This window comes from Neomonachus schauinslandi, chromosome 13 (genome assembly GCF_002201575.2).
Source record: "Neomonachus schauinslandi chromosome 13, ASM220157v2, whole genome shotgun sequence".
NCBI classification, from domain to species: domain Eukaryota; kingdom Metazoa; phylum Chordata; class Mammalia; order Carnivora; family Phocidae; genus Neomonachus; species Neomonachus schauinslandi.
Window position 1 is genome coordinate 12,719,729 of NC_058415.1, and position 144,179 is coordinate 12,863,907.

At 38.6% G+C, this 144,179-nt stretch overlaps 1 protein-coding gene and 2 pseudogenes across 2 annotated transcripts; all 3 read left to right on the forward strand.

Moving 5' to 3' along the window:
- Window positions 1-11,410: 11,410 nt before the first annotated feature.
- SMC5 (structural maintenance of chromosomes 5) lies at window positions 11,411-105,486 on the forward strand. 2 transcript variants are annotated; one of them, XM_021694475.1, is made up of 25 exons: window positions 11,411-11,667; window positions 16,301-16,442; window positions 24,283-24,335; window positions 37,246-37,408; window positions 38,602-38,736; window positions 40,481-40,621; window positions 42,105-42,266; window positions 43,234-43,305; window positions 63,233-63,488; window positions 65,282-65,436; window positions 68,671-68,784; window positions 71,483-71,577; window positions 72,189-72,321; window positions 74,688-74,861; window positions 74,943-75,112; window positions 86,494-86,617; window positions 86,968-87,090; window positions 98,320-98,445; window positions 101,157-101,201; window positions 101,614-101,709; window positions 102,142-102,246; window positions 102,467-102,586; window positions 103,799-103,978; window positions 104,061-104,156; window positions 105,252-105,486. In XM_021694475.1, exons 1-25 carry the CDS (start codon window positions 11,471-11,473, stop codon window positions 105,393-105,395), a joined length of 3,321 nt encoding a protein of 1,106 aa, XP_021550150.1. In that variant the 5' UTR covers window positions 11,411-11,470; the 3' UTR covers window positions 105,396-105,486. The 2 variants fall into 2 exon arrangements, with proteins under 2 accessions (XP_021550150.1, XP_044776743.1); XM_044920808.1 differs by lacking the exon at window positions 101,157-101,201.
- On the forward strand, window positions 17,724-18,331 carry LOC110584318 (annotated as a pseudogene).
- Window positions 78,578-80,815, forward strand: LOC110584425 (annotated as a pseudogene).
- Window positions 105,487-144,179: the final 38,693 nt, after the last annotated feature.

A 144,179-nucleotide genomic window follows, 5' to 3' on the forward strand; every position in this document is an offset into this window, starting at 1 on the left:
TGTATAGATATGCATGAATATGTTCATATACAGATATTCCTCAACTTACGATGGGCCTATGCCCCAACAAACCCATTGTAAGTTGAAAATATCATAATTCGAAAATGCATTTAGTACACCTAACCGACTGATCATCATAGCTTAGCCTAACCACCTCAACCATGCTCAGAACACCCTCATTAGCCTACAGTTGGACAAAATCATCTGAAATCAATCTCCCAGGCTACAGAGCAGGGTGAAGAGGAGAGGACGAGGGACACAGTGGGGCAAGCAGAAAAAATACAGCACAGAATCTTTAAATCTCTTAGTGCATTTTCTCTCGCTTTTTCTTAAAAATTTTATTTATTTATTTGAGAGAGTGAGATCACAAGCAGGGAGGAAGGGTAGAAGGAGAAGCAGACTCCCTGCCTAGCAAGGAGCCCAACGTGGGACTCAATCCCAGGACCCTGAGATCACAACCTGAGCCAAAGGCAGACGGTTAAGGGACTGAGCCACCCAGGTGCCCCGCCACCCCCACCCCCCTGCATCTGTCTTTTGATCTTAATGAGAAGGAATAGGAAGTTTCTCCATTAGTTAGCATGTGTGCTCCAGGTTTCTGATAAGTAGCATCTATCAAGTTCAAAAACTTCAGTGCCATTCATAGTTTTCTAAGAACTTATTACAAATAGACATTGAACTTCACCAGACGCTTCTTTGCATATGTTTAGATAATAAGATTTTTCCCCTTTAATCTTTTAACATAGTGAATTACATGGATACATTGTAGATTCTTTTTTTCTAATTTAGCAATGTCTAACTTTTTATGTCTGACTCTTGATTTTGGCTGAGGTTTTGATCTCAGGGTTGTGAGACTGAGCACCACATGAGGCTCTGCATTGGACGTAGAGCCTGCTTGAGACTCTCTCTCTCTCTCTCTCCCTCTTGCCCCTCCCACCCCACGCTCATGCACATGCAGTTGCACGTGCACACTCTCTCTCTCAAAAAAAAAGTCATACAGAGGAAATCATTGTATATATATCCATCTGTAATTTGTCTTTTTTGCTCAAAATTATGTTTTTGAGATTCAGCAATGTTGAATTTCTAGCTGTAGTTAATTCATTTTCCCTGTGGTATGATATTCCATGAAATGATTATACTGTGATTTATTAATTCATCCTACCATTGATGAATATTGAAGTTGGTTCTAGATTTTTGCTATTGTGACAATGGTGCTAAAATATTTCTTGTACAAGTACCCATGTGAAAGACTGTCTTTGGGTTGCCTCTCTGACGTGAATTTCTGGTTTGTATGATAGGTACGCTATGCTAAATGAGGGAAAACTGCTTCCCAACTGGCAGTTCTAATCTACACAACTCTTACCAGTATAGATGAGTGCCAAAAACATGCAAATGTCAGATTTTAATTTTTGCCCATCTGATAATTAGGAAATTGCATTTCATTGAAGTTTTAATTTGCATTTCTCTAATTATGAATTAAATTGAGCATCTTATCATATGTTCTATGACCATTCATGTTTCACCCTGTGCAAAATGCCTATTTATTTTGCCCATTTTTCTAGTGAGCTGTGTATCTTCTTCTTACAGATTCATAGGAATTCTCTTAATATTCCAGATACTAAGCTTCTGTTTATTTTAAATGTTGTAAATATCTTTTTTTTCCTACTATGTGGCTTCTCCCTCCCTGCTCATATTGTGAATTTGATTTATGAAAGGCCTTAGTTTTTAATATGTATGAATTAATAATCTTTTTATTTTCTTTATGATTTATACTTTTTTTTTTTTTTTGTCTTAAGAAACTCTTTCCTACCCTGTGTTTTTAAAGATATTCCCATATGGTTTCTCCTAAAAAAAGTAAACTTTTGTCTATTCCCTTTAGGCGTTTGATTTCTCTGGAATTGTATCCAGCCAACTTGCCAAGCTCTCTATTATTTCTCAGAACAGACTCTATATTTACATTCACTTCCTACCACTGCTGCAACAAATTACCATGCTTTTTGTGGCACAAAAGAACACATTCATTATCTCATAATTCTGGAAGTCAGAGTCCTGAAAATGAGTCTCATGGAGCTAAAATTAAGGTTTCGGCAGGGCTGTGTTCTTTCTGGAGGCTCTAGCAGAAAATCCGTTTCTTGCCTTTTCCAGCTTTTAGAGTAGCTTCCCGCGTTCCTTGGCTTCCCGCATTCCTTAGCCGGCCTCCAGCTCTGTTCTCCCTCTAACAACTGCTTTCATTTTCACGTCCCCTCTGATCCTGACTGTCCTGTCTCTCTCTTTTAAGGATGCTCATGATTATATGGGTCCACCTGGATGACCCAGGATAATCACCCCATCTCAAGCTCCTTACCTCAATCACGGCTATAAATTCCCTCTTGCCATGTGGGGTAACCTATTCACAAGTCCCAGGGAGTACGATGTGGGCATCTTTGGGGAGCCATTATGCTGCCTACAGCAATTCTCTTTTGTTGTTAGGTCAGATTTCTTAATAAAGCCAGTCTTGGTTTTCCTTTTTTAACTTCTCTATCTGTTCAATTTTCCTAACTGTTTAGGAGGTTAAGATCTCCAACATAGTGCCTCAATAGAAGGAGTAATAGAATCGTCCTTGACTTGTTCCAGAATTTAAAATAATATTTTTAAACATCCCATCATTGGACATGAGTTTGCTAAAGGGTTCTGGAGTCACCGTTTCCTGGTTAAAGGGAGTTTTCTTCTACTCGTATTTTCCTAGAAATTTCGACCATGAATGTGTGTTGAAAACAATTGAATGCTTCTTTTTCTGCTTTGATCTTTGTCCCATAATCTTTTAATATGAAGAATCATAGTGATTTATTTGATTTGCTAGTATTTAATCAACCTTGAATTCCTGTGACAAACCCAATTATGTCATGATATATTTACTTTTATTAACAGGGCTATGTATTTGCGCATATGTCCATGAGTAAGATAGATAGGAAATTTTCATTGCCATTAATTTTCCAAGAAGTTTGGGGATTTACACATGGTGAGACTCATAAGAGGAGCCAGAAAGTCTTCCTTCTTTTTCTATACTCACAAAGTGTGGGTAGGATTTGAGCGGAGCTTCTCAACCTGGGGCGGGTGGAGGAGAGGGGGCAATTTTACCCCTTAGGAAACATTTACCAATGTCTGGAGACATTTTTTGCTGTCGAATCTGGAGAGGTGCTACTGACTCTTAGTGGGTAGAGGCCAAGGATGCTGTTGACTATTCTACAATGCACAGGACAACTGCCTCCTCTTTTCCTCAAAAAGAAATTTATCTTACCCAAATGTCAGTAGTGCTCAAGTTGGGGTTTCTTCTCATTCTGGAATAAATGATTACTATCCTGATTTGTAATTTTGTGTTTTTTCAGAGGGGCTTCAAAACTTAGGTAAGCTTCAGGGCCCCCACAGAACCTGGATCCTGTCGGAAAAAGAGAGGCCACTGTGTAGAGGACAGGGGTGTGTGTGTAAGAGAGAGCGACAGACAGCGAATAGCTACTGAGCCAAAGTCAATACTGGAGCGAGATGGACAAAAGAGAGAAATTTGGGGTTTTTTTTTTTTTTTTTTAAAGATTTTATTTATTTATTTGACAGAGGGATAGCGAGAGCAGGAACACAAGCAGGGGGAGTGGGAGAGGGAGAAGCAGGCTTCCTGCCGAGCAGGGAGCCCGATGAGGGACTCGATCCCAGGACTCTGGGATCATGACCTGAGCCGAAGGCAGACGCTTAACAACTCAGCCACCCAGACGCCCAGAAATTCTGTTTTGACGTAATTCTCAAGCAATCAGTTGCTAGAAATTGGCCGCATGTAATAATGTCAAGAAACTGAAGGAAAGTAATTAGTGTGGTATATAGTCTAGCAATTTTAATTCTTGGTATCTATCCTAGAGAAATGCTAGTGCCTGTACACAAAGACATGTTTGAGGATGTTCCCTGAAGCAGTGTTCGTAAAAATGAAAAATTGGAAGCAATCTATATGTCAAATCTGTAGAGTAATGGATAAAGTGAAATATAGTCATACAAAAACCCTACAGCAGTTAAAAAGGAACAAATTTTATCTATGTGTCACCATGGATATATCTCAAAAATACATTTTTGCATGAAAAACAAAATTGCATAGCTATTCTTACCGTATTTTATTTATTTTTATTATGTTCAATTAGCCACTTGTATATTAATGTTAATACATTTATATGCATGCATGTAATATAGTATGTCTTTACATAACACATTTATGTAATGTAGATAAAATGCATGTAAATATAAAAATGGCCTTAAAGGACATTACATTACACACTGAACATGTGGATAGGGTAGTTAGCTCTGGGGAATAAGAGACACAGCAGCAAGATTGAGGAAAAGATGTCGAATGCACACTAATTTGATCTGTGTTGTTCTAATTTTTAAGAGGAGAATGTATGCATGTGTTTCATGTGTAATTGTTTAAGAAGTAGGTAATAGAAAAAAAGACAATAAAACCATGCCTAATTGTTACAGTGTTAATTCCTTTTTTTTTTTTAATGTTTTGAAAACACCTTTAATCAATCCCTTTTGGATATTTAAGTTAATTCTAGTATTTTGTTGAAATAAAACATGCTCTGATGAACATCTCATCTTCCCATCTCTGAATATTTGCTTAGGGTAAATTCATAAAAGGAAAATACTGACTCAAGAGGCATGAACAATTTTGGTGCTTTCATCTATATTTCTAGATTATACCGAAAAAACTTGCTGAACTGATTTCCTCTAACATCAGCAATTTTCCTTTTGGTGCCAGAATGACAATTTTGTTCATCTTTCACCAACATTGGATGAAAGATTATCATTTTCAATTTTTGACTAATTTGAAAGGCTAATTTTATATTTGCTTTGTAATAATTTGCACTTTTTTATACTTTGTGTGAATATTTGCAAATGTTTGTGGCCATTTTAGTTCCTGTTTTGTGATATTGCTTGTTTTGTTTTTCTTTTCAAATTTTTATTTAAATTCTAGTTAGTTAACATATAGTGTAATATTGGTTTCAGGAGTAGAATTCAATGATTCATCACTTACATACAACACCCAGTGCTCCTCATAACAAGTTCCCTCCTTAATGCCCATCACCATTTAGCCCATCCACCAACCACCTCCTTCCATTAACCCTCAGTTTGTTCTCTATCTTTGAGAGTCTCTTATGGTTTGTTTCCCTTTTATCTCCCCCTCCCCCACATATGTTCAATTGTTTTGTTTCCTCAATTCCACACATGAGTAAAAGCATATGGTACTTGCCTTTCTCTGACTGACTTATTTTGCTTAGCATAATACCCTCTAGCTCCATCCATGTCGTTGCAAATGGCAAGATTTCATTCTTTTTGATGGCTGAGTAATATTCCACTGTGTGTGTGTGTGTGTGTGTGTGTGTGTGTGTGTGTGTGTGTACCACATCTTCTTTATCCATTCATCAGTCAAAGGACATTTTGGGCTCTTTCCATAGTTTGGCTATTGTTGATAATGCTGCTATAAACATCAGGGTGCATATACCCCACTGACTCAGTATTTTTGTATCCTTTGGGTAAATACTTAGTAGCGCAATTGATGGATCATAGGGAAGTTCTATTTTTAACTTTTGAGGACCCTCCACAACAGTGTTCATTCTTTTTTAAAGATTTATTCATTTATTTTAGAGAGCAAGAGAGCAAGCGTGAGTGGGTTTGGGGCAGAGGGAGACAATCTCAAGCAGACTCCCCAACAAGCATGGAGCTGGACTCAGTGCTCAATCCCATGACCCATGGGATCATGACCTGGAGCTGAATGCATGAGTCCAAAGCCTAATTGACTGAGCCACCCAGGCGCTCCTGTTAATTCTTGATTGTAGGAATATGCATACATGGTTGTTGGTTTCTGTTTTGTGTTTTTGGGGTTTTCAAAATTCATAAAATAATAACAAAAACACAAATGCAATTTCAATTATAAAAAGAATGTTATGGCTACCAATCAAAATGGTAGAAGTGAGAACTTAAAATCAACAAGTTCATGGGAGAGTTTACTTTATACTTTATGGAGCTGATTTCAAAAGATTTAGCATGGTTCTGACAGTTACCAACTTTCTTTCTTTTGGGAAGCATCACAGTGTGAGGGAAAACACTCGCTCTCCCCTGAGATACCTCTGACCTTGCCTGGGCAAGGAGGACTATCAGTTCATTTTGCAAGGACTGGCAGAGAGGATTGCTCACAGTGCTTTAGCACCTTGTTCCTGATCTTTCTGAAATTGAAGGTAAATTCCTTCTGGAGCAACATTAAGTTGCTGTTTTCCCATTTCATATCCTCAAAAGAAATGAAGGCACATTTAGCTATAGACATTCTATCGTGACACTTTACAAAGAACGTTTGAAACCTGATATTAATTCCTAATAATTTTTTCAATCTTTCAGTTGGTTTTTATGTCCGAGAGATGGAAATTTGAGAAAGATACAAATCTGTTGAGATATTGATCCAGAATATAAAAATGAATTATGAAAAAGTCCTTAGAACAGTATCTGGTATATGGTATGTGCTCTTAGTATCAGCTATTACTAATACTATAGCTATTACTCTAACCAATTCCAAGACTACTGCCACCATGGTAAGAAGCAGCAGATATTTTGATTATTTGAAGCTTTTTTGGGGGGGCGCCTGGGTGGCTCAGTCATTAAGCATCTGCCTTCGGCTCAGGTCATGATCCCGGGGTCCTGGGATCGAGCCCCACATCGGGCTCCCTGCTCAGCCAGGAGCCTGCTTCTCCCTCTTCCTCTGCTCCTCCCCCCTGCTTGTGCTCTCTCTCGCTCACTCTCTCTCTCAAATCAATAAACAAAATCTTTTTAAGAAAATAAGTCTTTTCTATGATGTTAGAAACAAATTTTTTTTTAAGTAAAAACTTTAGAGATAAAGCATCCTTATTTCTAGCAGAAGCTTGCTGTATGAGGTGTTAGTTCCCCTGTGGGAAGAGGGTTCATTCTCCTCAGAACCCCTCATCCCTCCTTACATCTTCCCTGTTCTTTTTTTTGGAGAGAGAGTGCGCACAGGTGCGGGTGGGGAAGGGGCGGAGGGGGAGGGAATGGGAGAGACACTCAAGCAGACTCCTGCTGAGTGCAGAGCCAGACCCGGGGCTTGATCTCCCGACCCTGAGATCAATACCTCAGCTGAAGAGTTGGCCACTTAACCGAATGAGCCCTCCAGGTGCCCCTCCCCAACTGTTCTTTAACAAGGCTAATTAGAAAGTGTTGGTGAGAGGCATTGGGGAAAAGGGGTTGTTTCTGGGTGCCAAGGAGATCAGTCTTAGCCTCTTTTCCCCTCCTTTCCAAACCATGAGGGCTCACTTTTCCACTTTATGAATTTGCCAAAAGCAAAAGCAGTATTTCCTCTCACAATTGGTATATAAATGAGAGGAGATCATCCCTTTTATCCTGTAAGGCTTCTTATCAGAACCGGAGGAGTAAACCATCTTAGTCGTTGGTGGCCTCGGGAGGGTCCTAGTCCGTGTATCCTGCCCCACCTTCTTGCACCATTATCAAGGGCTTGCGGAGTAAAGCTAAGAACAACAACGCAGAAGATAGCATTCCAAGGGTGAGGTGGAATATATTTACAATCCTTGACCCTGCCCCTTTCTGCTGGTTTTTGTTTGTAGCAGTTTTAAAGTTTCTGGAGCACTGTAAGGCCATCACTCAAAATAGCCCCTGGTGACTTACTCCTTGGTGAGTAGTTTAAATACAATTGCTCGGCTACATCTATTAGCTAGCAAAAACGGCGTGATGAACTCAGCTGATGAGTGGACTTCCAATCCTGGAAGCGTAGATTTAGCTCTTGTGGTTCACTCACTCATTCACGAGCATCAGGTTCCCGTTAATTGATATTCTATTTCCAGAGACCATCTCCCTCTGCCTCTCTACCCTCACCCGTTTCGCGACAGTGTTCACTAGTGGAATTAAAGAAACCAGGTGTGGCAAGATTTATGTGTATACTTTAATGGGTGCACGAAATTATTAAAGAATGATAAGCACGGAGCTAGTATAGTCAGCCAGAGCATCCCTGGTTCATGCTAACGTCCAGTCATAGAGTCCAACAAAAAAGAAATATTTAAATCAATTATACTATATCTGCTTGATGGAATACTATACGGTTACTTAAAACTATGTCACGGAAAAATATTTAATGGCATGGAAATACATTCATATTATTGAGAAAAAGAGGGTTATATATGTATATATATGTATATATATATATACATGCACACACACAATAATATAATTTGTGCGGCATCATCCTGGTTTTTTCTGCGGGGTGGGGGGCAACAAAAGGAGCATATCATACATACACAAGGAAAAAAGATAAAACATACACCCAAACCCTAACAGTGATTAGTTTGGGTAGAGGAATTAGGAGTAACCTTTCGCTTTGTGTATGTTTTTCTGCGTGCTCCCAAATTTTCTATACTTAACATGCATTGGTTTTGTAATTAGAAGCAAAAGCAATAGTATTTTCCTTTTTTAAAGGTGGTGGCACCAGCCAGAATGGCAAAAATTAACAAGACAGGAAACAACAAATGTTGGCGAGGATGTGGAGAAAGGTGAACCCTTTTACACTGTTGGTGGGAACGCAAGCTGGTACAGCCGATCTGGAAAACAGTGTGGGGGTTTCTCAAAAAGTTAAAAATAGATCCACCCTACCACCCAGCAATTGCACTACTAGGTATTTACCCCAAAGATACAGATGTAGTGAAAAGAAGGGGCACATGCACCCCAATGTTCATAGCAGTAATATCCACAATAGCCAAACTGTGGAAGAAGCCGAGATACCCTTCAACCAACGAATGGATAAAGAATTTGTGGTTCATATATACAATGGGAATACTACTCAGCCATCAGAAAGGATGAATACCTACCATTTGCATCGACATGGATGGAGCTGGAGGGGATTATGTTAAGTGAAGTAAGTCAAGCAGAGAAAGACAATTATCATATGGTTTCCCTCATATGTGGAACATAAGGAATAGTGAGTGCAGAGGACCAAAGGGAAAGGGGTGGGGGGGAACTGAATGGGAGGAAATCAGAGAGGGAGCAAACCATGAGAGACTCTGGACTCCAGGAGAAAAACTGAGGGTTACAGAAGGGAGGGGGTGGGAGGATGGGGTACCAGGGTGATGGGTATTAAGGAGGGCACGTGTGGTGATGAGCACTGGGTGTTATACACAACTAATGAGTCACTGAACACTACATCAAAAACTAATGATGTATTATATGTTGGCTACTTGAACATAATATTAAAAACCAAAATAAAATAAAATAAAATAAAAGGTGGTGGCAGAGTATGACTGGCTGGCTGTTTAGAAAAGAACTCTTAGGTTGTGTGCATTTGTGGGGTCATCTCAAGTTCAGGGACTCATTCTCAACTTTCAAGTTTATAAGCACAATTTGATTAATTCACTAAAGAACTAATACTGATACAAAAATGGGTTCCTGCCCTCAACTACTATTACTCTGCCTATGTTATTTTTCCATTAGGATAGATTCCCCCAAATGTAATCATTTCTTCAAAGACTTTGACTCTTCTAAGGTTCTTGAAGTACGGTAACAAATTACTTTTCAAACAATTTGTCACAGTTAAATAAATAAAATCTTAAAAAAAAAAGGGGACACCTGGGTGGCTCAGTTGGTTAAGCGTCTGCCTTCGGCTCAGGTCATGATTCCGGGGTCCTGTATCGAGTCCCGCATCCGGCTCCCTGCAGAGCAGGGAGCCTACTTCTCCCTCTGCCTCTCTCTCTCTGTCTCTTATAAATAAATAAATAAAATCTTAAAAAAAAAATTGTCACAGCATTGCAGGGAATGACAGTACAGCACCCTCCTAAGCACTGCCTATTTTAACAATTCTAAAATTATTCTTCTGTAATTTGTACTTTATTATTTATTTCTAGTAACCATGGCGAGTTCATATGCTTTTTTCTCATCCTATTTTCTTTGATAATAACCTTTAGAGAGCACTGATCCCACTTGTGTGAGAGGAAGACTCGGTACCTGGGAAAGGAGCATTGGTCCACGAGTCAGGAGTCAGGGTTCTACCGCACCCGTTTTCTAAATGGCCTCCCCACTTCCTCGCTTGACCCCCTCCAAACAGCAACCAGAGTAATTACTTAAAAACTTTAATCAGATCATGTCTCTCTCCTGCTTAAAACCATCCAACGGCTTCCCAGCGCTTTAAAAAGAAACAGATCTGCGGTGATGGGCAAGGCCATGCTATGCAACAGTGATTCCGCCGCCCCCCTTCCGGGGCAGCCACACCGGCCTTCCCTTTGTTCCTCAGACGTCCCACCTGCTCCCACTCCAGAGCTTCTGTCCTTGCCTCGAACGTTCTTTTCTCATTAACGCACTTGGTTCCTTCTCACTTAGGGGTTAGCTCAAACATCACCTCTTCTGACAGCCCTTCTGTGCCTCCCCCATCACACTGGTTCTTGTTTATTTTTTTCCCAGAGCGCCTAGCACAGCCTGGAATTATCCCGATCCTTTGTTGCCCCACGGGTTCTTTTTCTGTCTCCCACACCAGAAAGTAAGGGCTCAGACACGCGTCCTTGACTGGGGCCGTCTGTGCCCCGCCCCAGCCTCCTGTAGGTCAGGCATTAATTATTAGCTGCGGGAAGGAGGCGTTGCGGAAGCCTGGGAGCACCTCTTGTTCAATGAGGTTAACCAGATGCATGTGACCAGGTTTAAGTGGAAGCACGCACGCACTGAAGCCGGCGCATTCTAGCTCGTGGATTTCTAGAAACCTCGGGGCAGGAAGCCTTAAAAGGGAAGGAGGGCGCGAAGGGGGCGGAGAGTCTCTGCCTGCAGAGTTTGTGGGGTGTCGCCTGTTCACAAGTGGGAGCGCAAAGAGAACTTAGCAGGATGCTGAAGAGAGACGCGGGCATAGGGCCGTTACTAGAGGTTTCTTTTTTGGACACCGGGACGTGCTTGAAGGCAAATAGAGAGCCAACGGAGAAAAGAGCCGAAGACAGGCGAGTCCGGATCCGCTCGGGCGGTGTCCGGACAAGGCTGGTCGGACGTCGCCCGCCTGCGGCCCCAAGTGCCACCGCGAACGCCTCCCTCCGTCCTCTGGCGGGTCGGCTTCCTGGGAGCGCTGAAAGGGCTTTCCAAGTACTAGATGCAATGGACCTCTTTTTCCGAGTTAAAAAACAAAACCCAACTCTGGAAAAATGCACAAACGCTCAGAGAGGAAGGTCGGAGAGCCGCCTACCCGGAGGCCGTCGCCCTCGCCCACCCACCCGCCTGCGCTCGCGTCCCCTTCGGCTGCCCAGGCGCGGGGCTGAGGGGCGGGGCGGCCCGCTGACGCCGCCGGGCCGAGACTGCGCAGGCGCAGGGCGGGCTCGCGGGCGGTGTCGCGCGCTGGGCAGTTCGCGCGGGAGCCGGGCGCAGGGGCACCGAGCCTGCAGGTCGGTGGGAACGGAAGCGCCTCTGGCGCGGCGGGGAAGCCAGGATGGCGACTCCGAGTAGGAAGACGTCGACCTCAAGCTCCCTGGTTTCCAAGAGAGCTCTCCCGAGGGATCCCTCGTCGGAGGTCCCGAGCAAGAGAAAGAGCTCGGCCCCTCCGGCGCCGCCGCCGCCGCTGCCGCTGCAATCGTCCAGGCCTTTCGTGGAAGGCTCTATCGTCCGCATCGTGATGGAGAACTTCTTGTGAGTGGCCGGAGGCCGCGCCGCGGCGGGGAGGCGAGCGGGGGGCGCCGGCAGCGCGGGTGGGTGAGGGACGGGAGTGGATGTGCGCCTGGCTGCGGGGTCTGGCCGTGAATTCAAGCCGGGGTGACCGTGAGGATTGACGTCCGTGTTGGGCTGGTTAGGTGTGCGTCTGGTGTGCTGCGGGCTTTTTATTCATTCAGCCAACGTTTTCTGAAGGCGTCATACGGCGGGCAGTGGACGTGGTGGGGAACAGATTTCTGCCCGCTGGGAGTCCCGGCCTACGGAGGGAGGACCTAGTCTGTAATTCACAGAAGTGCGGGCGCTGGGAACTCGGGAGGAAGCAACAGTTAAATCAGAGTAGCCGGATGCTGTGGTAGATTCGTCAAGAGTAAGCAGTTACTAGGTGGACAAAATGGTGAAGGTTGTCGCGGATGGAGGTGGAAATGTACAAGAAAATTAGACCTTCCTCTCAGTTGTGCCTCCCAGCAGACCCTTGACCCCTCCAAATCCAGCTTTTCCCCCCTGCTTCCTTTTCTGTCTCTCCAGACAATAATCATCATAATCGTTTTTAGAATTTAGTAAATCTGTTTTAACACAAATACTGTGTGTGTAGCACCTTACGGGTTTTTTTTGGTCAGGGTCTTTTTTTTTTTTTTAAAGCTTATACACGGTAGCTTAGGATAACAGAATTGTGGTAACAATACCAATGTTTTTTTCCTCCCCAGGTAGCTACCATGTATGTGCCAGGTATAGAAGTAGATGTTTTATTTACACAATACTCTAATGCTCTCCTTATAACAACTCTTCATCTCTCTTGATGAGATGAGCTCAGAAAGGTTAATTTACCCATGTTTATACTGCTAATAAGTAGCTGAATTGCTGTTTGAATCCAGATCAGGAAAGAAAGAAAATCAAATGAGTTACTTGCCATAATAAAATACATGTATATATATGTTTCAGGATGCCTTAGGGGCAAAAATGATGAAGTGTTTAATTTCATCCCTATGAGAAAGGGCTTTGTACAGGAGGTTTACCAAAGTCTGGTTTTTTTTTTTTTTTTTTTTAAAGATTTTATTTATTAGAAACAGCATGAGAGGGGATAGGGTCAGAGGGAGAAGCAGGCTCCCCGCTGAGCCGGGAGCCCGATGTGGGACTCGATCCCAGGACTCCGGGATCATGACCTGAGCCGAAGGCAGTCGCTTAACCAACTGAACCACCCAGGCGCCCGATTTACCAAAGTCGTAAAAGAAGGGAAGAGCCCTGTAGATGAAGGAACTGCCTGAAACAGTTGTATTTAGGAAGTGTCTAGTATTGGAGTATGGGTAGAATGTAGGATGTGAGTGACTTGGACAGAGGTGATACTGAAGAGGTAGGCAGCTATTGAGGATCTGTGTTTTCTATGCTGAGGAATTCTAACTTTATCCTGTCGGCAACCAGGGTGCATTTTATTTTTTTTTAAAAGATTTTATTTATTTGAGAGAGAGAGCATGAGAAGGGGTGGGTCAGAAGGAGAAGCCGACTCCCTGCTGAGCAGGGAGCTGATGCGGGACTGGATCCTGGGACTCCAGGATCATGACCTAAGCCGGAGGCAGTAGATTAACCAACTGAGCCACCCAGGTGCCCACCAGGATGCATTTTAAGCAGGGAATGACATGTGATTTCCATTTCACGCTGGAAGCAGTGTGACGGATGATTTAGAAAGGGTACAAGACTGGAGGCAAGAAGACTTTTTTACAACAATGAGAGATGATCAGAGTTTGAACCTAGGAGTAGCTGTGGGAAGTGGTGGAAAGAAGATTTGACAGGATCTGGCTACAGATTAGGAGGCCTGAGGGTAAGGGAGTTATGCGGTATTTACCTCAAGTTCTGTCTTGGCTCTTGGTCAGATGTCCTTTTCAGAAGAGGGAGCAATTTGGGGAGAGTAATAATAATAAATGCTTTTCGTATCCTGCGATTTGAAGTTTCCTGTGGTGTGTCTAAAAGAAGATCTTCCATAAGCAATATTTTTAAGGGTCCGGAAAATGCAAATAGGTGAGCGATTTGGAAGTCATGCATATAGGTGATTCTTGAAATTGCAGAAATGGTTGGGCTTGCCCAAAAGGAAATATAAATAGGGATAGAAGGCCAACTAGAGTCCTGGAGGAATGCCAGTATGTAAGGGTGAGCAGAAGAGGAGCTGGGACAGAGAAGGAACTGTTCAGGGAGGTAAGAGGATAACTGTGGGAGACTATTCTCTAAGAAGCCTAGGGGTAAAGTGTTTCAAAAATATTATCTGCTACATTGGAGTTGGATAACAGGACTGCAAAGAGCCTATTGCATTCTGCAATTAGGAATTCTTTTACCCTCTGAAGCAGGGTAAGCACAACATTTTGCAAGTCCTAGAAGAAGAATGAATGAGTGTGAGGAAATGAGGAAATGAGGTTGCAAAGTGCAGAGCTACCCTGTTTATTTTCATGATGAAAGGACCTGGAGTTTTAAGAATGAGGGAGGAGGGGTGGGCTTAGAGAACCAAAGTGGCCTGAGAGTAGTTACTGGAAGAATTCCTAGGAGTGAACCAAGTCCAGTGGGATTGGGAATGGAGGGAGAGGTTTCTAGGCTGACAGAATAGCTTGTGCATAGGCTTGCAGAATAAATAACATAAAGATAGTCAAGAAACTGAAAGAAGTTCATGATAGGTAGAGTTTGAAAGGCCTGATTAGAGAACAGGGGAAGGAGGTAGAAAGTAGAAAAAGATGATCAAAATTCTGAAGTCCTATTTTTTCTTATTCTTTTTCTTAACGAGTGATCTCAGAATTGCATGCCTACCAACGTGACTTGGTGACTGATTGGATGATGAGGGCCAGAGGGGAAGGAGGTGATAGAATCAAAGATGATGCAAAACTGATGCCTGGGTTTCTGATTTGGGCAATGGGATGAATGATAATACTGTTCACTAAGAGACCACAAGAATGGTTTGGGATTAGAAAGATAGCGGGTTTAGTTTTGAATGTGGAAAGTTTGAGGTGACTGCAACATCCAGATAGTGTTCCGGAAGTGGTAATTGCATGTGTAGGTCATATGGGCTGACTTTCATCACATAGATCCCACCAGAAGTCATGGAGAGTATATGAGATACCAGGCAAAGTACATGGAGAAGAGGGTGGGCATTTGACAACAGCTCTTTTCAGGAGGAGCTCAGAGAAAAGGAAACCCACAAAAAAGGGAATTCCTAATAAATATAGAGTCAGACCAACTAATTTTTTTTAAATGTGGAGGCTTCATTTTGTTGTTTGCTTTGTTGGTGTGGGTTGGTTTTATTTTTTGTTTGGTTTTTTTTTTTTTTTTTTGGCAACTCTGTTGATAATATCTATGTGTATGTTATAGGCTGGGAATAATTCTTCCTCTTTGGTTTTATTATCTTAAACATCAGTTACATCACTGTTTTAGTAAAACAGTGGCACAGAGATTTTACAGCAGGAAATTCAAAAAGTTGAGAAGAATGGGGCTTCGTGTTTTGGAATTAAGAAGTTCCAAGGCTGTTTATTTTCCAGATGCCTGAAGTTCCCAAACTCATTTCTTTTTAACCATTATATTAAAAGTTTCTTTATGATCCAGCTTTTAACAGAACAAAGCATTTGAAAAGATTAGGTAGATGCTGTGCTGAGATGTGGGGTTGGAAACCTGTCAGAAAATACTTGTTTACTCCCTGTGTTTACTTTTATTACCACATGGCATTTCAAATTAATTTTTCTTTGAGTACTGAAGTGGAAGTGTGCTTGGCTAAATTATTTACATACCTAGCAGATTAGTAGCAGGGTAACTTTTTATCAGGATATTATTTATGGGTTCTAATTCAGGGTATTTAGAGACAAAGTAGAGGATTATCTGAGTCCGTTTATTTCACATTTTGCCATAGTTGTCCTGGTGACTAATAAGGACGAGGTGCTACTGTTACAGTTAATTAAAACTGCTGGATAGCAGGCAGCTTTCTGGTTTGAGAGAATGTTATGAAAGCGCTTGGTGATGATGCGTTCTTGTTTCTTCCCATGGAATAACATTTATTTGAACATGGACTAACAATGGATCTTTTGGCGAATCTCTGGCAGCATATTAAAAGAAATGGATTTTTAAGAAATTAATAAAATGAAACCATTGAGTTGATATCTTCAGTTTTTAATTAGAAATTTGGATTGTTTCAATTAGTAAAATGTGAGACGTTGCTATTAAGCATTTTAATTCAAGAGAAATATAAATGTGAAATTCACAGGTTTAGGATGAGCCATGGCTTCTCTTACATAAAAGTAAAAAAAATTATTTGTGCAGTGGTTTTGATAAATTTTTTCATGTGTTCTAATTATTAAAAAGGAATAAATAATATCAAACTTTGCTTTATTCAACAGACTTACATTTGAAAAGGGCCTATGAAATCTTTTTCCCACTGATACTCTTATTTCAGATATGCATTATTTTCTCATTTCTTCCATTGATTTTTTTTTTTCTCTAGTTTATTAACAGTATATAAATACATGAAAATGTAAGGTCACCTGGCTTTGAAAGGAATTCAGCGAAGCTTGTAGATAACGTAAGCAAGAATAAATATTTTTGTAAAGAAAATATTCTTATGTCTTAGTAATTTCACCTCTTTATAATTCAGAACGTATGATATCTGTGAAGTATCTCCTGGACCCCATCTGAATATGATTATTGGAGCTAACGGCACAGGAAAATCTAGCATCGTGTGTGCCATTTGTCTTGGATTAGCAGGCAAACCTGCTTTCATGGGACGGGCAGATAAGGTGAGTTAACATAAGTACTTAAAAAAAAAAAAAAAAAAAATTCAGAGTTGTGACTTGCCTTTAGTAACAGATCACTTTCTCTCATTTCCTTGGGTATAACAAAGATGTCGAGCTTGAATGTAAAGAATGAAGTTGGTAGGGAGAGCTGCCGGGAGGAGTTGCCATTTCTAGAAGTATTTTGCACTATATACCTAGAGAATTCTTCAAGTATGTAACACTTAAAATTCTTAGGAAAGGTGTAAAATGTCGTCTTAAATGTATTGTTGGGCTTGTGGAAAGGTGAAGTAAATTTATCAAGGGCAGAAGCAAAATTGTGTGGATCCAAAGACTTAAGCAAGCTCTGGAGTTGTTTCCCCAGGGACATTTGCTTACTTTGCACCCTGAAGGCATTTGGTTGCTCTGAATTGGGGATCCTGAGGTAGGGGAAGGCTAGAAGATAAAACTAGAAGTCAAGCACTGTGTTTAGTAGGAAAAATAACACTGCAGAATGGGATATAGGGTTACTTACTTACCTGATTGTTAGCTCTAAATATAGTGAAGAAAAAAAAATCTTCCAGAGAATTACTACTATTTTTATTGAAGAATAATTGACATATATTATTAGTTACAGGTGTACAATATAGTCAATATTTGTATACATTATGAAATGGTCACCACAATAAGTCTAGTTGCTGTCTATCACCATACAAAGTTGTTACGGTATTCTTGACTAGTCCCTAAGCTGTATATTACATGCCTGTGACTTACTTTATAACTGGAAGATTGTACCTCTTAATCTCCATCTGTTTTGTCCACCCCCCTTTCCCTCCCCTCTGCCAAAAATCAGTAATTTCTAGAGAATAAGGGTGTGGGGGGTAGATAAAGTAGAAAAAAGGAATGTAAAGAAAGTAATAAAGAATATGTTAGATGGTGGTCGAAACAACCCTGAAATTTAAGTGGTTTAAAAATATAGAGATTAATTCTTCTTTTTGCTACTTATCCAGTATAGGCCGTTTGTGGTCACTTAGGTACCTAGGCTGATGGAGTCTTCATTTCAATACATAGTCCCATGATTGCCACCTTGGGAAAGGGAACTGGCTATTACAATTTCTTCAAAAAGTCATAGATACTGACTCACATTTTCAGTGGACAAAGCCAGTTAAAACTCCACGCCTTCTTCCATCAGAGGGAATGAGCAAATGCAGTCCTACCACGGGCTTGCAGGAGAACTGGAGTTTTCATGAACTGCCGGGATGCTTGCCACCAGGGCATTACCAGATTGCAGCAGAGATTTAAATGATTATGAGACAATATTATGGGGCCCCGCCCCTGTCAGCTGCTGCGTTGCTGCTTCTGTCATATGCCAAGTGCCTTACATGCTGGGCTCCATGGCCCCTGAATGCCGTGCCTACCCCGCTACCTCAGCCCACCCTGCACACCCAGGGGCACAAAGCTTTTGTTGAATTGCTGAATGATGAAATTGAGGAGGAAAAGGAGATACTGAGCATAAATCCCTCTCCAAGATGTCTGGAAGGTGGGAGCTGGAAGTATATGGCACACTTCCAGTTTTGTGGTTGAAGTTGTAAAGACTGGTGGCAAGAAGCCCCTGGTGCTGGACTGGGACTATCTAGAAGATGAGGCTGGCAAGAAGAGGAGGTCCAGAGTGACGTTTTCTCTGTAAGGGAAGTGAGCTTTCAGTCCATTGTTGAGTCTGAGTGGAAGGATCTGAATTACACACTCAGCACTGATCCCAGGGACTGGCCTTGTTCGGCCACCTGATGGATTTCCCGCCAGGTGGATCGGTGGGTAGCGCTTTTGCAGAGGAGTTGGTAGAGCTCAGCACAGCCCTGGAGCACCAGGAATACATTACTTTTCTTGAAGATCACAAAGGTTTTGTCCAGAGCTGGTAGAGCAGGCGAGACATTGAATGCCTTAATTTTATGGCAGGCTTTGGCTAGGGAACAACCTACTCTGAAGCTAGGCATACATGTATTTTGAAATAGTCTTTATCCTAATATCATGGAAAAGATTTCAAATGTAAATTATTTCCATTGCCCTCTAATTTACTATTCCTTTATTTTCTACAAATCTGTTGTTCCTAGATTTTTGTATAACAAAATGATGGACAATAAAATTGGTCTATCTCCTCCCAATACAAAAAATATTATGAACAACTTTATGCTAGTAAAGCTTAAATTCTTAAAGTTGTGAATGTATAGGTTTCTACAACTATATAAATGATCAAAACCGACTCTTAGCAGGAAAAAAATCAGCTGTTAATTTTTTTCTTAGAACACCGAAGATAATTATCCATTAGTTCTAACAGCAGTCATTTCCTATTTTACACAAAGAATGACTGTACCAGAATATGACGGCACCAGAATACATCAAGGATAGAATGAGAAAATTAAAGATAGTCTCACTTATGAATATAGGAGCAAAAATCTCAAGAAAAAGAAACTTCAGTCTGTTGAATCTAATAAACTGCATAATACATCATGACCAAATAGAATTTATTCAAGGAATGAGCGATTGAACATTAGAAAAAAATTAACATATCAGGTTTTTTTATTTTTTTACATATCACATTTTAAAGAACTGGATGATCCTCTCAGTAGAGAAAAAGCATTAAATTCCATAGTAATTTATGATAAAAAAAAAAAACTTAGCAAATTAGGAGTAGAAGATGCTTACCTTTTAAATTACATAAAAGACCAGTGAAAATACACAGCAAATTCAGGAACAAGTCAAGGTTACCTAATAGCACTGCTATTCAGCATTGTACTAGAAGTTCTAGATAGAATAGTGAGGTAAGACCAAAGATACAAGTTGGAAAGAAAACCGTCATTTACAGGTTTTATGAAAGTTTGCAATGAAAACCACAAAAGAGACTCTAGATAAGCCTTCTGATGAATTAATCTGGAAATTTATCAGGATTGCCAGATACAAGCTGATATAACAAAAATCTGTTGCATTTCCCTATGCTAACAACAGAAAAATGCAATTAAAAATATTATTTACAGTGGCACCAAAAGTGCAAATTACATAGCAATAAATCAAGACCTGTAAGACCTATATTTAGAGATTATAAAATTTTATTTGAAAATATTGGAGTGTGATTAGATGGACAGATATACTGTATTAATGGGCAGGAAGACCTATAAAAATGTCATTCTTCACATTGATATACATATTGAGCATCATTCCAGTCAAAATCCCAATGCTGTCTATGGCAAATTACAAGCTGGTTCTAAAACTTAGGTGAAAAAAGAAATGGCCAAAAATAGCTGAGATACTCCTAAAGAAATTCAACAAAATAGGAAAACTTGCCTTATCAGATACCAAGACTTAACACAGAGTTATAGTAAATGAAAACGTTGTATAGAATATTTAGCCATAAAAAATAATGAAATCTTGACATTTGTGACAATATGAATGGACCTAGAGGGTGTTACACTAAGTAAAATAAGTCAGAGAAAGACAAATAGCATATTTCACTTGTATGTGGAATCTAAAAAACAAAAGCAAAAACCCAGAAATAGACTCAAATACAGAACAAACTGGTGGTTGCCAGAGGGGAAGAAGAGGTGGGTTGGGTGAGACAGGTGAAGGGGACTAAGAGGTACAAACTTCCAGGTATAAAACCAGTCATGGGGATGAAAAGCATAGCATAGGGAATATGGTGAATAGTATTGTAATAACTTCGCATGGTTACAGATTATACTTACTATGTTGAGCATTATGTAATGTACAGAATTGTCAAATCATTGTTGTACCTGAAACTAATAATATTGTTTCTCAGCTGTATTAAAAACAAAACAAAGACCTGTGGTATTGGTGGGATATACATCAGACCAGCATGCTATGACAGAATGAAAAGCCCAGATCAAAACCATGATTAGACTCTTGATTTATGATGACTGACATTGTAGATGAATGGGGAAAAGAAGGGTAAATAGTACTGAGACAGTTGGTTGCATAGGAGGAAAAGAAATTAAGTTCTATCCTCACCCTTGAACACAAATCCGTTCCAAGTGGATTGAAGATCTAAATGTGATTGACAAAGGTTTTAAGAGATACTGGTGTGGAGGAGATTATCTTTGTGACTTTGGGTTAAATAAAAATTTCTTAAGTAAAAGTATAGGTTGAAAAGGAAAATACTGATAAAATTAAGAAACTTCTCAAAAGACACCATGATCTCACTGATATGAGGAATTCTTAATCTCAGGAAACAAACTGAGGGTTGCTGGAGGGGTGGGGGGTGGGAGGGGTGGGGTGGCTGAGTGATAGACATTGGGGAGGGGATGTGCTACGGTGAGCGCTGTGAATTGTGTAAGACTGTTAAATCACAGACCTGTACCTCAGGGGGGAAAAAAAAGACACCATAAAGAAAAAGACAAGCCACAATTGGGATATAACCCATATAACAAAAGATCGGTATTTAAACTTTTTAATAAGCAAAACAGTTAACAAAGGACAAAACGTGCTCAGACACCTCAGAGAAGAGGCAGCTCAGACAGCCAATAAATACAGTTGCTCTTTGAACAACTTAAGTTTGAACTGTGCAAGTCCCCCTATATGCGAATTTTTTTCACTAAATACAGTACAGTACTGTAAATGTATTTTCCATGTGATTTTCTTAGTAACTTCTTTTTGTACTTGTAAGAATACTGTACATAGTACACATAACATACAAAATATATATTAACTGCTTATGATATTGGTAAGGATTCCAGTCAACTGTAGGCTATTAGTAGTTAAGTTTCGGGGGAGTCAAAAGTTACATGCAGATTTTTGTGGAGGGGGTTGGCACTCCTAACCGTTGTGTTATTCAAGGGCCACCTGTATCTGCAGAGATACTCAGCTTCATTAATTATCAGAGAACTGCACACTAATCCTGGCAAGATATATTCCTCAGAGTCACAAAAATTCTGGCGATGCCATGTACTTAAAAGGATATGGAGCAGTGGGAACTGTGATGCACTCTTGGTGGGAATAGAAATTTGTAGTCTTTGCAAATGGCATTACCTAGTGAATCTGCAGATGCATATATCCAATCACTCAAAAATTCTACTCCTGGACAGTTCTTGTACATTAACACCAGGCAAAAGTATTGAAATATTTATAGCAGTATTGTTTTTAAATAAATCCTATTATAGTCAAATAAAATTGAATATTACATACTAGTGAAAATAATCCTTAGCTCATTGGTTAAATCTCAAAAACGTAATTTTAAGGAAAAATGCTATTTTGGAAGAATACTTGTCCTATGAATTTATAGAATGGTCAAAACACAAAATAATGTATTTAAGGAGATATATGTATATAGCAAAACTAGAGAAAAGCAAAAGTATGATCAAGTCAGGATTACATTAGTTGAGAGGATACAATAGTTTTGAGTTCTACAGGGAATGTCAGAGACACGATTAATTTTCAATTCCTTAAATTTGTGGTAGATGCTTGGTTGTTTTACTGTTCCTTCAAGCAGTATATGAAGCTTATATATAATGTTTGGTGTATATTTCATATAAAATTATGTTGTGAAAAGGGAGTTTGAGAGTTGAGTTAACACACTGTAAAATAGTTGTAAAAGTTTAAATGATTCTTTATATTTTTCTAAAACTAGGAATATTGCAATATTATTAAAATGGTGGTATAGGTTTCTTAGCCAGGCTTGTAATTTAATGTAGGATTACAAGATTGGAGCATATACCCTTAAGATTACAAATAAGCCTATTCAAAATATGTGTGTATGTGTGTGTTTTTTTAATGCTCAATGGGAGGCATTTATGAGGTAGAATACTCATAGATACTGCTCTGTTAATTAATTTTATGACCTTAGCCATTTGTCTAGACTTCAGTTTTTCTTTATTTTAAAGTTAAGGGGGTTGGAGTAGATAACTTCCAGGGACCACATTTTTATAAATATTGATGTATAGTTTTTTAATTGTTAAAAATCATTTATTAAATCCTTATCTCTATGTAATCGTCTGCTGGATTGTACTCCAAACTCTGTACAGTCAGAATGGATTGGTTTGTAACCATTTCCACCAACCTTCCCATTTATTTTTGGCGTGAAGAAGACTGATCTTACACTTGAGTGGTAGGGTTTTTAAAGAAGGTTGTGGAGTGCAGGGTTTCTTAGGTAACAGATTGCAGACCTTTAGGTTTCCCCTAAAGAAATTCAGGGGCTGTACAAGTTCTCAGTGAAAATACTTTTAATGTTGTATTTATAGTTAAATCTTAATATGAAAATTTAACACTAGCATGTTCTGTACCATCCATATATATATATTTTATAATAACTGCCTTGTGATTTTTTTCTTATTGGTATTTTTTTTTTTTAAAGATTTTATTTATTTATTTGAGAGAATGAGATAGAGAGCATGAGAGGGGGGAGGGTCAGAGAGAGAGGCAGACTCCCCGCTGAGCAGGGAGCCTGATGTGGGACTCGATCCCGGGACTCCAGGATCATGACCTGAGCCGAAGGCAGTCGCTTAACCAACTGAGCCACCCAGGCGCCCTCTTACTGGTATTTTAATTGATGCAAGCTAATGAGCAGATAGCATTCCTACAAAAATGCCATTGTTTTTCCTGTTTATGAAGGAACTAAAACAGTAAAACAGAGAGGTTAAGTTAACTTGGCTAGAGTCAAGCAGCTTACACTTCTATGGCAGGATTGAGATTGGAACCTGGATGGTGTGTGTTAAAGCTTGTACTCTTAATCATTAAGCTGTACTTTCTGGTTATAAGGGCAGACCTCCTTTGTCATCTTTCTGGGCCTCAGTTTCATCATTTGTAAAATGGATATAATACATACCTCCTAAGGTTGCTCATGAGTATTAAGAAAGAAAATTATAAATTGCTTAGCACAGTAGCGTATGGTAATGCTTAATAAATGTTCGCTGTTGTGGTTCTAATTGTTGGTCATCACTGCTGTTACCCCTATTAAAAAGATAACTATTTGCAAGGTGTGTTTTCCACTTTTTTTTAGAATTACTTACTTATAGCCTGATTGAAGATCCAATCTAATTTTCTTTAGGCCCAGGATCTCTCTTCAAGTTTGTGGTTGTGTATGTATTCAAACTAGACTAAATAGGTCTGTTTTACCATGTAAATTGTACTTAAATTGTATTTACTATATGTATTCTTCTTTTTAAGAAAATGACAATTGGGGGCGCCTGGGTGGCTCAGTCGGTTGAGCGACTGCCTTCGGCTCAGGTCATGATCCTGGAGTCCCGGGATCGAGTCCCGCATCGGGCTCCGTGCTCGGCAGGGAGTCTGCTTCTCCCTCTGACCCTCCCCCCTCTCATGTGCTCTCTCTCTCTCTCTCATTCTCTCTCGCAAATAAATAAATAAAATCTTTAAAAAAAAATGACAATTATATCCTCATTAATGATGGGATGGGTAATATTAGAGTGATTGTTAATACTTAATCTATGTAACTCCAGAGAAGTCTCCAGTGGTAATAAGAGCTCTATGATTAAACTGTAGAACCTGTTTTCCCACTGGCTTTTTTTTTTGCCTCTACTGAGAGTATTTAGTGTAGATGCTAAGTACACAGACTCTGGAGCCATATTTCGTGGGTTCAGTTCCTTGCTCTGTATCACCTACTGGCTTTGTCACAAGCTTTGTAAAAGGCTGTCTGGCACATCGAACGCTCAGTAAATGGTAACTAATAGTACTGTTACTTGTGGGAGGAAACAATGGAAACCATTTCCCAAATCTGGGAAGGTGAGGAGAGTGGACAGAGAAAACAGTTATTGAAAGGATTTTAATTAGACAAATAATAATGACTTTGCTGCATCTTTGATAACCTGGGAATGTCATCACTCAGTGCACTTTGTCTTTTTTGTTCTAGGTTGGTTTTTTTGTGAAGAGAGGATGTTCCAAAGGAATGGTTGAAATTGAATTGTAAGTGTTAAAAGTGCTGAAACCCCTTTTTCCTATACAATTTCTTTATGTTCATGCTTTTGTGATGACTTTAGAAAAAGAGTAACAATACAGCATTATGGCATAAATATTAGAAATCATATTTAAAGGATGTTTTATCCAGACAAGTTATTTTTTTATGCATCTTTTAAAATCTAAATGGTAAGATTTTTCTTTCAGTAGATTTCTTAAAGAAATTACCTCTCTTGGCAGCCATTTCTGATGTCTGAGAGTCAGTATTCAAGATGAAACCAGTTAACCATCTTTAGTGTATATACTTTTCAGTCTTTTAAACACAGATAAGCTCATTGTTTTAGTTGATTTTTAGTGAGTGGTGTTTTTTGGAGTGTTCATAGAAAGTAATGAAATTTTTGAGCTTAAGTGGCTTTTAAAGATCATCTGATATAGCTTCATCATTTTATAGGATATGGGGAAATGATCTTTTTATTCAAAAACTGGGAGAATGTTTTATTTATGTAATGATAAGTAGGCAAAAAAAAAAAAACCACATAGAAATAAAACCGGTAAGATTATACTTAATTTATTAAAATATAATGATAGTATTTTACTGAAAGATACAAAATCGAGACCTGAATAAATGGAGAAGTATACTATGTTCCTAGAAACATAAAGTTAATACTCATTTTCAGCATTTTCAGTCCTTTCAAATTAATATGTAAATTTGATACAGTTCCAACCAGAGTATCAACAGGTAAGTTTACAAGTTGATTCTAAAGTTCATTTGGGAGAATAAATGTGCTGGAAAACCAAGATTTTGAAAAAGGAGAATTACGAATAAGACATCTGTGTACCAGATGTTAAAGTGTACTGTAAAGCTGTTGATAATGGTATTAGTTCAGAAAATTAGAGTAGCAGGATGGAAAAAGTAGGGAGATCTAAATGTCTATGAGCATTTATTGTAAAGATAGCAGTTTAAATGTAGGCTATAAATTACTCAAATTGAGGCAAACTAATTGGCTTTTAATTTTTTTAAATAAATTTAGAGCTTTATCAAATACCTGACTCATAAATCTACATATGTTAAAGGCTTAGTGAAAAAATATGTAACTTTGAAAATAATAGAAAAAAATGTATATTATTTTTTAAATCTTAGGAAGGGGAAAGGCTATTTCAAGCAGAATAGGATACTCAATAACCATAAAAAGGAAGATAGGAAATTTAGAGTCCATACAAATCCAGCTGAAAATAATGGTACCACAGTTAAAAATGAGTGACAGATGGGAGAAAACATTTTCAGCACAAATAACATGTACATGTCTTAAAATTACCAAAATACCAATGTCTCATGCAAGTCAGTAAAAATTACAAACAACTTATAGAACATAAGCAAAGAAATTTAACACCAAGTAAAATAAATGGCCAATATGTATAAAAAGTATACAGCTCATTAGTTATAACTCATCACTTTTGAAGGAAATCAAAATGAGGATTTTTTTTCCTTTTTAGCAAAATTTTCTGTTTCACTAAGCAAAAGTTATAGAGAAGTGAATCCTGTCATGCACGTAGGAATGTAAGCAGTATATCTTATTTGACAATAATATCAGATTTTAAATAATCTTTGATCCAGGGCGCCTGGGTGGCTCAGTTGGTTAAGCGACTGCCTTCGGCTCAGGTCATGATCCTGGAGTCCCGGGATCGAGTCCCGCATCGGGCTCCCTGCTCGGCAGGGAGTCTGCTTCTCCCTCTGACCCTCCTCCCTCTCATGCTCTCTGTCTCTCATTCTCTCTGTCTCAAATAAATAAATAAAATCTTAAAAAAAAAAAAAAAAATCTTTGATCCAGTTACTATTCTAGAGAATGTTTACTCATTTGCACAAAATTAGCTTTTTCCTAATTTTAATAGTGAAAACTTATGAACACCCCGAATGTGTATCATCTGATAAATGGCTAAACAAAATGTGATATAGTCCTACAAGGACATCTTATTCAGCTGTGGAAAGGAATGAAGTACTGATAGATCCGACAACATGTGTGAACCTGGAAAGCATGATTTGTGAAAGAAGGCAGACACAAATACTATGTACTGTGTGATTCCACTTCTATGGAATGTCCAGAATTGGCAATCCATAGAGACAGAAAATAGATGAGTGGTTGCTTGGGGAAGAGAGAGTGGGGAGTGACTGCCTAACAGGTTTGGGCTCCTTTTTGGGGTGTTGAAGACATTTTGGAATTAGATGGTGGTGATGGTTACAGAACCATGTGCATATGTTAAAAACTGTTGTTGATACACATATTCCTTCAACAGTACACCTAAAAATGGTTAAAATGGTAAATTTTATGTTATGTACATTTCACCACAATAAAAAAAGCATTGATTTGTACATACAAAATGGATTATATGATATATTTTTTAAATTGCCGAAGTTGGGGCGCCTGGGTGGCTCAGTCGTTAAGTGTCTGCCTTCGGCTCAGGTCATGATCTCAGGGTCCTGGGATCGAGTCCCACATTGGGCTCCCTGCTCAGCGGGAAGCCTGCTTCTCCCTCTCCCACTCCCCCTGCTTGTGTTCCCTCTCTCGCTGTGTCTCTGTCAAAAAAATAAAATCTAAAAAAAAATTTTTAAAAATTGCCAAGATATTTTTGTGTTAGCCTTGGTGCTGTTGATAGATCACAGTGGTTTCTTAGATACTGCAACTGAAACAAATATACTAAGCCAGGTATTTTTATAAAATACAGAGGGAGTATTAATATATGTTTCCAAAAAGTCTTTTATGGATGGCTGCAGGTGTTAAAACACTCCTGATTTTCTGCTCTGAATCACCAAGGCCCAGTTGTTTTCTTAGTTATCAAAGAGGTACACTTTTTGGTGTGTAATAGCTAGTAGCTATAATAATCTAACTGGTGACCATAAACCAGAGTTCTGTTGCCAGAACTACAGGGGAGGTTTCCCTTTCCCCAAACTCTTTTAGTTACATTGTGGTCACTTGTTGGGAATACAAAATGGCTTGTTGTTGAAATTGTTACTGCTGTTGAACAAATGTGTTAACTGGTCACATACTCTTTGAGTGGAACAGTAGATAGAATAATCTCTAGCATACATTTATGTAGTCATTTTCAAATATTTGAGTACATATCCATTGAGGGGGAGGAGAGATAGAGCATTCTGGAATTTATGGTTAGGGGCGGGAGGGAAGGGCAGATAAATACATAGGTAAAATACATACTACATTGGATGGTGATTAGTGTCGGGTAGAAAATTGAGCAGGAAAGGAGAATAGGGAGGGAGTGCCAGAGTGGAGTTTACAGTATTAAATAGGGTGATCAGAAAAGTTCTCACTCAGAAGACAGTACCTGAGCAAAGACTTGAAAGAGATAGATGTTGAGCATGGAGATACTTGGGGAAACAGCATTTCAGCATCTGCAGATGCTAAAAAAGACTGAAGTGGTACCCAGTGTGACTGCCTTGCACTGAACAAGAGAATAGTAAGAGATAAGGTCTAAAAATATCAAGGAGCCAGCTCATAGGGCCTTTGTAGGCCAGTGTAAGGACTTTGCATTTATTTTGAGTAAGCTGTGAACCCACCACAATTTGAGCAGAGAAGTGGCATAACCAAAGTGTCTTCTGTAGTAGTGTTAGCCTCCTTGGTTTTTTCTTTCCCCTTGATTTGAAAAAATTGATTTGTCAGTTTCATTAGTCCTTTTCAGTGAATGACTTCTGCATTGTTGTTTCTGTCTTACATCATGGTTTTCTGTTTCACTATTTTTTATACTCACCTTTACTAATTCTTGAAACTTTTTTTCCCCCCTAATTTCTTGAAATGGCTATTTTTTGTACAAATTTTTAGTCTTTTGTTTTCCCTCATGTAGACAGTTAAGGTTAAAAATTTCCCTCTCAATATTGCTTGAGCTCTGTCTCCCAAATTTTGGTATATAGCATTTTCCTATTTTTCAGTTCCATTCATTTTCTTTGAGTTCGTAATTAGAAGTTGTTTTAAATTCTGATGTAGTAATTTTCTTGTTATATTTTAGTATTGATTTCCACTTTGATCTGTGGTAAAAAATATATATATTATAAAAAAATTACACTTTATATTTGTTACTATACACATTATTATGTATTATAACTATATGGGCCTATATATAGTAATATATAATATATAGTAATACTATATATAGTATATATAATGCAATGTATAATAGTGGAATTATATATTGCTATATTATACGTATAGTGTATATTGTATGTTTTACTATAAATCTGTGACCTTATAGTAACACATAGTTTAATATATAGTAATATATTTAAACATATGGTCATGTTACCAACCCTTTGAAATTTGTCAAGGCATCCTTTTTGTAGTGAGCTTACATAATTGTTACCCACTGGGTTGAAAGAATGAGTATTCTGCTCTTGTTATGTGCAGTGTTCTCTGTCCATTAGTTCAAGCTGATTAACTATATTGTTAAAGCTTGTATGTTTTTGCTGATTTCAGTCATCAGATCGATTCTTTAATTACTGAGAAGGGTGTATTACATTTTCCCTCTGTGTAGATGTGTCAATTACCTTTGTCCTGTCAGTTTTTGCTTTATGTATTTTCAGGACATTATTAGTTGCCGCTAAGATTCAAATTGTTTTATCCTAGTGAAGTTGAAGTTTTTGTTATGTACTGACTTCTTTGTTTTTTGATGCATTGCCCTTAGAATGTGTTTTAATTTGCCATTAGTGTAGTTTGCAGCTTTCTTTAAGTGTTTTCCGGATTATCTTTTTCTATTCATTTATTTCAAGTTTTTTATACCTTTTGTATCTCATTTCAACAAGTATAGCTGGGTGTTGTTAAATAGCCTTTTAAATAGTGCATATCTATTACATTTATTGATTGACTTACATATTGGGACTTATTTTTACTGCCTTATTCCATGCTTTTTATTCTTTTTTCAGTATTTTCTCTCTTACCCTTGTTTGGATTTTTGTTTAATTTTTCTTTACTATTTTGGAAATTACTCATTCTTGTTTTAGCAGTTGTTAGAATTAACACATACACTTGAATTTGAGTCTAGACTGAAATGTCTATCTTCCTATTGAATAAAGACCTTAGAGTACTTTTATTTGAATAACTTGTCTGAACTATTTTAATTTGTCTTTTAGACATAATAACTACTATTAATTTATATTGTCAGTGTTTGTTTAGAATTACCTCATGTGTTTTTGGTTTGTCTTTTTATTTTTTCTTGCATTTTTGTTATTTCCTTTGTTCCTGTGTTCTCCTTTAGGATTTTGATGGACTCCTGTCTCACATTGCGGTCTTTCAACCATTTGGAGTCTATTTTTGTGTGTGGTGTAAGGAAATGGTCGAGTTTCATTCTTCTGCATGTGGCTGTCCAATTTTCCCAACACCATTTGTTGAAGAGACCATCTTTTTTTTTTTCCATTGGACATTCTTTCCTGCTTTGTCGAAGATTAGTTGACCATAGTGTTGAGAGTCTATTTCTGGGTTCTCTATTCTGTTCCATTGATCTATGTGTCTGTTTTTGTGCGAGTACCATACTGTCTTGGTGATGACAGCTTTGTAATAGAGCTGGAAGTCCGGAATCGTGATGCCGCCAGCTTTGCTTTTCTTTTTCAACATTCCCCTGGCTATTCGGGATCTTTTCTGGTTCCATATAAATTTAAGGATTATTTGTTTCATTTCTTTGAAAAAAGTGGATGGTATTTTGATGGGGATTGCATTGAATGTGTAGATTGCTCTAGGTAGCATTGACATCTTCACAATATTTGTTCTTCCAATCCATGAGCATGGAACGTTTTTCCATTTCTTTGTGTCTTCCTGAATTTCTTTCATGAGTATTTTATAGTTTTCTGAGTACAGATCCTTTGCCTCTTTGGTTAGATTTATTCCTAGGTATCTTATGGTTTTGGGTGCAATTGTAAATGGGATCGACTCCTTAATTTCTCTTTCTTCTGTCTTGTTGGTGTATAGGAATGCCACTGACTTCTGTGCATTGATTTTATATCCTGCCACTTTACTGAATTCCTGTATGAGTTCTAGCAGTTTTGGGGTGGGGTCTTTTGGGTTTTCCACATAAAGTATCATAACCATCTGCAAAGAGTGAGAGTTTGACTTCTTCTTTGCCGATTTGGATACCTTTGATTTCTTTTTGATGTCTGATTGCTGTGGCTAGGACTTCTAGTACTATGTTGAATAGCAGTGGTGATAGTGGACATCCCTGCCGTGTTCCTGACCTTAGGGGAAAAGCTCTCAGTTTTTCCCCATTGAGAATGATATTCGCTGTGGGTTTTTCATAGATGGCTTTTATGATATTGAGGTATGTACCCTCTATCCCTATGCTCTGAAGAGTTTTGATCAAGAAAGGATTCTGTACTTTCTCAAATGCTTTTTCTGCATCTATTGAGAGGATCATATGGCTCTTCTTTCTTTTATTAATGTATTGTATCACATTGATTTGTGGATGTTGAACCAACCTTGCAGCTCAGGGATAAATCCCTCTTGGTCATGGTGAATAATCCTTTTAATGTACTGTTGGATCCTATTGGCTAGTATTTTGGTGAGAATTTTTGCATCCATGTTCATCAGGGATATTGGTCTGTAATTCTTTTTGATGGGGTCTTTGTCTGGTTTTGGGATCAAGGAAATGGTGGCATCATAAAAGGAGTTTGGAAGTTTTCGTTTCTATTTTTGGAACAGTTTCAGAAGAATAGGTATTAATTCTTCTTGAAATGTTTGGTAGAATTCTCCTGGGAAGCCATCTGGCCCTGGGCTCTTGTTTGTTGGGAGATTTTTTGATGACTGCTTCAGTTTCCATAGTGGTTATACGTCTGTTCAGGTTTTCTATTCCTGGTTCAGTTTTGGTAGTTGATACATCTCTAGGAATGCATCCATTTCTTCCAGGTTATCGAATTTGCTGGCATAGAGTTGCTCATAATACGTTCTTATAATTGTATTTCTTTGGTGTTGGTTGTGATCTCTCCTCTTTCATTCATGATTTTCTTGATTTGGGTCATTTTTCTTTTTGATAAGTCTGGCCAGGGGGTTATCAATCTTGTTAATTCTTTCAAAGAACCAGCTCCTAGTTTCGTTGATCTGTTCTACTGTTCTTTTGGTTTCTATTTCATTGATTTCTGCTCTGATCTTTATTATTTCTCTTCTGCTGGGTTTAGGCTTTATTTGCTGTTCTTTCTCCAGCTCATTTAGGGGTAGGGTTAGGTTGTATATTTGAGACCTTTCTTGTTTCTTAAGAAAGGCTTGTATTGCTATATACTTTCCTCTTAGGACTGCCTTTGCTGCATCCCAAAAATTTTGAACAGTTGTGTTTTCATTTTCATTGGTTTCCATGAATTTTTTTTAATTCTTTAATTTCCTGGTTGACGCATTTATTCTTTAGTAGGATGCTCTTTAGCCTCCATGTGTTTGAGTTCTTTCTGACTTTCCTTTTGTGATTGAGTTCTAGTTTCAAAGCATTGTGGTCTGAAAATAGGAAATGATCCCAATCTTTTGGTACCGGTTGAGACCTGATTTGTGACCTAGGATGTGATCTATTCTGGAGAATGCTCCATGGGCACTAGAGAAGAATGTGTATTCTGTTGCTTTGGGATGGAATGTTCTGAATATGTCTGTGAAGTCCATTTGGTCCAGTGTGTCATTTAAAGTCTTTATTTCCTTGTTGATCTTTGGCTTAGATGATCTGTCCATTTCAGTGAGGGGGGTGTTTTTCTTTGTTTTTTGTTTTTATTTTATTTTAAAGATTTTATTTATTTGACAGACACAGAGAGGGAACACAAGCAGGGGGAGTGGGGGAGGGAGAAGCAGGCTTCCCGCGGAGCAGGGAGCCCGATGCGGGGCTTGATCCCAGGACCCTGGGAACATGCCCTGAGCCGAAGGCAGACGCTTAACGACTGAGCCACCCAGGCGCCCCTGTGAGGGGGTTGTTAAGGTCCCCCACTGTTACTGTATTGTTGTCGATGTGTTTGTTTGATTTTTTTTTTTTTTTAAGATTTTATTTATTTATTTGAGAGAGAGAGAATGAGAGAGAGAGCATGAGAGGGGGGAGGGTCAGAGGGAGAAGCAGACTCCCTGCCGAGCAGGGAGCCCGATGCGGGACTCGATCCCGGGACTCCAGGATCATGATCTGAGCCGAAGGCAGTCGCCTAACCAACTGAGCCACCCAGGCGTCCCTCTTTGATTTTTTTTAATAATTGGCTTATATAATTGGCTGCTCCCATATTAGGGGCATAGATATTTACAATTGTTAGATCTTCTTGTTGGATAGACCCTTTAAGAAGGATATAGTGTCCTTCCTCATCTCTTATTATAGTCTTTGGTTTAAAATCTAATTTGTCTGATGTAAGGATTGCCACCTCAGCTTTCTTTTGGTGTCCATTAGCATGGTAAATGGTTTTCCACCCCCTCACTTTCAATCTGGGGGTGTCTTTGGGTCTAAAATGAGTCTCTGGCAGACAGCATATCGATGGGCCTTGTTTTTTAATCCAATCTGATACCCTTTGTCTTTTGATTGGCGTGTTTAGTCCATTTACATTTAGGGTAACTGTTGAAGGATATGAATTTAGTGCCACTGTATTGCCTGTAAGGTGACTGTTACTGTATATTGTCTCTGTTCCTTTCTGGTCTATGTTGCTTTTAGGCTCTTTGCTTAGAGGACCCCTTTCAGTATTTCTTGTAGGGCTGGTTTCATGTTTGCAAATTCCTTTAGTTTTTGTTTGTCCTGGAAGCTTTTTATCTCTCTTTTCTTTTCTTTTCTTTTTTTTTTTTAAGATTTTATTTATCAGAGAGAGACAGAGGCAGGCAGAGGGAGAAGCAGGCTCCTTGCTGAGCAAGGAGCCCGATGTGGGACTCGATCCCAGGACCCTGGGATCATGACCTGAGCCACCCAGGCGTCCCTCTATTTTCAATGACAGCCTAGCTGGATATAGTATTCTTGGCTGCATATTTTTCTCATTTATTGCTCTGAATATATTATGCCAGTCTTTTCTGGCCTGCCAGGTCTCTGGATAGGTCTGTTGACAATCTAATGTTTCTACCATTGTAGGTTACAGATCTCTTCTCCCGAGCTGCTTTCAGGATTTTCTCTTTGTCTCTGAGACTCATAAGTTTTACTATTAGATGTCAGGGTGTTGACCTATTTTTATTGATTTTGAGAGGGGTTCTCTGTGCCTCCTGGATTTTGGTGCCTGTTTCCTTTCCCAAATTAGGGAAGTTCTCTGCTATAATTTGCTCCAGTATACCTTCTGCCGCTCTCTCTCTTTCTTCTTCTGGGATCCCAATTATTCTAATGTTGTTTCGTCTTATGGTATCGCTTATCTCTTGAATTCTGCCCTCGTGATCCAGCAGTTGTTTATCTCTCTTTTTCTCAGCTTCTTTATTTTCCATCATTTGGTCTTCTATATCACTAATTCTCTCTCCTGCCTCATTTATCCTAGCAGTTAGAGCCTCCATTTTTGATTGCACCTCATTAATAGCCTTTTTGATTTCGGGTTAGATTTTAATTCTTTTATTTCTCCAGAAAGGGTTTCTCTAATAACTTCCATGCTCTTTTCAAGCCCAGCTAGTATGTTTAAAATCATCATTCTGAACTCTAGTTCCAACATCTTACTTATGTCCATATTGATTAGGTCCCTGGCAGTCGGTATTGCCTCTTGTTCTTTTTTTTTTTTTGAGGTGATTTTTTCCATCTTGTCATCTTGTCCGCAGCAGAATAGATGAATGAGAGAACAAAATGCTAACAGGGTAACAACGTCCCCAGAAAATATACACTAAACAAATCAGAAAAGGGGAAAAGAAACGGGGAAAAGAAAGGGAAAGAAAGAAAAAAGAAAAAAAACAAAAACAAAGACCAGAATATGATCAAATATGATCAGGCTGGTGCATAGATCAGTGCCACACACTAGATTTTGGGTGTATTTCGGTCTGTTAGAAGAAAGTGCCTCCCAAAATTTTAAAGAAAGAAAAACTTACATATTTACAAAAAATAAGGGTTAATACGATGAAGGGATGGAATATGACTATAAAGATGAAAATTATAAAAGATTTTATAAAAGGAATTGATAAGATAAGCTGGTTGAAAAAGAAGAGGGTTTAAAAAAAAAAGGGAGAGAATGTGATCAGGCAGGAGACTAGAACAAAGCCGTACACTAGAGATTTAGGGTACATTTGGATGTTAGAAGAAACTGTATCCCAGAGTTTTAAAGAAAGAGAGAACAACTTGTATATATATACCAAAAATAAGTGCAACTACTATGAAGGGATAGAATATGACTCTAAAAATGAAAAAAAAGATTTTTTAAAAAAAGGGATTGATAAGATGTTGGTTGAAAAAGGGAAAAAGAAATTAAAAAAAAAAAGTTAAAAAAATTAACTTTGAAAGACTAAAGAATCATGGTAAAAAAGCCATGGATTCTATGTGTAGTGTTCCCCTAGCACTGGAGTTCTGCCGTTCTCATTGATCGGTAAACTTGGTCTTGGCTGGCTGTTCTCGCTGATCTTCTGGGGAGGGGCCTGTTGCCGTGGTTTCCAAATGTCTTTGCCGGAGGTGGAATTGCCCCGCCCTTGCCCATCCAGGCTAAGTAATCTGCTGGGGTTTGCTCTCGGGAGCTTTTGTTCCCTGCAAGCTTTCCGTACAGCTTTGGAGGCCGAGAGTGAAATTGGCAGCCTCCCAATCTCCAACCCGGAGGAGCCGAGAACTCGGGGCCCCGCTCCTCAGTGCGCCCCCAGAGAAAAGCAGTCAGTCACTCCCATCTCCCCGGTCTCCGGCCGCACTCCATGCTCACCCAACCTGTGACCGAGCGTTCTGTCTCTGGCACCCGACTCGGTGTGGAGTCTCCAAACCCAGCAGATCCCTGTGGTGCGCTCCCATGCCGCTCTTCCTGGGGGAGGAAGGGGAGTCTCCCCGGATCTGCCGCTCGTTGGGTCCCTGCTGGAGGAGCAGGGGCCCGACTGTGCCGCGGATCACGGTTTATGGCCACCCCGAGCTGAGAGCCCGCGCCTGGGCTCCGCCTCTGCAGCCGGCTTCCCTGCTCCTATACCTGGGAGCTCTGCCGCACTCAGGCACCCCCAGTCCCTCTGAGACCCCGAGGGTCCTGAGACCACACTGTCCCGCGAGGGTTCCACCCCCCGCTTAGCCACCGGAGTGACGTCCCTCAGTGGAGCAGACTTCTGAAAGTTCCGATTTTGTGCTCCGGGGCTCTATCACTTGCCAGAAGCGGCGGCCGGAGGCCCTTCCCCCGCCGTCTATCCTCCCAAATATCGCCTCGGATTCACTTCTCCGCACGTCCTACCTTCCAGAAAGTGGTCGCTTTTCTGATGAGAGAGTTGTTGCTCTTCTTTTCTTCGATCTCCTGTTGAGTTTGTAGGTGTTCAGAATGGTTTGATCCCTATCCAGCTGAATTCCTGGGACCAGACGAAATCCAGGTCTCCTACTCTTCCGCCATCTTGCTCCCTGCTAGTTCTTACTCTTGATGGTTTGTTTTCATGTATGTGTGTTTCCAATAAGCTGCCCCTTTATCTTTGAACTTTGTGTTAATTCTTTAAGGGTAAAGGTAGATTCCTGCTGAGGGAATTTTCACTAACTTATGCAACAGACCATTGGATACTTTCAATCCAGGATCAAAATACACACAGTTCTCAGTCCGTGCATTTTTGAACCTTAGGTATGTTATGTAACTTCAGTATACTAATCTGTTTTAGATTGGCTTGTGGTTATTAACTGTCTTTAGGAGAAATTGTTTTTTTTGCAATTCAAGCCATAGTTTGAGACAGGCAGTTTACCTGTCGGTGGTGATGGTGGAGTAGTTCTAGTTTACCCTTATATTGAGGGTATAATCTTTTGGGGATGATTTTTATTAGACTCTCTACCTTGGGTAGTTTTGGGCCTTATCTGTAACCCTTCTCCTGGGAGATTATGAAAATGAATGTGTAAGGTTATTTGGTGGGACAAATGGTCCCTAGGGTAAAAGCCAGTTTCATTTTTCAACTTCTGGATCTCCACCTGCCCTGGGATTTAGGCCAGATTTACTTACTTTCATGCTAACTCATAAATGCATTTATGAACATATTTTAATATTTCATTTGTAGTTTATAGCAAGAAGATCAGAAAGCGTACTTCATTAGTCATTCTGCTGGAAATGAAAATTTAAAACTACCTTTTTTTTAAATTCTAAAATCTTAATGTTTGGAGTGTTCTAATTGTAGTGTAGTCTGTATAAACCACATTTACAAGTTATCGTTGTCATTTAGCCATTGAATACCAATAATTTATCTTTCTACCACATGCTGCTGATTCCCAGTGAAGAAGATGGATGGGAGGTGTGGAGCAGTAGTACTTCTAAAAGCAAGACCTAAGTAAATACCCTTCTTTCAGATTCTGTATTGCTTAATGTTCCTTTAAGAGGGTGTATGATATAGTCCCCTCTGACTTCAGAGTGGAGTACATGACGAGGAAGGCATGGGCTTGTATGACCGGGCTAGTTTTGATGTCTGAACTTCTTATGCAAGAATTGGTTTTCATTCATATATTTTCCAAGTAGAGGAAGTTTCAGCATTTAATTTTATATATACCACCCCATTTTGAATTGCAGTCAACGCATGTGATTAGAGAATAATAAAGGATAAATAAGTCCAGATATGTAAATCCTCTGTCAGTGTTTGGAAATTAGTATTGGCTTTGTTTTTAACAGTTTAAATAATTGTGATGTTGAATAAGTGGTAACTTACATGTGGTTAATTATGTATTATTACCAATAAAATATCAAGGTTTCCTTCTTTGGAGGGGCCAAAATATCAAAAGGAATAAAAGTTATAACAATCCTGCCTGGAAGCCTTTGTTGCAAGAGAATTTTGGAAATTATATTTCTAAAATGATACATGTATTTCAAACATAAAGATTTTTAAATTTTTTTAACTAGGTTCAGAACTTCTGGAAATCTTATAATCACCCGTGAGATTGACGTGGCAAAAAATCAGTCTTCTTGGTTCATCAACAAAAAATCTACAACCCAGAAAGTAGTAGAAGAACAAGTTGCAGCCTTAAACATTCAAGTGGGCAATCTTTGCCAATTTCTACCTCAGGTATGAGAGAGTTAAATGTACACACGGGAAAATTTTGTGTGTTTCCTCTTCATGCCATAGAAGAATGTAAATACTTTTCAAGGGACATTGTAATGGAGGCTATTTAAAGTAAGCCTCATAATGTTAATACTTTCTAATAGTCCTTTGTAAAAAGTAGCATCTCATCTCCTAATCTTATTATAGTAATGTGGAAGATTTCAATTAATAAAAAGTTGGAAGTCTAAACTACAGAAAATGGTTAAGGAAATAAAATGATATTGTTTTTAGGTAGAGTGACTTGCGTGGCCATGTGCTACAATTTGTAGGCACTTAAAATTTTGTTAATGAACAACTTCTTACTCGTGTTTTTGTATAAAATACTTGATACACTAAAACTCTTAAATCTATAGGTGTGCATTCTAAAACTTTGTTACATTTTAAGTTTAGTAAAAATATGCTGAAAACGCACATTAAATGTTGAAATTCTTTGAGTGCTGTCTAGTGACTGAATTATAGTTCATTTTTTTCAATTCAGAAACAGTGACTTGATTATGTCCAAATTCAAGAAAAGTTTAAAGTTTGAAAGCATTGTTAGCTGATGCCTGATATCTCCAGAAGTAGATGTTAAAAATATCCTTTTTCTTAACTTCTAACATTCCAGCTGATGTGTGGTAGTTAATGATCATTTCAATCCAGGGAACTGTTTTTTCTTTTATCCCCAAGCTATTTATTATATGTCTATAAACACTTTACCCTAGAAATACTGACCTAGAAAATTTTAAAAGGGTCTCAGAAAGATGACAGTTCATAGTCTTAGTTTATCTTTATCGTTTTAGGGAATAATATATGAAGGACAGAGTTTATATATATTGTACATCTTACAGTTTTTTTCTTTTAAATGAGTTTCATCTTAAGTGTGATCACTGAGTGAAATATGTTTTGAAGATATTCATGAATGGTAATAGTTGCGGGGTGCCTGGGTGGCTCAGTCAGTTAAGTGTCAGATTCTTGGTCTTTGCTCAGGTTATGATGTCAGGGTCATGAGATCAAGCCCTGTGTCAGGCTCTTTGCTAAGTGCAGAGTTTGTTTACGTTTCTCTGTCACTCTCCCTCCTCCCCATGCTCTCTGTCTCTTTCTCCCTCTCGCTCTCTAAACAAATAAATCTTAAAAAAAAAAATGATAATAGTTGCTGATATTTAAGTTTTATGCTCTAGGATAAAGTTGGAGAATTTGCTAAACTGAGTAAAACTGAACTCCTTGAAGCTACTGAGAAGTCCATTGGTCCTCCAGAAATGCACAGATACCATTGTGAACTCAAAAACTTCAGGGAGAAAGAAAAACAACTAGAGGTATTTATAAACAGACAACTCATTTTTATGTCCCTCACTGGTTTCCGTCTTTCACAGTGTGGTAGAGTGAATAGTAGCTCTGAGTCAAGTGACTTCATATATTTATGATTTTGTTTTCTCACCTAGGGTTGTATTGCTGACATTAATTAAACTAAGTCACAGTAAATGAGAATTGGGTTTGAAAAAAGTTTGAAAAATTAGACTATCATTTCATCAAATACATGTTATTAATTGAATTTCTAAGGAACCAATGATAGTATTTTAAAGTATTTATTTCTCTCAGGAAGTTTCAGTAATTATTCTTTCAGCATTTTTTAAACACCTGCCATGTGCCAGGACGGTACAAGGCTTTGGGTAATATAGCAGTTACCCTGTAGATTTTGATGTAGTGTCTCTGTTGAACAATTCTCATATTTTTTCAGTTGCAGGAGGGTTGACTTTGTAAGAGAGCTTTGTGTTTAGTTGCAGTATTGTTCTTTATGTTCACCTTTAATAAACATACACATTAAAATGTTCTTTTATAGCATATCATTTGAAAAGGTGTTTTGTTTAATGAATCATTCTCCATGTCCCAGCCACTAACATAAATTCAGTAAATTTTCATAATAAGATATCTCATAAACAAATGCTTTCTCTTAAATTGTAACTGTCCATAGTTAATAATAAGCGTATTATTATAATTTAATATTTATTAGTGACCAAAGGAGTAGTAATTACTTTATACTGCTCTAGATAGTCTGTCAGTCTTTTTATCCTTTCCCCAGTGGAACAGTCTGATACAGTAGTCCCCCATTATTCATGCTTTTAGTTACCTGCCATTTCAGTTACCCACAGTCACCTGCAGTCCAGAAGCAGATGATGCTCCTGGCGTACGGTCACAAGGTCAACAATAGTCTGACGTTATGTCACAGTGCCTCACTTCATCTCATCACATGGCATTTTATTATCCCACATCATCACTAGAAGAGGGGTGGCAACTGTACGATAATATATTTTGAGAGAGAGGCCACATTCACATAACTTTTATGACCATTTATTGTTATAATTATTCTCTTTTGTTCTTATTAGTCTCTTACTGTGTCAGATAATACAAATTAAGCTTTATCATGCATGTTTAGGTAAAAGCAGTACATATATATATATATATATATAGGGCTTGGCACTAAGTGGTTTCAGGCATCCTCTAGTGGTTTGGGACTATATTCCCCACAAATAAGGTGAGGGACTACTATACTCGATCTGAAACACTCTGAGATTAGTACTCTCCTCTGAAGGAATGCAAACACCTACCCTACCAGGTTCTGAGTGCATCTTTGCATTTGTTAACTCGCAGTCTAAAGGCCAGGTTTTAGCTTCCTTCATCTCATTTCTAAGTCCTTAAGCCATGGGTGTTCATAATGTACCAATCGTAATAATACTACTTTCATTTGTATATCACATTAACAGCTTTTGTTGAACTTGCACTTTAAGTACGTTGTTTCTACCCTTGAGGTGAGTGGGGCAGATCCGTGTCTTGTCTTTAGGCAGGAAGAGGCTAGGCTCAGAGATGTGGTGGGGCTTCCTCACAGTCACACAATTAATAAATTGCACGGCCTAGACCAGAACTCAGGTATGCATGTTGTACAGTTCTTAAGAACTGTGAAATTCTTCATTGTGAAATTTTGCTAGCATTGTACATTTTCATCATTATAGAGTTTGACCTGTTGTCTTTTCAGTTAAACTAATCGTTAAATATTTGTTTTAGACCTCATGCAAAGAGAAAACTGAGTATCTAGAGAAAATGATTCAGAGGAATGAAAGATATAAACAAGATGTGGAGAGGTTCTATGAACGTAAGCGACATTTAGATTTGATTGAGATGCTTGAAGCTAAAAGGCCGTGGGTGGTAAGTCTTTTTTTTTTATTTATTTATTCATGAGAGACAGAGAGAGAGAGAGGCAGAGGCAGAGGGAGAAGCGGGCTCCCAAGGAGCAGGGAGCCCGATGCGGGACTCGATCCCAGGACCCTGGGATCATGACCCGAGCCGAAGGCAGACGCTTAACCATCTGAGCCACCCAGGCCCCCAGTAAGTCTTAATTATTAGAGGCAAAAATAGTGATGCTTTAACTAGCAGAAAGGCTATAAAGAAGGCACTAATTGCTCTGTATTCAAATTAGGTGCTTTTCATTTTTGCCTTATATATCATAATAAAATTGGTGTTATGATACAGCTGTGTACTGTTACTCTTATTGTGTAACAAATAACAGTTGATTGTGCTCTTAATTCTTCCAGGTATGAGTCCTCAACAGATAGTTTGTTTTATAAGATATCAATGATCTAAATATGTTTACATATAAAAATTAAATCTTTGTCCTCAGGTCATACAGAATTTACTTGGCATGTACCACTGATGAGTTCAGGTACAGATGTAGCTGAAAGCTGTGGACTATAATTCTTTCCTCCTGCTTCCTTGGTTTATTGAGGCTACTCTTTCCTTTTAATCGCTCTGCAGTGTATAGTTACTAGTTATGATCACAGTTTGAGCTGAAGAGTCCATTCACTCAGTGCATCTCTTCATGACGGGCAGAACAGAATAAGGAAGTTTTATGTTTGTTCCAGGGTTAGGATGGAGGTAATTGTTAATAGAACATGTGGCTGTATTTGTGGCCTTTCTCCACCACCCCTTCACCCTACCCTGTCCCATCAGTCCATAATTCTTAAACGTTTTGCTTTTCAGCTTGTTTTGACTACATTTTCCTATGCCCATTATTCTCTTAACCTACTTTATCTTTCTCCTTTAAAGTCTTTTGGTTTATCCTTTTCTTTCTGAGATTGATTTCAATCTTTTTTCATTGTTTTTTAATTTATTCTAATGTTTGTAATCTTTTCTTCGTCCCATTCATTCTCACTATCTGCTCTCTGAGCACTCTTTTGTTTTCTAGCAAATATTTATTAAGTCTTGTGACATGACAGGCATCATTTTTACCCACATTTTTGTTCTCCTTTTGACCCATTTTTCCTTTTTGTTTTTGCATTTTAACTTTTCATAACTGAGTTTCTTTTATTTATACATTCTCATATCCCTTCTTTATTGAGAGACTAGAGGAAAACCTTAGTAGCAATTACTGTGTAAGTTTCAGAACCATAGAAGTCGGAGTCCAGCCTAGTGATAGAGGTAAATACTGAGTATCAAGGTTCTTGATAAGTCATTGTGGTATTCACTATTTCTTAAGTTGTTTCAGAGGGTAAATTTTATATTAGTAGACCTGCCAAAAGGATATCAAAACAGTCTTTTCATAGATTTGGTTTCTGTCTGCACTTTGATTTTAGGAGATGTGTTAGTTTAAGCTAGTAGTACATTAACTTTTCTTTCTTGAATTAATTGCAAGGAATATGAAAATGTTCGTCAGGAGTATGAAGAAGTAAAACTAGCTCGAGACCGAGTGAAGGAAGAGGTGAGAAAACTTAAAGAAGGGCAGATCCCTATGACCCGTCGAATTGAAGAAATTGAGAGGCAGCGTCACATTTTGGAGGCTCAAATCAAAGAGAAGGTACTTTTTTGGCTCTGCTTAGGATTTTCTGTATTTTAGCAAGTACAGAACCTACTCTGCAGGTTTTCTAAGTTATTTTGTGCATTCACTTGTAGCTTTCATTCCTTTTTTGACTCAATTCTACCACCATAGGGCTTTCAGGGTCCTAATCATCACTTTTTGCAGGTTGCTACTTAATAGGAATTCCAGCATACAAAAGAGAAAACTGAAATGTGATTTTTTTTTTTTTTTTTTTTTTTTACCCCCCAAAGATTTTACTTATTTGAGAGAGAGCGAGCGAGCATGAGTCAGGGGCAGAGACAGGGAGAGGGAGAATTAGACTCCCCTCTGAGCAGGGAGCCCGATGTGGGGCTCGATCCCAGGACCCTGACATCATGACCTGAGCCGAAGGCAGATGCTTAACCGACTGAGCCACCCAGCCGCCCTGAAATGTGATTATGTTTTCATGATAAGAGGATTCAGAGTAGTATTCCTGGAAACATTGAATTTCTTTTGTGAATTTATCATTGAAAGCCTGATGTTTCTTAGAATAAATAGTATAATGGCATATGGAATATTCCATTTATTAAAAAAATTATTTAAAAATTTTAAACTTAAAAAAATTTTTATGGTCATGGCTTTTGACCTTTAGGGAGATTTGGGGAGTCCCAAGATTTTGAGAACAGTTTGAACTATGGACCCTGCTATCCTAATAGGATGGTTTCTAGGATCAGATGAAATATCACAAGATAATAAATGTGAAGGGATAAAGAAACATGTATGTATCCTGCTATGGCTATTTTTAATATCAATGAATAAGCTTTTATAGATTTGCAAGTAAGTTAGTATTTTTGTTGGTAACTATAAATTTGGTATGAAAGAAATGAAAAGCATTGTGGGTTAACTTGATATTTGGATGGGTGAGACCACATAATTTGCTTGCTTGAGATTTTAACTAAATTCCCCTCCTTCTGGTTCAATTTTACAGGCAACAGATATCAAGGAGACTTCTCAAAAATGCAAACAAAAGCAAGATATTATAGAAAGGAAAGATAAACAGGTAAGATTTTGTATTGAAATTTTTACTATGCTAATTTAACCTAACTTCTGTGTTCAGGTCTGAATTGTGGGACAACTTTTTGTTTGGAAATTGTCTAAGGTCCTGCTCAGTAGAACAGTTGCACAGATGATAATGAGGAAAAATTCTCAAAACTACTCCTAGTAGATAGGCACTGTGATCTTTGTAACTGAGTGGCTGTAGTTTAACAGGGTGATGGTAAAATTGGATTTAGTTATCTCAGTAGCAGAAGTTAAATTTTAAGAGATTTATTCTGTTGATGTTAAGAGTAGGACGTTAAAAAGCTGATTACAAATTCTTTATGCATAGGTGGGGCTTGATGGCAAAATCATTTTAAGATGGCTGTGCAAGAAAGTAGACTTCTTAGCTAAGAGATCCCCAACAGTATGTGGGGTTTTGTTCTTCAGAACCATTCAGAAACTAAAGTTTGAATTACCTGTGTTAGGGATAGACGCATAACTTGAAACATTCCCGGTGGTTGAAACACTTCGTTCATCTTCCCGTTTTCAACCTCACCCCTTTTTCTGTGCCTTTATCTTCAGATCCCAGGTGCCTCTCATTTAATTTCTCCAGAGAATAAACCTCAAATTTCCGTGGCAGAGGCTAGGCCGTCAGTGCTCAGGGTGTCTGTGTGGATGGGGTGCAGGAGCAGCCGGGTAGGAGGTGTAGGGCAGGGCAGTCCTGTTGTGTATCTTTTATACTTGACATCTCTGAGTTTTTGAGAGGCTCTGGCATTGGTTTTTTGTTTTGAAAGGGTCCTCCTTTCTTTCCCTTTTCTCTCATTGTCTTTTCACGCTGTGGGTCCTATAATAGGGTACTAAATTAGTTGTCCCTCTGCTGTCTTTCCTCTTCTGAATGCTGTTGAGGTCTCCAGTTGCTGACGTCTCCTCCCTTGTTCCCTCTGTCCTCGTGGGAGTGAACCCTTTGTACTCCATTTCTAATACTTAGAGTTTAGGAGGGAAGAGGCATAAAGATTTCATCTTTGGGGCGCCTGGGTGGCTCAGTTGGTTAAGCGACTGCCTTCAGCTCAGGTCATGATCCTAGAGTCCCAGGATCGAGTCCCGCATCGGGCTCCCTGCTCGGCAGGGAGTCTGCTTCTCCCTCTGACCTTCCTCCCTCTCATGCTCTCTGTCTCTCATTCTCTCTGTCTCAAATAAATAAAATCTTAAAAAAAAAAAAAAGATTTCATCTTTAAAACCCTAAGCAGGAATACAGGTTGATAACATGTGTAACACTGAATCATCTTTATGTTTCTGTTGTACATCGTACTTGATATTTTAATACATTACTGGATTCAACTAGAAAATCTTCTATTTACAATTTTTTGCACCATGTGAGATTGGCCTAAAATTTTATTTTGTTTCATCCTTAACTGGTTTTTCGGTGTCATGCTGACTTGTTATGTAGTTTAATACTCCTTGGACTAGTATTTTCTATTTTTGCCTTAGCATATTTACCAGGGCTTGCACTTTCGTAAGTTATTTCACTTTTAACTTTTATTAACTTTTAATAAATACATTTCAGGGCATAAATATTTTTATTTATCTGGTTATCACTTGGCTGCATCTCGTGTGTTGATAAGTGCTTTTATTGCTTTTCTGATTAAGATTTCATATTGTCAGTTTTTAACATTTTCATTCATTTAAGGTTGTACAGGAGTAATTACTGTTTTAATTTCTTTGGATAATGGAATTTCAAAACCTGAATGTAGAGTTCTACTTCTGTTCCTTTATGGTTAATAAATGTGGACTTTATGACTTTATTTTAGATATTTTGAGATCTCTTTGGACTTTTGGTTTTGTACATGTTCTGTATGTATTCAAAAAGAACGTATATTTAGTCTATATGAATATATATAATTATGTATATGCTAGAACAGGTTTACTATACTTATGCAAATGTTTCACATACTTTTTTACCTACCCAGTTTATCCATTTTTAAAGTGACCTTTTGCTGTGAGATTTGTCTATTTTTCCTAATAATTATATTTTTGCTTCCTAAGTTTTAAAGCTCTATTGTTTTGTTATTTCTGCATCATGTTTTGATTTATCTGCTGTGAGAAGTACGTACTGGGTTTTGTTCTGCAGTTTTTGTCATTGTGGTGTCGTGACATGTCATCAGGAAGGGAATTTCACCATGTCCATTCATGATGGTTTTTTACTCACTGTGCTTTTAGTTCGATTCCTCCTGCCTGCTCTCCTTTCTCCTCTTTTCTGTTGCTGTTGATAAAGGTTTTATTCCATTTTTTCCCCTAAAGTTACATATTCTAAGCCTATTCTGTTGACTACTCTTAAAGTTTAAGTAACATGTATTTTTTTTAAGTAAGCATTTTTATTCTTCCATTTAGTTCAGATACTTTCTCTTCCTCTACTCCATATCTATACCTTCAGAAATTTTACTTGTCATTTATTTAAAATGTTTTTTTACGGTCTTGTGCTTATTTAGACTTAATATGTTGATCATCTTACTTGTTTTATCACACTTCTGCCTCTTAGGAGGTAGACTTTTTTTTTTCTTGCTGGATATTTTCTGTGGGTGTTTTAGAGACACTCTTTGGGTGATGAACTTCCTGAGTGCTTGTATGTTGGAAAATATATTTTTTTGCACTCATTCTGGAATATTAATATTGCAGAATTTTAAATTATAAATTCTAAATTATTTTTTCTCAACACTTTGACAGTCTTCCCTCTGTGTCCCGTGAGGTCCAGTATTGTTCCTGAGAAGTAGCAGATATGAGAGCTACGCAGAGACCGTATTAGACCCTCAAAGAAAAAGAAAGGAAATTGAATTTGATTCTAAATGCAGTGAGAAATGGAGAAGGCTTTTGAAGTTTTTAAGCTGGAGAAGAATAGTATTTCATATGCTTTAAAAGCACTCAGGATTGCCTTATGGAGAGGGGACTGTATGGGACAAAAATAAAAGCAGAGGGTTCCGTTACAAGGCTGCTAAAGTAGGTGAGGCAAGTGAGGATGCTGGCTTCTCCTCATAGGGTAGCAGTGGACAAGCAAATTTAGAAAACTGAACCACAAAATTTGCTCGGAATAGATTGAAGAATTGAATTGTGGAAGAATCGAGGATCCCATCTCATCTTTTGACTTCACAGTTGGAGGGATAGTGGTACCTTTTACTGAAACGAGGATTGCCGGGAGAGGGGAAATGAAGAGTTCTATTTGACTATATAAAATTTCATCCTTTTACTTTAAACCTGTATCTTTGAATCTAAAATGTGTTTCTTGTGGATCATGCGTTTTCTTTTTTTTTTATTGAAGTAAATATTAACATAAAATATTACATTAGTTACAACTGTACAACACTGATTCATTAATCTGTGCACTACTCATTGCTTACCGTGATAAGTGTAGTCACTGTATTATCATACAGTGTTTTTCCAATATTATTGACTGTTTTCCTTATGTTGTACTTTTCATTTCCATGGTTTATTTTATAACTGGAAGTTTTTATCTCTTAATCACCTTATTTCACCCATCCCCCCACCCACTTCCCCTTTGGCAACCAGCAGTTTTTGTACTTGAGTCTATATGCACGCGCACACACACACACACACACACGGACACCATTATATACATACACATGCACACACACCACATCTTGTTTATACATTTACAGATGGACACTTAAGGTTGCTTTCCTGCTTAGCCTATTGTAAATAATACTATAATAAACATAGGGTGCATATATATTTTGAAACTGGTGTTTCCGTTTTCTTCAGGTAAATACACAGTAGTGGAATTACTGGGTCTTACACTATTTCTATTGTTTAAGTTTTTGAGGCACCTGTATACTGTTGTCCACAGTGGTTGCACCAACTTGTATTCCCAACAACAGTGCACAGTGGTTCCCCTTTCTCTACATCATTGCCAACACTTGTTATTGTCTTTTTGATACTAGCCTTTGTGACTAGTATAAAGTGATTGCTCCTTGTGGTTTTAATTTACATTTTCCTTATGATGAGTGATGTTGAGTATCTTTTTTCTAAAAGACTTTATTTATTTTATTAGAGAGCAGGGGGAGAGGCAGAGGCAGAGGGAGGGAATCTCTAGCAAACTCAGTGTTGAGCATGGAGCCCCATGTGGGGCTCTATCTCACGACCCTGAGATCATGACCTGAGCTGAAATCAAGAGTTGGATCCTTAACTGAGCCATCCAGGCGCCCTGAGCATCTTTTTATGTTTCTGTTGGCTATCTGTATATCTGCTTTGGAAAAAAGTCTGTTCAGATTTTCTGCCCATGTTTTAATTGGGTTGAGTTTTTTTTTGTTTGTTTTTTGGGGGGTTTTTTGTTTTTTTGTTATTGAGTTACATAAGATCTTTATATATTTTGGATATTAACCTCTTATCGGATGTATCATTTCCAAATGTCTTCTCTTATTCACTAGGTTGCCTTTTTGTTTGTTGATGGCTTCCTTCACTGTGCAAAAGCTTTTTATTTTGGTGTACCAGTAGTTGTATTTGGTACACCAGTAGGCCCAATAGTTTATCTTTTGCTTTTGTTTTTCCTTGCCTGAGGAGACATAGCCATAAATATGTTGCTAAGGGCAATGTCAAAGAGATTATTGCCTATGTTATCTTGTAGGAGTTATATGGTATTCAGTTCTCACGTTTAGATCTTTAATCCATTTTTAGTGTATTTTTGTGCATGGTGTAAGAAAGTGGTCCAGTTTCATTCTTTTGCATGTAGCTATGAAGTTTTTCAGCATTTATTGAAAAGATTGGGGTTTTTTTTTTTCCTTTTGTATATTATTGTTTCCTTTGTTGTAGATTGACCGTAAAGGTGTGGGTTTATTTCCAGGCTCTCTCTACTGTTCCATTGATCTATGTGCCTGTTTTTCAACTGGTACCATACTATTTTTTTTAAAGATTTTATTTATTTATTTGAGAGAATGAGAGACAGCACGAGAGGGAGGAGGGTCAGAGGGAGAAGCAGACCCCCCGCCGAGCAGGGAGCCCAATGCGGGACTCGATCCTGGGACTCCAGGATCATGACCTGAGCCGAAGGCAGTCGCTTAACCAACTGAGCCACCCAGGCGCCTGGTACCATACTATTTTGATTACTCTAGCTTTGGAGTATACCCTGAAATCTGGGATTGAGATACCTCCAGCTTTGTTCTTTTCAAAATTTCTTTGACTATTTAAGATCTTTTGTGTTTCCATACAAATTTTAGGATTCTTGGTTCTGTGAAAAATGCTCTTTATTTTTTATTTTTTGCTCTTGATATTTTGATAAGGATTGCATTGAATCTCTAGGTTGTTCGGGATAGTTTAAACATTTTAATGGTATTCTTCCATGAGTGTGGTATATCTTCCCATTTGTTTGTGTCACTTGGTTTCTTCCATCGATGTCTTATAGTTTTCAGAGTATAAGGCTTTTACCTCCTTGGTTAAATTTATTCCTAGGTATTTTATATTTTGGGGGTGCAGTAATAGATGGGATTGTTTTCTTTATTATTAGTGTGTAGAAATGCAACAGATTTCTTTGTATTAATTTTGTATCCTGCAACTTTACTGAATTCACTTATCAGTTCTAACAGTTTTTTTGGTGGAGACTTCAGGGCTTTTTATATGTAGTATACCATCTGCAAATAGTGACAGTTTTCCTACTTTTACCAGTTTGGATGTCTTTTATTTATTTTTCTTCTCTGATTGCTGCAGCTAGGACTTTCAGTATTACATTGAATAAAAGTGATGATAGTGGATGTCCTTTTCTTGTTCTTAATCCTAGAGGAAAAGCTTTTGGTTTTTCATCATTGAGTATGATGTTAGATGTGGGCTTTTCATACATAGCTTTTATCATGTAGAGGTAGGTTTCTCTCTAAACATGAATGGATGTTGTATTTTGTCAAATGCTTTTTCTGCACGTATTGAGATGGTGACATGATTTTTATCCTTCCTTTTGTTAATATGATGTATCACATTGATTTGTGAATATTGAACCACCCTTGCACCCCTAGAATAAGTTGCACTTGGTCATGGTGAAGGAGTCTTTGAATGTACTGTTGAATTTGGATTGTTAATACTTTGCTGAGGATTTTGCATCTTATATTCATCAGATACTGGCCTGTAGTTTTTTGTTTGTTGGTTGGTAGTCTTTTTGTCTGATTTTGGTATTCTTGTAATGCTGTAGAATGAATTTGGAAGTTTTCTTTCCTTTTCCAGTTTTTGGAATAGTTTGAGAAGAATAGGTATTTACCTTTTTTTAAATGTTTGGTACAATTCACCTGTGAAACCATCTTGTCCTGGACTTGTTTGCTGGGAGAATTTTGAGTAGATTACTACTGGATTCATTACTAGATTTTGGTCTGTTTAAATTTTTTGTTTCTTCCTGATTCAGTTTTGGGAGATTATATGTTTCTAGGAATTTATCCATTTCTTTTAGATTGTCCAATTTGTTGGCCTATAATTTTTCATAATATTTCTTATTTCTGTAGTGTCAGTTATTTCTTTTCCTTCATTTCAGATTGTATCTATTTGAGTCCTCCCTTTTTTTTTTTCTTGATGAGTCTGACTAAAGGTTTATCAATTTTTTTATTGTTTCAAAGAACCAGCTCTTGGTTTCTTTTTTCTTTTAGTCCATATTTCATTTATTTATGCTTTAATCTTTATTAAATTTCCTTCCTTTAGCTAGCTTTAGGCTTGCTTTGCTCTTTTTCTTGCTCCTTTGAGTTTAAGGTTAGCACTTGTTTGAGATTTTCCTTGTGGAGATAGGCCAGTGTTGCTATAAAATTCCCTCTTAGAACTGCTTTTACTGCGTCCCAGAGATTTTGGCTCATTGTGTTTTCATTTGCATTTGTCTCCCATGTATTTTTTTTTAATCTTCTTTAATATCTTGTTTAACCCATTCATTGTTAAATAGCATTTTGTTTAGCCTCCATGTATTAATGGTCTTCCCAGATTTTTCTTGTAATTGATTTCTAGTTTTATATCGTTGTGGTCAGAAAAAGTGCTTGATAGGATTTCAGTCTTAAATTTGTTGAGACATGTTCTGTGGCCTAACATGATCTCTTTTCTGGAGAATGTTCCATGTGCACTTGAAAAGAATGTGTTTTCTGTTTTGGGATAATGTTTTGTGTATATTGTTAGATCTATCTAATCTAAGTGATCAAAGCCACTGTTTGATTTTTTTTTTTTTTTTTTTGGTCTGGATGATCTATCCATTGATGTAAGTGGGGTGTTAAAGTCCTCTATTATTGTCAATTTCTCACTTTGTTAATATTTATGAAATAATTTAGGTGCTCCTATGTTGGGTGCATACATATTTACAATTGTTATATCTTGTTGGACTGATCGCTTTATCATTATGTAGTGCTCTTCTTTGGCTCTTGCTTCAGTCTGTTTTATTGTCTATTTTATCTTATATTCTTTTGCTACCCTTGATTTTTTTTTTTTTTCCCCCCCCGCTTTATTTGCATGGGTTTTTTTTTTCCTTCCCTTCCCTTCAGTCCTTTTTTTTTGGGGTCCGGGGGGGTCTTTCTTTTTTTTTTTTTTTAAAGATTCTATTTATTTATTCATGAGAGATAGAGAGAGGCAGAGGCAGAGGGAGAAGCAGGCTCCCCGCGGAGCAGGGAGCCCGATGCGGGACTCGATCCCAGGACCCTGGGATCATGACCTGAGCTGAAGGCAGACGCTTAACCGACTGAGCCACCCAGGCTTCCCCGAGGTGAGTCTCTTGAAGGCAGCATATATATGGGTCTTGGTGGTGGTTTTTTTTTTTTAATCCATTTAGTCATTCTGTGTCTTGATTGGGGCATTTAATCCATTTACATTTGAAGTAATTATTGATAGGTATGTACTTACTGCCATTTTGTTTATTTTCTGTTTTTTTACTTTCAGGTTATTTTTTTTATTAACATATAATGTATTATTTATTTCAGGGGTACAGGTCTGTGACTCTTCAGTCTTACACAATTCACAGCTTCTTTTTGTAGCTCTTCTGTTCATTTCTTTTGCTCTCTTACCCTATGGTTGAAAGCTTTCTTTAGTGTTATGCCTGTATTCCTTTCTGGGTTATTTTGTGTCTATTTTAGGTTTTTGATTTGTGGTTACCATGGGCTCATATATAACAGCTTATGTCTGTAGCAGTCTATATTAAGTTGATAGTTGCTTAAGCTTGAGCACATTCTAAAATCACTGCATTTTTACTTCCCCTCCACGTTTTATGGATATGATGTCATGCTTTACATCTTTTTGTTTTATGTATCCCTGACAAGGTTTTGTAGGTATAATTGATTTTACTTCTGTGTTTTAAAAACTGGCTTTAAAAGTGACTGATCTACTACCTTTAGTATATGTTTGCTTTTACCTGTGAGACTTTTTTCCTTTAATAATTTTCTTCTAATTATGGCCTTGTCTTTGCACTTAAAGAGCTTCCTTTAAATTTAATGATGAACTCATTTAACTTGTTTGTCTGGGAAACTCTCTCTCTCCTTCTATTCTAAATGATAACCTTGCTGGGTAGAGTATTCTTGGTTGTAGGTCTTGTCTTTTCAGCACTTTGACTATATCGGTGACACTCCCTTTTAGCCTGCAAAGTTTTCTGCTGAAAAATGAGCTGATAGCCTTACAGGGTTTCTCTGGTGTGTAACTGTTGTTTCTTGCTCCTTTAAAAATTCTCTCATAAAAATTAATTATTATGTATCTTGGTGTGGTCCTCCTTGGGTTCATCTTGTTTCCTAACCCAGATTAGGAAATTTTTCAGCTAGTATTTTTTAAAATAAGTTTTCTGCCCCCTTCTCTCTCTCTCCTCTTTCTGTGATCCCTATAATGTGAATGTTACTATGCTTGATGATGTTGCTGAGTTCCCTTTAATCTATTCTCATTTTTTTTAGTATTTCTCTTTTTGATATTCAGCTTGATTGCTTTCTATTACCCTGTCCCCCAGATCACTGATACATTCTTCTGTGTCTTCTAATCTGCTGTTAATTCTCTTGGTGTATTTTTTTATTTCATTATTAAATTCTCTGATTCTTATATTTTCTATCTTTGTTGAAGTTCTCATTGAGATCATCTACTCTTATGTCCCAATTTCTATGACCATTATTTTGAATTCTTTATTAGGTACATTGCTTATCTCCATTTCACTTAGCTCTTTTACTGTGATTTTTGTCTTGTTCTTTCATTTGGGACATATTACTGTCTCATTTTGCCTGACTCTGTGTTTCTCTGTATTAGGTGGGTAGCTATATCTTCTAGTTGTTAAAGTCATGGCCTTGTGTAGAAGAGGTCCTGTGGTACCGTGTAGCACTTGCCCTCTCTGGTCTCCAGAGGTGCCCTCTGTGTGGGCTGCATATACCCTACTTTTGTGGCTGAGCCACTGTTGCCTTCAGCCTAGCCGACTGCCATGACCCACATTACATGCTGTGGGTGCACTAGGCAGGGTTTGGTCTCTGTGCTGTTGAGAGGCCTGAGGTTGCCTCAGGCTTGTTGGTAGGCAGGGCTGGCCATCAGCCTAGGAGTCTCCCGTTAGCCTCTCTGCCATGGTTGCAGGAGCATCAAAGGGCACAGCTTGCTCCCTGCACAGCCAGCTAAGAGTCTGGGCTGCTGGAATTGCAGGTGTGCCAGTGTGTGGGGTTATCTCCCCCCGCCTCCCCAGGCAGGAATCACTTTGGCACCAGTACCTGCTCGGGCAGCCTCCAGGGTGTGGTGAGGCAGGAGCAGTGGTTTGGATGGGTCAGTCCTCGGGGGAATGCTTGGATGGAGCACATACTGCTAGCAGGATAGATGGGGGAGAGTGTTGGTGCTGGCTTCTGCAAGTGTCCGGCTATGTAAGCTGGTGGAGTAGAAAAGAAGTGGCATCTGCCAGCACTTTTGTTCCTGGAGAAATCTGAAGATCCCTGTCCCTTCACACATTCTAAGATTAGTCAGTAAATCCCCTTCACTTACACCCCAGGTGCTTTTCAGACAGCTACTTCTGTGCTGTGTCTTACACAGAGTTACTTGTTTTGCCGAGTCTTTAAGGGCAGCAGCTGAGTTTCCTATTCCCCTCTGGCTCTTTCAGATTTAAGTCCCACTGATTTTTCAAGCCTCATGTTACAGGGATTCGTCTTCCCAGTGCAGGCCCCTGCTGCCAGGTTTTCCTGGTGTGGGGTCTGATCCTCTAATTTCTCCATGTTTGTAGTGTCCTCCCCATTTGTGGTTACTGCCTCCAGGGCTTTACTTTCCAGTAGTGTCTCTGTCCTTCCTATCCTTTTCTATGTGGCCTCCTCTTCACAGTTGACTGTGGAGGATCTGTTCTGCCAGTCTTTAGATTGTTTCCAGGGTTACTTGTATAGTTGTACCTGTTACCTTGTTGTGTCCATGGGAGGAGATGAACTCAGGATCCATCTTCTGTATCCATTTTTCCTCTCCCTGCCTTTCAATTGGAGTGTTTAATCCATTTACATTTGATGTGATTCCTGGCAAAGGTAGCATTTACGTGAGCCATTTTGCTAATTTGTTGTCACTGCGTCTTAGGAGTTTTTTTTCCTCTAGTTCTCTATTATTACTTTATGTTAAATATTTTCTGTTTTACCATTTTAATTACCTTGTTTCTTTCCTTTTTTTTTAAGATTTTATTTTTATTTATTTGACAGAGCGAGAGCAGTAACACAAGCAGGGGGAGTGGGAGAGGGAGAAGCAGACTCCCCGTGGAGCACGGAGCCTAATGCGGGGCTCGATCCCAGGACTCTGGGATCATGACCTAAGCCGAAGGCAGACGCTTAACTGTATTTTTTGAGCTATTTTCTTAGTAGCTGCCTTTAGAATAACGATATCTTAATTTATAACAATCTGGTTCATATACCAAATTAATTTCAGTAGTGTGCAAAATTTTGCCCCTATATAGCTCCATTCCATTCCTCCCTCCTTTATGCTGTTATTGTCATACAAATTGTATTTTAATTATTATAAGCCTGTCAGCACAGCTTTTATAATTATTTCTTCATATAGTTTTGTTTTTGTAACAATGTTTGATTCTCTGACCCCAACCAAGTGTCTTACAATTCAATTCAATTCTGATACTAACCGCCTGGAATTAGGGCAGATTAAGGGCTTGGTCCCACAGGACAGCCCTTGCTTCATACATAAGTCTCAAGGACCCAGGACACAGGCTGCCTGCACTTCTGCCTAACTTGGCTTCAAATTCAGGGGTTCCCGCAGCCCCTCTTCAGGTTTGGTATTTGCTACATCAACTCATAGAACTCAGGAAAATATTATACTTAACAATTGCCAGTTTATTATAAAGGATGCAACTCCGTAACATCCATATGGAAGAGCTGCATAAGACAAGGTATGGGGATAGAGTGTTCAGAGCTTTCATTCCCTCTTCTGGGTGCATCACCTTCCCAGAATGTTGACCTATTCATCAAGTCAGAAGCTCCAGAACCTTATCATCTTAGGATTTTTTTTATTAAAGTTTCATTATGTATGCATGATTGATTAAATTTTTTGGCCATTGGTAAATGAACTCAATCTCCAGTTCTTTCCCCCTCCTTGAGGTCAGGGGGTGGGGTTGAAAGTTTCAGCCCTCTAATCCATGTGGTTGATTCTTCTGGCAACCAGTCTCCATTCTGAAGCTATCTAGGGGACCCTTCCAAGAGTCCTCTTATTAGCATAAAATCAGGCATGGTCCAAAGTGCTTGGGTGCTTGGTATGCAAAACAAAAGATGTTCCTGTCACTCAGGAAATTCCAAGGGTTTTTAGAACTCCAAGCCAGGGACTAGGGACTAAGAAAATAAATATTTTTTATTAATACCGTAACAGTTGTCTTTTAAGTCAGATAAAAGAAAAAAAGTTACAAACAACAGATAAAATTTTACTATTTTTTGTATTAACTGTGTAGTTATCTTTACTGGTTCTCTTTGTTTCTTTGTATAGATTCAAGTTACTGTCTAGTGTCCTTTCATTTTGGCATGAAAGACTTCAGGATTTCTTGTAGGGTACGTCTGCTAATGACGAATTCTCTCAGTTCTTGTCTATCTGGCAATGTCTTAAGTTATCCTTTGTTTTTGAAGGATAGTTTTATTGGATAGAGAATTCTTGTTCCCCCCCCCCCCCCCAGCACTTTGAATATGATGTTTCACTGCTTTCTAGTTCCCTGGTTTCTGATGAGGAGTCAGCTTTTAATCTTATTGGGGATCCCTTATACATGATGAGTTAACTTTTTTCTTCCAGCGTTTTTTCAGCAGTTAACTATTATGTTTTTCAATGTGACTCTTCCTTAAGTTTATCCTACTGGGAAGTTATTTAGCTTCTGGGCCATGCAGATTAATGTTTTAGATCCAAGCTGGGAAGTTTGGGGTTATTAATTTCCTCAAATATTCATTCTGTCTCTTTCTCTTTTCTTCTTCTGACACTCCTGTTCTGCATAGTTTGATATACAATGGTATACTTTGATACACCTTTTAATCACTTTTTTCTTTTCATCATACTAGATAATCTCAAGTGACCGATCTTCAGGTTTCCTTTGTTTTGCTTGTTCAAATCTCTTTAGCCTCACTAGTGAATCTTTTATTTCAGTTATTGTACTTTTCAACTCCACAATTTCTAGTTGGCTCTTTTTTATACTTTCTTCCTCTGTTGATACTCTCTATTCAATGAGACATTGTTTGCTTCCTTTCCTTTTAGTTCTTTAGACATGGTTTCTTTAGTTGATTTAGTTCTTCAGTTGATTTAGTTCTTTAGTTGATTGAACATTTTTAAAATAACTGTTTTAAAGTCTTTACTTTGTAAGTCTATTTCTGGGCTTCCTCCGGGATATTTTCTATTGACTGCTTTTTTTCCAGTGTGTGACCCATACTTTGTTTTTGTTGAAAGTGTTGTAATTTTTGTTGAAACTGGCAGTTGAAGTAGCATGATGTAGCAGCTTTGAAATCACTTGTCCTTCCCTCCCCAGGCTTGTTGTTGCTGTTTGTTTAGTTACTTTCCTAACTAATTCTTTGAAATTTGTGTTTTTTGTTGTATGTCACTACTGAAGTCTCTGCTGAGTTTGTACTGGTCAGATATTTCCTTAAATGACTGTAACCAGGATGTCTCCCTGTCTTTGTTGAGGGTCTCTTCATGCATGTTGGGTCACACCTTCAACACACAGCAGGGTAGTGTTTTAGTATACTGTGTACCAAGATTCAGTAAGTGCTCTCTGAATTGTTGCAAGCTTTGGTTAATATCCAATGCTAGTTTACAGCTCTGTTTTGGGTTTTACTTTCTCTTTGCGCATAGCCTCAAGGAGAAACATTCTTTGTGTGCCCTTAGTCTCTGTGAGAGCTTAGGGCCTCTTCCAGTCTTGAGCATGTGCACAGTCCTAGGCATACATACTGTTTACTCATACATGTAGCCTTCTGGATTCCCCAGAAGTTTCCCAAGTCTCCTACGGGGTGTCTCATTCTCCAGCTTAAGTTTTTTTGGTTAGCTTATTGTTTGCCACAACTGTTATTCCTCATGAAACAGCAGTGGTACTAAACACTTGCCACTGATTGTTTTTAACAAATGCCTTCAGGGTAAAGGCTGTAAGCTGTGGAGTCATGTCAAATAAAGATAGGCCTTGTGGTAAGGTTTTCCAGGAAGTGCAGCTAGATCAGATAATGGTAGTTTTCTGAGAATGAGAACCTGAAACCTTTTAACTTTGTTCTGACCTCTCCAGTGTTACTATGTTGCTGATTTCACTGTGATTGTGGGCTGTTGATTTTCAAGGCTGCCATAGAACTGGGGAAGGGAATGGGGACATGTTCAGAATTCCACAGGGTTTGCTGTTTTTAACCAAGATTCAGGCATTTTTCTTGAATAAACAGTCTCTAGGTAATTATAAGCCTTTGATTAAATTTCAGAGTTCCAAAAAAGTTGATTTTGATAGTTTTTTTCAGTGTTTTCATTGTTTTATGGAGGAGAGGATTTTCATAGTGTGATTTTGCCATTCCTGATGACATCCAAATATTTTCTATATCTACAGAAAAATGTTGCTGGGATTTTAATAGGAATTGCATTAAACGTGTGTATCAGTTTGGGGAGAATTGAAATCTTTACTGTGTTGAGTCTTCCAATCTTTGAACACGGTATGTCTTCATTTATTTAGATACTTGATTTCTTCAGTGAGCGTTTTGTAGTTTTCAGTATTCATGTCCTCTTTGTTTTGTGAGATTACACCCAAGAGATTTTTTTCTCTCCCTCTCTCTTTTTAAAGAAATAGAGACCTTGGGATTTTCTGCATAGGCAAGCATGTCATCTACAAATGGAGACAGCTTTATTTTTTCTTTTCTGATTTATATGCCTTTTATTTCTTTTCTTGCCTTACTGTGCTGCCTAGAACTACCAGCACTGTGTTGAATAAGAATGGCAAGAGTGGACATTCTTATCTTGTTCCTGATCTTAAGAGGAAAGCAACTGGTTTTTTACCATTAAGTATATTGTTAGCTGTAGGTTTTGTATAGATGTTTTTTTAATCAAGTTTGGGAAGTTTCACTCTATTCCCATGTTTCTGAGAGTATTTATCATTGAGTGTTGGATTTTCTTAAGTGCTTTTTTTTTTTGCATCTATCAATATGATAGTGTCCATGTTCATCTTTAGCTTGTTAATATGCATTACATTGTTTTTGTTTGTTTGTTTTACCATCAAGTAATCTTACATCCCTAAAAATACTTCTTGGTTGTGGTATATAAATATACTTTTATATGTTGTTGAATTCTGTTAATAAAGGATTTTTGTGTCTATGTGAGGGAAATTGTTCTATAGTTTTTGTACTGTCTGTCTGCTTTTGGTGTCAGAGTACCAACTAGCTTTATAAAATGAATTGGGAAGTGTTCCCTCCTCTTCAATTTTTTTTTTTTTTTTTTGGGGGGGGGGAGAGAATGTGTAGAATTGGTGTTAATTTTTCTTCAAACCTTCCGAATAATTCTCAAATGACATTCTCTGGGTTTTTGAGATTTCTTTTTTGGGGAGTTTTAAAAGTACGAATTTTAATAGAGAGCTATTCAAATAATCTATTTCATATTTAATGAGTTGTGGTAGCTAATGTTTTTTGAGGAATTGGTCCATTGTGTCTTAAGTTTTCAAATTGTGTGCATAAATTTTCTTACTATCCTTTTGATGTTTGTAGTGATACAGTGATAACCCTGTTTCATTCTTGATATTGGTAATTTCTGTCTTTTTTGGGATTGGGGGGCAACCTTTCTAGAGGTTTGTTAATTTTATTGCTTTTTTTCAAAGAACTAGCTGTTTCATAGATTTTTTCTGTTTTTCCCTTTTCAGTTTTATTGATGTCTGTTCATATCTTTATCATTTCCTTTTTTCTGCTTGATGTGGGTTTATTTTGCTCTTTTTCTGGGTTCTTGAGGTGGAATCTCAGATTATTGAGACTTTTCCTCTTGTGTATATACTTAATGCTATAAACTTTGTTCTCATCACTGCTTTAGCTGTGTCCACCAATTTTGATAGGTTGTATTTTTATTTTTGTTTAATGAATTTTTTTCCCCTTGAGACCACAGTTTATCTTCTCACCAATTGATGGACATTAAGGTTATTTCTGGTTTGGGGCTATTACCAGTAAACTGCCATGAGTATTCTTGTACAGGTTTCTGTATAAATATGTGCTTTCATTTTTCTTTGATAATTTCCTAGGTAGAATATCCTAGGTATACAATTCACTTTTGAAGGAATTGACAAGCTCTTTTCCGAAATGACTGTTAATTTATTGTAATTGATAAAGTTAACTTTTGATGGCTTGGAATTTTTAAAAAATAGGTCCTTCAGCATAAGTAATTAGAGAAACAGTGCTTGGAGTAGCCTTAGTTAGATTTAGGTAGCTTTATTTCCAGTGTTGGTGTCATGCTTTCTAGATCCATGGCTTTATTCCATCTCAGTTCGCTTTTCGGTTTATGGCACATACATCCTGAAGTAGATGCCTAAGAAATAAGAAAAAGAGTAAAAGGTCTGAATCCTTGCATTTTTGAAAGCATCTTATTCTATATTCAAATTTTATAGACAACTTAGCTAGAACTAGCCAGAAAAGAATTCTAGATCAAAGATAATTGCCCTTTGGAATTTTGTCCCACTGTGTGCTAGCATCCAGCAGTGCTGCTCAGAAAGCTGATGTCTCTCTCACTCCGTTTCTTCAAGAGTGCTGTTGTTCACCGTGCTGGCTTGTTGGGGTGTGTATATGTCCATGAGTGTATTTGTGTGCATTTTGGTCTCTGGAATTTGGGGTGGCTTTTTTTTTTTTAACCGTAGGTGCTGTGAAATTATAAAGTAGTGAGATTATGTATGTCTTATTATGTATGTATAAACCAGTTATTTACTAATTCATTGTGTTGAGTTTTTATACTCTGATTTCTTCTCCTCCCTCTCTTATGAGATATAAAATCTCCTGGATTATGTCTCTAGCCCTTTCTTCTCTGAGATACTCCTTTTCTTTGTATTTTTGTTCTATCTTTAAGAAAATTATTTGCATTCCAGATTATTTATAGACCAGTTACAGAGGAGTTTCCCCATATTTAAAGATGGAATAATGGCACTCACTTCATGGGGTTGTTGTAAGAGCTGAATGGGTGACTATATGAAAAGGACTCTAACAGTAACTATCAGCTATGTAAATGCTAGAAAGGATTTTGTGCAGGAGATTTGCTTCACACATCTGCTTCACACGCACAAACTCTCCTTACATTGTATAAGATAAAATGGAGTGAGTACAGATGGCAATAGGGTGATAGGTTTTAAAGCAGGAATGGTACTCTGTTCATAGTACTGATTTTAACTATATGCTATTAATGAAGTATGAGACAAAGTCCTTAGCTGAGTGAGTAGAGGGCCTGCAGCAATAAAGGACTGAGGAAGGGTGGAGGCCAAGATGTGAACTCCTTTTAGAATGAGCACACGTATTTATTAGAGAAATGTCATAGGTTTTTCTAGTAGTTTTGAGTTCCTATTTAAATTTTGTGGTCATAAATTCAAAGTGAGATGTGTATTTTTTTTTTTTTTTAAAGATTTTATTTATTTGAGAGAGAATGAGAGAGAACACATGAGAGGGGATAGGGTCAGAGGGCAAAGCAGACTCCCTGCCGAGCAGGGAGCCCGATGCGGGACTCGATCCACAGACTCCAGGATCATGACCTGAGCCGAAGGCAGTCGCTTAACCAACTGAGCCACCCAGGCGCCCAAAGTGAGATGTGTATTTGGAGAGTTACGTCAGCTGCTTGGGTACAGATACATAGAAGGTATAAAGTTAGGTTCAATAGAGACTGTGCTTTTTTTCCTGGCTGATGTGACATAGGAATGGGGGAGGGTCAAGAGTCTTTCCAAAGGAGTGATTCTTGTGCTGGGTTGTAGAACCTCAACAGGTTAAAAAAAGAAATGAAGGGGATGATGGATTGTGAAAAGATAGAGTAGGGTCACTGGATTGCAGGACTCTATGGAGTCAATAGTTTGGATACCACAGTAAGTAAAATGGAAGTAAAGGGGACTGGCAGAATAGAATTGTAGAAATGGTTTTCAGGTGTACGATTTTTGGTGCTTTACATGATCTGAAGTATAACCATAGAAGAAGGTAGCTGAGGAGGGGTTTAGGAAAAGATGGTTAAAGTTGAAGAAGTCCAGGAACACAGAGGCCAAAGAGATTGTGGGACTTCAGCATATGGAGAGAAAAACAGTGAGTGGCATGCTAAAATTATCAATGAATGGAGGAAGGATATTGAGGAGGTATTAACACAGCAACAGAGATAATGGGTGGTGAAACCTGATAGCACAGCCTTCAAGGGACATTAAGTGGGGCTCAGTTAATGGAGGAAATAGTACAGTAGGGATTAATGAGGATTAACACCCTCCCCACCTCTGAGTTCTGAAGCTGTCTGAAGGATTGTGGCAAGAGGTCACCTTAGGATACTAGAGAGAAGTGTCTTTCAGGAATAGCCAACTGTCAGAACAAGAGAGAACATTCATGGAAACTGAAGATGATGGGTGATCTAGGAGTTTGGACCTATGATGTCTGAGCTAAAACCAGAATATGATGGGATTAGTCATGGAAGTGTCTTGGGTGAGAGCTGCTCATGAATTAGAGTTCAGAAAACTTACCTGGAAGGATAGGGATGACTGGGCTGCTTCCTAGTTTTTCAAGTCAGACCTTCTAGTCGTACAGATTTCTTCAGTAGCCCAGTGATTTTTGGTAGCTTGGTGGGTCTCTGTTTTGCTGGGAGTACAAAGGTTTTGTTTGCTAAATTTCTTGTCCCTTTTTCATGGAGCTGGACTTCTTCATGTGTTTGGTGTTTTGTTTTTGTTTTTTGTTTAAGATTTATTTATTTATTTATTTGAGAGAGAGCACAAGTAGGGGGAGTGGCAGAGAGAGGAGAAGCAGGCTCCTTGCTGAGCGGGGAGCCCGATGCGGGGCTCGATCCCGGGACCCCGGGTCATGACCTGAGCCAAAGGCAGATGCTTAATGACTGAGCGACCCAGGCTCTGGTGATTCTTAATTCTATACCTGTTTATTCCCTTTGCCTTGGACTTCATGGGTTTCCTGGCTGGACACTGTGGCTTCTTGTCTCTTTCCTTCTTTTAGGTCCATTGAACATTGTCAGCTTTCAATCACAGATACGTATTTTAACTTTTTAATAATTCTTTCTTCTGCATGTTTGGTATAGGAGATGGGATTTTGGATATTTCAGTTCATTTTCTTGACACTGTCAAAGTTAAATTTTTAGAAAGGAAAAATTGATATCAACCCAAATGTCCAACAGTAGGGAATGGGACAAAATGTGTTATATCCATATAACCAGACATTTAGATAACAAAATTTTATTTGCTAAGGACATGGGAGAAATGAGAAACTGCTCTCAATACATTTTAGTGATGCCATAAAACATATGTTCTATAGAAAGATATAAGTAGGTATTAAAATGTAAAGGTTTAAGGATATTAAGATTATAAATGATTATTAAAAGTTAGTGTACTTTCCATATTTTCTATAATGAATTTGGTCCTACTTTGATAATGGGGAGGGTGGAAGGGTAAGTAAATAGGACTTGGAATGAAAGCAAGCTAACAGATTATGTGATTTGTGTTAACAGTACAAAATTCTATTTTTGTAAAAAAATAGGGTTGTATAATGTGTATTTTTGTGTATGTATGTGTATCTTAAAGTCTTAACTCTTAGGTAGACTTTATAAGGTTTGGTAAAAATCCACTGGCATCTTATATGATCTGGGTTTTTTAAAAATAATTTACCTTGAATATGTCAACAAATCTAAACATATAGTTGGATTAATCTCAAAATATTAATTTCAAGTATTAGTAATTCTGTTGAAAGAAAATAGTTTCAGGGGCACCTGGGTGGCTCAGTCAGTTAAGCATCTGCCTTTGGCTCAGGTCATAATCCCAGGGTCCTGGGGATTGATCCCCGTGTCAGGCTCCCTGCTCAGCGGGGAGTCTGCTTCTCCCTCTCTCTCTCCCCCTGCTCATGGGCGCACTCTCTCTCTCTCTCTTGCTCACTCTTTCTCTCAAATAAATAAAATCCCCCCAAAAAAGTTTCAGTTTAAAGTTAAGAGACCTAATCTTCATTGTCATTTCTATTACTGCTTTATTGAAAGTTTGTCATATACATGTGAATGCTGTTTTAATTGTGGTCTTCTGGTATGTAATATGAATTTCCTGTCAGTATTTAGAAATTTGTGAATTGGCTTTATAGATATTTTGTTTATTGAGCATATATTTAATTAAGTGCTAACTATATGCTAAGCACTACTCTCGGTACTTAGGATATGTTAGTGAACAAATAAAGATAGCAGGTGGTCTGGTAGGAGTAACACTCAATTATAGCAGAGTACCTTTTAGTGAGAACACCCATGCTTAGGTTGTTAGCATTTTAAATACTTTGTTGCTATAAAAGCCTTATAAAGCAAGAGAAAAAACAATCTCCAGTACCATCCTTCTTTTGTTTTATTAGATTGAGGAACTGCAGCAGGCATTAACCGTAAAACAGAATGAAGAACACGACCGCCAGAGGAGGATAAGTAACACTCGGAAGATGATAGAGGATTTGCAGAATGAACTGAAGACCTCAGAAAACTGTGAGAATCTTCAGCCCCAGATTGATGCCATTACAAATGATTTGAGACGAGTTCAAGATGAAAAGGCATTATGTGAAGGCGAGGTAATTGATAAGCGAGGAGAGAAGGAGAGCCTAGAGAAGGAGAGAAAGAGTAAGTCTTATGAAACTTAGGGTGAAGAGATGTTTGTAAAATGGAGATCTGTTTCTGTTGATGGGCTTTCTTCTTCCCCTGGTACCGTGTCTTTAGCTACTCACATCCCCTTGTTGAGGAAGCTCAGCTTGATTTTTCCAAGTTAATGCCTTAATCACTTATAGGTAGCATATACCATGCTTTGCCACTGGCTACCATTGCCTTATGTATGTTAGATTATGACAGTTGATTTAATTCTCTAAAAATGGTTTCCTTTGTTTTCTTCACAAAGTCACTCACTGTTATTTATCAGATCAAATTTAAGCTCTTCATTCTAGTCTTCAGAACCTTCCATTAGCTTTGCCCCTTTGAAACCTATCCAATTTCATCTCTGCTTTTCTTTCCTATGGACCATGAAAATAGATTTATAACATTATTCAGATAGAAGAGGTCTTAAGTTCTGTCTACTCAGTGTATACGACTAAGATCAGTAAAAAAGAAAACAACCTCAATTTTATGTTTAGCAGAGTGCCCTCCACCTCTTTCAAACCTCCACACCCACTCTCAGGTGTGTGCATTTTTAACTCAGCAGTTTTTTCCAGTAGATCTTCATTTATATTTTCATTATGTTCTTATTTCACCATGCCTTGATAATCAATTTTAGATACTATCTTTTGATATTTTGTAATTTGAGATACAGATTTTGGCTCATAACAATTCCCATCCTATTTGAATGCCTCAAGTGGGATTATTAATATTAGTTACTAATCATTAACCTTTATGATTATCTTTATATTTTGTGTCATTAAATAGTTGTATTGCTTGAATACACACTTTGACTCATCCTTTTTACTTTCTGCTCTTCTGACATTCTAAGTCCTCTAATTTGTACTCTGGTTTTTATATTTTCAAGGCTGAAAACATTTTATTGAGAACCGTATCAAGTTTTATGTGCTATGTTTAAGAGTTCTAAAAGCTAGAAATATTAAGTATTGTTGTTACAGCAGTGAAACTTAGTTCACAGCAGAGCCAGGTAGTGCATTTTGATCGGATCTCCTTTCACTGATAGCTATTTTTTTTTAAAGGTTTTAATTTACCTTTTAAAAAAAAACCAAAAACCATTTGCTTTACAATTCCTTAAAAAAAGAGTAGGCATTCTCTTGAGGTCTGGAGCCCTCCATCCACTTCCTTCCATCTAAATGGATTGTTTTCAGAGCTGCCTGTGTGGTGGCTGTTGTCTGGGATTTGTCGGGCTTTGTCACAGATCCTTTTCTGTGTTGGGTAAAGCTATTCCTGAATTCCGTGGGCTTTTTGTTTTTCTTACATTACTTAGTATTTTCTTAAATTACTTCCTTACACATCTTTAGGTAACCTTGTAAGAAGAGATATTTGGGGATTAATTTCAGAGTCTTTGCATCCCTAAAAATACCTTTATTTCTTGATCTGCTTTTCTTGGTTTTGTTATATATGTGACTCTAGGTTGAAAATTTTTCTCTCAGAATTTTGAAGGCCTATTGCAATCGTCTCATGTTAGGAAATGTAGTGTTTCCTTACTCCTTTTTTTTTTTTTTTTTTTTTTTATACATGACCTATTTATTTTTGTGACCTGTTTAATTTTGGTAGCTTAAAGATCATGTTTTATCTGAAATGTTTGGAAATTTGATAGCCGTTTGTGCAGGGTGTTGCTTTCTCACGGTGGTGGGTACTTGCTGAGTGGTGTTGCTAACTTTTGGATCTAAGATACCCTTTTGTATTACTAGTGGATTATTTCATGAAAGTTTTCAGAGAACTAATACTTTATTTTCCTTTTTTAGGTGTGGGTGATAATATTGTACGATTTGACAGTCTTATGAATCAGAAGGAAGATAAGCTGCGACAAAGATTCCGTGACACATATGATGCTGTTTTATGGCTAAGAAGTAACCGGGACAAATTTAAGCAAAGAGTCTGTGAGCCTATAATGCTCACGGTAAGAAGTTTTGTTCATCTTGGTTGTATCTCTTAGTTTTCTAATTTATAATCCTTTTATAATCTATAAACTTTATAGATTTTTGTTGTTTTAAGAATTCCTAGTCTTATTAACACCTTGGTTTTCCATTATCAGACTTGTGGCTACTGGTTGCTGAATCCATACCTGAGTTGTGACCAATAAGTCTTTGAACTTTGTCTAGAAAGAGAATGAAACTGTTAGCTTATTGACCAAGAATCATGTAGAAAATTAGTTTGGTTAGCTAGTTCCTTCTGGCAGTTGTTATTCTTAGGTTACAGCAGGCCATAGATTAAATGCCGCCCAAGGGCTGGAAACTGCTGTAAATAACTATGTTGATGGGGGGGGACCAACAGAAGAAAGAAGAGAAAGTCACCTACAAGTAACAGAGCATTTTTAGGATTCTGAGAATGCAGCCAGCAGTCTGTTGACCTCATAAACCTTTGATGGATAGCTCTTTTTGATGATCATGGGTCATTAAGAATAGGGTAAGCTATATTGAGTAAATCATTTAATGAAGTGTGGCCATGGAATGGCTAGGAAGATTTCTATCTGAAATATTTTAAATAATAAGTTTGGCCATGGAAAGAGAAAATAAAGTAAAAACCAGTCTTTGGCGATGATAAAACTTTACCCAAAAATGACTTAAGGATTGTTATTGCTGGGTGGTTTTGTTTTTGTTTTTTTTTAACTTTAGAAATGAATGCACTGTAGATCCTTGCAGAATCCATGAAAACTTCTATCTTCTTTAATTCATGTTTGTATTATTCTTTAGTTAAAATCCTTTCATGTAGTTGTCTTTTTTAATATCTTAGATTATATTAGCAAAATTAATATGCATAATACTGTATTCTCTTCTTGCTCAGGTATGTATTATTAGAGTATTTTTGCCAGATCAAGAAGGGAATATCTATTTTGGAAGCAGACATTATTGTTTTGATTAATCTGGTAAGGACTGAAAGAAAATATAAGAAAATATTTTGAGCCTTATAATTGTGAACAGATTTTTATTAAAATGTCAACCTCAAAATTATAATTCACAACCTTAGTAAATTTGCCATCCTTTTATCATTTGGTCTCCTAGTAGTAGTAGGCTGTCACCAAAAGGGATTACTCGCTGGCATATATTTCAAATTAGATTTGAATCTTTGAGATAAAAAGATACAGTCTTGCTTGCTTTTTATCCTTTCTGGAATAACCCTTTACCTTTCCTACCACCTTTCCGACTGTGTTCCCCCACCCCAACACACATACACACACTTAATGTTTCAATATCTAGTTGAGATGTCACCAATGTAGACAAGTTAGCAGCATCTAAACTTAAAATTTTAGCCATATAACTTGTCAACTAACAATCCATGTCCATGAGTTATTTCTAACCATTCCAGGCTACAGTGGGAGAAGTGTGCAAAGATGTATTTATAGTTCTGTTCCTCACAGCAGTGTTTATAATGGCACAAATAATGGTGGGGCAAAGAACAAAATTTCCAAAGAAATTGATTGGTCATGTAAATTATTCTATATTCATTGACTGGAATACTATGCAGCCATTAAAAAGGTCATTCTAGGTCTGTTACTGTAAGAGGACATTTATGACCGATTAATGAATTTATAAAACCGGTTCTAGGATAGGATATATAGAAAGATTTCATGTTAAAAATCTGAACTGTGAGTCTGCCATCAACCACCAGATCACCTTGGAGCGCTATGTTCCCTCTGTCTGCCTCTCTCTGTCTTCACTATGTTGTGAAGGAGTGGCCTTGAACTTTGCCAAATATTTTCTTTACCAATCTGACGAGGGGGAGCCCGCTAAGTAGTTGATGAAGCTTCAGAGCCAACAAAGTGGTGAAGTCTTTCTTCCTTCAGGATGTCAGGAAGCCAGACTGAACGCAGTGCAGTTTGCGTGTTACCTGGCGAAAAAAGTGTGATGCGGTCACTTCTGGAAGTGCACAAACTGGGCAGGGACAGACATGACCCCTACTTGTGTGACTTTTAAAAAGGTGACTTCTGCAGTCACATTGGGGTTATTTTACCCTTTCTATAAGTTGTAGCTTAACACCCACTTTTCTTTCATTTGTACTATTCCTTCTAATGAAGTAACTGATAGCAAAAAAAAAAAAAGTCGAACGATAGAGGCTAAATTTCTGTAGTGTTTATGTCCAGGTATTTTATGTGACTTTGTTTGCTTGTGTATCAGTTTTCGATTTTTTTATGCTAAATGATATTTTATAGTTTAAAATAGAGAGTAATATTTGCCAATGTTTGTATGACAAGCATACTAAGTTTATTAGCTCTCTTAATCCACATTTATTCCTGAGATATAGACTGTTTTACTGTACCCATTTGGGTGAAGAACTAACTAAAACTTTCAGAGATATAAGTGGTACGTGATTTGAAGCAACATCTGTCTGACCCCAGAGTCTTAGCTCTTAACTAGTATGCGGTATTTTATATATATATGGTACCTAAAACCCTTTTCTTTCATAAATGTGTTTTTCAAGAAAGCTGATTTCCATCTGCTGAAGATTATCTCTCTCCTCTCTAAAATTCCATGAGAGCACTTTTTATACACCTATTATAGAGCTTTATTGTGTTCTGTTTTTTTTTTTTTACTTAAAAATCTGCAGAAAGTAGATTGTAGTCATCTTGAAACAATTTGTTATCTTGACCTTACTATTTTCCATAACATTGAGCCTCACATGCAGAAGTGCCTGATTTAATATTTAAAAGATAAATCCTAAAGCTTATGCTCTTTGTGGTACAAGCCTAGGATTTCTCTGGAAAGCACTGGTAACGTTGTGTTTTAATTCTTTGTGTTTTTGTACCGATCAGTTATTGCCATGTATGACTTCCTCTTGAAGATTAGGACGACAAATGTTAAAAGTTTGGGGATAGATGAGAAATACACTCTTAGATTACAGTCTAAGCCTATTTCAGATGTTTCCCAGTGAGTTGACTATAAAAGGAACATAGTTATTTCTTAGTAAAACAAAAAACAAGACGTGAATAAGCACCTGATGCATATCAATTTTGATTAGATGTTTCTAGGTACTAAATTAAGTAGAGGTTTTAAAATGTTGAATCTTCAATACCAAATTCTCCCCCCCTCCAGCTATTAAATTTAATCGGATTACACAAATCAAAGTAAAATTATGTTCTAGTAATCAGTTTGGATTGGATTTCATGAGAATTAACTTATATTTTCTTTCTGTTTAGATCAATATGAAAGATAATAAAAATGCCAAATATATTGAAAATCATATTTCATCAAATGACTTGAGAGCTTTTGTATTTGAGAGTCAAGAAGATATGGAGGTTTTTCTCAAAGAGGCAAGTAACCAACATAATACTTTGATTCACCTGGTGCTAATCTTCTGGTACTTAAGTTTTTAAATTCAAACTAAAGCAAAAAATAGTGACTAACTCTACCAGCAGTAACTCTTGTGTAAAATCATTCAGTTTTGTGAATTTCTTTATCTCTGTGCTCATTGGGGAATGAATTTGTTTTGCAAGGAAAAAACAGCCCATAATTTCATCTGTAACATGTTTTGAGTTGGAGTTAGTAAGAATAATTCTGTCATACTGTTTTAAGAAAAAAACCATAGTGATGGACCTTTGGTCTTAGACATCCTTTTTGAAAATATATTGGAATGAACTCGGTTTTTCTTTGATGGGGAGCGTGGGAATCAATATGTTGTTGCTTTTAAATAAAACCTCTTCGAAAAGAATGAGATACAGAATGAGAATTCTGTATCTGGCTACAGAAACACCACTGAGAATCTAAGCCACTACAAGGCAATGTGGCTTAGTAGGTAGGAGCACAGACTCTATAGATAGGCTGCCAAGATTTGAATTCTGGCTTTGCTACTAAATTGGGCAAGTTTCCTAAATGTTTGATGCCATAATTTCCTCATCTGTAAAATGTAGATATATTATCTGCTTCAAAAGTTGGTTGTGAAGACTAAATTGGTTAATAAATGAAAAGGTGTGTAGAACAGTGCTTGTTTGCGATTATTTTTATTACATGTGGTTATCTATAAAGTATGTATTGTTAGCTCTTGTTACTGTCAGTAAGATTTCTTTCCTTTTGTGTATGTCACCTTCTTTTAAAAGCCCTAAAGATTAGGTTTAGATTCTGTTTTGTTTAAATCTTTGCTAGCAGGTATGAATGAGGACAGGACCCTGAATCACCTAAGTGGTCCTCTATTTCTGTGGTACACTAGTGATTGGAAAGAATCCTTTTTCTGGCTTTTACCATTTTGCCCTCCTTCTGGTTTGGGGGTTGGCAGAGAATAGGAATATATGGTAATTGCATAAAAAGTTGCATGTATAAAATTATAGAATGGGCTCCAAAAAGTTAGACAGTTGTTTAGTTTGGAATTATTTAAGCTTATCCAGTGAGTTTTTGGTCTGGTGTGAGAGCTTTTTGAAGAAGTAGGTTACTTGGATTATAAATCTGATATGGCATGCTGTGAAGGGCATTCAGTCAGGTGGAATTAGGTGCTTTCTGTTGGAAATGGCCTGCTTAGCCTACACTGAGTGCCTTTTTTGGAGTCAAAAACTCATGCTTCCTCTGTGCTAAGGATTTGAATCCTATATGGATAATGTGACATGGGTTCCTGAAATTTTGACCTTTATTTTTGTAACTTTCCATAGCTTCTCAGCAGGACCAGAACTTCCTCTCACTTGTGTGACTTTGTATTTTAAATTGTGAAATTTATTGTATATAACTGCCTCCTGTAATATTATCTATTAGAGTACCATTTCCCATACTACCATGTATAATAAGTATTATGTCTGCTGTACAATTACCATAGAGGCCCTTTATCAGGTTGATAAAGTTTTCCTTCTGTTCCTAGTTTGTTTACCGTATTTTTCCGCATCTATTGGCATGATCATATATGGCTTTTGTACTTTATTCTGTTGCTATAAATTAGATTGGTTTTTGAAACCTTCCATCAGTCTTGCATTTCTGGAATAAACTCTACTTGGTCATGTGTACTGTTCACATATTGTACCATCAACCACTATAGATAATACACAAAGAAAAATACACAAATATTTAAAATTTTAAATCTTTTTTTTCTTGAAGTTGCATTTTCATTGCAATTTCCTCACAAGATTTTATCCTAATGTAACAGCAAAACTCTACCATAATGGGACCCCCCAAAATTGTGAAAATCTGAGATCATATTATTGTAATAATAAAGGGGGGGGGAGTGTATGTTTTAGTCTGTACTGTCACACAGGACAAAAGTAAAAGTAATGAAACTTACACAAGCTGGCGATCACTTTCTAACCACCACCACCAGCAAGTGCCTTCCCCAGAGGAGCTTAGAATGTTTGGGAATAGGAGGCTGGTTTGAGGGACAGGGGTCAATTCCATTAGATCAAATTTTCATATTCCTGCAGTTGGTTGCCTTAGAATTTTTCTATATATTTTTATGCTTGAAAGTCATATCGATCACACTGTCATATACATCTTTGCAACCAAAATAAATACATTTAAAATTTTATTTTCTTATGTTAAAGCTGTGCTAAATTTCTTCTGTATTGAGTTTAAATTAATTTATGTAATTGATCAAAATATAAATATATTTAAAAATTTGATACTTATTAAATGCGAAGTTTTTGGGGGAAAAAGTTTCTGTGTACTAATATTTTGTAAAGGATTTTTGCATGTGTATTCATTAGGGATATTGTTTTTGTCAGGTTTTGGTATCAGGATTATGCTGGAATCATAAAATGATTTGGGAAATGGCTGTTGCACTTCCTCCTCTTTTCTGAAAGTTTTGGTATTACTGCTTCCTTAACTGTTAGAACATATTTCTTTTACTATTTTCACTGATAAATTCTTTCTATAAAAACATGTAATTATAGTGTCATTACCACACTAAAAAATTTTCTTGAAAGTACCATTAAATACCCAGGTTCTGATCATCTTATGAATACCTGTAGGAATATAACTTTAAAAATCATTGATTGATAGTATATGGTAATTAAAATATTTTCTTTCCCTTCTATTCAGATTCGTGACAATAAAAAATTAAGAGTAAATGCTGTTATTGCTCCTGAGAGCTCATATGCAGACAAAGCACCTTCAAGATCTCTGAATGAGCTAAAGTAAGTATCGAAAATATTTTTAGAATTAACCTGTTACTTTGGTTAATCAATATTCATTTAGCTCTTAAGTATATTTTATCTCACATAAATGTTAGAGGCTATATGATTCCCTTTTAGGATCTCTACTTAGGTCTAAAATAAGGAAAAATCTAGGAACAGACAAACCATGAAATACTATATAGTGGTGATGTTTCAGATCAGTGGAATAATATTGGACTGTTTAATGAAAGATATTAAAATAGTTGGTTAGGTATTGGGAAAGTAAAACAAATCATCACTTCATAATGCAGAAGTAATTTTCAGAAGGACTAAAGAGAAAATTTGCAGTTATAAAACAGCTATAAGTGAACATCTTAATTCTGAATGTAAGTAAACATCCTAAGTATAAAAGCAATGCAAGAAACAGAAGAGATTATAAAGTTTGTAATCATGAATATATTAAGCTTTCCTGACAAGGAAATAAGTCTCAACATTAATCACTTAATATTAAGTGATTTTAAAATACACATTTTTGCTGTACTATTATATTTTATTATTTGCCACTCATTAACTATCAGATTTCTGTGAATGATTTTTTTTAAGAAAAATCTAGTAAATGCTTTTCGTTTCAGACGGTATGGATTTTTCTCTTACTTGCGAGAGTTATTTGATGCACCTGATCCGGTCATGAGTTTCCTTTGCTGCCATTATCATATTCATGAAGTTCCGGTAGGAACTGAAAGGACCAGAGAAAGAATTGAACGGGTAAGAAAGTACTGAATCAGTACCAGAACCTCATTTTGCTGAAACTTCTTAGCATAAAAAAATCAAGCAAAAATTAAGAGATATTTAAAGTAGGTCATTCTGTTTTTTTAACCACACAGAAATTCTTTGTATTTTACATTTTTAATATACACAGGACAGTGACTATTGACTAATACTATATGATGGGTGTAAGTGATGTGGAGTTACCTAGAGTAAATGCTTTATATTTGTATTTATTGAATACATTTGAAGTCTGAAAAGAGACACCTGGCACTCTTACCTCATTCTGTATTGCTTGACAAATCTGTGTTGAGACATTTTATTAATGGTTTGATCATTTAAATTCTTGTAGTCTAGATTATTTCTCAGAGAAATTATAGGTTAGAATGGTAGGCTGGGATATAGAACTGTTTTGGTAAGCCCTTCCTTTCTTTTTTTTTTTTTTTTTTTTTTTAAGATTTATTTATTTGAGAGAGCGAGAATGAGAGAGAGTACATGAGAGGGGGGAGGGTCAGAGGGAGAGGCAGACTCCCTGCCGAGCAGGGAGCCCGATGCAGGACTCGATCCCGGGACTCCAGGATCATGACCTGAGCCGAAGGCAGTCGCTCAACCAACTGAGCCACCCAGGCGCCCCAAGCCCTTCCTTTCTTAAAGCTGCCCCTGAAGATTATCTCCCTTCATAGGACCTCTTCTCCTGGCTAGCATAGCACACACTCGTAGTTCCTCTATTCTGCTAATGCTGGGAGCTCTCTCCTCCTCATACAAGTAATCTCCAGGACTCACACTAAATTCATTGCTTCTATCACAACTCTTCATCCAAAACAGGTTTTTCTATAACACCAGTTTGCGTGTTTTTTCACTTGTAAGCATCTAGGACCCAGTTAGAGACCCAATTACTAGTTGTTACATTGAATTTATTAGAAAATGTGTTTTTAAAATTTTAACACCTAGTGTTAGCAGTATCCCTAGGACGATTCATTTGTAATTTAGGGACTCTTTATACTTTACTGACAGAAGATAGAAATGAGGGCTGATTAGCAACCCATTTTGCAAAACAAAAACAAAACTCCACCAAGCTAATTATAGTAAAAGTTGCATGTGTCATTGATTAAAAATGACATTATGGGGAACATTTGAGGAAATGAATATTAGGACTCTCCATGTGGGTGTACCTCTCTTCTGTCATTTAGGAAAGAGGACAAGACCATTTATGGACTTGCCCTCATTAATTTCTAGGACTCTCCCCTTTGGTTAAATTGTCTGCTGCCAGCCTTAGGTCATGATGTCCTTTTTGTTGGGAGTGCCCTTACCTCACTGTGTCTGTCAATTTAAATTTATTAGAACTTGAGTAGCCTAACGTCTTCTAGCTTTTCCTTCATTCCAAATTATTCAGCAATTTGTGGATCCCAGATTATACCCTGTTAAACTTAATTGTGCTTAAATAGGTCTTTCTCTTCACTTAGACTATAAACTTCTGGATAGAAACAAACCACGAGAGTATTGGTAGTGAAGCTTCAGAGATCAGGAAAAACCATATATGAAAGCCTACTCCTCGGGGCACCTGGGTGGCTCAGTCGTTAAGCGTCTGCCTTCGGCTCAGGTCATGATCCCAGGGTGCTGGGATCGAGCCCCGCATCGGGCTCCCTGCTCGGCGGGGAGTCTGCTTCTCCCTCTTCCACTCCCCCTACTTGCGTTCCCTCTTTGCTGTGTCTCTCTCTGTCAAATAAATAAATAAAATCTTAAAAAAAAAAAAAAAAAAGGAAAGAAAGCCTACTCTTCATTACTATACAGAAATACATAATGTTATTGTGTTTAGAATGTGCTTTAGTTTTTCGAACTTTTTGTTTCAGTTCTTGAGAAACAAGCTCTCCCAAAAAAGGCAAAAAAAAAAAAATTGGGATTCTTAAAGTGTTTCCATTAAGTATTCTTCCAAATATACAGGAATTAAGTATGACTATGTATCTGTGAACAGTATAACTGAGGGAAGGTGAGAGAATAAATGACTTAGTTGAGCTACCGAAGTTCTGTGTCCTGGGCAGCTGTTTCCTGGTATCTCTTTTGTTGGAGTTTTGTTGGGCCTACAGAAGTACACTTACTTGGGAGAGATTATATAGTCAAGTAGAAAAATAGCCACCTTTGCTAGAGTTGTTTGGGTTTTCTCCCTTCTCTCTTCTTTAGTGTTCTCCAAAATAATAACCTAAAGTGTATCAGCCACCCTTTTAGAAAAAAAAAAAAAGTACATCTGTTTTGACCTTCTAAAATTCACTTGATCTATATTTTCCAATGCTTCGGTCCTTTTAAAAATATTTTAATTACTATTAGATGTACACTAACATTTGTTTGACATTGTTTGACTTCTGTGACAGGTAATACAAGAAACCCGGTTAAAGCAAATGTATACAGCAGAAGAAAAGTATGTGGTGAAAACTTCCTTTTATTCAGATAAAGTTATTTCTAGTAACACATCCCTAAAAGTAGCCCAGTTTCTCACAGTCACTGTGGATCTAGAGCAAAGAAGACACTTAGAAGAACAGCTAAAGGTTAGTTGACTATTAAAGAATAAACTGAATTTGTAATACTTTAGAACTGTTTTTAAAACAATAATTTTGATTATTTTATAGGAGATTAATAGAAAATTGCAAGCAGTGGAAGCAGGGTTGATTGCCCTATGTGAGAGAAACAGACATCTAGAACACAAAGACAATGAACTTAGACAAAAGAAGAAGGAGCTTCTTGAAAGGAAAACCAAGAAAAGACAATTGGAACAAAAAATTAGTTCTAAACTAGGAAGGTATCATTCAGCCTATTTGGGGGGGGGGTGTGTGGGGGGTACAGGGCACTGCGAGGATATTATTATTAGTTATACAGCCATACCTTGTTTTATTGCACTTTGCAGATACTGCGGTTTTTGTTTTTGTTTTTTAAACAAATTGAAGGTTTGTGCAGCCCTGTGTCAAGCAAGTCTGTTGGCACCATTTTTCCAATAGCATTTGCTCACTTTGTGCCTCTGTCATATTTTGAGGACTCTCTGAAAGCTCAGGTAATGGTTAGCCTTTTTTAGACAACGCTGTGTCACACTTAGTGAGCTACAGGATAGTGTAAACACGATTTTTAATATTCACTGGGAAACCACAAAATTCTTTGGATTCACTTTATTGCAGTGGTCTGGAACCAAATCCACAATATCTCTGAGGTGTGCCTGGACTCTGTCATGATGTTGCAATTCCCACAAACACGTTTTATCCAAAGAACGTTGTCTGTAGGGCAAAAGTTGGTGAATCTTAAGTGTTGTGAGTTTTCCTATCCCCTGATTAGCCGTTTTTATCCCTGGACCCTTTTCTGTGCTTAAAAGTTACTGAGGACCTTGAGGAAGTTTTGTTAATATGGTTTATATCATTGATATTTACCATCAGTAATTAAAACTGAGAGTGTTTAAAATATTTATGAACAACCACAGTTTTCTAAGCAAAATATGTTTACCAAGAGGAGTGGCATTGTTTTTACGTTTTTATTAGTCTCTCTAAATGCAGTCGTTTATTTCATATCTGCTTTTACTTTCAGTCCGTTGTGAGGTGTTGCTTTGAAATATATGGAGAAAATGTGGCCTCACATAGATTTGTAGTTGGAAAAGGAAGGAGTACTTTATAATAGACTTTTCAGATAATTGTCTGTGGTCTTGTTTAATACTACATCAAAACCTGCCAAGGTGTGGTTTGTTGAAGTTCACTTGCAATGTGGAATCTGATTAGATTAGTCTTAAAGTCCATTGCACTGTAAGTGGATCTTTTAGCCAGTGATTTTGTTACATCATGCATTGGTCCTTTAGATAATGTTGGCTCACCAAGCTGCATAGATCTTTCAGATGTTGCCACATTTTATTGTGTAATATAAAAAATCTTTAAGAACTGGGAGGCTGTCAAGCTCACAGTGTAGATAACAAATTTTCCAAAATTTTAATTGGCACGTGAAAGTTGTTTATTGGCAGTTATTTTTCTTGAAGTGATAGGCTCACTTTGTTCACTTTTGGGCGGGGGGGGGGGGGGGAAAAAATCTCCCAAATACTTAAGTCTCAGTAACCATAGTTTGTTTTTATTCTTTTAAATAAAAATGGTATTTCACGAAAAAGTATCTAGGCCAGCTCCCAACTCAGTCACACAAGTGCCTTTCCTTGAGGCAACCATCATACTTTGGTTGCAGTGTAAGTACTGTGTGCTTTGTATTTCATCACACTGAATATTAAAAAGGTATATACTCAATTACTACTGGGAGGTGGTTCAAGATGGCAGTGTAGGAAGACCCTGAACTCCACTCCTCCCACAGACAGAGCAAATCAACAGCTACAGATGAAAGTGTTCCCTCTGAAAAAGACCTGAAAACTAACTCAGCAGCTCTTCTGTAACAGAGACAGGATCTCACCTAAAACCCCACCCTTAGTGTGATGACCAGCACTTGGGAAGGATATCACAAATACGGAGTTTTTCCTCGGAGGAGCAAGGAGTTTGTGCCCCAAGTCAGGCACCCCCACACTTGGGACCTACACCAGAGAGATGAGTCTCCAAAATGCCTGGCTTTGAAAGCCAGTGGGGCTTATACATAGGAGAACAGTACAGTGGTAGGGAACAGATTTTGCTCTTTAAGCGTTCATGCAAAGACTGACCACAGGACCCTGTGCAAAAAGCAACAGTGTGAAAAGTGCTTAGGCCATCTGTGGAGGAGACTTCATTTCTCGTCTTAAAGCATCTGCCCAAGGGGCAGGAGCCTAATGGGAATCTGTCCTGGGACACAGGCACTGGTGGGCACCACTTTTGTACTCTCCCTCTAACCTGCTAGTGGGTGATGGCACCCCCAAGTCCCTGCCAGAGCTAGGCGCCCAAGGGTCTGAAACCATCTTCTTGGCAGACTACTGTCCCTAGGGTACTGCAGAGACAGCAGTCTGAAACACTCTCCAGTCTTCCTGTGAAAAAGACCTATTTATTTGTCCTAGAATTCAGCCTCAGGGGCTTCACGATTACCAACACATCCAGAGGCTACGAAATTGTTCTCAGGGAACAGGGTCCAGGAGATGCCATCTTTGGGCTCTGTTGGCCTTGCTAAAGCTCACCAGTACCTTCCAGAAAGGAGCTCCTACACTCATCTGGAGCCCTGATTTTTCCAACAGTTTCCTAGGGGACACTTCCAGGATGCCTGGTCTGTAGACCAGCAGGGTTTATGGTGGTTCCAAAAGACTGTGTATTTGCATACCTTAAAAGCATGCTGCCTGAGGGTCCTAGCTTCTATTCTAGCTTCTCTTCTGCCTGAAACTAAGAGCAAACTGAGATCCCTTCCTCTGGAACACTCACAGGACTTGGCACTCCCTCAACAACTGGGACCTGTCAAGAATAAGTCAGGCTGCTTAGACCACAAAGGTTCATGTCACCACCAAGAGCTAGAGGAGGAAACCAACACAGAGTCAAGCAAAATGAAGAAACAAGAGTGTGTTCCAAATAAAAGAACAAGATAAAATATCAGAAGAAGAACTGTTGTGAAATGGTGTTAATTTACCTAATAAAGAAATCAAAGTGATGGTTATAAAAATGTTCACCGAACTTGCAAGGGGAATGAACACAGCAAGAACTTCAGTAAAGAGGTAGAAAGTATAAGAAAGTACCAAACAACTTCACAGAGCTGGAGAATACAACAACAATTAAAAATACACTGGAGGGGTTCCAACAACAGACTAGATGAAGCAGAAGAAAAATCAGTAATGTGGAAGACAGGGTAGTAGGGTTCACCCAATAGCAAAAAAGAATTTTTTTTTTTTTTTTAGAGAGCGCATGTGTGTGAGGAGGGGTGGGGGGGTAGACGGAGAGGGAGAATCTTAAGCAGGCTCCACACTCAGTGCAGAGCCCAACACGGGGCTCAGTCTCATGACCCTAAGAATCATGACCTGAGCCGAAATCAAGAGTCTGACACTTAACTGAATGAGCCGCCCAGGTGCTCTGAAAACAGAATTTTAAAAAGTAAAAATAGCTTAAGGGGCCAATGGGACAACATCAAGCAGAATAACTTTCACATTATAGGAGTCACAGGAGGAGGAAGAAAAAGCAGAAAACATTTCAAGAAGAAGTAACAACTTCCCTAACCTCGGGAAGGAACAGACATCCAGATCCAGGAAGCCCAGAGAGTTCCACTAAGAATAAGAGGAAATCTGTTCTGCAGAAGAGCGCTGATTTTTTTTTTTTTTTTTTTTTTTTTTTTTTTTTTTAACTGAAAAAAAATCACTGCAGAGTCAGACGCCAATGACATTTGACAGGACTGGAAACCTACGTTCCTCAATAATGAAGAATTTACACAATGTTTGAGGCTTTTGATGTTTTTGTTTTTAAGCCATCATGACTGATGGAAGCATATTATTTGTGTCAGAGAATATAACCTCATTACTTTAATATTTACCATTTGATCTTGTGGATCAAAGTATTTTATCCCAGAGAGGGAACATTCACTGGTATAAAAAAATATTCTCTACCCCTCTGCTGGAAAGTGATTCATTAACACTTGAATATTTAAAATCAGAATTCTGTTGTCATATGCTTTGAGGAGCAGTAGACCAAAGGAGTCATGTACTTATGAATATGTGTAATTTATAGGAAATCTCAAATCACTAAACAATGTATCCAATTCAGCACAGAATGGTTTCAAAGAAACTATACAAGACACATATAGGCCCTAAGATGATCAAGATTGTATTGTAGCTGTCAGATTAGCTACAATTTAGTTCATCAAGGATGTGTACTGTTGAAGAGCTTAATGAAGAGTTTTAGACATCTAGACATCGTTTAGAATTTTATTGCTAGGTCACAAGGAACTACCTATGATAGGACATTTGAAGTTATGTGAACATTCAGGTATGATTATCAGGTGATGGTCCAGAACATTTGCCAAAAACGTCATGAGCACTTAATGCAGTATAGGAAAAGCATATCATGTTGTTATAGGTTCCTGAACAAAGGACCACAGTGGATTTGGCTTCAGACTCATTGTATCATTGATCTTCAGTGGAATTCAAGGCCAGAGTTTATTGTTGGTACTCACATCATCCTAAATTATGCAGAAGTTAGGGCTGCAATATGCTGAGTACTTGGCATTGAAGAGTCTCTTCCTGAGACAGCTGCTGACAAAAGCCAAGATTCTGGGTTTGATAATTGTATAGACATAGTCAAGCCTCAAGGAAGCATTGGAAAGGTTTGATTACAGCCCAACCCCTTCTGCTTCCTTCCAGAGCTCAAGAAAATCATCTCACACAGCAGTCTCAGACCCTTCCTCGACACCAACAGAGACCCAGCAGACACTTGCGCTCCTCCCAGACACCATAGAGCAGCTCCTGAAAAGATGGTAACAAAGGAGGTCATTGTTTAGTCCCTCTTCAGTACAGCCGGTGATGTCTCAAGCTGCACATGTACCAGCTCCTTAAGACTCGTCTCAGTCTTTAGCTCAATTACGAGCCATGCAGCACCTGAAAGACCAGTTGGAGCAACAGACATGGATGACAGAGGCCAGTACTCACCAGCCCCAAGGAGAACTAAGAAAGATTGAAGAACAGACTTCAAATGGCCCATGGTTAAGGGCTGCAGATGTTTTTACAACAATCTGGCCCTGGGTTGAATTTTGATTCCATTCACCTTTCTTCTGGAAATTAATCTAAATTCCAGCAACTTGTACCTATAAATATTAAGGACCAGGTTATTCACACTAACTGAAATTAAAGTGGAATGAATACTGGACACCTTGGCACATTCAGCATATGATTCAACAGCAGACTTTACAAAGTCCATCAGATCAGAGTCAGCAGAATGTACTGAGCTGGCACCGTCAATAAACCCTTCCTTCCAGTCGGACACAGAGCGCTCTTAGAGCCCCACTGTATGACACTATGAGGATTTCATAGCTGGAAGCATGGTCCAGATTCCATCTAGTATGCCACAAAACAGAACCCAGACGGCTGCAGTAACGACATTCGTTCAGGACGCATAAGATTTTCTCAAGGTCAGCAACTTGGTGATTAGTGATTACATTAGTAGCTGCTCCCAGAGCTTGGGGGGTGGTCATGGTACTGTGTACTGTGCTCGTGGGTTAGGCGGTGCCTGCCTGCCCTCCTGCGGCTCCACAGCGGTCACAGACGTGCTCAGTCCCACAGCAGAGGTCCCAGGAGGGGCAGCTTGGTCTAGTCCAGCAACCATCTCTGGCTCAGCTGACCCAACTACTACAGCAGTTTTTCCAGACTTGAAGGCTTCCCGTGGAGCAACCTTGAAGCCAGCTTATCCTCTCTGCTGCATTTCCACTACACCAGGGCCCTTTCCCTCAGTCCCGGCGCCAGGAGCATCTGAGTCGGCACAGGCCTGAAAGTTTAACCTGTTCTTCTAAGGTTCATCCACAGTGGGCCATATGCCTCCTCGGACCTCAAGGGAGGAAAGGGTTGGCCATGAAGAGTTGCTCGGAGGATCTGAAGCTAGGATAAGTCCTAGTAGTTTCACGAGAAGCAGTATTGAATGTTGTGGAATTCTAGTTCCTGGAATGAATTAGCAGGGAAAATGCTGCATTAAATGCTACATTAAACACCAGCCAGTGCGAGATGAGCACAGGGCCATAGCCAGCTCTCACAGTGTTGGACTTTCCCAGCTGTTTTTGATGGGGAAAGTGTATTGCCAGATATTAAGCTTAGTTATAAAACATGGTCTCCAGTCAATCAGAAAGGCACTAACAGTATTAGTAACCTGGTGGTTCTATACCTGTTTTCAAGTATCATAGGACACACCACTGTCATGTTAGGGGTTTGCTTACAACGATCCCATGAAGATAGTCTAGTACACCCATTAGGCCCCTTCCCGAGCCCCTCTCCCTTTTTAGGGAATGATGAATAGTAATTAATGTCAGACTCTTGTGTGGGTACAAATTGTCTATGTACAGATGCTCTAAGTACTATGGATATGTCTGGATAAAAGAGAAAGCTAAAAAAAAAATACTATCAATAGCTGCAGAAAAAGCATTTGACAAAACTGTCAACAATATGGGCAAAGAGGGAACATAGTTCAATATAATAAAGACTAAACATGACAAGTCAACCCCCTCCACTTATATATGTAAGTATAACCTTATACTCAACAGTGAAAAGCTGAAATTTTCCTTTAACATCAGGATCAAGACCAGGATGCCCACTCTCCCCACCTTTATTCAGCATAGTGTTAGAAATTAGGATTTCTGAGCAGAGCAGAGTAGGCAAGAAAGAGAAATAAAAGGCATCTAAACTGGAAAGAGATATAAACCAGCACGAGTTGTGGATGACAGGATTTTACATAGAAAACCCTAAATACTCCACCAAAAGAAACTTCATAGCACTAATCAACAAATTCAGTAAAGTTGCAGGGTACAAAATCATCATATAAAAATCGGTTGCATTTTCATATACTAACAACACACTCAAAGATGAAAACAGTCCCATTTATAAAATTGCACCAAAAAGAAAATGCTTAGGAATAAATTTGACCAAGGAGGTGAAAGACCTGTATACTGAAAACCATAACACACTGAAGAAGAAATTAAATTTGACAAATAAATGGAAAGATTTTCTGTGCTCATGGGTTGAAAGAATTGACATTGTTAAAGTAGCCACGTTACCCAAAGCAATCGATAGATTCAGTGGAATTCCTATCCATTTCCTAATTCCAGCAGCATTTTTCGGAATTAGAAGAATCCTAAAAATTTATGGGGCCACAGAAGATACCAAATAGCCAAAGCAATCTTAAGAAAAAGCTGAAGGCATCACGCTCCCTGATTTCAAGCTATATCACAAAACTGTATTAATCAAAACAGGGTATTGACATAAAAGCAGACACATGCATCATTGGAACAGAATAGAGAGCCCAGAAATTAAACCCATGTATCTATGGGGAGTGGCTTTGTGACGCAAGAGGAAGAATAAACGATGAAGAAAGGATGGTCTCTGCAATAAATGGTGCTGGAAAAACTGGGCCACAAGCTTACACCAAACAGAAAAATCAACTCAAAATGGATTAAAGACCAATATAAGACCAGAAATCCTCAAACTCCTGGAAGAAAACAGTAAGTTCTTTGATATGGGTGTTGGCAGTAATTTCTTTGGAACTGACTCCAAAGGCCTTGGCAACAAAAGTGAAAATAAACAAATGGGACTACGTCAAACTTCAGAGCTTCCGCACAGTAAAGAAATCATCGCCACACCAAGAAGGCAGCCTCTGGAATAGGAGAAAATATTTGGAAATCGTGTATTCGATGACGGTGTAATAGCTAAAATGTAATGATTTCATACAACTCAATAGCAAAAAAAAAAAAAAAAACCCAATCTGATTAACAAATGGGCAGAGGATCTGAATAGAGGTTTTTTCAAAGACGATCTGCAGATGGCCAACAGGCAACTGAAAAGGTGCTCAGTATCACTAATCATCAGGGAAATTTAAATAACAACGACAGTGAGATTACCACCTCACACCTGTCAGAATGGCTATTCTCAAAGGACAAGAAATACCGAATGTTGGTGAGGATGCGGAGAAAAGGGAACCCTTGTCCACTGTTGGTGGGAATGTGGAAGACAGTATAGGGGTTCCTCAAAACATTAAAAATAGCACTACCCCACGATCCAGTAATTCCACTTCTGGGTATTCAAAGAAAAAGAAAGCACGGATTTGAAAAGATGTCTGCGCTCTCCTGTTCATTGCAGCAGCATTTACAAGAGCCAAGACATGGAAGCAACCTCAGTGTCCATGGCTGGATGAGTGGGTAAAGAGGAAGTGAGCTACACACAGACACACGCCCATGTGTGTGCACAGGCTGCACTACTACTTAGCCACTAAAAAGAAGGAAATCTTGTAACAACACGAGTGGAACTTGAGGGTATTATGCTGAGTGCAGTAAGTCAGAAACACATACCATATAATTTCACTTACCGTGCAATCTAAAAAACCAGTGAACAAACAAAAACGCATAGATACAGAGAACAGATCGGGTGGTTGCCGGGGAGGGGTAGGAAGGAGTGTTGGGGGTTGGTAAAATAGGTGAAGGTGATCAAGAGGTACAAACTTCCAGTATAAAATAAAGACTCGGGGCCCCTGGGTGGCTCAGTCGTTCAGCGTCTGCCGTCGGCTCAGGTCATGATCTCGGTGTCCTGGGATCAAGCCCTGCATCGGGCTCCCTGCTCCACGGGAAGCCTGCTTCTCCCTCTCCCACTCCCCCTGCTTGTGCTTCCTCTCTCGCTGTGTCTCTGTCAGGTAAATAAATAAAATCTTTAAAAAAAATAAAGACCCATAGGAAGGTAATGTATGGTGTGTGACTGTAGTTAATAATACCGTATTGCATATTTGAAAGTTGCTGAACGTAGTTTTTTTGTGTGTTTTTTTTTTTTATTTGACAGAGATACAGTGAGAGAGGGAACACAAGCAGGGGAAGTGGGAGAGGGAAAAGCAGGTTTCCCACTGAGCAGGGAGCCCGATGCGGGGTTCGATCCCAGGACCCTGGGATCATGACCCGAGCCGAAGGCAGACGCTTAACGACTGAGCCACCCAGGCACCCCCGAGAGTAGATCTTAAAAGTTTTCTTTACCAGAAAAAACTTTTATAACTATATATGGTGACAGATGTTACCTAGATTTTTGTGGTGATCGGTTCATGATATATACAGACATCAAATCGTTGCACACCTGAAACTAATATGTCAGTTATACTTGGAAGTTAAAAATATGTAAGACTCACGATTTAATAATTTTTACTGTCATCAAAAATATTAATTGAATTTGGCATTTCTGAAATTTTTGAGTACATGGCAGTGAAGAATCTCATGACTGTGAGTATACTCTGGTGCTACTACCTAGATTCGTTCCAGAGCACTAGAAGTTTTATTCCCCATTGTTTTTATACCATCAGTGCAAACATCACTGCAGTGAACAGGGCAGTTGAGGTCTTCTTACAGCAGTGAAAATAGTTCATGATTCCCCTGAAATGGTTTCAGGGATCCCCACAGCCTCTGGACCACACTTTGAGAATGACTGACCCAGACATATAACCAGAGTAATGGGTCCACTGAATTTGGATTGGTGGGAGAGGTACAGGCAGTGAGATTATCAATCCAGGCTGTGTGTTTCTCACCAGTTCTGAAAGGGAGTGATAGGGAAGGGGGAAGATATGCTGATTTTCACAGAAGAGAGTGGGCATTGGGGGTTTATCCCACTCCTTCAACTGTAACATCCCTTGTTACAATTGGAAGTATGTCTGCTTAGCCTTAATGGTCACATATTCCACAGAATTTTATACGAAGATGTGAGTAGTCTAAATCTTAACCTAAAGGAAAACTGTTAGCTTACTGTGAGTACCCAGGCAACCATTCTTAAAACTGAATATACGTTGTATTGTATTTGGATATTTTGTAGAAACTAGGATATATAGGAGGTGATAAAAGCTATTAGGGTGTTCATTCTAGGGGAAAAGAACATGGCTTCCAGTTCGAAGGTTTTCCCCATGGCCTATCTCAGACCTTTTTGTTGTGATTTTTTTTTTCCTATAAAGATTTAGATATTAATGGCATAGTCAATCTTTGATCATAAATGACCGCTCATTGCCTTCAGTTAAGGTATCTGATTACCTTGACCTAATGTAGTATGTGTTTTTAAGCACATTCCTAAATTGAATCATACATGAAACGCATTAAGGGAATTTGTTCTTTACTGGTTTTTTGTTGTTGTTTTTAAGCAAACACTTGGCTATTTACTATTAGTGAAAAGGTAATAGTGTACCTTGGTTGCTTAAACCTACTATTTAGTCTGGCTGCCTAGAAGGTTTTCATCCCTAAGCCTGTTTTCAGCCTTCACCTTTGGCCTCATTCCTATCTACAAGATAGGAATATCTACATCATCTACATCTACAAGATACTTAACCTTTCCTGTTCGGCTGTCCTACTGGACCCACTGTCTAAAACTAAACTCTCTCTTCATAAGTAATGTGGATTTTTTTAGTGAAAGGGCCTTTCATACCCATCACCAGCCTCCTGTCTCATACCTATAGTTAATCACTTCTAGTTACAAAACTCTTTTCCTTGAGATTGAATTTCAACTTTTTGTAGTCTCCTTTCACTCAACCCATTTCACCTCACCTCCCTGGCCTCTCCTACTCTCTCTCTTCCGTGTACTCTTCAGGCCCTTCTCTACATCATCTGCTGAACTTGTTCATTCTTGTGTATTAGTGTTTCCAAACTGGGTTCTTGATTTTATCCTGGAGGCAACATAGTGGGGTGGAAAGAACTTGGACTTTGGTGTCAAACACATCTTAACCATGTACTATACATGACCTTAGGTAACTTCTGATCCTTAGTTTCTTCACCTTGAATAGCAAAATAGTAGTAACTTTTAGGGTTGTATTGTCTTTTCACTATATATTTTTAATCTGTTAATCAGATCTCCCCAGTTAAGCTGCTTTAGGTAAGGGGACTGTGTGTGAACAACATTAACAACAATGGTTAGTAACTAATATTCATCCATCGGTTAAAGGCCCAGCACTGTACTAAGTGTGTTACATATTTTACCTTTTTTTTTTTTAAGTTTTTTTTATTTATTCATTTGAGACACAGAGATAGAGAGCATGAGCAGGGAGAGAGGCAGAGGGAGAGGGAGAAGCAGGCTCCCTGCTGAGCAGGGAGCCCGATGCGGGGCTCGATCCCAGGACCCTGGGGCCATGACCTGAGCCGAAGGCAGACGCTTAACCATCTGATCCACCCAGGCGCCCAATATTTTACCTTTTTTAAGTTTTCATCATAGCCCTTTAGGGGAAGTACTGTTATTTTTTCTAATTTATAGATAAGGAAACTAAAGTTCAGAGGAGTAACTTATCTAGTTATACTGTTCATTAGTGGCAAAGAGGAGATTCAAATCCATCTTTCTGACTCCAGATCCTACACCGTTACCACCATCATTACTTAAACTGTGCTGGGCACATAATATCTCAACAAATACTTTTTGATCCTGAGTGGTTACATAACAAGATTGTTTAATCTAGAAGCTAGTAGTTTTTATGTCTGAGTAGGATTGCTAAAAAGCCCATCAAACGGTAGGAGACCTAAAGATTTGGGCTCAAACCTTGTGTTAACTCTGATTTCTACATCATTATATGTTTCGTACAGTTTAAAGCTGATGGAACAGGATACTTGCAACCTTGAAGAGGAAGAGCGAAAAGCAAGTACCAAAGTCAGAGAAATAAATGTTCAAAAAGCAAAACTTGTTACTGAATTAACAAACTTTGTAAAGGTAAGGCATTTTCTTAACTTTAGTCATTTTTTTTTATAGCAGGTAGATAAGTAAATAGATTTAAAAAACTATTGCTAAGAGTTTACTATCAATAATTTTAGCTTTGACATTTTTCATTATAGGTCAATAAACTGGTTAAAAGCACTCATTAAGCTAAGTTATTGTATTCTAGGTGATTTAATTAAACACACAGAAAAACATTTAAAAATTCTCTTGTAAGAAATAGTTGTAAAAAGAACTATTCAAGCTATCAGTCGCATCAGAAAAATGTTTTTCTTATGGTTTATTAATTTTTAAAAACTTTTTTTTCTTGTCAAACAAATTAAACTTTTAGGGGTTTTTGTTCCTAGATTTGTACTTCTTTGCATATACAAAAAGTTGATTTAATTCTTCAAAATACTACAGTGATCTCTGAGAAGAACAAATTAGAATCCGATTACATGGCTGCTTCATCACAACTCCGTGTCACAGAGGTACAGTTTTTGCTTTTATTTTTTTATGATGGGGTTCCAGCCTCAGACCAGTTTGAAAACCTGTATCATCACTTGGAATATGCATTTTGTTATATGCTCTTTAGTTTATAAATGTAATGCATTTTGTGGATGAGGAAGTATTTGAAACACTGTACTGTGCACTTTATGTTATTTGATTGGGGGAGGTACGGTAATAATTAGAGTATCTTACGTAGTCCCTTGACGGGCAGAGTCTCCTGTCTGTTAACCTATATAAATTATAGTCACACTATCAAGAGGTAGCAGCCAGTAGCTTTCATTGCCGTTTGTACATCTTGTAAAATAAACTGCAGATGAGTTACAGTCCTCACCAGGAGCGGCCTTAGTGTGCAGGGGGTGAAATGTGATGCACTGAAGTTAACGAAAATCCCAAAGAAGAGCTGGCGACAAAGTGCTAGTGACAGTGGCATAGTTTTGAGTCTTCCAAATCCTTTCCCAAAAAGAGAAGAGCAACTAGGCTAACCACCACCAACCCACAGACACCATAGACAACAAACTGTCAGAGTGGCCCTGGTGGTATACTGCAGTTTACTCTCCCACTAAGCACCCAACGGTAGCAGTAGACCGTTCAAGTTAAGGGCACAGTCCCCAGCAAGCCTGCCCCTCAGTCTCTAGCCCCCCTCCCTGGAAGGCTCAAACAGAAGTCGAGATAATCCTGGGACTCAACGCCCCAACCCTCTGATCACATGATTTGTCTTTCTGGCATTGTTCCTTCCCCTCTGGAGTCCTCTCCTAAGCTTAAACTTAGGTATGACCCAAGGGGCGGGCTCGCGAGTAACCTATCACTCAGGAAAGTCCTAGGGTTTCAGAGTCTCCTTCCCCAAAAACCAGGGGCCAAGGCCTAATTCTTTAACTCCAGAACGTCAGTAGGGAAGATGAAGCCAGCAGCAGCATGACTAGCGTGTTATCAGCGAGTATGTTGTAAACAGGGCGGGGGGAGCTCGGAGAACCCAAAAATGCGGGCACCAACAGGTTCTCCTGTCTAAACGAAGGAGGCCCCACTAGGTGTGGAAAGCTCAGCAGATCAGTTTGAGCACAGCTGAAACTGGAGGCGACTGGAGGCTCTGGAAAGGTCGGATGGTGCTGTGGTGGTGCATGTCCTGTGAACTCTCAAGCCAGACCAAACCACGTTGCAGAAGCGCACGGCTTACCGAGAACTAGAACCATGGGGTAGACAAAGGGCCCGGTAAAATTGGTCCTACGTGGTTCTAAGGCTGCCAGCACGGCTGACACACAGCACTAAAAATGGGAGAAGAGACCATAGACATTAAATAGAATATACTTCCTGATTGTCTGGTAGGTATTATCAGGAAATAAAAGGATATTACTTCAAAGTGGGTGCTTTGGGAGACAGAAATAAGGGAGAATTTCAACACTGTTTATAGTGGGAACCAACAGACAGTATTCCAAAACAGATATAAAAGGACATAGGACATGATATAAGGTATTTGCGCAAATTTTCCTAAATACCAAAAGATATACAAAGAAAAGGAGAGGGAGATAAAACACGTCATATCACCAAAGGTTAGATATTTATATATATAGATGCCACAAAAATAAATATGACATAAAATGGCAGAACTAAGGCCAAACATCAGTCTTATCATTAAGTATAAAAGGATGTAACATCTTTTAAAAAAGGATTATTTCCAAGTTCAATATGGTGCAGAATGTGAGAGATTCCCTCTACAAGAAAGAGATTGAGAAAGGTTTAAATAAGAGGACAAAGAGCCCAAGGGATTTTTTTTTTTAATCACAGAGAGCCAAAATATCAGAAGTATCTATATTTATGAAATCATGATGATACTTAAAAAAATATTAATATTGGTCACCTTTGGAGGATTTTGGAGAACTAGCCATTATTTTGAAAAATGTAATACTTAGGATAAATAAGACAACTTCCTCTTTCCAGAAGCCTTTCAAATAATAAATGCAGAAGGGATTATAGTAATAGAATATGATCGATCAGTGGATCACATTAGCTAACCAGATATTTATATGTATACCCACAGAAAGACACAACATGAAATTGTGAAAAAATTTCAATCTGATTAAGCCTCTGGCACAGGCTGTGTCGACTTCGGCGCTGCCACCGTTTTACACTGGGGGGTTCTGGGGGATTCTGTAGTGCGGGGCGGTCCTGAGCATTGGAGAGTGTTTAAACGCGGCATCTCGGGCCTTCACCTGCTAGACGCCAGCAATACACCCCTCCCCACTCGTGATGATGTGATGACATTGCCAGATGGACCCTGGGGGGCAAAACTGCTCCCATTTCAGAACCACTGCTCCCATTTCAGAACCACTGCTCTGAAACTACCAGTTTCAAGGCTTCAGAATTATAATTAGATCTCAATTTAGATGATAAATTGTCATCAGAAATATTTGATCCTATTTTGATTTTGTAAACCTTACCGTTGAAAAAGTAAATTCATGTATCCAAGTTGTTCTAACTAAACATATTCTAATAGCTGGAGCATTGGATTTTAAATTAATTTAAAAATTTAGTTTCTCAGTCATACTAGCCACATTTTAAGTGCTTAATGGCCACGTCTGATTTGTGCCTACTTTACTGGATAGTGCCATTATCTAAGAAAAGGAAAAAAGGAGAGAGAGAACCTAATTAAGTTACAAAGAACTTAAAAAACATATTAACCAAATACAGTGAATGGACATAATTTAGATCCCAGTTTGAACAAACCAATTGTAAAAAAAAAAACAAAAACTAAGAAATGAAAGTTTGAATACTGACTCAATAATATTAGAATTCATTGACAATATTTTTAGGTTTGATAATGTGGGTATGGATTTTTTTAAGTCAGAAGTACATTGCTGTAATATTTATGAAGAAAATAGAATGTCTGGAATTTCTTCAAAATCCTCCGGGGAAGAAGGGAGTCTAGAGAGAGTCTACATGACACTGTCTTGCTCTCGAGTTTAGAATTGTTGAAGCTGGATGATAGGTATATGAAGGTTTACTATACTGTTCTCTCTACTTTCATGTATGTTTGAAATTTTCCATAATAAAAAGTAAAAGCCTTCTGTCCTTGGCCATGATGAAATGATAGGGGCCATATGTGCTCTCTAAAAGATGGGACAAAATATATGAAACTGATTTTCAGACATTAGATAACAGGCAGCACGGGACAGTGATTTTTGAGGGAGGGGAAAACAGGGCAAGGTGATCCCTGTGGTGGCCTCCGCTTACTCCCAAGCCACAGTGTAGGGAAGAGGAAGCCAGGAGGAAATAGAGCACAGCACTACAGATCTTACCGATGGTCAGAGGGTATTAGGAGAATGGTGAACAACTTTCAGGCAGTAAATTTGACAGTTTAGAAGAAATGGGCAGACTCTTTAAAAGCCCCAAAAGTCCCTGAAGGAAGAGCTAATTAGAATAGCCCTATATTTACTAAAGAAATTAAATTTGTATTTAAAAACCTTCCCACAAGGAAAATTCCAGCCCAGAGGCTTCACTGGTGAATTCCAAGGAAAAGGAAGAATTAATAGCAGTTCTACCTAGAGTCTTCAAAAGGTGAAAGGGGTGGGGGGGTGGGGAGGGAATACTTCTTGACACATTGTATGAGGCTAGCATTCTCCAATATCAAAACCAGACAAAACTATAGACCAGTACCTTTCATTAACCACAGATGCAAAAATTCTTTTAAAAAGTTAGCAAATGAGGGGCACCTGAGTGGCTCAGTTGCTTAAGCATCTGCCTTCAGCTCAGGTCATGATCTCAGGGTCCTGGGATCGAGCCCCACGTCAATTTTAAGATTTAAAAATAAGATCTTAAAAAAAAGTTAGCAAATGAAATCCAACAGTATATCGAAGAGTAATACATCCTAACCAAGTGAGTTTATCACAGAAATTGATCTAACATTTGAAAATTCATCAGTGTAATCCATCATGTGAACAACTAGAGAAGAAACACATGATCGTCTTAGTACATACAGGGAAAATACTTGCCAAAGTCTAGCATCCTTTTATAAAAACTTTGTGTATCTAGAATAGAAGGAAAATACCCAAAACCATTAGCTCATATCATACTTATTGATGAAGGAGTGGAAGCTTTCCCCTAATGATTGGAAAGAAGGAAAATGCTCACTAATCAGTTCTGTTCCACATTGCACTGGAGGATCTAGCCAGTGCAGTAAGGAAAAAACAGAAACTTATCTACTGCAGACAAACATACGTCTGTGGAAAATCTTAACGAATCAGTGCTATCAGTGAATTTAGCAAGGTTGCAGGATACAAGTCAATATAGTTCAAAATCAGATGTGGCTCCCTGTACTAGCAACAAACAATTGGAAAGCAAAGTTTAAAAATACCGTGTGGAGTACCTGGGTGACTCAGTTGGTTAAGCATCCGACTCTTGATCTCAGCTCAGGTCTTCACTTGGGTTTTCTGGGGTTTTTGTTTTGTTTTGTTTTTAAGATTTTATTTATTTGAGGGAGAGAGAGAATGTGTGCACAAGGAGGGGAAGCGGCAGGCTTCCTGCTGAGCAGGGAGCCCGACGTGGGGCTCGATCCCAGGACCCCGGGATCATGACCTGAGCTGAAGGCAGACGCTTTCCAGGCGCCCCTTAGCTTTGGGTCTTTAGTGGAAGCCCTGTGTTGGCTCCACGCTGGGAGTGGAGCCTACTTAAAAAAACAAAACTACTGTGTACAATAGCATCAAAAGTATGAAATGCTTAGGGATATATTTATAAGACCTGTATGCTAAAAACTACAAAATTTTGCTGAAATTAAAGTAAGACTTACGTAAATGGAGAGAATGATTGTGTTCATGGATCAAAGGTTCAGGATTTGTTAAAATGCCAGTCCTTTCCCAAATAGATTCGATAAAATTCCCAGCAGGGTTTTTAGACATTGACAAGCTTATTGGAAAATGCAGTAGAGACTTAGAAGAACTTTGAAGAAGACCAAGTTCGATGACTCACCCTTCCTAATTTTGAGGCTTATTACAAAGCTGCAGGAATGAAGCCATCATTGTAGTGGTGTAAAAACAGACGTATACGGCTCAGTGGAACTAAATAGGGAAACCAGAAATGGACTCACACGTATATAGTCAGTTGTTTTTTGGCACAGATAACGGAGGCAGTTCAATGGAGAAAGAAGAGTCTAACAGATAGTGCTAGAACGATTGAATAATCATGTACAAAAAATGAGCACAACCCTTACCTTATGCCATATATAGATGGGTCATAGACTTAAAGCTAAAAGCTTTTTGAAGGAGAGATAAGAAATTCTTAGTGATCTTGCTTTGGGAAAATTGGAAGACAAAAAGCATGAAGTTTTACTTCAACAAAATTAACTTGCTTTTCAATACATGCTGTTAAGAAAAGGCAGGCTACAAACTGACGGGGAGCATATGTTTGCAACACATAACACCTGACAAAGGACTTGTGTCAAGATGAAGGGCTGTTACTGGGGGCCATATCGAGCCTAACATCTGCTTATATTAAGTCCCTTCAAGCTGATAGTATTTGCATTTTCAAAGGATTAAAAAAAAAAAAATACATGACATTCTGTATGGGGCCCTCGACACCTAAAATACTTAACCTACTGGCCCTGTATAGAAAAAGTCTGCTGGCCCTGAAGGATACTCTAAAATGAACTCTTGTACAACTATCAATACAAAGGTGACAAACAGCCCAGTCAGTAAATGGGCAAAAGACTTTAACATGATCTTCACTAAAGAAATATACAGACAGCAGATAAGCACATGAAAAGATGCTGAACTTTAGTAGGGAAGTGTGAATTATAATGAGCTACTACCATAGACCTGCTGGCATGACGGACTTTGTACGGAAGTGTTGCTGAGGATGTAGAGAGCTGGAACTCACATCCATACGGGTAGATTTCAAGTGCATAACCACTTTGGGAAACCACTGCAGAGATTCTTAAATGCTAAACATATAGCTGCCATAGGATCCAGCCATTCCTCTCCTAGTATTTACCCGAAAGAAGGGAAGGTATATGTCCATGAAAGACTGGTACAGGGATGTGTGCTAGTTTTGTCATAGTTTAAAACTGGAAACAAATGTCCAGCAGCGGTGAAGACACAAATTACGGGATATCCACACAACAGGGCATTACTCGGCCGTAAAAAGGAATGAATTACTGAGACACATAACATGAGGGATCCTAATTATGCTGGGTGCAAGAAGCCAGACCAAAAAAATCTGATTCCATTTATATGAAATTCTACAGAATGTAGAATGCCCTGTGACAAAAATCAATGAGTGGTTGCCTGGGGTGGGGGGGATACAGTGGGGTAGATTACGGAGGGGTACAAAGTGTTGAAAGGGATAGGTTTGTTACATTGGGGGTGATGGTTTCACTGTTGTATAGGTTCATCAGAACCCACCAATTTGTGTCCTTGACATGCAGCTTATTCACCAGTTACACTTCAAAGCTGAAAACCTGTTTAAAAACTTAGCTTATCATTTGTTTCACTAAAGTCTTTTTTCCAATATTTCCAAGTATGAAATTTTAAAGATAAACCAGAGTAGGAGGAGTAATAGAACTTCCTTAGGTCCCTTCTCCCTAACAAATACAACACTTTGCCATGTTTGCTGCAGATTTTTAAAGCTTGTCCTGTATGTGAAATCCCCCTGTACCTTGGTCATCCATTCTTCTCCCTTCCCAGAGTCAGCTACGCTCTGGCAGGGTCTGTACGTTAGACCTAACTTTTCAGAAACATTCCTGTTGCTTAATAGTGAACTGTAGTAGTATCTTTTAGTGGAAACGGCCCTGATAGGTTTTAGAACATTGAGGACCGCACAGAGGAGTGGGAACATTATTCTGAAGTCAGCCTCTTCAAACTCGGCTTCCTGAAAAAGTGTATGGCTAGGAAAAATTGGAAGAAACGTGATTTTGCTGGCTGATAAGCATCTTAGAGTAGTGGGCAAGCACAGACACGGCTCGCCAGAAGGAGCTGAAGGTCAGGTTTGATATGCTAGGGTTGGTTACTGCACTTAGAGCAAAAGCCGGAGGCTCCTTCCCTCAGCCCTCCCGTCCAAAACAGAAAAAAAGAAGAGGAACAGAAGCACTTACGGTCATTCTGAACATGCTGAAGGGGTCCGGCCAAAAGAAACCAAAGGTAGTACCCAAATGGGGGGGAGGGGCCGTGGGGTGTGAGCGAAGGCCTCCGCCCTCGTGTGTCCTGTTGGTGGGTAATCCTGGAGCCCGGGCTGCAGTTCTGTCACGGAGCGAGCCTGTGGGCCTGGCTGCTCCATACATGTAGGCAGTGACAGTTCAGAAACTGACCCGTCGCGCCAGGACTGTATGCAGTGAGTCCAGGCACACAGTGCAGTAGTGGATCCTTGTGCGTGGAGTTTTATTTTTGAATTAAGCATGAATGAGCTTACGAAAACTAGAGATTGGTGTCATGTTTACAGAAGTATCATGAAATCATGATGGCTTTGGGGTAAATCTTCTCCCAACTTCAGCCCACTCTCCACATGGAGCTGCTCTTCAGCAGCCTTTGTTCACGGGGATGTGCTAAGATTCGGTGTCAGCGCACAGTTTTTCTCCTGTGATCCATTTTGTGAGGAGCCGCAGGAATAGTAAGATTCTGAGCAGAGTGGACTACTCTAGAGAGTAGCAGAGCTCCCGGGGAGGAGGGTTTGTTTTTGGTTTTTGAGTCACTCATTTTTTTTTATAAGGACAGCCACCTTGCACTGTCCAGAGAAATAATCTCTGGTTAGCTGCTTGTCCCTTTAGATTTGGTACCTGGAAATAGCCGCTCCGTTCTCAGCCTCTTGACCACACACAGACCCGTGGGCGCACAGCCCTGGACAGGTTTTCCCCTCCTGCTCTTACTTGATACCACCCGACTGTGTTGTGCATTTCCTCGGCAGTATTTTGCACCATTCTGTTTCTCTTTTTCACGAGTTGATGTGAAAATTACTTTCTACATCCCTTTTGGAAGGTTCTTTTATTTCCTGCACTGTGTACTCAATCGGTGTTGGTTGCTGACTGACCACAGTCCCTAACCACGCTTTTGAAATAGTGAATATTGAGTGAAAGAATATATAGACTACGTCTGTCATTGTTCACTTTCTCTTTGACTCTTTTTTCTTCTGTTTGCTGTCCTTTACCCACAGGTGCTCTTACTATTCCTCTGGCTGTCCTATGCCATTTGAAACAAGGAGAAAATACTGTTCTGTTTTGTTCTGTTTTTTCCTCCTCTTCCCTTTGTAACACATGGCTTGTTGCACTAAGGAACCATTACTGCCACTTCCCATTTTGTCCTAGACACCGTGAAAACAAGTTCACAGAAGAAGATTGACATGTTTTAGTAGGGGTCGTATCCATGAGGGAACTTCAGGGATGACTGACCACCATGGGGTTTGATACGTCTTCAGACTGTTGGAAGGCCAAGAGGGTGACAGGGTTCCAGGACTATAAGATGTCCTCAGAGAAAGGCAGGTGTGGTTGTGAGCGTTGCTTTGTGAATTGTGTCTGGAGTATCTTTAGGACAAGTTAGTAAGCTGACTGCGTGTAAGTCTACATATGAAGGTGGATACAGAGAGAGAGACCTGTTAGTTGGTTGAGGTTTTGGTTTTTTTGTTCTTTTTTTTAAGCCGTGCACTGCTTTCCTAACCCCACTCCATGTCTCTTATTTATCTTCAGTCAGAGGTATTAAATAAAATACCTATCTGCCCTGCAGGGGTATTGTGATAATTCCATTTAATATATATCAAGGTGCTTAGTGCACTGCCTAGCGCGAAACCAGGGTTTCCTTAAAAGTATAGGTTTGCATCAGAATATTAGTTATAAGAATTAGAAATTGTTTAATGTGTTTATCCTCCCACTGAATTTAGAAGTTCCTTGCTTTCATCTAATGTTCTCTTCTCTGGCTACCTGCTTACCTCTATCCTGCAACACAATTTCAGGAGACTTTTGTTTATTTAAGGGAGATAGATTTGGGGAGAGGTGGGGTCACGTAACAAGTAAACAGTATTTATTGCCATTACTTAATTGCTTACGATTAGAATTCGTAATCTTGTATAGTAAAAAGTCAAGACGCTTACCTTTTTACATTTCAAATTTGACATTAAAATTTCAAGTTGATATTAAAAGATTACTTTTCATATTTCTAAAATAGATATTCTGTATGGTATGTACTAAACCTTACAGTTAACGTTTGCATGTGAAATCCATTAAATTGGCATGAAATTTTGAGGCTTATATTTATATTAAAGGAAAATTGAGGAAGTAATGTTTTTATTTACAACTAGTGTTTTAGTAAAAGTTCATGCTACTTAGAGCTCACATTCCTTTCATGCAGAAAATTGTTTTCATTTCGACTAATTGTTAAATAGAATACTTATGGTGTTAATTTGAGGTGTAACATGCTATTTATATTTAGTAAGAAATTCTGTAAACAATTCCGATTTGTTCCACTAGAGGGCCCTCTTAGAGAAGCTTTTCCTTGTTCAATGTCAATATGCACCTTTCAGGACCAATGAGCTTTCTCAGAATTTCCGGGAGAAGAGGATACTATTCTTTCAGAATATGTACCCACAGAGTAGTCCTTTCTGAGATGTTGGTGGGGCATAGTTTGTAAATTTGCCTTTTTTCTCCCCTTAGGTCTCCCACAGATAAAAAGTTTCTGTTGTCCATTAACTGTTAAAGGCTAGACTCTAAGCAGAATTATTAATAAAGCCTTTTTTCACTAGTCTGACTTTACAACATTATCTTAGATTATGGTTTGCTCCCTTTCTTTCTGCTCCTTACCTACCCTCCCCACCCTGAGCAGAAAAAAACTCAGCAAGATTGTGATTTGGGGGTGCTTATAATCAGCTATCCAGGGAACACATTCTGCTACTTCTTCTCTAGTCATTGCTTACTTGTTGGTGAAGACCATTCCCCTGTCAGAGCTTCTGTGACCACTCTGGCCTTCCTTCCTGTCTCCCCCCCCTTCCCCCCCTGCACTGGCTTTGCTGTCCTCTGTCCAGCCCTCTCCGAGGGGCATGGTGCTGTAATGAAAAGAGCAGGAGTTCTAGAAGCAGGTGTGGATGTGAATCCTGACAGCCTGCAACTAAGTGTGTGAGCTTGGACGAGATGCTTTAATTCTTTTTTTAATGTGCAAAATGGGGAATAATATCACTGTACAGTATTGTGAGAAATAAGGGAATCGTGTGTGAAGCACACAGCACATAAGCTTTCAATAAATAGTAGAGCTGTTTCTTTAATGATAATTTTGTGTCTTTCTCCTTTTTCACCTTTCTATGTTCAGTGCATAATAAAATACTGACATTTAATGGATTCTCAGTAATTATCTGGTGAAGGAATGAATGGGTCCATGAATAAATGATAACTATATGGAAGATACTTGGACAACCACCAAACACTATTTAAAGGTTCTCTTTACATTCAAGTGCTGAGTTTTCAGATAGGAAGCCTATGTATTGTGTATTTCAAATTGTATTAATTATATATAGCTAAGTTAAACTGTTTCAGAACAAAGCAGATTTAAATTTCAGAGCTCAAGGGGCGCCTAGGTGGCTCAGTCGGTTAAGCATTTGCCTTCGGCTCAGGTCATGATCCCAGGGTCCTGGGATTGAGCCCCATGTAAGCCTCCTTGCTCAGTGGGGAGTCTGCTTCTCCCTCTCCCTGTGTGTGTGTGCATTCTCTCTCTCTCTCTCTCTCTCAAACAAATAAATCTTTAAAAAGATAAATTTCAGAGCCCTTAAGGATTGATGTCATATGGTATGCTGATGTATTTTAAAGTTTAAGTTCAAATTTAGTATTTGTCATGATTTTTGAGGTATGGCTTTTAGATGATTTGCTTCTTGAAATTCAGTCGTTGATATACAGGCCTACCTCGTTCTACTGCTCTTCACTTTTCTACACTCAAGATAGGGTATGGTATTTTGTTAAATCTGTTATGGTGACCTGTGATTAGTGAGTGGCTTTGCTGAAAGCTCACATGGTGGTAGTTAGCATTTTTTAGACATACTGCCATCGCACACTGACTACAGTATAATAAACGTGGCTTTTACACAGTAGGAAACTAAGACATTGATCTGACTTGCTTTGTTGTGATGGTCACTTTATTGAGGTGCTCTGGGACTGAATCCACAGTGTCCCCAAAGTTCACCTGTAATGTGTCTTTTGATAAAGTAGTCCTCTGACAAAATGGTAACCTACAAATTGTCAAAAATTCTTTATCTTGCAATAGCAACACTTCATTGAGCTGGATGAAAGTCGACAGAGATTATTGCAGAAATGTAAGGAGCTGATGAAGAGAGCTAGGCAAGTATGTAACCTGGGTGCAGAGCAGACGGTTCCTCAAGAATACCAGACAGTAAGTATAACAAGTGTATAAGGCTGCAAGGTCACATGCTGCCTACGTTCTTTGTCAGCTTCAAGTGTGTTAGGCATTGTAACGGGCCATGAGAAACAAAAGTGCTGCAAGAAATACAGGATAGTCCCCCCATTTTTAAACTGAGTATGTATGTAAAGTAATTGTGCTTAATGGATTTTCTTTACTATATTCAAACTTGGACATCCATCAGTCTTGGCTTAGTCCTAAAGTTATTAAAGCACGGGCAGCCCCTTACACAGTTACCAGTTCCAGAATATCCATTCTTCCAATAAAATGCTTTTTCCCCCAGGCTACCTTTAAGAGGTAGGGTCAGGAGATAGGGTGTAGTTTTTTTTTGGAAACCTAGCACTGGTAATTGGTATATAAGAAATGGTAAATAGAAGTGATAGGTTTTAGAAAAAGGTAAAATGAAAATGTTTTTCTGGAAATGAGGGTGTTTATTAAGGCTCCGTGAGCCCTGAATCTTTAGGGCTAACATCTGTTGGCAGGAAAAGGAGAAAAGAGGCTTTCCTTCTTTCCTTTCTGTTTTCTGTGCTGACACAGTGTTCAGTTAGTAAAAGGAGATTCAGCTTTGTATTCCACGTTCCGCCATTAATTTTGTGGCCCTGTGACCCTGAGTGTTATCTGACAAGTAGGGATCATACCAACTCTCAGAATAATGTCAAAATAAAAGAAGAAAATAGAAAATGAATTTTTAGATAAAGTATTTTATCTTAATTTCAATAGATAATGAAATGTCTATTTCCCTGTTTCAGTAGTTAATGTCTACTCTCTTTCAATAGCTAATGATATGTCTGGAAAAAAAAGTTTGGATTATAATTTTCAAATCCTCAAAGACTTCACTCTGTTACATCAGACACAGACACCCTAGAGAGGGGTTCTATTTAGGTACATAGTAGGGATTTAGTAGGAACATATATAAGACAAATTGAGTGGCTGTTGTTTCTAAAAATATATTAGCACTTCTCCAGATTACATGGAATTATCATAAAATAAGTAAATATTAGTACAATATCTGTACTGTTTGTTTTCTTTTCGGAGAGTAGTATGATTCTACCCTTGATAAGTTATATGGTTTTTGAGAGAAACATATTAGAAGATAATTCATGTATTATGAATGTTACTGATCGATCAGGCATTGAACAAGACCGATATTTCTCTACTGAAGTTTATCTTCTAGTCTGGAGGGTGGGGCAGATAAACGAATTAAAAAGCAGAGAGACAATGTCGGCTATCAAGAGGTGCTAAGAAGAAAAATAAAGTAAGAGGATCATGTCAGGGAAGCCTCCTTCGAGAAGATACTCTTATAGAGGATTCCTGAATGGAGAGAAGAAATTAGCCAAGTGAGAGTTTGAGGGCAGAGTCGTCCAGGCAGAGCAAACAGCTCCATACAAAGCCCCCGAGGCAGAAGTACGTGTGGCATACTTCACATGAGTCTCAGTCCGGCTCAAACAAGATCATCCAGGCACGAAGGACAGTGGAAGTCAGAGCACGGACGGTCTCGTGGAAGGAGTGCAGGCTGGATGTGGAGACGGAACCCGCTGGAAGATTGTCAAGAGGAGTGATGGGACTGACCAGAGCGCGTAGCAGAACACTCTTGACTGCCAGGTGGAGAATCCAGTAGGGACACAAGAATGAAAGCAGGGAGACTGCTGAGAAGATGATTGCTTTGGACCAGGCCAGAGAGAAGAGGGGCATGGATCAGGGTGGGAGCCCTGGAGAGGCAAGTTTACCGATATGGGGATCTTTTCAGGACAGTCAGCAGGGCTGGCTAACAGATGTGAGGGCAGGGGTGAGAGAGAGAACCAACCCCTGTGTTCTGCCGTTGACTGAGACGAAGAAGGTTGAAGGAGAAATAGATTTGCTCCAAGTGGTGGGGAGGGTGGGGGACAAGAAGATTTCTCTTTGACCATCTACAACGGCAGATGCCCATTCGGGAGTCCAGTGAGGATGCTGAGCACGTGCTCAGCCCCGGGTGAGAGCTCAGCGGACAGGTCTGAAAGCCTGTACAAGTTAAACTGCTTTCTGAACAGATAAAAGACATAAGATTAAAATACTAGATTCATGTCATATTTCAGGATCTTTTTCAGGGTGTCAAGATTGATTCTGTACCTCATATCGTATGAGCTTTGCAGGTTGTGCCGGCAAATCAATGTACTGCTTTCCTCCCAGATAAGAAAGCGTCTGACTTGTCTCTATGATCTGGACTCAGGAGGTAGTACAGTTGACCCTCGAACCACACGGGTTTGAATTGCACGGGGCCACTTGTATGTGAATTTCTTTTTCAATAAATAGAGTACTATAAATGTATTTTCTTTTATGTTTTCCATAATAACATTGCCTTCTCTCTAGCTTACCGTAAGGGTACAGTATATAAAATAGGTAGCATTACAAAATACGTGTCACCTCGCTGCTGACGTTCTCGGGAAGGCTTCCAGTCCGCAGCAGGCTCTTGGGAGCTATGTTTTGGGGGAGTCAAAAGTTACACATGTATTTTTGACTACACAGCAGGGGTCAGTCCCGCTCACCCTGTGTCGTGCGAAGGTCAGCTGTGCTACAGCCACATTCTGCCGTCAGAGTAATTGGGTTCTTAAGATGCTTTTGTCATTCTTCATAAGTACAGTATAAAGTTCTAACTTCTTGCTCTCTTTCAATGCCCCACATATTCTGGACCCATTCTACCAATTCAGCAAGTACCCACCATTCCAAATGGACACAACTCCTCACCCCCCATGGTATGCAGCGCTTTCTTTTTTCCAAGCTCCTCTTTTCCCTCTGTCCTGCTTTTCTGTAGCTCCTTGCTTGAAGGCCCAGAGACTTCTGGGAAAGTGGGGCCTCTCACTTCTCTTAACTCCCTGTAGCTCCTCTAGCATGAACTGCTATTTCCCCTCTGTCAACCCCATGTCCTTGTAGGGTAGAACTACTTACTTTAATACTCAGCACCAATACTCAGCCTTAAGACGTTCTCCCGTGTTAACTAAGTGTAAGCTTTTGGAAGGCAAAAAACCCTGTTTAATTCCTTTGATTCCTTGTACGCTAGCATGCTGTTGAACACATAGATACTTACTCAGCAGAATATTTAACTGTTCAAATTAAACTGCTTTTGCTGGACTATTTGTAATTACAGACCATTTTTTTCTCCTTTAGGCTTTCCAGGATCTTCCAAACACATTGGATGAAATTGATGCTTTATTAACTGAAGAAAGATCAAGAGCTTCTTGCTTCACAGGACTGAACCCGACAGTATGCTTCTTTCCCTATCGCCGACCTCAAGCCCCGCCACCCCCTCCCCACACACACCACGCACGCGCACACACTTCTCTCCAGTACCCGCCTCCCACTCTGTACTAGAGCTCTTGGTAATAACAAGCTAGACAGCAGGAACAATGTGCTTTAAATGCCAGATTCTGAATCTATTAGAATTTTAAATAGACTCTTCCTAAGGAACACACTGTTCTGTGCCTTTCCTTTATAAAAAGAATCATTGGGCTAACCTGAAGTACTGCAGTGTCTATTTTTTCAAGGATAAAAAACACGTTCAGTAGAAGAACATAAATTAATTGCATACAAACAATGCAACACAATTGGCATTTTCTGTTAGTGTTTTAATTGATGCAAAATTTCCCGTGATGTTATCCTTTGGTGGATTTGTCTTAAATAATTATTTCCTGCCAGGTGGTTGAAGAATACACAAAAAGAGAAGAAGAAATAGAGCAATTAACTGAGGAACTAAAGATAAAGAAAGTTGAACTGGATAAATACAGGGAAAACATTTCACAGGTAATTACTTAACCTTTAACTTTTCTTTCTGTCACGTGCTTATCGTTTATCATATGGGGATGTAGACTAATGCAAACTGAAATGACATGCTTCTAGGAACAAATGCAGTGTCTGTTCTCATGACTAGATTGATAACTGATACTGAATTCGCTTTATGGACAATTTTCTGTGAATATAATAATACTTTTAAATTGTGCTTTTATATTGAATTTATTTGCAGGTAAAAGAAAGGTGGCTTAATCCTTTAAAAGAGCTCGTAGAAAAAATTAATGAAAAATTCAGCAATTTTTTCAGTTCTATGCAGTGTGCTGGTGAAGTTGATCTACATACAGAAAATGAGGTAATGTTGCATTTGAATCAAATGTTTCCTGGCAAGTAATTTTAATTAGATGCTAAAAGTATGTGTAAAGTGTTTATTCTAGAGTTCTACCTGTGAAAACTTCACTTACTAAAAAATTGTTCAGAGGAAGGAAAACACCTATAGGGAGTCCCATCAGGGTCGCTTTTTTTTTTTTTTTTTTTTGGTGACATTTGAGACAAGCGTTACTAAAACTCTTTATATCCAGATAGGTAATGGTTTTTCAGCTATGAATGATTTGCTTTATAAATCTACCACTGTCCACGTTAGAAGAGTCCTGAAGACATTGGCAAACAACTGAAATACAGTATAGTATCTGTAGTTTCCTTTTTTAAGAGTACACAGGAATGAAAATATTTGGAAATTTGATACTAAAATTCCTTGAGCTGTAAGTTAATGCACTGCCAAATGGTAGGTAAAATCATTTCCATTCAGAAATGTGTAAAGTGATGAACCTGGGATTTGCTTTAAAGTCATTGAAAAAGAGGAGAGGATAGAGTTAGAGATGAAACAGGATTGGTCCTGTGTTGATCATAGTTGAAACTAGTTGGTAACATACTGAGCTTATTTTAGTGTTCTAATTTTGTGAATGTTGAAAAATTGCCCTAGTAAGTTTTTCCTTAGGACAGAAATGGAGACAATAAAAGATCCTTTTCCTTCACAGCTCAGCATCTTTGTACTTTAGCTTGTATGCAACTTTGCATGTATGTTACGTACGTAGATAGAAAGCAAGGTAGTGCTTTAGGAACTTTGCCCCGTGACTCCTTCACCTGCTTGATGTGAGACATAAGGGTAGCCAACATCATTTCACTTTTCAGTCCTGGTAAGATGGTAGATTCTGCCACAGTGATGTCACCTACAGTCTTTGGGCTTGTTACAAGTAGTAACAAATGTCATTTATGATATACTGCCCACGTGCCAGGCACTGTGCCAAAGCCCTTCTAAGTTTTGTTCTCCTGTTTCATCCTGTCCATTACTCTGTAAAGCAGGTACTTTAATCAACTCTTTCTTACAATTAAACTCAAACAATAAAGTATCAAAGAACTAGTTGCTATCTCTAAGCCTTTTAGGGATCTTCAAGGATCTATTCAGATAAAACTTTTATCACTACTCTTCTGATGGACTTATTCAAATAGTAGTATGAAGTTGCCAGAGAAAGCGGTAACCTGTCAGCAACGTTTTAATGTTCTACAGGAAGACTATGATAAATACGGAATTCGCATTCGAGTCAAGTTCCGCAGCAGTACACAGCTGCACGAGCTGACCCCACACCATCAGAGCGGCGGGGAAAGAAGTGTTTCCACCATGTTGTACTTGATGGCGCTTCAGGAGCTTAATCGATGTCCATTTAGAGTCGTGGATGAAATCAATCAGGTGTGGTGCTTATTCTTTTACTTGGGCTTTATTGTAGCTTATAATCGATTTAAATGTAATCATTGTTACTGTCATTGTTTAGGGAATGGACCCGATCAATGAACGGAGAGTGTTTGAAATGGTTGTAAATACTGCTTGTAAAGAAAATACATCTCAGTACTTCTTTATTACACCAAAGGTAGGTAGTAAGTCATCTAAAAGTGCTCATGTACTCAGAAGTCCCCTGTGGCCTCATCACAGAGCAGAGTATGGCCCGATACATCAGTATGAGCAGAAACACTCCCAAAAAAGGAACTAAAAAGATTACAGTAATACTTATATAAAGGGGACAAGTTCCAGTGACATACTTCATCAGAAACCTTATTATTGGAAGAAGAATATAAGAGGCATAGAATTATGTTCTAGAACCAAGATTTCCTCCCCGCTTTTGGCACTTACTCTTCATCTAGAAGAGGCAGGAGAATACGAACCCTCCAATTCTGGCGCTCCTCATTTCCCCAAAAAGACCATCTGGTCCCACTGCCCAGGCGCAGGGGAAATTTTAAGTTACCCTGACCTCCCCTCTCCTCAGATTAACTTGGATAAAAACAGAATTATCCTTACAAAGAATTTTCCATTCTAGAGCTAGAACCATTACAGCAGGAAATGTTCTTTTGTTACGTCTTACGCTGTGGCTAATTTGTAAGACCAATATACTCAAAGATGTGTTTATTAATATTACCGGATTTTCTCTTTAAGTAGCCATGAAAAATTTCATTGGAGTGCCCATCTTCAGTGTGCATTTTTATTGAATATTATCATCTGTCTTCTTTGGCCAGCAGATACTCTCTGGAAGAGCCAGACCTGTTAATACTCTCTTATTTACCATACACCCTGGCCTATAAGCCCACCCCTCTGGCACACACTTTGCAGGCTTCCGATCTTTCACAGACCATTCAAGTTGTGCTTGTGAAGTATTTGTGGATAAATGAGTTCAAGTATGGATCCTAGGACAGTTCTGAAGGACATACTTCCAGGGTCAACCTGGGCAGTTGTAGGATCTTATTTGGCCTGGGAATGCTGGCCAGGCCTCCGCTGAGGATTCTTTAGGCCAGGTGTCAGCTGTGGTAATTCAAGTAAGGATCACGGTCTGGCGGGGTGTAGCTGTTGAATTGCCACCTTCCTAAGTGTTTCATTAATATTAGAAATAACATTTGACTCGACACATGTAAGGTTGGCAAATTGTGCTTCTTAATGTATGGCATCATAGGACCGTTTCTTTTCACACTTACAGCTCCTGCAAAATCTTCCTTATTCTGAAAAGATGACCGTATTGTTTGTCTACAATGGTCCTCATATGTTGGAACCTAACAGATGGAATTTAAAGGCTTTCCAAAGGCGGCGGCGCCGTATCACGTTCACTCAGCCTTCTCAATAAACGTAACGGGCGAGAACTTTGGCGTTTTTTTTGGTTAAATCCTGTTTATAAGTATGGCTCACCTGAATAAAAGGAGATTCATTAAGACTAAGAGATGGGTCATTTTTAGAAACCTGCTCTTCTATACAAATGGGTTGATGGACATCGTAGTAACTTCTTTCTGTGGAACCTCATCTGATAGAAATTAAGTCTTCAGTTTCTGTTGAACTTAAGTCCTTGGCCCACTGACCATGAGTCATTGGGTTCCCGTGGTAAAAGGTATTTACTGTTTCACATCACAGGTACGGGGGAGGGGTTACCCATCACAGGAAGTGTGGTTGACCTGGTAATCCTGAGCTTTAATTCCAGAGGAACTTTACTTACTTTCAGAGTCTAAAGGGGACTCTACATCTCAAATCATAGTTTCCTCCCAGTGTTATATTTAATTTTTAAAGAATTGATATGGAAATGTCTAGACTAGTGTATAATAATAATTTATGACAAATCTATTCATTCCTTCCTATTAAAAAGGATTACCTTATCTCCACTGGGAAATGGAATTTTATCAGCCTTTAAAAAAAATCTCTAGGGAAAAACATACTGGGCTTCAAAAATGGTAGCGGAATGTCTTTGAAATGCCACAAGATGGACGCTAGATGATGCAACGTGCAACCAAAAGATTGACAGAAAAAAATCAAGTAATAAGGGTTTTTAAGGAATAACCCTGTAAAGTGTGTGTGGGTTTGGTTTTGATTTTTTTTTAATTTAAAGTCAATTGTATTTTACATCTTCAATTTCTAAAAGCATTTTTATAATTATTTTTAGTAAGATTTTTTCTTAAGATTTCATATACTGGTTTCTACAATTTATATTTGAAATTTCTCAGTGTTATGTCAAGAGTGAGGGAAGCACTGATTTGTTTTAAAACATGTTTCTAGAACCTAAGCTTTTAGGTCCTTCCTTACAGTGTTGCTCCTACTCCATTGTCTTTAAAAAAAATCTAGTTTAAACTGAGCAGCAATTAGATGAGAGAATCCTTTATGTCTGAGTTACACTAATTAACAGTGCCAAAACAAATTCTAGTCTTCTAAAAAATAAAGCTTGTGAGATAGTGGACTAATCCAAGAACATGTCTCTGAACAGCGAATTGGATCTGTGCCAGGAATGACAAAATTATTTTTTTTGACTTGACAGCTTGAATAAATGGAAGAGTTGCATTTAATTTGGGTTTTGTAGATTCTTATATTCTTCTTAGGTCAAAAAATAATGAATCGTAAGTCTTTATCCTCTCACTTGGACATTTTCTCTTTAAAAAGGTAATTTTTTCTTGAAAAAAATTTTAAAAGAGCCTTCTCCTCTTAGCCTAATGCATGTATTATGAACATATTTTAAAATAACATTTTTACTAGTGTAACAACTCATGTAAACATTGAAAAACTTGGTAACCTATTAGTAAGTGGATGTTGTTTAATACTTTGTTTTCCACCAAAATATCTTTACTAATATGTGCTTACTGTCATTTGTTTATTGTCTGAGTTAGTGCTGGTCATCTTATTTATCAGTGTGAAAAAGGAGCTTGAAGATGAGGCATGTTTGGGAGAAAAAAAAAAGGTCAAGTACATTTCAGTTTACATATGGCAGTAATTACTCCATACCGTGTTTGTACGCATTTTATATTTCTCTACTGGACAAAGTTAATACTTAGTTTTACATTGGGTTTTGAGCTGTAAAGGAAAAATTATGTATCATTTTAACATACTAATAAATCTAACACATTATATTCTCAGCCACTTAAAACTTCATATATTTTCTGCAGAAGTTGATTTCTAATTACATACAAATTGTAAAAACACCAAGTGAAAGTCTGATTTGATGAATATATATTTAAAACATGAAGGTGACAGGCAAATCAATGAAGATTTTCTCATTAAAAATACCTAAGGAGAGTCTCTATTCACAGATTTTTAGTGTTCATAGTAAAAGATTTTTTTGCTGCTTTCTGATTGTTTTTTGGACATGTGCTTATTTTGTTTGGTGTATGTGAAAAATGTAATTTTGTCCTGCTATAGTGTGTGTCTGCGTGTGTGTGTGTAACTGGGGGAAAAAAATCTCTGTGGGAAATGCTACTTTGTCGGTAATAAATGCATATTTTCATATTCTCTTGGTGTACGTTATCTTAAGAATTGGTTTTACACTTTCAACCTGATTAAGAGAGTCATTCTGGTTTCACACTTACTGAAAAACAAGTCTGTTCAGTTTGCTGGTCTGTCCCTGGTTAAAAGCATATAAAATTTAGTTCCTTGTCTGCCTGCAAGGGAATTACAGTCTAATAGCAGCAGTGAACACAGTGAAAAAGATTTAAGCCGTCTCAGGAAGCCAAGGTACAACATGAATGTAAACATTTTCAGATTGAAACCCTAGATTTGCTAGATATATTCACAATCTTTTTGTCTTCATCCATTAAGCTGCTATCTTGACTCAGGTTCCTCATTGTGAAATGAGGATAATACTTCATTCACAGTTGTCGAAGGGAGCAGATGAGGTAAGGCACTAGGGCACCTGGCATCCTATGGACACTTTATAAATGTTTGCTTTTCCTCTTTTCTTCTCCAGCTTTATTGCAATTTTGTATTTAAATTTTCCTAAAATATATTTTAGAGCACAAGCAGAAGGGGCAGAGGGTAAAGGAGAGACTCTGTGCACTGAGTGCAGAGCCCAATGTGGGGCTTGATCCCATGACCCTGAGATTGTGACCTGAGCTGAAACCAAGAGTCCCGATTCTTAACCGACTGTGCCACCCAGTCCCTCCTTGTATTTTATACATCAAGGTCCGAGAATTCCCTTTTAAGTGCAGTTAATGTAGCATTTTTATTAGCGTTAATGTAGCGTTTTTATTCTATTTTATGGATTGTGTCAGTTGTTCCAAGGACGTGACACCTGTAGGTTTTGAGTGGGCCTTTCTAAGTACAGATAAAATTGTGACACACCTTCATGATATTTGAACTCATTCTAATTCCTTTATAGTCACACCATATATTTTGGAAAACTTGTAATTAATACAATTAATACAATTCGCAAATTTGGGAGATTTGACGCTATTGACAATTCAGGCTTATTTTTTATTGCTGGTGGAAAATTTGCATTTTGGGGATTTTTGGTTGTTGAGATCTAAGTATTCACTCATCACTTCAAAATAAGTTACTGGTGAGTGGTTGGGGTTAAAAAGCTGGCTTTTAAGAAAAAATAGGCAAATCTTCCAAACAGAACAGACAGGGCAACACTGCTCGGCTCCCTTCTCAGAGAATTTGGTGAAGCTGAACTCTGACTCTGGGCCCTGGTGGCATCGGAGAAACTGGGGCATAGGTTGGCTGTTCTGGGGCAGATCAGAAACATGAAGAATGTTCTGCCACAAATACTTCCTTACCTATCTGATCATCCATTAGTAAAGTTTAATTTCCTTTGGCTTCTTCGTGTCCAGGGCCATGTGTTAAAAATGACCCCTTGGCACCCTGTCCCTTCAACCTCCACTCTTATCATTCCTGCCAAATATTCATTAAGGAGTGGGTTGAAACCCATCGTTTCAGAGTAAAAGATTCAGGACAAATTGTCCAAAGAATGTTGTGATAGAATAATTTTAAATTCTGTTCATATTATTTAAAAATTTTCATTTAGTCCCAGTGAGCTCTGTGACATGTTGCACTCTTTGCTTTCAAATATTAGCTGTTAACACTTGGAACACTTGGAAACAATCCCCCAAGTGGCTTAGATCATCCTCCTCTCTTCACTGTCTTAAATCGTGAAAAGGAATCATTTGAGTGATTTAGGCTAGCACCGCTAAGCCTAAAGTTATTTTGTAAACTAGAGAATAATTTGTTTATAAGCAGTATTATACTTTCAGAGTGTTTCCACCCAACAACCCTGTACTGTAGATTAACAGAAATTTAGCAGCAGTATTAAGACTTTTTCAAGCTTTTACTATCAGTAAATGGCACAGGCAGGGCTGAAGAAACATTTTTTTCCAGAACACTGTACTGCCTTTTTAATAAAGATATCTTGTCTTTTTGATTGTTGGGAGCTGCACCACAAACAGTTGCTGGTTACGTAATGCACTTCGTTATGGCTAAGACAGTGCTGTTCCAATACGCCCCTGAATTAGGGTACAAGTTCTGTGGTAACAAAAACCCAGATATAGCTTATACAGGATAGAAGTTTATTCCCTTCTTTGCATAAGCAGTCTGGGATTCCTCACCCACTTCATATTTTGCTGCTGTGCCATTCTCAAGAAACTATGGGTTCTTTCTCATGCTCCAAGATGACTGCTCCAGCTCTTGCCAACATTGGTATCCCAACAGTGAAGGGAGAAGGAGGAAGACGTGGCCACCCCCCACTTTTTTTTTTTAAAAAAGGTCTTATTTGAGAGAGGATGAGAGTGAGAGCATGAGCACACACAGGAGGGAGAGAGAGAAGCAGACTCCCCACTGAGCAGGGAGCCTGATGTAGGGCTCGATCCCAGAACCCTGGGATCATGGTCTGAGCTGAAGGCAGACGCTTAACGACTGAGCCACCCAGGCGCCCTGACATGGCCACTTCTTTAAGAGTACTATGTGCAAGGCGCCTGGGTGGCTCAGTTGGTTGAGCGACTGCCTTCGGCTCAGGTCATGATCCTGGAGTCCCGGGATCGAGTCCCGCATAGGGCTCCCTGCTCGGCAGGGAGTCTGCTTCTCCCTCTGACCCTCCTCCCTCTCATGCTGTCTCTCATTGTCTCTCTCGCAAATAAATAAAATCTTAAAAAAAAAAAAAAAGAGTACTATGTGCAAGAGGCCCAAGTTACTTTAATTCTTGTCCAGGCCTTAGTCACATGGCCTGCAAGAGACTTGACTATGCTAGCTTTAGCTATGGGTCTATGTACCTAGTTAAACGCCAGCCACTATTAAAAAAAAGGGGGGGTGACTATAGGGGGACAAGCAAGAGTCTCCTTTCTGGGATACTCACAAGTCTTGGAACATCCTTAGTTTTGGGAGCTGTTAAAAACCTAATAGGCTGCTTGGACAGGCACAAATACATGAGAGACAAGAGCTAGGGCAGGATTGAACAACAGGGTTTATCTCCTACATGAATTCACTTCAAGACTAGGAGAGGTAGCAGCTTCATCTAATGCCTAGAAACCAACAGAGAGTCAAGTGAAATGAAGCAACAGAAAAGTATGGTGCAAATTAAAGAACAATATAAAAACTTGGGGGAAAAACAACAACGAAATGGCAATAAGTAATTCAAAGTAATGGTCATAAAGATGCTCACCAAACTGGGGAGAAGAATAGATGAACACAGTGAGACCTTTAACAAAGAGATGAACAATATGAGAAAGTACCAAATAGAAGTCACAGAGCTGAAGAATACAGTAACTGAACTAAAATATACAGTAGAAGCATTTAACAGTAGATTACATGATGCGGAAGAAAGGATCATTTAACTCAAAGACAAAGCAGTAGAACTCACCCAATCTAAGTAGCACAAAGAAAAATGAATGAAAAGAGGAAAGATAGCTTAAGGGACTTACAAGGCAACATCAAATGGATTAATGTTCCCATTGTAAGAATCCCAGAAGGAGGAGAGGGGCAGAAGTCTTCCTTGAGAAAACAATGGCTGAAAATTTCCCTAAGCTAGAGAAAGAAACAAACATCCACATCCAGGAAACCAGAGCGTTCCAAAGAAGATGAACCCAAAGAGACCCACACTAAGACACATTATAATTAAGATGTCAAAAGTTAAAGACAGAATCTTAAAAGCCAGAAGAAAAAACAAGTTGTTAATGTACAAGGAAATCCTCATAAGACTATTGGCACATTTTCTTTTCAGCATAAACTGCAGGCCAGAACAGAGTGGCAGGATATATTTAAAAGAACTAAAGGGGGGGTGGGGGGTGGGGAAATCCCTTCCCCAAAATACACTATTCAGTAAAGTTATTCAGAATTGAAAGATGAGGAATTTTCCAGAAAGGTAAAACTAAAGGCTTTCATCACCATTAAACCAGCCTTACAAGAAATGTTAAGGGACTTCTTTAAAACCTAAAAGGAAGGGTGCTAATTAGGCACAATATATAAAATTAACAATATATAAAAGAATAAATCTTACTGGAAAGGAAATATATAGAGTAAAGGTAGAAGATTAATCACTTTTAAAGACAGTATGAAGGTTAAGACAAAGGTAGTAAAAGTAACTATGATTACCGTAATTAGTTAAGGGATACACAAGATAAAAAGATGTAAAATGTGACATTAAAAGCTTAAAATTTAAGGGAGGGAGCTGAGCTCTCGAATGCATTCGAAGTTAAGTGTTACCAACTTAAAATACACTGATATAGATTTAGGTTGCTATATATAAACCCAATGATAATGACAAAGCAAAAACCTACAGTATATACATAAAAAGATAGAAAAGAATCTAAGCATACGACTACAGAAAATTGATCAAATAGCCCAAGAAAAGAGCAAGAGAATAAAGGAACAGAAGAACTACAAAAGAGCCAGAAAACAGTAACAAAATGAAACAGTACATACCTATCATTAATTACTTTAAATATAAGTGGACTATATTCTACATTTAGTAGACAGTGACCAAATGGATTAAACAACAAGACCCATCTCAGTGCTGCCTACAAGATACTTTTGATGTAAGGATACACACAGAGTGGCAGTTAAGAGATGGAAAAATATATTCCATGCAAATGGAGACAAAAGAGAGCTTGGGATTTACATTAGACAAAGCAGACTTTAAAACAAAAAAGACTTTAAGAGAAAAAGAAGGGCATTGCATAATGATAAAGGAATCAGTTCTGTTTTTTAAGGTTTTATTTATTTGACAGAGAGAGAGAGCACAAGCAGGGGGAGCAGGAGAGGGGGAAGCAGGCTCCCCAGTGATCAGGACCCTGGGATCATGACATGAGCTGAAGGCAGACGCTTAACTGATTGAGCCACCCAGGTGCCCCAAAGGAATCAGTTCAATAAGAGGATATAACATTTGTAAATATTTGGTACCCAACATAGCAGCATGCATACGCATATTATATATATATTACTAGATGGAGAAACAGTAAATACAATAATACTTGGGACTTTTTTTTTTAAGATTTTATTTATTTGACAGAGAGAGACACAGCAAGAGAGGGAACACAAGTAGGGGCAGTGGGAGAGGGAGAAGCAGGCTTCCCACTGAGCAGGAAGCCCGAAGCTTGGGACATTTTTAATACCAACTTACATCAATGTAAAGATCATCCATATAGGAAATCAATAAGGAAACACCTTCAACAACACATTAGATAAGATAGACTTAACAAATATATACAAAATATTCTATCCAAAAGCAACAAAATATCAGGATACATCATATGTTAGACCACAAAAACAAGGCAAGAACTTTCAGAGGACTGAAATATCAAGCATCTTTCTGACCACAATGGCATGAAATTAGCAATCAATTACATGAAGAAAACCAGAAAATCCACAAATATGTAGAGATTAAACAACATGATGATGAATAAATGTGACAAAGAAAAAAAAATCAAAAGAAATAAAAAAATACCTTTAGACAAATGAAAATGGACAGAAAAACAGTCCTAATAGGTAAGTTCAGAGCAATAAAAGCCTACGTAAAAGAAATAAGGAGGGGGCGCCTGGGTGGCTCAGTTGTTAAGCGGCTGCCTTCGGCTCAGGTCATGATCCCAGGGTCCTGGGATTGAGCCCCGCATCGGGCTCCCTGCTCTGCGGGAGGCCTGCTTCTCCCTCTCCCACTCCCCCTGCTTGTGTTCCCTCTCTCACTCTGTCTCTCTCTGTCAAATAAATAAATAAAATCTTTAAAAAAAAAAAAAAAAAAGAAATAAGGAGACCCAATGAACAACCTAACTTTTATACCTCAATGAACTCGAAGGAACAATGAAGTCTCAAGTTAGTAGAAAGGCAGACATAACAAAGATTACAGCAGAAATAAATGAAATAACAAAATGGCAACAAGTACGTGCCTATCAATTACTTTAAATGTAAATGGACTAAATGCTCCAATCAAAAGATAAAGGGTGGCAGAATGGATTGAAAAAAAAAAATTGCTGCCTATAAGAGATTTACCTCAGACCCGAAGAGATATTGAGACTACAAGTGAAGGGACGAAAAGCATTGAATGCAAATGGAAGTGGGGGGAAAGAAAGCCAGGTAGCAATACTTTTATCAGACAAAATAGACTTTAAAACAAAGACTATAGCAAGAGACAAAGAAGGAGAGGGAAGGGAAAGGATGGCGGAGGAGTGGGGGACCCTATTCCAACTGGTCCCTGGAATTGAGCTGGATATCTACCAGACCACTCTGAACACCCAACAAATCAGCCTGAGATATAAGAAGATCTATTTGGATCTCTACAGAATATCGCAGGCGGTTGGTTTCGAGGTATGAAGCAGGGAACCATGATTCCGCGGGCAAATATCAGAGGATAAATGGAAGAGGGAGGGAGCCGGGGGATCCTGCACTGCCGGTGCATGAAAGCCTCCTGAGCTGGGGACCGGGCACAAACTCACAGACCGGTAGTGATGGGGAAAGGGGTTTAGGGCAGCCCCCCAGACTGAAACCCTGAGCTGCGGGGCCACACGTGCAAACTGGGGGCGGCTGGCAGTTCTAGAAACACAAAGGGCAGAGACATGCCCTGACCTGGAGGCGAGGACTGGGAGCACTGCTGAGGGGCGCACAACCCAGGATGCTGCAGTTTAGAGCAGCACAGACAGAAACGGAGATAGTGTGATCTGGAGAGCTCACTGAAGAACAGACTGCGATCTCTCTGCTCTGAGGCAGAGGGCTGGAAACGCTCTTTTCTACTCTCTCAGAAGAGACACGGAAAGCCACCAGGGAAAGCCGCCAGAGAACAAAAGCCCCCAAAAACCGGTTTTCACTGAACCCATCCCCCCCCCCACAGGGGGCAGGGCAACTCTGCCCAAACAGGGTTGCCTGAGTAACAGTTCGGCAGGCCCCTCCCCCAGAAGACAGGCTGGGAGAACAAGAGGCCAACAACCCTAAGTTCCCTATAAAACAGGTGCATCTTGCTTGGGTTGTGGTCAATAATTTGCACTCTGTACATTCCCTCAACCACCCCTCAACAGAATGACTAGGAGGAGGAACACCCAAAATAGGAAAGACTCAGGGACTATGACTTTTGCCACAGATTTACAAATGAGTACAGATATAACCAAGATGTCGAAGATGGACTTCAGGGTAACAGTTATGAAGATGATAGCTAGAATGGAGAAATCGATTAATGGCAATATACAGTCTCTAAGGGCAGAAATGAAAGCTGAACTGGCAGAACTTAAAAATGCTATCAATGAGATCCAATCTAATCTAGATACTGTAACAACTAGGGTAAATGAGGCAGAAGAACGAATTAGTGATCTAAAAGACCAATTGATAGAAAAGAAGGAAAAAGAGGCGGCCTAGGAGAAACAGCTCAAAATTCATGAAAACAGAATTAGAGAAATAAGTGACACCATGAAACATTCCAATGTCAGAATTACTGGGATCCCGGAGGGGGTGGAAAGAGAGAGAGAGGACTAGAAGATATATTTGAGCAAATTATAGCTGAGAACTTCCCTAATCTGGGGAATGAAACAAACATTCCTGTCCTAGAGGCAGAGAGGACCCCTCCCAAGATCAAGAAAAACAGACCAACGCCACAGCATGTAATAGTAAAACTCACAAATCTTAGAACCAAGGAAACCATCTTAAAGGCAGTTAGGGGGAAGAGATTCCTTATGTACAGAGGGAGGAACATCAGAATAACGTCAGACCTCTCCACAGAGACCTGGCAAGCCAGAAAGGCCTGGCAAGACATATTCAGGGTACTAAACGAGACGAACATGCAGCCAAGAATACTTTACCCGGCAAGGTTATCATTTAGAATGGATGGAGAGATGCAGATCTTCCAAGATTGGCAGAAACTGAAAGACTATGTGACCACTAAGCTGGCCCTGAAAGAAATATTAAGGGGGGTTCTATAAAAGGAGAAAGACCCCAACAGTGATATAGAACAGAAATTTACAGAGACAATCTGCAGAAACAAGGACTTCACAGGCAACATGATGACAATAAATTCATATCTTTCAATAATCACTCTCAATGTGAACGGCCTAAATGCTCCCATAAAATGGCAAAGGGTTGCAGATTGGATAAAAAGACAGGACCCATCCATATGCTGTCTACAAGAGACTCATTTTGAACCTAAAGATACATCCAGACTGAAAGTGAAGGGATGGAGATCCATCTTCCATGCCAACGGACCTCAAAAGAGAGCTGGGGTAGCAATTCTTATATCTGACAAATTAGATTTTAAGCTAGAGTCTGTAATTAGAGACACAGAAGGACACTATATCATTCTTAAAGGGTCTATCCAACAAGAAGATCTAACAATTGTAAATATCTACACCCCCAACATGGGAGCAACCAACTACATAAGCCAACTGTTCAACAAAATAAAGAGTCATAATAATACGTTAATTGTAGGAGACCTCAATACTCCACTCTCAACAATGGGCAGATCACCTAAGCAGAAAATCAACAAAGAAACAAGAGCTTTGAATAACACACTGGACCAGATGGACCTCACAGATATATATAGAATATTCCAGCCTAAAACAACAGAATACTCATTCTTCTTGAGCACACATGGAACTTTCTCCAGAATAGACCACATACTGGGTCATAAATCAGGTCTCAACTGATACCAAAAGACAGATTATTCCCTGCATCTTCTCAGACCATAATGCTTTAAAACTGGAACTCAATCACAAGAAAAAATTTGGAAGAAATTCAAACACTTGGAAGCTAAAGACCACTCTGCTCAAGAATGTTTGGGTCAACCAGGAAATCAAAGTTAAACAATTCATGGAAACCAATGAGAATGAAAACACATCGGTCTAAAACCTATGGGATACTGCAAAGGCAGTCCTAAGGGGGAAATACAGAGCCATCCAAGCCTCACTCAAAAAAATAGAAAAATCCCGAATTCACCAACTAACTTTACACCAAAAGCAACAAACTATGCCTAAGCCACGCATTAGAAGAGAAATAATTAAGATTAGAGCAGAGATCAATGAATTAGAACAGAAACACAGTAGATCAGATCAACAAAACTACAAGCTGGTTCTTTGAAAGAATTAACAAGATCGATAAACCACTGGCTAGACTTATCCAAAAGAAAAGAGAAAGGACCCAAATTAATAAAATTATGAACCTAAAGGGAGAGATCATGACTAACACCAAGGAAATAGAAACAATTATCAGAAATTATTATCAGCAACTATATGCCAATAAATTAAGCAACATGGAAGAAATGGATGCCTTCCTGGAAACATATAAACTACCAAGACTGAAACAGGAAGAAATCGACAACCTAAATAGGCCAATAACCAGTAACAAGACTGAAGCAGTAATCAAAAACCTCCGAAAAAACGAGTCCAGGGCCTGATGGATTCCCTGGGGAATTCTACCAGACATTCAAAGAAGAAACAATACCTACTCTCCTGAAGCTGTTTCAAAAAATAGAAACAGAAGGAAAGCTTCCAGACTCATTCTATGAGGCCAGCATTTCCTTAATCCCCAAACCAGGCAAAGAAAGCTGGGGTAGCAATTCTTATATCCGACAAATTAGATTTTAAGCTAAAGACTGTAGTTAGAGACACAGAAGGACACTATATCATTCTTAAAGGGTCTATCCAACAAGAAGACCCCATCAAAAAGGAGAATTTCAGACCAATATCCCTGATGAATATGGATTCCAAAATTCTCAACAAAATCCTAGCTAACAGGATCCAGCAATACATTAAAAGGATCATCCACCACGACCAAGTGGGATTTATCTTCGAGATGCAAGATCTATAAAGAATTTCTCAACATTCACAAATCAATCAATATGATAGAACACATTAATAAGAGGAGAGAGAAGAACCATATGGTCCTCTCAATTGATGCAGAAAAAGCATTTGACAAAATACAACATCCTTTCCTAATTAAAACTCCTCAGAGTATAGGGATAGAGGGAACATTCCTCAATTTCATAAAATCCATCTATGAAAAACCCACAGCGAATATCATCCTCAATGGGGAAAAGCTGAGAGCCTTTCCCTTAAGATCAGGAACACATCAAGGATGCCCACTCTCGCCACTATTGTTCAACATAGTACTAGAAGTCCTAGCAACAGCAATCGGACAACAAAAAGAAATAAAAGGTATTCAGATTGGCAAAGAAGAAGTTAAACTCTCTCTTTTCGCAGATGACAGGATACTTTATGTGGAAAACCCAAAAGACTCCACCCCCAAATTACTAGAACTCATATAGCAATTCAGTCATGTGGCAGGATACAATATCAATGCACGGAAATCAGTTGCTTTCTTATACACTAAAAATGCAACTGTAGAAGGAGAAATTAGAGAATCGATTCCATTTACAGTAACACCAAAAACCATAAGCTACCTCAGAATAAACCTACCCAAAGAGGTAAAGGATCTATATTCTAGGAACTACAGAACACTCATGAAAGAAACTGAAGAAGACACAAAAAGATGGAAAAACATTCCATGCTCATGATTCAGAAAAATAAACATTGTTAAAATGTCTGTGCTGCCCAGAGCAATCTATACCTTCAACGCCATCCTGATCAAAATTCCAATGACACGGGGTGCCTGGGTGGCTCAGATGGTTAAGCGTCTGCCGTCGGCTCAGGTCATGATCCCAGGGTCCTGGGATCGAGCCCCGCATCGGGCTCCCTGCTCCTTGGGAGCCTGCTTCTCCCTCTGCCTCTCTCTCTCTGTCTCTCATGAATAAATAAATAAAATCTTTAAAAAAAAAATTCCAATGACACTTTTCAAAGTGCTGGAACAAACAATCCTAAAATTTGTATGGAATCAGAAAAGACCCTGAATCACCAAGGAAATGTTGAAAAAGAAAAACAAAGCCGGGCCATCATGTTGCCCAATTTCAAGCTATATTACAAAGCAGTGATCCCCAAGACAGCACGGTACTGGCACAAAAACAGACATATAGACCAATGGAGCAGAATAGAGAGCCCAGATATGGACCCTCAACTCCAAGGTCAAATAATCTTCGACAAAGCAGGAGAAAATATGCAATGGAAAAAAGAGTCTTTTCAATAAATGGTGCTGGGAAAATTGGACAGCTATATACAGAAGAATGAAACTCGACCATTCCCTAACACCATACACAAAGATAAACTCAAAATGGATGAAGACCTCCATGTGAGACAGGAATCCATCAAAATCCTAGAGGAGAGCATAGGCAGTAACCTCTTCGACATCAGCCACAGCAACTTCTTTCAAGATACATCTCCAAGTCACGTGAAACAAAAGCAAAAATGAACTTTTGGGACTTCATCAAGATAAAAAGCTTCTGCACAGCAAAGGACACAGTCAACAAAATAGAGAGGCAACCCACAGAATGGGAGAAGATATTTGCAAATGACACTACAAAGTGCTGATTTCCAAGATCTATAAAGAATTTCTCAAACTCAACACCCAAAAAGCAAATAATCAAGTCAAAAAAATGGGCAGAAGACATAGGCACTTCTCCAAATAAGACATACAAGTGGCTAACAGACACATGAAAAAATGTTCATCATCATTAGCCATCAGGGAAATTCAAAGCAAAACCCAATGAGATACCACCTTACACCAGTTAGAATGGCAAAAATTGACAGGGCATGAGACCACAAATGTTGGAGAGGTTGTGGAGAAAGGGGAACCCTCTTACACTGTTGGTGGGAATGCAAGTTGGGAAAACAGTGTGGCGGTTCCTCAAAAAATTAAGAACAGATCTACCCTATGATCCAGCAATTGCACTCCTGGGTATTTACCCCAAAGACACAGATGTAGTGAAAAGAAGGACCATATGCACCCCAATGTTCAAAGCAGCAATGTCCGCAATAGCCAAACTGAGGAAGGAGCAAAGATGCCCTTCAACAGATGAATGGATAAAGAAGATGTGGTCCATATCTACAATGGAGTATTACTCAGAAAAGATGAATACCCAACTTTTACATCAACGTGGATGGGACTGGAGGAGATTATGCTAAGTAAAATAAGTCAAGCAGAGAAAGTCAATTATCATATGGTTTCATTTATTTGTGGAACATAAGGAATAGCATGGAAGACATTAGGAGGAGGAAGGGAAAAATGAAGGGGGGAGAAATCAGAGGGGGAGACAAACCATGAGAGACCATGGACTCCAAGAAACAAGCTGAGGGTTTTAGAAGGGAGGGGGTGAGGCGATGGGTTGGCCCAGTGATGGGTATTAAGGAGGGCACGTACTGCATGGAGCACTGGGTGTTATATGAAAACAATGAATCATGGAACACTACATCAACAACTAATGATGTACTGTATGGTGACTAACATAATAAATTAAATTTAAAATAAAGAGACAAAGAAGGACATTACATAATGATGAATCAACCCAAGAGGATGTAAGAATTGTAAGTATCTACATGCCCAACACTATAGTACCTAAATACATAGAGCAAATATTAAATGGACATGAAGACAGAAATTAATGGTAATACAATAATAATAGAGGACTTTAACATCCCCTTTACATCAATGGATAGATCATCCAGGCAGAAAATCAATAAAAAAAAGTGTCTGAATGACACATTGGACCAGATGGATGTAACAGATATATACAGAACATTCCATCCCAAAACAGAATATACATTCTTTTCAAGTGCACAATGAATATTCTCCAGACAGATCACATGTTAGGCCTCTAAACAAACCTCAATCAATTTAAGAAGAATGAAATCATACCATGCATCTTTTCTGACCACAACCATATGATACTAGAAATCAATCACAAAAAAAACTGAAAAAAGCCAAATATGTGGAAGTTAACACATTACTAAGTAATCAATGGGCCAATGGATCAATCAAAAAAAAATAAATAAAAAAATACATGGAGACAAATGAAAATGAAAACACAGGGGTCCCAGATTTTTGGGACATAGCAAAATCAGTTCTAAGAGGGAAAAATATAGCAATATAGGTCTACAACAAGAAATAAGAAAAAGCTCAAATAAACAATCTAGCCCTACACTTAAAGGAACTAGAAAAAGAATAAGCAAAGCCCAAGGTGAGTAGAAGAAAGGAAATAACAAAGATCAGAGCAGAAATAAATGACAGAGACAAAAAAATCAAAAATCAAAAATCAATTAAAACCAAGAGCTGGTTCTTTGAAAAGATAAATGAAATTGATAAACCCTTAGCCAGACTCATAAAAAAACCTCAAATAAAATCTGAAACAATTGACATCACAGAAATACATAGAATTATAAAAGAATACTATGAAAAATTACAGGCCAACAAACTGGACAACCTAGACAAAATGGATAAAGTCCATAATTTTCCAAAACTAAATCAGGAAGAAATAGAAAGTCCAAACAAACCAATTACTAGTAATGGAATTGAATCAGTAATAAAAAGAAGGACCAGATGGATTCACAGGTGAATTCTACCAAACATCCTATAAACTGTAGTCATCAAAACAGTACTGTCCCGACACAAAAATGACAGATTGATCAATAGAATGGAATAGAGAACCTGGAAGTAAACCCACAATTATATGGTTAATTAATCTACAACAAGGGAGGCAAGAATATACAATGGGGGAAAAGACAGTCTCTTCAATAAATGGTGCTGGGAAAACTGAACAGCCACATCCAAAAGAATGAAACTAGACCACTTACTAACACTCTACACAAAAATATACGAAAAATGCATTTAAGGCCTAAATATGAGACCTGAAACCGTAAAACTCCTTCAAGGTAACACAAGTAGTAATTTCTCTGACTTCAGCTGAGTAGCAACATTTTTCTAGATAAATCTCTTAAGGCAAGGGAAACAAAAGCAAAAATAAACTATTTGGACTACATCAAGATAAAAAGCTTTTGTTAATGGTGAAGAAAACCATTAACAAAACAAAACAAAAACTGAATGGGAAAAAATATTTGCCAAGGGCTATATCCAATAAAAGGTTAACATCCAAAATATAGAAAGATCTTATACAACAGCAAACCAACAAACAATCCAATTAAAAAATGGGCAGAAAACCTAGACATTTTTTGGCAAAGAATACATACAGGTGGCCAATACATGAAAAGATGCTCAACCTCACTAATCATCAGAGAAATGCAAATCAAAACCACAATGAGATGTTGCCTTAAACCTGTCAGAATGGTTAAAATAAAAAACACAAGAAGTAATAAGTGCTGACGAAGGGAGAAAAAGAAATCGTCATATACTGTTGGTGGGGTTGTACACTGGTACAGCCACTGTGGAAAACAGTATGAAAGTTTCTCAACAAATTAAAAATAGAAATACCATATGATCCAATAATTCCACCACTGGCCACTTACCCAAAGAAAATGAAAACACTAACTCAAAAAGACATCTGCACCCCTATATTTATTGCAGCATTATTTATAAGAGCCAAAATATGGAAGCAACCTAAGTGTCCACTGATAAATGGATAAAAGAGAGATATGATCTATATATATATGCACACACACACACACACACACAATGGAATATTGCACAGCTGTAAAAAAGGATGAGATCATGCTATTTGCAACAACATGGATGGATCTAGCAGAGAAATAAGTGAAATAAGTCAGAGATAGATACCATATGGCTTCACTCATCTGTGGAATCTAAAAAACAAAAACCAAATGAATAAACAGAGAAAAAGCAAAATCAGGTCTATAAATACAGAAAACTAATGGTTGCCAGAGGGAAGGGGGTGGGGGGAATGAGCAAAATGGGTGAAGGGGAGTGGGAGGTACAGGCTTCCAGTTATGGAATGAGTAAGTCACAGGAATAAAAGGCACAGAGTCAGGGATCCCGTGATAGCACCGTATGGGGACAGATGGTAGCTACGCTTGTGGTGACCATAGCACAATGTATAAACTTGTCAAGTCACTATGTTGTACACTTAAAACTAATGTTATGGGCGCCTGGGTGGCTCAGATGGTTAAGCGTCTGCCGTCGGCTCAGGTCATGATCCCAGGGTCCTGGGATCGAGCCCCGCATCGGGCTCCCTGCTCCTTGGGAGCCTGCTTCTCCCTCTGCCTCTCTCTCTCTCTGTCTCTCATGAATAAATAAAATCTTAAAAAAAAAAAAAAACACTAATGTTATACTGTATGTCAACTATACTTAAATAAAAAACAAGAAATCAAATAAATAACATCAGAAATGAAAGTGATGTTACAAATGGTACCACAGAAGCACAAAGGACTATAAGGGACTAGTACGAGCAAATGTATGAGAAAACACTGGACAACATAGAAGAAATGTCTAAGTTCCTAGAAAGATATAACCTACTAAGACTGTATTGTGAACAAATAGAAAATCTGAACACACCGATTACTAGTAAGGAGATTGAATCAGGAATCAAAAACCTAACACAGGATGAGACAGCTCCCCCAGTGAATTCTATCAAACATTCAAAGAAAAAGTAATACCAATCCTTCTCAAACTCTCCCACAAACTAGAAGAGGAGGGAATGCTTCCAAACTCATTTTAGGAGGCCAACATTACATGGATACCAATATCAGACAAGGACACCACAAGAAAATTATAAGCCAATATCCCTGTGAACATAGATGCAAAAATCCTCAACAAAATATTAACAAATCAAATTCGACAGCAGCATTATTTACAAGCGCCAAGACCAAGTAGGGCTTATTCCAGGGATTAAAGGGTGGTTCAACATCTACAAATTACTTGACGTGATAGACTACATTAACAAAATGAAAGATAAAAATCATATGATCATCTGAATAGATTCTGAGAAAGCATTTAACAAAATTCAACATTCATTTATGATTAAAAACTCTCAACCATGTGGGTATAGAGGGAACGCACCTCAACATAACCCAGGCCGTATATGACCAGCCTATAGCCAATATCATACTCAATGGTGGAAATCTGGAAGTTTTTCCTGTAAAATCAGGAATCAGACTGGGATTGCCTGCTCTAGCCACTTTTATTCAATACGGTACTGGGAGTCCTAACTAGATCAAGTAGGCAAGAAAAATGAAACAGGCATACAAATTGGAAAGAAAGAAGTTAAGCCATTTGCATACGACATGATATTATATACAGAAAACCCTAAAGACTGCATCAGAAGCTGTGAGAATAAACAAATTCAGTAAAGTTGCAGGATATAAAATCAATACACAAAAATCTGTTGCATTTTATACATTAATAATGAACTATCAGAAAGAGAAAGTACGAAAACAATCCCATTCATAATTGCCCCCAAAAGAATAAATTTAGCCCAGGAGGTAAGAGACTGAAAACTATGAGACATTAATGAAAGAAATTGAAGCGTGCACGTGCACACACACACACACACACGGAAAGATATTCCATGTTCATGTGTTAGAATAATTAACATTGGGCGCCTGGGTGGCTCAGTTGGTTAAGCAACTGCCTTCGGCTCAGGTCATGATCCTGGAGCCCCAGGATCGAGTCCTGCATTGGGCTCCCTGCTCAGCGGGGAGTCTGCTTCTCCCTCTGACCCTCCCCCCACCTCATGCTTTATCTCATTCTCTCTCTCTCAAATAAATAAATAAAATCTTTAAAAAACAAAAAAGAATAATTAACATTGTTAAAATGTCCCTATTACCCAAAACAATGCAATCCCTATCAAAATTCCAATGGCATTTTCTACAAAATTAGAACAAACAATCCTAAAATTTTATGGAACCACAAAAGATGCTCAGTAGCCAGAGCAATCTTGAGAAAGAACAAAGCTGAAGGCATCATGCTCCCTAATTTCAAACCACATCACGAAGCTATAGTAATCAAAAACAGTATGACATTGACATAAAAACACATCAGTGGAACAGAAGAGAGACCTCAGAAATAAACCCACTCATATACGGTCAATTCATTTTAAGACAGAGTCAAGAATATACAATGGAGAAAGGAAAGTCTCTTCAATAAATGGTGCTGGGAAGACCAGACCACTTTCTTATACCATACACAAAAACTAACTCAACATGGACTAAAGACTTGAATGAAAGATCTGAAACCATTAAACCCTCCCCCCCAAAAGCAACAACAACAACAGCAACAACAGCAGCATACGTGTTGGTGGGGAGATTTTGAATTTGACACCAAAAGTAAAAGCAACAAAAGCAAAACTAATCAAGTAGGGCTAGGTCAAACTAAAAATCTACATAGCAAACCATCAATAAAATGAAAAGGCAGCCTGTCGAATGGGAAGAGATATTCACAAAGCATGTACCTGATTAGGGGTTAATATCCGAAATACATATAAGAGCTCATACAATTCAACACCAAAAAGAAACAATTGGATTAAAACATGGGCTGAGGGGCGCCTGCGCGGCTCAGTCATTAAGCGTCTGCCTTCGGCTCAGGTCATGGTCCCAGGGTCCTGGGATCGAGCCCCGCGTCCTGGGATCGAGCCCCGCATCGGGCTCCCTGCTCCGCAGGAAGCCTGCTTCTCCCTCTCCCACTCCCCCTGCTTGTGTTCCCTCTCTCGCTGTGTCTCTGTCAAATAAATAAATAAAATCTTAAAAAAAAAAAAAAAAACCAACTTATCAAACAACACCCAAAGAACAACTAATCCAGTCAAGAAACGGGCAGAAGACATGAACAGACATTTCTCCAAAGAAGACATCCAAATGGCCAACAGACACATGAAAAAGTGCTCAACATCACTCGGCATCAGGGAAATACAAATCAAAACCTCAGCGAGGTCGCCTGCCTCGTCCTGGGATCGAGCCCCGCATCTGGCTCCCCGCTCAGCGGGAAGCCTGCTTCTCCCTCTCCCACTCCTCCTGCTTGTGTTCCCTCTCTCAGTATGTCTCTGTCAAATAAATAAAATCTTTAAAAAAAAAAAAAACATGGGCTGAAGCTATAAACAGGTATTAGAGACGATATGCAGATGGCCAACAGACACATGAAAATATGCCCAACATCATTAATCATTGGGGGAATGCAAATCAAAACTCCAAGGAGAAATCACCTCACACCTGTTAAAATAGCTAGTATCAAAAAGACAAGAAATAAAGTGTTGGAAAGGATAGGGAGGAAACAGAACCCTTTTGCACTGTTGGTGGGAATGTAAAATGGTTCCTCAAAAAAATAAAAATAGAACTACCATATTATCTAGCAATTCCGCTTTTGGGTATTTATGCAAAGAAAATGAAAACACTCGAAAAGATGTCTGTAGCCCTATGTTCATTGCAGCATGATTTGCAATAGCCAAGATATTAAAACAACCTAAGTGTCCATCAATAGATGAATGGACAATTATATATATACACAAATGAATATTATTCAGCCTTTAAAAAGAATGAAATCTTGCATTTACGACAACACGAACGGAACTTGAGGGCACTATGCTAAGTGAAATAAGACCGAGAGAGACAAATACACATGTGGAATCTAAACAAACCAAAAACCAGTCTCATGGATACAGAGAATGGATTGGTAGTAGCTAGAGGTGGGGGGTGGGGGATAGGAGAAACGGGTGAAGGAGGGCTAAAGGTAAAAAATATTAAATAAAAATAAAAGAAATATAAATAAAAGTAAAAGAAACTTAGTCTATAAAGATGCTTTAAATTGTACCCCAGGTGCGCCTGGGTGGCTCAGGTGGTTGAGCGTCTGACTCGTGATTTCAGCTCAGGTTGTGGTCTCAGGGACCTGAGATCAAGCCCTGTATCTGAGCTGCGCTCCTGGGGAGTCCTCTTCTCTCCCTCTGCTCCTCCTTCCACTCACACCTGCTCTCGAAAATAAATGGATACATCTTTAAAAATAAAAAAAATAAAATGTACAACAAAGATATTTTGAAGCTCAGGAAATGGCATGCAGATTGAACACTACTGGAATTGAGAGGGTATGGGATCTGAGAAATGGGAAGGCTTTGTGAAGATAGAGAATTTGGGTATTCATGGGGAGGCCTTCCACAGAGGCAAACAGAACGGGCAGGCAAGCTATCCTAGGCTGTTAGAGACGTGGAAAGATATTCATGTCATTAAAAATATACGTTATTTCCAGCTGATCCAAGACAATTCTGTCACATATAACTCTTAGGAATTTTGATTGGAAAACCCTTAGTTTATCATGGATGAGAGTTAGCTATTCTAGTCCCCCACAACCTTGTTTACAGGATACATGAAAGTAAGTCTTAAGTAATTCTGCCAATCATAGACATTGGTATGATTTTATTATTATTTTGTGATTTCATAGATATTTGTTAAGCATTTGTTACAAGTAAGCATCCAACTGTTCTTGTACTGTGTTTTTGTTTTTTTTTTTTAAGATTTTATTTATTTTTTTGACAGAGAGAGACATAGCAAGAGCAGGAACACAAGCAGGGGGAGTGGGAGAGGGAGAAGCAGGCTTCCCGTAGAGCAGGGAGCCCGATGTGGGACTCGATCCCAGGACCCTGGGATCATGACCTGAGCCGAAGGCAGACGCTTAACGACTGAGCCACCCAGGCGCCCTGTACTGTGTTTTCTAAGTATAGTGAAGTTCTATCTAGCTTTTACCATTTTGGGTGATTTGATCATTCTTTGAATGAAAGGTTCACTTATACCATATGTGATAATATTCCATTAATGGACAAACAATAAGAAATCCTTACACCAATTTCCAATCAATAGTTTGTTAGGGACTCAAGCTTTGGGAACCATCTCTAAGAGCAAAGCATCTACAACTTGCTGGATTCTTAAACCCAGTTCATGAAATAATAGGGAGTATCTGAGCATTTTAGCTAAGCTATTAATATGTATCTCGAATACCTTTCATTTCTCAGTGAGAGCCCATTTCTAACATTCATCATGTTAATTACAAGCTATCAATTTAATAAAAACCCAATTCTGACACTGTGCTAATTAACAAAGCATCGGTCTGGTTTTAATCAACATACAGATAGTAGATGCACTTTTGATAGCCTCTCTGGGGTGGGCTTTCTGTTAGAACGCTCAAGTACACCCTGATTAGGCCAATTGACTGCACTGATAATTAATACACATGGTATCACTGTACCCAGGCAGGAACGTTTGAAAGGAATTTTACATTTACTAGTGGCCCACGGAAGTGGTGGAAAATCGCTTATAAAGGTAGGGTGGGGCTAGATAACACAGAATAAGGCACAGAATTTTCTTAGTTACGTTCTTTTTGTTGTTGTTGTTGTTACAGCAGGAGAATAACACAACCAGAACTTAAATCCAGGATGATTCATTTGACCATCAGTTTCGGGGAAAGGAAACAAGGGCACGCCAGAAAGATACAGGAAGCAGGTAGATGCATAATAAAACCTGAACAGTTGCTGTGCTAAGAATAGAAGTAGAGAAGTAGAGGGAAAGCACAAGAGCTATTTATACAGAGAACCCATGAAAATATTGATTCTGCTTCCCATTTGTGTCATGTTTGGTCTTTCACGTATCTCCTTGAATCTGGATAGAAACTGTAGAAAATGGATATTATCTCCATTGAAGTAGGTGATCCAGAGCCATTAGATGGACTTGTCCACACTCACGAGTCTCGTGCAACACTGAAGCTGGGACTCGGAGCAGGGGTGCGCTGAGGGGTACAGGGAAGGGCGAAACTCGGGAAACAGGCAAGCCGAGGGGGTGAGAACGCGCATGCGCTGTTGGTGACGGGGCCCAATGGTACTAGCCTCAGTGGTGAGCAATTTAGCAAAATCTATTCAAAGTAAGATCCCTTCCGACGTAGCGAGTCCACCCACTGGAACGCAGCCTACCTATTCTCCTCTTGTATTTCTCAGCATGTGTGACGGTATGAAGCTCAGTATTGTTTGAAATAGCAATCGACAGAGAACAGGTTAATAAATTAGGATGCAGATAACCATTTAAAAGAATATTGTAGGGACTCGTGGGTGGCTCACTCGGTTAAGTTTCTGCCTTCGTTCAGGTCATGATCCCAGGGTCCTGGGGTCGAGCCCCACATCGGGCTCCTTGCTCGGCAGGGAGCCTGCTTCTCCCTCTGCCTGCAGCTCCCCCTGCTTGTGTTCTATGTCAGATAAATAAATAAAATCTTTAAAAATAAACAAAGAAACTGGATAGCTTGTTTAAAAAAAAAAAAAAGAATATTGTACAGTTGTTAAAAAGAAAGAGGCTACTCTTTGTGTACCTGATAGGATCAGATCTCCCGGCTGCAGTAAGGGAAACAGGGAGGTCCTGGGGAGAGGGAGGGGGAGAGAACTTACCACGTGCATTTAAAAAGACACACACACACACATATACACACACAGCTTCATTTTCCAGCTCTTGAAGGATACAAAGAAACAGTGGTTACCTCTGGGGAAAGCAACAGGGTTGGAAAGAAGATTTATTTTTCACCATATGCCTGTTTGTATCTCTTGAATTATATAACTTACACTACTTATTTTTTTAAAGCTTTTATCTCAGCAACAACAGCAACAAATCAGTATGGGCTTTGGACTCAAAAGAATTTGTTTCCACTACTTAACTAGCTATGAGAGCATGGTCAAGTTTGTTTTTTTTTCTTTCAACTTAGTGTGACATCATAGAACATATGATAAACAAAGACACAATCATTGTCAAACTTTGATGTTATTCTTCTTAGTCTTTAAAAAAAGAAAACACAACTTCTTCCTGATTACAGATGCAGTTAAATTTTAAAATGTATGTTAAAAATTCATCAACCCATGTAAGGTAGAGTGACTTATGATGAAGATTTAGAATAATGAGAAGTATTTAAATGCTTGTTTATTGTTCAATACGTGCACCCTATTTTCCTGTTGAAGTCCAAAAATCATCTTTCTTGTCAAATGCACCCTTCCTGGCTAATAGCATATCCCACCTGAAAAAAGAAGTAGCAACAGTGTTACTACTCTCAATATGGTAGCTCTTGGGAATTAGTTTGTACTGAAACAATACAGATTATCTTGCCTATGCAGTCCCCTGGTACCATGTATTTAATGCTGGCCCACTATTACTCCTGAGAGTACATCACTCAGTGACTACCAGTGACTTTAACATTGTTACTGTGTTTTATGGGTGATGAGGACAAATGCACGTCTTAGCCAGAGTACGCAGGAAAATATGAACTATAATTCATTTTCCAGTCATGTTACCGTTACCATTCAGAATTTTATAGCATAAATTAGAACAACAGGCTTTCCCCGCGGGGCGTTTGCTTGAGCTCTTTAGGCCGCCGTGCCCCCGAGGGCAGACCGCAGTGCCCCCAAGGGCAGACCGCGGGCTCTTTCTCTGCTGAGCACGCCCTGCCTGCCTCGTCCCTGCCGGAGAGAGAGAAGCCTAAGTGAGGGGCCCATGTGCCAAGTGTGAAGAGCTGCCCCGTCCGCACAAGGAACGTCTGTCCCTGTTAGGTAGGACTTAAGACCAGCCCGGGAGAGCACACTGTGGCCCGCTGACCAGAGGCAAGACAGGACATGACCTGGAAGGGCCTGTTGACACTGAACAAGTCTCAAAAGCCCTCAGAGGAGGGAGGCCATTCCCAGACTACCTGACACAGAGCTCAGAGCCCACGAAGGAGGCCAAGTCCCCGGGCCCGGGGCCAGTGACCCCACTGGCAAAGCCTTCCCAATCGATCTGGACCATTCACAGAGGGAGTGTTTAGTAGAAGAGAAATGAGCATCTTTCTTAAGCCACTTTACTGTTTGATCTCTGGTACAGTAGTCTAGCCTTAGCGTAGTTAATATGCAGCCATGTATTAGATACTGCAAACCTGTCACTTCCATAAATCTGAAAAAGTCAAAATAAAATATCTTTTTTTCTTGCCTAATTTGAACTTTTTACTAGTGAGGTTGAGCCTTGCTGCTTCTCAATCATTTGTATTTCTTCTTTGAATTGTCTCTTTTCCGTCTGTGCCCATTACTTTCTATTATGGACTTTTTCATATTGATTTTTATAAATATATTTCATATCTATAAAATATATGAACATATAAATATATTTCATAAAATGAAATAATGAAACTAGCCATTTGCCCATGATATAAGTTGCAAATATTTTTCCCTAATCTATTTTTTGACTGTTTATAGTGTGGTTTTGTTGTTGTTGTTATTGTTGTTCTAGGTGAGAATTGCTGTTCCTGTGTTTATTTTTTATTTTTTATTTTTTAATTTTACTTTAGTCAGATTTTTCATTCTGTGCTTTATGGCATTTTCAGGAAGGCTTTTCCCACTCTTAGATGATAAGAATAATTTACTCATGTTTTCTTCAGTCTTTTTATAGTTTTTTTTTTTTTACATTAAATCTTTGCCTGTAATTGATTTTGACCTAAGAATGAAGCAAGAAACAAGCTCCCACATGTAACAAGTCTATTTCCACATGGTCTTAATTACTCTTTATTCATGGTACATATTTCTACCTTGTGGAAGTAACTAGTCCACTTTTCTTATTGCTCAGAATTACTCTGTTTCCCTATGCTTTATATTTCCAGATGAACTTTAGAATAATTTTGGCATTCTGAAAAACAAGTCTATTGTGATTTCGTTTGTTATTGTATTAGTTTACAAATTAAATAACTGACATTTACAGAAGATCGGATCTTCTCATCCAAGAGTAAGATAGGTCTCTATTTAATCACACTTCCTACATTCCACAGAGATTTACAGTTTTCTTCACAAAAGTACTGCATAGGTCTTATGAAGTGTATTTCTAGGTATCAATTTTGGTGTTACTGCTATTATAAAATAGAAAATATAATGATCTTGATATTTTGCAACTATTAAATAAAATCAATAGGAAAACTTTTGCTTCCTACCCCAAATTATCAGTTGTACATGGGCTTATTTTATTAAACTAATATTGTACACTGGAGCATGCAATTAAAAAATCTCATATGAGCCAGTCTATTCATAAAATTGGCTATGAAGCCATATACTCTAGATTGAAATTATTCTTTGAAGATACTAAAATATGCATGAGCTAAAAATGTTAAGTAACATATAAAACATTATCTGAATTGCTGGTATATTTTCAGGTTATTGATACTTATTGCCATAAAATACAGAACTCTATTTCATGGAGGAGTGTGGAAATATTTCTTACTACTAAATATTTGTTACTATTTAAAAACTAAGGATTTCCTCATTTTATGAAGAGTATATATTAAACCCATAGAACCAAGAAGTCTAATGAAACCCAAACACAAGAAACATGACAAAACTATACCAAAGTGTATCATAAGGAAATTGCTAAAAACCAGTAAGAAGGAGAAAAACTTAAAAGCAGCCACAGGATAAGATATTATATGAAATAAGAACAAAGGTAAGGTTGGGACACCTGGGTGGCTCAGGCAGTTAAGAGTCTGCCTTCGGCTCAGGTCATGATCCCAGGGGCCTGGGATCAAGTCCCGCATCAGGATCCTTGCTCAGCAGGGAGCTCCCCCCCTGCTTGTGCTCTCTCGCTCTCTGACAAAAAAAAAAGAACAAAGGTAAGATTAATAGCAGATTCCTCAATGGATAGACTATAAATGAGAGGTCTGTGGAACAGCACGTACACAGCACTGAAAGAAAAAACTCAACCTAGGATCCTATACACAACAAAAATCTCTTTCTAAAACAAAGTAAAGACACCTTTAATTTTTTTAATAAAGTTTATTTATTTATTTTAGCAATCTCTACACTCAGTGTGGGGCTTGAACTCACAACCCCAAGATCAAGAGTCTCATGCCCTTCTGACTGAACCAGCCAGGCAGCCCAATAAAGACCAGTGTTAACGGAAGTCCTTCTAGCAGAAAAAAAAACTTCAGACAGAAATCTAGATCTAGATCTATGAAAGGAATAAAAAAAAATGAGTGAAAAAAAGAATGAAGTAGTAACTACCTGGGAAGATATATAGATTATATAAATTATATGAATTTTAAATATATAAAATATATAAATTTTAACATTATCTAAATATCTTTAAAAGATTATTACCATTTAAACAATAATAGTAATAATGTAGTGTTGGGTTTACAACATATGTAAAAAAGTAAACGTAGGACAATAGCATGAAGATCGGAAAGTGAGAAATGGAAGCGTATTATTTTAAGGTTCTAATAATATTATATATACAGAAGTGGTATAATATTATTTGAAGACAGGATACAACAATAACTCATCATAGTCTAAAAGCCCTAAGGCAATTGCTAGAATAACATAGAATTACAGCTAATAAGCCAGGGCTGGGGTATGGACAAAATGGGTGAAGGGGGCCAGAAGGTACAAACTTCCAGTTATAGAATACATAAGTACTGGGAATGTAATGTATAGCATGGTGACTATAGTTAATAACAGTGTGCTGTGTATTTGAAAGCTGCTAGAAGAGTAGATCTTTTTTTAAGATTTTTTAAAATTTATTTTAGAGAGGGAGGGGCGAGAGGGTGGGGGGAGAGGGAGGGGCGAGAGGGTGGGGGGAGAGGGAGGGGCGAGAGGGAGGGGCGAGAGGGAGGGGCAGGGACGAGCGGAGGGGGACAAGCGGACTCCACTCCATGCTGAATGTGGAGTCCAAGGTGGGACGAAAAAAACATTTTTACAAATGGAATCCAATATACGTGAAAAGGATACTTAATACATTTTAACCAAGTAAAGTTTATCCCAACAGTGCAAGATTGTTTTGACATTTGAAAATCCATCAGTGTAACTTATCATATTAACAAATTTAAAAAATGCATCTATAAATATATAAATTGTATGTGACTATCTCCATAAATGCAGACAATCATAGGAGAACATCTAATATCCATTCTTGACGAAAACTCTCTGGTAATAGGGAACAGAAGGAAAAATTCCTCAACCTGATAGAGGGTATTTACTTAAAATCCTCTAACTAGCACCATACTTAATGGTATTTACTTAAAATCCTCTAACTAGCATCATACTTAATGGTGTGCATACTTAATGGTTAAATGATTTTCCCCTAAGACCAGGAACGAGGCATGGATGCCCACTCTCAATACTGAAGATTCTAGCCAATGTGATAAGGCAAGAGAGAATAAATAAAAAGCATCCATATTGAAAAAGGAAAAAGTAAAACGGTCTTTTTTCAAAAGTTACATGATCCCTTATGTAGAAAATCTCATGAGATCTATAAAAACCCTGAGAGCCAATAAATGAGTTCAGTGAGTTTTCAGGATACAAGATCAATATACAAGAATTGTTTCTCTGTACTAGCAATGAAGATTCGAAAATTAAAAATACCAAATAGTATTGTTTACAATAGCAAAAAACATGAAAACTCAGGGAATAAGACTAACAAAAGATATGAAAGGCTCACACACAAAACTATGAACAATGGTGAGAGAAATTAAAGAGGACTTAAAGAAATGGAGATACATCTTGTCCCTAAGTTGGAAACTCAGTCTTGTTTTCGGTTCTCCTGAACTGATCTCTGGCTTCAACACAAACTCTACCAAAATCCTAGCAGGTATTTTTACAGAGATTGTAACAAACTGATTCTAAAATTCACATGAAAATTCAAAAGATTGAGAATAATCAGAACAAGTATGAAGAAGAAAACAAAATTTAAGGTCTAACACTAACATTTCAAGAATTATTATAAACAGAAAGCAATCAAGTCAGTATGCTATTAGCATACATAAATAGATTAAAGGAATAGATTAATGGAATTAAAGGGTCCAGAAACATTTTTCTCAGCAACTACTTTTCAGCAGGAATTTAGTGGAGAAATGATAGCCTTTTCCTCTGGAAGAACTAGAGATCCACACGTTAAAAAAAAAAGTAAACAAAACTTTGATCCATATTTTCCAACATATAAAAAAAATTAACTTAAAATGGACCATAGGCCTAAATGTAAAACTTAAAACTGTAAAACTCCCATAAGGAAACGGGAAAACTTTTGTGACCTTGGGTTAGGCAAAGATTTCTTATGACACCAAAAGCACAATTTATAAAATAACAAGATTGTTCAAGTTGAGTTCATTAGAATAAAAAAACTTCGGAACATAGGAAGTATACAAGTAAAAAAAAAAAAAAAAAATACAAACCACACACTGGTAGAAAATCGTTTCAGAGCGTATGTCTGATCAAATGACTTGTATTCAGAATATATAAATACTCTCAAAACTCAGTAATTAGAAAACCAACCAATTTTTTAAAAGCCAAAAGTTTCAGCAGTAAATTCACCAAAGAAGATAGGACCAGCACATTAAGAAGTATTCAATATCATTAATCATTAGGGAAATGCCAATTAAAACCATAATGCCATACCACTACACACTCAGTAAAATGCCTAAAATTAAAAAGATACTGAATGAGAAGTGTGACAACCACTTGGAGGAGCAGGAATGCTCCTACAAGGCTCATGGGAATACAGAATGGAACCACCACTTGGAAAAACAGTTGGCCAGTTTCTTAAAAAGTTAAATACACATATAGCAGATGATACAGCTCTTCAACTCCTAAGTATTTAGTCAAGAGGACTGTAAGCATGCGTCCTTGCAAAGATTTTTCTATCAAGGTTTATAAAAGTTCTCCTTAGGATAGCCTCAAACTAGCAACCACCCAAATGTCCAAAAGAGAAATGGGTAAGGAAGCTATAGTATATTCATGCAATGGAATTCTACATGGATAGATCTCCGAATTATACTCAGCAACAGAAGCCGGACACCCCTCCCCCCCAAAATAGAACTGTACTATTATTATTATTCTGTATTATTCTACTCATATAAATTCTAGGAAATGCAATTTAATTTATAGTGACAAAATAGATCAGTGGTTGCCTGGAGATGGTAGAAGGGGGTGGAAAGGAATGGGAGAAGCTTGTAAAGGGTCATGGGCAACTTTGGGGTCTGACGGAATGTGCACAATCTTGATTAGAATGTTTTTTTTTACAGGTGTACACATGTTAACATTTACATTCTGCACTTTAAATAGGCATCATTTCTTGTATGTCAATTATAACTCACCAAAGTTGTTCAAATTTTATCAATCTAATGATCCCTGTGAACAGATGGGGGAAAAGGAAGACTTTCATAATAAAGGGACTCTCATTCCAGAACAAATCAGAGCACAAAGACTGTTTCTTGCAAAGGTTTGCTTGTTTATTATTGTTGGTTGGTTGTCTTGCCTTTCCTCGATACTAGTTCCTGGGAGTCCCCATAAGACTGTTTTGACGTAGAGTAAGCAAAATCCCGTACCCAAAAACCCTCTAGAAAATATCCTCTCCTTTAATATTCAAAATGACCCATCTGTCATTAGGGGGAGAACAGTTTCTCAGCTGATTATAACCCAAACTTGTTATGTAGGTATAGCCAATGTTCAGTCCTACAAACCATTCCTGAGTATATAAACCAGGGAAGTAGAATGCCCAGCTTAATGAATTGATCACCATGGTGTGCCTGAGGCCTGTGACTTCTTGTCTTTTTTATTCTAATGTGCAAATATAAATTCATTCTGTATAAGGTCGGATTCAGGTTACAAAGCTTAGCAGAAACTCTTCAGAACCCCCAGAGCCCAGGTGGAGAGATTCTATTCCTTATCTGTCCTCCTGACTCAGCTATAGCTTCCAAATGGAAGAAAAGTCTTTGTAGGGAGGCTGGGTCCTCCCCTGAGCTCTGCACCTGTTGGATCTTGGTAGAAGGCAAACATAGCAGTGGATCATAGGGAGAGGACAGAGTTATGGGTCAGTGCACATCACAAAAGGCAGATGAAACAGAGGACACGGTGGCACCTGGGTGGCTCAGTCATTAAGCGTCTGCCTTCAGCTCAGGTCATGATCCCAGGGTCCTGGGATCGAGCCCCGCATCGGGCTCCCTGCTCAGTTGGAAGCCTGCTTCTCCCTCTCCCACTCATCCTGCTTGTGTTCTCGCTCTCGTTGTGTCTCTGTCAAATAAATAAATAAAATCTTAAAAAAAAAAAAAAACAAACAAACCCAGAGGACAGGACCCCAAAGGCTTGCTCTCTTGACTTCGCCATCCAACAGTTCTTTACATTATTTCGAAATTACAATACACAACTGCTGTTTTCATTTTGAGAGATTCCCTTCACATTTCCTCTCTGCTCCTTGGTTCCAAACCTTGTGGCTCTTCAGAAACTCAGTGTGGAGAAATTTCAAGTGGGGAAACTCTAGCCACAGGTGAGATGCACAGAATATTATCAACTGCTGGAAAAGTGGCACTGAGATTGGTTTCTCCACCTACATTTTGTATGCTCACCCAAAGAACAATGCCATCCTTTGAGACGGTCTCGGGACAGTCATTTGAAATGACTGTGAAGGCAAAACGAACAAGAAATCAACAAAACAAGACAGTGGCAATGAAGTGACTTTCACGAGGAGTTTTGGGGATTTGGGGCATTTTCCCATTCACTGTGCACCTCCCTCTCCTTCAAACAATAGTTAAAAGATTTTGACCATAAAAACTGCCTTGGTTAGAACATTGTCAAAAACCTTTTCAAGAATACCCCATTTCTTATCTTATTGGTGAAGTACTTTTTATTTTGCCCAATTTCCTATCTCTTGCTCACAGGTTTTAATTATAATAGCTATCTTAACCATTTACACATTTATACACACTTTTCCCCATCGCTTAGCCAAGAAATTTCCCACAAACACTGCATTTTTTTTAACACAATATACATATGGCCATTATTTTTCCTCTTCGTTTTTTTTTTTTCTTTTTATCCTCAAATGTATTTTCCCATTCTGCTTCCATGCTTCTGACGCCTACATGTTTGCAGACTTCTGCATTTCTGTTCTTTCTAAGGCCAATTGTTTCCCCACTTAAAAGATATCCGTTTATGAGTAGCAAAAAAAATCATTAGGTACAGGACCATCCAGCATCATAAAGTGCTTCGTAGGGTTGTTGTGGGGATTAAATGAGATGATGTAAGCTCCTAAACACAGCTGCCCCCACTCCTCCCTTTTTCTCCCTGGTTTTGTTTTGTGGCCAAATGGTCTCAAAATCTTCTTGTATTAATAAGTAAATACCAACATTAGTTGAACTTCTAGCCCTGTGTACAGTATATACTATCTCATTTAATCGTTAGGCTCACTGGGTCATTCCTGGTCTTACCCCAGCTTGCAGAGGAGGGGACTTAGGCTCACAGAAGTCACTTAGTTACCCAGAGTTACACACAGAGTAAGCCTCAGGACTGAGTTTTGAGCCTCCGCTACCTTGTTTCAGAGCCTGAGCCCTGGCAACCTAACCCCCTTTCTTGTTCTGTTCCCTATCAGACCTCCATAACTTTCTTTCGGAGAGACCCTATTTCCCTTCTTGTTCTTTTCTAGATATATCTTCTAACTTTGATATTATATTGGTCCTATCACCCAAACTATTTTGCCAAGCAAAATCGATGTGAAGAAAAAGTTTGACACTGCTATTTTTAACGCTGGTATTTTATTTATTTTTGCCTTTCTTATGTAAAACCTCTCCCATGAGTTCCTGTCTTTGTCTTCAACTTCAAATTCTGCCGTTGCTTTCGGACACTGAGCGACCCTGCCTGCAAATCCATGGACTCCTTAGGTCCCCCTTGAGGTTGCTTGGCATTTATAATTCATTCTGTCCTCTTTCTCAGGCCTGGTGCACCCTTCACTTGTATCTGCTGGCTATCTCTTTCTCTCCAGAGCAGTGGTCTGGAGACCTACCAGTCTTCCAACTTAGGGCAGTGGGTTTTAAAAGATTTTATTTATTTATTTGACAGAGAGAGACACAGCGAGAGAGGGAACACAAGCAGGGGGAGTGGGAGAGGGAGAAGCAGGCTTCCCGCGGAGCAGGGAGCCCGATGTGGGGCTCGATCCCAGGACCCCGGGATCATGACCCGAGCCGAAGGCAGACGCTTAACGACTGAGCCACCCAGGTGCCCCCGGGGCAGTGGGTTTTAGAATTCGCTCTCCAATTCTGTCTTCTTCACATGGAAATGCAAGAATGGAAGAGGGTTGTGCATCCATCAGGCCTTCTGTAACGGTGTGACTCCGTTGATCATATTTGACTTCTGAGGCTTATAAGCCTCCTCCTGTGTCCCACATGTGGGTGGGCTGATCGAGAGCGTGAGGCTCCCTCCTTTGATGGCAGTTCCCTCCTTGTGAGGTTCAAACCTCACAAGCCACTGCCCACCTACAGCCCTCACCCTGGCCTGACCCCCTTGTCCACCTGAGTCTGCTCTCCCTGTCCTCCCAAGCCATTCTGGATCCACCTGGGAGGCCTGCCCTGATCACCCCAAAAAGACTTCTTATGGGAGTAATAAGCCTCTTCATACCTCTGGATGTATGTGCGCGGGATCATTGGTTTTGACGTCTGGACCAAATTTGGGGTGGAGGGTCCATCCTGCTCCTGCAGAGTTCCTGCCCTTGGCATTGAAGGAAGCTTGGCCTCTTTCCTCTCGAGAGGCCTCCTGAGTTGGCTACCTTGTTATATATGGTGCCCAGACATGGCTTGACCCACCTCACCACTGTTCTAACCCTGACTTCTAAATTTCCCCTGAGCTTAGTACCTGTCCTGATTTATTATTTTCCTTGTTTTCTTGGTATAAACCAAGAATTCTCACCAGCCCATTCTGTATTGGTGTTTGTCTAATATTATTATACAGTGTCCTGTTTCTCTTGTGTTTAAACTTTCCCATTTTGGGTTGCCTCTTGCTTCCATTTCTACAGCATATTCTTTATTCAATTTAACAACCATTACTGATCAGTCATGTGTCAGACAAAGGATGGGTTTGTTGGACAAGGAGTATTACCAGTCATGGTCTTGCAACTTTTCGGCCAGCAAGAACTCCTTGACCTTAACAAACAATGCTTATATATTTACAGTGAAGACTATAAATATTGCCTGTAATTATCAGAATGTTCATTTTAAAAGTAATATATTTTAAATAGAAAAGGTAATACATGTGTGTGGATACACAAAAGACAGACAAAGCAGTCTCCCTCTTACCTCAGACCCTCCCACCCCCTTTCCAGGGGCAATCACTTTAACATTTTATTAGTTATATACCAGGAATGTGCAAAGCAAACACACACACATATATGCATACACAAACATACGTATATACATATATACACAAATTTTTTAAATTATACCTTCATACATATATGTACACAAACACACACACAGTTATTTAAAAAATCCTCACACATAGGGGTGCCTGGCCAGCTCTGTCAGAAGAATGAGTGACTCTTGATCTCAGGGTTGTGAATTTAAGCCCCATGTTGGGTGTAGAAATTCCAAAATAAATAAATAAACAAACTAAAAAAGGCCTCAGAAATAGAAATACAGTTTATTAAAGTAGGCAGGTGAATCAGAGGCCTTGTCTGCCTTAAGTTCTGCGTTCCCAGTGCTCAGATAGTTCCTGGACTTGAGAAGGCACTCACTCCACGGTTGTTGAATGAATTAATGAATGAATGAATGCTCTTCACAGAATTTATCTTGAGAAGTGTCCCTGGTTGCACAGAGGTTCTACCTCATTCTTTTTAAGAGCAAATGTTAGTCCATGTTCTAGGTTTGTTATTAATTTAGTGAACTGAGACCCTATGATGGACATTGAGTTTGTTTCTGACCTTTTCTGCCTCAAAGATTAACGGGAAATGACCTCACCAAGTTCTCTCACATCCTGCTTTCCCACTCTGCTGTGTATAGAAAGTTCTTTGCTCTTTTCAGGAATAGATCATAACAATGGATCATCCCATTAGAGGTTTCAGGCTTTTCTTTTTGGGAAAAAAAACAAAAAACAAAAACAAAAACACCCTAAACTATGAAAGTTGCCTAAATGTAAGAGAAATATTCGATTGAAAATGTAGAAAGTGTTGACAAACAGGCCAAGGGACATCTCTGCCTGGAAAAAGTATTTAAATAACTTAGAGAAAAAAAAGTGGCTGCTTAAAAAAAAAATACATCAGAAAATTTGTAAGAGTTCCTGGGGTAAACAGATGTTATCTATCTTCAAATTAATTGTAGCCAACATTGTTTTTACCAGTTTGCTCTTGGGCAATTTACTAGGAATTGGAGATCAAAATTTTTAAACAATGGAAGTATTGCTTAAGTACAAGAGTGTAAACAACTTAAGACAACTCAAATATTTGATTGAGTTGGGACAAGAAATTCTGGGGTGGGGGAAGTCCCTGGTTCATTACAAGTACCCCCTTAAGTTTTCTACCCTCTCTCATTCTGGAAAAAATTGTCCCAAAAGGACAATTGGCCAATGAAACATTGCAATGCTGTTTGACTTCTAGCAGATCAACTAAATGCAGGCATATCTCATTGTATTGCACATTGCTTTACTGTACTTCGCAGACTGTTTTTTTTTTGTTTTTGTTTTTATAAGTTGAGAGTTTGTGACAGCAAGTCTATTGGCACCATTTTTCCAACAGTATTTGCTCATTTTGTGTCTCTGTGTATCATTTTGGTATAATTCTTGGAATATTTCAAACTTTTTCATTATTAGTGTATTTTGGTATGGTGATCTGTGATCGTTGACATTTAATGTCACTATTGTAATTGTTGTGGGGTGCCATGAACCATGCTCATGTAAGATGGAGAACTTAATTGATAATTATATGTATTGACTGCTCTACAGCTGGCCATTCCTGGTCTCTCCCTGTCCTCCCACACCTCTGTTCCTGAGAGGCAATGATATTGTAATTAGACCAATTAATAATCCTTCAATGGTCTCTAAGTGTTCCAGTGAAAGGAAGAGTCTTACATCTCTCACTTTAAATCAAAAGCTAGCAATGATTAAGCTTAGAGAGGGGGGCTTGTTGAAGCCTGAGATGGACACAAGAGGCCACACTTTTGGGCTAACAGCCAAGTTGTGAATGCAAAGGAAAAGCTCTTCAAGGAAATTAAAAGTACTACTCCAGTGAACACATGAATGATAAGAAAGCCAAACAGCCTTATTGCTGATATGAAGAAAGTTCTAGTGGTCTGGATAGAAGACCAAACCAGCCACAACATTCCCTTCAGCCCAAGCCTGATCCAGGGCAAGGCCCTAATGCCCTTCAACTCTATGAAGATAGAGAGGGGAGGAAGCTGCAGAAGAAAAGTTTGAAGCTAGCAGGGGTTGGCTCATGAGGTGTAAGACACCATCACCATGAGGCACCTGGGTGGCTTGGTTGGTTAAGCATGCTCATTTACCACTCTAAAAATGCTAGGGCCCTTAATAATGATGCTAACTCTATTCCACCTGTGCTCTATAAATGGAACAAAACCTAGATGACAGTATATCCATTAATAGCATGGTTTACTGAATATTTTAAGCCCATTATAAAGACCTACTGCTCAGAAAACTTTTTTAAAAATATTACTGCTCATGGACAATGTACCTAGTCACCTGAGACATCGGAGAGAGATGTACAAAGAGATTAATGTTGTTTTCGTGTCTGCTAACCCAACTTCCTTTCTGCAACCCATGGAACAAGGAGTCATTTTCACTTCCAAGTCTTATGATTTAAGAAATACATTTCATAAGGCTATAGCTGCCCTAGGTAGTGGTTCCTCTGATGGATCAGGGCAAAGTAAATTGAAACCTTCTGGAAAGGATTTGCTATTCTAGATGCCATTAAGAACATTCATGATTCATTGGAAGAGGCCAAAATATCAACATGAGCAAGAGTTTGGGAGAAGTTAATTCCAACCTTCATGGAGGACTTTGAGGGGTTCAAGACTTCAGGGGAGGAAGTAACTGCAGATGTGGTAGAAACAGCAAGAGAACTAGACTTAGAAGTGGAGCTTGAGATGGGACTGAATTGCTGCCATCTCATGATAAAGTGTTAATGGATGAGGGGTTGCTTCTTCTGGATGAGCAAGGAAAGTGGTCTTTTGAGATGGAATCTACTCTTGGTGAAGATGCTGTGAAGATTGTTGACCTGACAACAAAGAATTTAGAAGATTACATAAACTTAGTTGAAAAGGCAGGGACAGCATATGAAAGGATTGACTCCAATTTTGAAGGAAGTTCTCCTGTGGGTAAAATGCCAATAAACACCATCGCATGTTAAAGAGAAATCTTTCATGAAATAGAGTGTCCATTGATTTGGCAAAATTCACGGTTGTCTTACTTCAAGGAATCACCACAGCCACGCCAGCGTTCAGAAATCACAACCCTGATCTGTCAGCAGCCATCAAAAAAAGAGATTAAGGCTCACTGAAATTTCAGATGATGGTGAGCATTTTTTTTTTTTTTTTTTTTTTAGCAAAAGTATCTTGGGGCACCGGGTGGCTCAGTTAAGCAGCTGCCTTCGGCTCAGGTCATGATCTCAGGGACCTGCCCGGTGTCGGGCTCCCTGCTCAGTGAGGAGTCTGCTTCTCCCTCTCCCTCTGCCCCTCCCCTCTCTCTCAAAATCTTTTCTTTTTTTTTTTTTAAGTATTTTAAGATTAAGGTATATACATCTTTTTTTTTAAGACATAATGTTATTACATATGTAATAGGAAACAGCGTAAACTTAACTTTTAATATGTTCTGGGAGACCAAATTCATTTGCCTCCCTTTATTGTAATATTCACTTTATTGTGGGGGTCTGGAGATGAACCTGTAATATCTGAGGTATGCCTGTATCACCATCTTTAAAAAAATGTGAAATTAGAGATTAGAAAGAATCTTTTTACTGATTGTTTTGGTGGTTTACAATATTTTTTCCTCAACTTTGTGATAGAAAGTTTGACCAGCTTCATGGAAGAATTCTTGGTTAAATGTCATGAAAGGATCTCCATTCAAAACTGGAACTGGTGAATAGGAAATGGAAATCTCACACATGCACACTCAGAAGAACAGAACTGAAGAACTGAGAGACTATTTCCTGTAAATGCCTCACTTACTGAAAACCAAGACTTAATCTTCAGACCAATGAACATCCATCAAGAATCTCTCCTCATCCTCAAGCCAATGAGCTTACTGCTTGGACTCTGCCTGGACTTCCCCTCTTTGTACTCCTTGTCCATAAATACAGCTACCCCAAAACCTGGAGCCTGCTACAGCATGCATTTCCCTAAACTGTAATTCTTCTGTTAGTCACAAATAAACTCAATTTTTGGGTAATTCAAGTTCTCCTCAGTTGACTTTTTTGAGGTAACATTTTATAGGGGTCAAAAAAGAGGCATCTGAAGAAGACAACTCCTGAAAGGACAGTGACCGTGAATTGGGGTGCACTTGGTTTGGATTTAAACCTATGGATTTTCCTCAGAGCAAAACTCAAACTAAAATGGATAGGCACAGGCTGAGCACCTCAATCCTGCAAAAACACTTGCCACTTTCAAGAGACAGACAACAGTCTCTGAAGTACAAGAATCCCACATATGGGTAAGATGGGCATGGACAAATAAGTGTCACTATTGGTTGCTTGCCACCCACAAGGAAATTCCATGCAATGAAGGATACCTGGTCAAGAGTCAAAGTGACAGAGTCAGTCATCCAGGAGAAACAAGTATCCCTTGAAAGGCACACTGTTAAACAAAACCTATGTCCCAGCTCTCAGGCTATCTAGGATTTTTCTTTGCTCTTGGGAAAAGTCCAAAAGTGGGATCCCAGTCATCGAAATGGTCTAAGGGTGACCCCCCTTCAGGAAACCCAGCTGGGTTTATGTTAGACATTATGGTCTCTCCTTATGCACATTTTTTACTAAATAGACCAATCTTACTAAGACGATCTAAAATTACAATGGCCACTATGAGAAACATCCCAATTAGACAAGATCCTTCCTTTATGAAGTGCACTTGAAAGGGATCCCCCCCCAAAACAGAATGGGATACCAACTTTAATTGGCACACAGAAGCTCCTAGAAGCCTTCAA

Bases quoted from the DNA above. Each gene is read 5' to 3' on its own strand.
- SMC5 (XM_021694475.1), top strand. From the start codon at position 11,471: ATGGCGACTCCGAGTAGGAAGACGTCGACCTCAAGCTCCCTGGTTTCC. The intron at 71,578-72,188 runs GTAAGTATCGAA...TTTTCGTTTCAG, and splicing joins AGATCTCTGAATGAGCTAAA to ACGGTATGGATTTTTCTCTT. The intron at 98,446-101,156 runs GTAAGTATAACA...CTACCAATTCAG, and splicing joins TTCCTCAAGAATACCAGACA to CAAGTACCCACCATTCCAAA.